The following is a 144,179-nucleotide window of genomic DNA, read 5'->3' as shown; positions in this document are numbered from 1 at the left end:
GCATCATTTTCCAGGTGGGAGTGTCTTCTCGGGAGTCAACCCACTGAAGTGGCCAAAGGGGCTGTAGCTTTCCCACCTAACTCCATCAGACCTCACTTTGCTTCAGACCTCACTGTTTTCTCCATTCATTCTGTAAAATGAGATTATGTTTGTATCTCTGACTTTATCTTTAAAACACTGACGAGTTTCAGTATTTCTCCTTACCTATGATAACAGTAACCTGGAAAACCTGTGCCTAGTGCTGCCCAGTGTCACCGCTGGAGCAGGCTGTGAGTACAGGTGGGAAGGATATTTTATTTTTCCTTTAGGTGAGGAGCCTGTAGGGATTAAGAGAACAGTAAATAAATCTGTTCTGTGGCCAGATTATAGTCTAATTAGAGGTTTGTGAAGTTCTGCCTCTAATTTATAAACTCTGAATTTTCAGGGAGGTTTGGTTTTGAGCAAATGCAGAAGTTCAATGTGAAACTTGACTCTGGCCACTGAACTGCCAATGGCAACCACACAACGTCAGTGGTTGACCCAGATCAACTGAAAATTTCTCTCAAGCAGCACTTGGTTTTAGGTTCAGGGAAAGTTCACATATCTGTCCATTGTGCTGAGGTTCTGAATTATAATTGCAGATTTGCAGCATTCTAATTTTATTGTCTTTAAACAATGCTGTATTTAGGCTAACTTGTGTGTGTTTCTGTGTTCTGTGTAAAAAAAAGATTAAAAAAAACCCTTTCTAGATTTACAACAGAGATTAGGGTAGTATTTGCCCTTCTACAGAAGTGTCTGTCTTCTGATGTCAAACCTGTGAAATAGGCTAAGTCATATTTTTTCCATTTTGCTTATATTTTCTTATCTTCACATCCCAATCAACACAGCTAAGCTGTCAGAAGTCTGTAGTTCAGGCATAAACTGAAACATACAGAATTTATACGATTTTGGGTCAAGGGATAAGTTTATTATAGGGTTGCAAATAAAACCCCTGCTTACTGACATCTAGGTTTGTGTTTTGGCTTTGAGGCTCCCATGGGTCTGGGACAAGGGGACAAGTAGAAGCCTCAGGGCTCCAACAGAAAGGGCCACACCCCACTTATATCCGTGAGCTATACAGACACCTTCTCTGCATGGGAAATTAAATCTTCATTGACAAAAACTGTTGAGAAAATAAAATATTGATCTTGCTTGTGAGACTTTTATGTTAGTCAATTAAATTAGTACAATACCTTTCCTACTAGTAAAATAAGAGTGCCATTACTATATGGAAATATAATGTTCCATAATATTTTTATTGTGAGACAGGGGATACCTCTTACAGCACTCAGAAGTACAGTTTATACATGACTATAAAGTTAGTTGTGATCCATAAACAGCAGATATAGATCTCAGATATAGCTTTGAAAATCAGTTTAAAGGAAAGTGCCTTATTCTCTTCGCAATATCTTATCAAAGTAGCATCATTTTAAAAAAATCATAATCTCTTCTAATTTTTTTATACTGAAAGACAATGAAACATCATTCTAATATTTAAATTGGAATATGAGTCTGACAATATTTTTGCTACTGCATCTTCTAAAATTAAAAACCCTTTCAAAACTAATAATTATCCAGAATCCATGTCTACTGCAGCTAGACACATAAATGTACAAATATGGGCATACACGAATGGCTAGTGAAACATAAGGGACCTAATACAACTGAGATTTGGGTGGGAGAACTGTGTTGCAACATGACTCTACCAAATGATGAGATGTGAATATGACTTGGCAGGTGCAAATGGCAGCTCTGGCCTCCTTTTTTTACCAGGCTAGTTCTTTCCTTCCCCCAAATCTGTACTTTCTTGGAAGTACCTCTAGTCTCTGGTGTACTCATGAGTGTATAAATAAGCAAGCTAGGCACCCAGCTGTGGATACTTACTTAGGGGTACGTCTCCCACTCACTTTTTTTTGAAAAGTAAGTCTTTACTGAGCAAATCTATTGTGTAATATAGACAGGAAGCTACTCCATTTTGTATGAGTTGCTTGTAATATGGAACATAGCTACAAAATAATAAAGAATTTTTAGTTTAAAGTATTTGGTAACATATTGTTTGAAATATGGAATCCTGGCACATCTTCTCACTGCAATTTCTCTCCCCCCCCCGCCCCCTCCAAAACTGTCCCAAACGTGCCTTAATAGGGAAAACAGAGCATATTAGTCTGCTGGGATACAAATAGCAGCTGCTATTATGATCAGAGAGTTCATAATATTGTTTAATAAAACAACTGTTCAGTTCTTTCACTGATGCATAGGAGAGTATATCCTATACAGCTACCTTCCATATATCTCATCAGCCAGCATTCACTCTCATTCTTTCTGCTCTTCCAAAACATCAACAGTACTTTCCTGTGAGGTTGTTCTTTTCATCTGAAAACTATATCTTTATATCCCTTCTCTTTGCATCACCTTGACTGTAGTTCCAAACTCCGGCTTTGACCACCCTGTTCCCAGGAATGAACCCTGTGCTATGGAGCAGCGTTAGATGTTCTTCATTACAGAGCTGTTCTCCTTAACAGAGCTTAACAGACAGGGCATCAGGACCGAGGTTTTCTTTTTCAATGATTGGACAGTTTTTTGTAGCTGATATGTAAGCTGCCAATTTTGAAGCACTCTCCAAGTTAGTTTTAAAGACAGATTGTATACTTGCAGAATGGAATCAACAAACTCTGGTTTCAAAAAACGTAAGCTGGGTTGCAGGAGCACAATCTTTTTAAAGTTGGTCATGCCCTCGATCTTTCTCAGTGTATATAATCTCTTAAAAAAAACATTTAATTCTTCCTATTTTTTGTTATTTGCAAGAATAAACTATTTATATCAGGGGCAAAGGTTTTATTATGAAAATTGGTACAATTTGATAATATATTAGAGAAGGAGTAAATGTTTGTAATGATAGCAGTTAAAGCACATAGCAGATAAAGATTCAGCAAGTGAAAGACATATCTCTCTAGTAATGGCATGTATAAATAGCCTACAAACAGTACGTAGTCCATGTTATCATCTGATGGGTATAGCTGTTGTGTGCTAAGTGAGTTTATTTAGCCTGTGGTCACCCTCCTCTCCAACAATCTATGAACTGGGGGCCTATTTTTCTTGAGGGGCTAATCTCAGAGAATTGCCTGCCTCTCTGAAATTGTCATTTTCCATAAACCATTAAATAAATAATAGATAGAAGTGATTTTTGATTATAGATTTCTTTAAGTGACATTTTGATTAACAGGTTTCAATCATTTCTCAACTTTGAAGTCATCCGATACTATCTTGGGACACAAGACTTACATTAATAGACCTACATTGATAATAGCCAAAAAAAAGCACCCACATGCATACAGACACATTTAAAGGGCTATTAATTCAATGATCAGTAAATTAAAAAAGGTTGATTTGTATTAAGAAAAACTACAGAAGGAGTAAGATATGGCAGGTCTCATCTATATCTTACATCATTCTTCACATCATCTGTGAACTTGACCCATGAGCATTATCTCACACATCTAAGTTACTATATTATGAAAGTATTTTTCCACCGTTGAAACACTAAATAATGCATAAAAGACTTAGTTCCAAATACTGCAGTGCAGCCTCATCAAGGATGGATCCAGAAGTATTTATACTTTACATGCTACTGAAATGTTCCTTAAAATAAGAACCCAAAGCAAGAGATATCTATTTACAAATTATTTTGCTGCATGCTAGTTCAGTAACTGGCACAATGTACAAGCAGACAGCCTTCCACCAGTTTTACTATCTTACTGGCTTTGCATAGTCTGAAGTAGTTTGTGTTCTCTGCTTTGATTAAATCCTTTTATTTAGTACTGTGGCAATTTCATCTCTTTCATTTGTAAAGCTCAAGCTGTTTGCCTTTCTTGCCTTGCAACTCGTGTGTGTTTTACTGACATCTTTCATTTCTTACTTGCAGTGTAGAAGTGTGAGCTGCAGTAAGATGCAGTTTGGTTAACTTAAAGATGACAATAATCCCCTAAGTGTAAGAGGAGCAGAATTTAATTTTCTGTAGTTTTTCCTTTCTCAGTGAAAAGCAAGACATTCTTTGCTTTCTTTTGAGTTATGACTCACTTCTCCAGATTTTGTTTTGATCTGAGTAATTAGTGTTTTTTTGTCTTTTATTCTTTATTTTTAGCAGCCACAGTCTATCTCCCACTTAGTTGCTGACATAAAAATATTAGCAGAAAGATGTTGCCTCAAAGGGTAGGGAAAAACCATTCATAAAAATCTCAGTGAGGATTAAGTGGGATTCATCCAGGAAAGATCAAGGGTTGAAAAAGATTGTTATTAAACATGTTTATAGACTACTTTGAGAATACAGCATATTCCTCGTTCCAAGAAGCTCATAGCTTGATGGGGGGGAGAGAGATGAGATGACTGGTGAGGAGAAAAAGGAAGGAAGGTTCCTCAAAGGAGGGAGTTGAGGGAGGAGTGAGAAGTTATTTGGAGTATAGGAAATGTGCGATGGTGCCGCACACAGAAGGGGACGCAATGTCAGGAATGAGAGGAGGCGACTAAAGAGCTGAGGGAGCCTTTAACAGACCTCATCACAGTGTTGGCCCGTTCCTTTGCGAGTGAGACGAGGCGTGGAGGAGGCTCGAGACGCACTTCTAGCTCTCTGTCTCCTTAGGGGCTGTGAAATACGAAAACCTGTTTCCTTTTGAGTTGCCTTGTGTAAAAATCCCAAATAAAACTAATATTAAGGGGGATATTGGTAGAAAAGATTTAACACCTCTGTTTTTATGGAAAAGACATGTACTACATGGCTAGACCTAATAGGATGATATCTCATAGGTACTATCTGCTGGGGTGAAAAACAGGATTCTGAGAATTTGTGCATAGGCAAGGATGACTCTCTGCTCAGCCCCTGGGACTGGGAAAACCAAAGCTGAGTTAACCCAATGCAATAGTCCTTGCATTAGGATAGGATACAGGAAGGTCATAAGGAGGAAATCCCACCTCCATTCAGTAACTGGTAAGGTCTCACTGGACTCCCGGTTCTGCTGTTTGCAGGTGTTGGGCTCAAAACGTGAGGACCGGGTTGTTTCACAGAGGGCAACTGCTGAATATTAGGGCAATTAGGGGCACAAACCCCACAACATCTTCATGTGGCATTGCAATCTTTTAATAGTCAGAAGCCAAAATAGAGGGAATTATTTTTCCTTGTTTGCATGTATTCATCATCTCTTCCCTGGTCCTTCAGATTTCCTTAGATGGGCACTGAGGCTGCCCAGCCATCCATGTGTTGGCAGATTGGTCCAGGCCCTGTAACAGGGTTGGGGACCCCTTTTTCTCTGATTTGGAGTGCTCAGAGTGGCAGAACTGTTGTGTTGCTCACAACCACCCCCTCCATTTTTTGACTGCATCCAGAGTAGCAACAAATGTATATCTATACCTCAGAGAAGTTGAAAACAGAATCCCCTAGCACAGAGTCTATAAATTTCATATGTAAATGTCCGGAATAATTACCCTATATTCTTTAAGGACTGCAAGCAAATATGATTTTTTTTTTGTATGTGACCATCATGTCCAAAAACACAAGCGTTCTGGATAATGAGTCAATATCTAATTAAGGACATCACCAAACTACACTTATTTCTCAGACTTAGTATCTTCCCACTGGGAATATTCACTAATCTCTTACTGATTAATTACTGTAAAGACTTATGCTTCTGGATAATTATAAGATGTGTGATAATGGATCAGACCTTTAATCCATTAAATCTGGTATCTTGCTTCTGACTCTGACCAATAGCTAATGCATCTCAGAAAGGTGAATAACTCCATGCTGCAAATACTCTATTGTGGAATGTGGAAGAAGGAGCCCTTCCTCACCTCATTGGGTAATTGCTTTGAAGTATGAGATATAATTACCATTATCTTAGTCCATGTAACTATGTGTCATAAAATGATGAGTACTTAGTGTGTGGCAGACTGAAAATAGAAGGATCTGAAATAACCTCTGTTGGGTAATAGAAGTGGGGTATGTCTAAGAAAATGTGGTTAGCCATACCAAAACTTTGGAATCAAATCTCAAGATTGCATCTAACATCTATTGCTTAATGTCAGAAAAAAACATATTTCTGAGAAAGCCACAGCATGTTTTAAGAATTTAAGATACTTCAAAATGATTTGCCGGTTTGTTACCTATAGTGTGGCTGGACATTTGTTGTAGTGAGCTGTCTCAAGGAAGCCTCACGGGGAGTGTGTGCTGCTGGCTGCTGGCTTGGGAGGCAGCAGGGGATAAGAGTATGTGTGACATGCTATGAGGGTTGCAGGTAGGGGCTGGTGGCTTTGTGTGGTATCTCTCCAAGGGTCAACTGTAAGGGGCTTGTCTTTGGTGTTGGCCTCAGAGGATGTTTTTGTTAAAAGCTCTTTTGATATAAAAGAAGATTCTTTGCCTTCACAGAGCTGTCATTCAATGTGGTTTTGGTCCATTAAGCAGACTTAAGCACACTTTTTTTTCAGAACTACAGCCTCAGCCAGTGGCACCTGGGTGCACACGATTGTAGTATCCTCCATGGCTTTATGCTGCTTTATGGAAAGAAGCAGTAGGGTGGAGTAAAGGAGCTTCTCTAAAGCACAGGAATGCTGTTTGGGGTATTATATGGCTCAGGCTTAAAGAGGGAAAAAGAAGTCCTCTGAGTACAATAGAAGTTAACTCATTTTTGTGTGATACCCTAATTGATGGCGTATTGAGGTGGAATCTTATTCTGACAGAACAAGCATCAGCTCTGCCCTCATAAATTTCTTATCTACAAGACAGATAAATGCCGAACAAGGGATGGCCAACCTTTGCCCACATGATTAGCACCCCTGTGATGGGAACTGAATTTTAGATCCTGATGTACCATCCCAGTCCTTTGATTTCAACGAGGATTTTTTTTTTTTTTTTCCTGGAACTAACTGATGAAAGCAATCAGGATTTAGACAAATGTTTTTCTTCCAAACTAGATTTTGGATACAGACCTGAATTCTGATTTCACATAAGTTTCCTGTGATGCACTTACTCCTGGTTTACACAGATATAACTGAGACCAGAATCAGGTCTTACATGTTAACACATATGGGTGACTGTATAAGCAACTGGCATACAGTAGGCACCATTAAAATCTTGACATTTACTGCTCATAGTAGTTAAATTTACTGTGCTATTTGCAGTATTCCCAAGTCTAAGAGTAGGAAATCCTTTAAATACTGCAGTAAAAGTAAATCCCATGGTGTGATAAATGTCAGGATTTAAAGGAACCCAATTTTGTTGTTGTTTTGTTCTTTTTTTATTGCTATGTTCAAACTTTTTGTGCCTTTTTTTTTTTTTTTCTTTTAATTGTAGTGCTTATTTTTTTGAGCAGAATCTCTCCTGCTTTTAGACGGGCTGAAGCCTGCATTGCTGGGATATTTCCTTAAATATTCTCCTTCTAGAGAGCTCATCTTTCCAAAGAGTATATGTCACATAAAGGGCAGTTGAGTTTGCTTTGAGATGCCTGTGGACATCCCTGCTGGGTCCACCTATTTTCCTCTTGGTTACACCTTTCACTGGGGAGTGGAAGGGCTCTGAGAGTTAGTTGGTCCACTAAATCTCCACCGCTTAGGGTTTCTGATGGAGGGAGAACTTCCAGGGACCTGGTGACATTGGCTTTCCAGTGCCTTTGTTAGAAAATATAGCCCATCATTTTGCCACTGTTTTCACAGATGCACACAGCAGTCATGTCGTCCGTTCCTACCCTCCCCAAACCCTACTCCCAAATTACAGAAATTATGAAGAGTGTTGGAGAAGATCTTAAGCAAAATAGGCACTTTTGCAATGATACCAGGCCAGGTTTAACAAAATACTTATGATCCTAGAGACAGGCGATTTTGTAAGTTTGATTCACACAAACTTTGATTCTTAAGTCTCAATCTACATTTAGATGGTTTTGTAAATCCTACTAAATAATTAGTTGCATCTTTAGATGCCAAAAGACCTTCTATAAATGTGATCAGGGAGTTAGTTTATGAGCAAATTTGGGTCTTTTCCATGAAAGCATAGATTCATTTTTGTGGCTAGGTAGTATTTGTATAAAATACAGTGATCATATTGAACAGTAACAGGAGTCTCAGTCACCTTTCCTCCCCTTCCACCTGCTTTATGCTCCCCCACCCCCAAACTAGAAGGAGTTGGTTTAGGATTGGGAGACCTCAAAGAACAGTGGGAAATTGGTGCAAAATTTGAAGCAAGTCAGTGCTGTAGAATCACTTGTGCCCACTCGCCCCGTCCAAAACCATCTCCACTTTTGTTATGACAAGGAAAGGAAGAGAAACAAAGAGTGACACTGAAAGGATGGGGGAAAATGAAAATTATTGCCCTGGCTTAAGTGCACAGTCTATTTTTGGAGAAGGGTTAATAGTGTACTGCCAGTAGACTGGTTCCTCTCCATGCACAACAACTGTTGGGGATGTCCTCTCAAATCTGGCTACTGCCCGGTTAGCTGGCATGTGATATAAAGCAGGAAATACGAGTGTGCCAGGCATATATAACTGTATGTGTGCCACTCCTGGTCCATCTGCAGAGTAATACTGCACCTGCCAGTTGCTTTAGCTGGCTGAGGGGAGGAGGGAAAGAAGAGAGAGTATGTATTATTAGACAGGGAAAGCCCATCATCTTCTCATTTTTCTTTCATTGCTTTGCTCTTATTTCCTTTCTTTTTACAATAGAGTTGAACAAATACCACAGTATGTTTTCCAAAAAATGACTCTTTGGGACTGGGAACTTTTGGGGTACTGCTCATGCAGTAAAAACACTTTGTATTTTTTTTTTTTTGGTGAACAAAGCTGTCAGTGTATGCAGATTTGTACACCTCTGGGTATCATATATCTTGACTTCGAACCCCATTTTTACATGTAGGGGATTATATTAATAATTTGGAACCTTTTCCACAAAAAATCTAAATTGCCTATAAAGCAATACATTTCCTTACTGCTCATCAATCATTTTTCTTCTGCAAAAATTTCCAGCACCCATTAAGAGCCTTAAATCATAAAACCTAACTGCTTCTGAATAAATAAAATTTGGAACTTGATATGGATGACCTACTATTTCATCCTGTAAGTGACAGAGGACTGAGCCTGGGGATGGAATAAACCAGCATCAGCTGACATAAAGGATGCTCCATCCTCAGGATAGATAGCAAAATCTTCATCCCAAGCATCTTCAAAATTTGTGAGTATTCTTGGACTGTTTTTTTTTTTTTTTTTTTTGCTTTCCAGAACTCATACTGTCTCTCAGTGGGAGAAAAAAGTTTACATGTTTTCTTGATCCAGATTAAAAAAAAAGTGTTATTGCCTCAGGTCCTCTCCAGTGACTCTAAGAAACTGTTGTGTTTCTTCATTTCCACTTTTTTTTTCCACTGCAATCTCAGTATCTCATAATTTCCCTGCAAAAAAGATTTGTGAAATTGAGATTTCTATAGAATCCATCAATAGTATTCTAGAAATAGCAACCAGAGCTAAATTTCTGCATCCTTGGTAAGTGTTAGGTTTAGCTCTTGCTAGTAAAAAGAGCATGTGCTTTTGTGTCAAACCGGATCTATTGCACAGAACCCACAGGCCTCCTTTTTCTACTGTATTTGTATGTATTTGACTTCTGTGGTCATGTACAGGAAATAAATGTGATGGGGGAAGATTAAATGTCAATACACATATGTTCATGGCAATCCCCTTCATGTTGTCTCCTCATAATGGATTTATTAATTCAAACTTTCTCCGTCATCGCAGACACAACGTACATGCACACCATGCCAGACTGCATAGCACAACAGCCAGGCATATGATATCCAAGTTTGTGATGGTGATGGTGAAATGGTGACAGGTCGGGATTACTGCTTTTATTGCCAAGGAGTCAGGTTGTGGTGATTCATGAGACAGCTGTTAGAGGGTGATCACATTAATAATGTGAGCTGTGAAAACAATGTGCGGCGATGCTAAAAGCTACTTCTCAAATGACACGTGGATGGCAGAGCTTTTGGGGTATTACATGTTTTCACAAATGATACATCACAAACCTAAATTATATAGATAATTTCTACATATTTTATTATTAGTGTGAAATAAATGTAATTATAACAGGTTTTTAAAGTGCCAGGTGGCTGGTTTTGTCTGTTTATCAGGTATTCTACTGCTGCTCCATCTCATGCTCATCTTAAGTGTATTTAGTCAACACCTCTGACTTCAAACAGGCAAACTCTTTTATCTGACTTCACAGCATATTCTTCTCACAGTGGTGGATGTCATCATTTTCTCTCAACATTGTTTTCACCATGTTTTCTTACTTCCATTCTTACTCTCCCATGTTTCTGTTCCCTTCAGTGCCTCCTGCAGGCACATATTTTGCCTGACTAGGAGCAGAATAATGTTGCACGTAGCAAAAAAGTAAGTAGCCATGTGGCTACACTGCAGTGACCCAGGCCTTCCTTAGCCTCTTCCTTCAGATTCTCCTCTAGCATTGTATATTCAACACAAAATACAAGTCCTTTGGGGCATAGAGTACATTTTTGCAGTGTTCTTAGAGGCATCAAGTTATTTTGGGAGGTAGTAGATAAAGTGCAAGTATGTCTATATGCACCAGATCTGTTTTAGAACGAGAAAGTAACTGCTTAGCAACTAAAGCAGTGCTTCCTCAAAATAACAACGAGGAAGTCCAATTATTCACATTAAGTAGTATATTTTTGATGGGACACCATGAAATATTAAGCACTTTGTAGCAGAAATAAAGATGGTAGAATCTGTCCTGAAATAAATGAAAAACGGTGTCCTAAAATGACAGCAGACTGGTTCAGCCAAAGGTCAACTCATCTGTGAGTTAGAAGGAATTAATTTTCTAGGCACCAGCAAAGCAATGAGGCTTATCAAACAATGCTATTTTACATCAAGAAAAAAAATCATGGCAGCCTCAGTTTTCTACTTTCATAAGTTTCTATTTAGAAACAAAGAGAAGAGGAACAGTAAAAAAAAATATTTAATTCTAGAATAATGACACCTTTTCTGCTTATTCCTTTGCAGGGGTTATTTTAAAATACTGAAGAGAAAGCTGAAGAGGTGAAATTCTAGTGAAATTCTGGCTCAAGTATGGCCACAGACAGCTTGACTTTTGGTCATGATGTGCTCACAATACACCTCTCATTTCTCCCTATATTCCTCAGGGATCATCTGCAATGAGGTCTGGTTCCATATTACTTTCCAGCTACCCTACCCAGTTGCAATGCCAAAACCAAGATGCATTGCACACCATCTCATGAGATCTTCTAATCTTTCTTTAGCCACCTCCTTCCCTCTTCCTCCTCCTCTCTCCTCTCCACCACCTATATATCGCATTTTCATGCTGTTATTAAGCTTTGGACATTGGTACAAGGCATTGATACTGAAAGGATTCTGGAGTTCAGCTGCCTTCCTTGTACCCAGCGTTATAAATATGTCTTGCTGCTCAAATATATTCACATAGGATCTGGAGAGTGCTGAAAACCCAGCACTCTCCTGACCACTATGACAGTGATAACAGCCCAGCAGTTCTCAGAGATCTAGCTTATGACAAGTTTCTTTAAATCAGACAAGATCTTAAGTGCCTGTCATAAGTCAGTCATCCTTCAAGTGCTCCCATTTTCTCCATGTGAGCTCTTTACAAACTTATCCATCTGCGTTTATATATAGGACTGTGGTGAAAAACCACTGTAAGAACTAGGTCTACAAGAAAATACGTGGGTTAGGTGTCCTGTCCTTAAAGGAGAAATATCACCTGTGCTATATAAAACACTATTTCACAAGGGTACTCCCTACTAATCCCATAACCGCTGGACTCTTGCCAAATCCCAAAGGGAGTTTGGCAGAATAACGTGGAAACTGAAGACTTAGCTAAGCAGAACTGCAGCTTTCAGAAGCTTGTTAATCCATTGCTACTTTCTGGCCTTGGTTTAGATGCCGTAGGACTTCATCATCATAGCTGTGGAATCGGGGCTTTTCTTAAACTGAGCAAACACAAGCAGCCACTTCTCATGTCAGCTCCTGCACCCATCCTTTGCTTTCTCAGGTGAAGCCATTATCACTTATTCAAAGAGATGCAGGAGTTGGGCATTTCTGAAAAGCTATGTCCTGTTTCAAGCATACATCTTTAAGTCACATCAGAAGTAAATAATCAAGTTTTGATCCAGTGGCTGACTTGCAAAGCCAGGAGTAAAAATATATTTCCAGTTGACCAGAAGCAGATTCCACCCCCCGCCTTTTTTTCAGTAAGAATTGGAAAACAAAAACCACCTCATTTTAATCCAAGATAAAATTTATCTTTATTTTGTGTATTTTTTGATCCATTAAAAATCTCATTCACTACATTTCAAAACAAAATGTTCCAAAACAGAATGTCAAAATATTGCTTATTAAAACAGTGTATTTTAAGAGCTTTAACTTCGTCATCTATTTCTGAGTCTTTTTATGGCTGAAACTATTCATTGAATTTAAACTAAATATGTGGGTAGTTGTGGTCAGCCTCAAACTGCATATTTGGTGGCTGAATTATTCTCAGGGGGAAAATGCCCCACCCTAATTATAATATCTGGCTTCTTCTTTAGCATCACCTTTTGACAGAAGTAGAGAAATACTAGGATTTTGATTCTATTTATTCCTATCGGTGCAACAGGGCATATCTAGCATTCCTCTCCTTTTCCTTTAAGAAATAAGTATTTTTCTCTAACCAGTGTGTTCTTAAACTAATAGTTTGGGAATAACCTTGTCACCTAATGAGTGGTGTGTCCTGTCTATGTATTCATTTTTCTCCTCCCTGATAGCCTTCATAGAAATCTGGCGTTCCTCTGCATGTCAGGAATGTATAGGAATGTTCCCTCAACTTCCTTTCTCCGGCTTGCTGCAAGCTGTAACATGCAGGTTTCTCTCCTTGCATTTTCTTATTTTCCTTTGTAGACTGCTCTTGTTAGTTTTAATTACAGCAGTGGAGGACAGTATGCTAAAGAGCTCCCCAAGGAGGTGGCACTAATGGTCACATGTCCCCCCTGAGTGACAGCATCCGTTCTGGTTGCAGTACTACAAAGACATGGGGGCAATTCTTGTATGGATTGGTAAACGGACTTTATGTGAGAAGATAAATTAGCAGGCATCTGCGTTTCCTATTTGAATAGGCTGTGTGTGACTCAGTAAGCCTTTTGTTCAGTGGGCTAAAAAATGGCATACAACTCCTCATCAGCATTGAAATTTTAAAGCATATTAAATTACTATGGCGTATTTTTGAGGAGTGTAAAGAAAAAAAAACGTAGTGGATTTAGCACTGTGCCTTTCAAACTGTCAACCCCAACACTGAAACAAAAAATGAAGAAAATAGTAGCAGAAAAAACCCAAATGGTTTGTATACAGAAAGAAGCTAAGACACATGTGAAATACTATTTTCAATAGTGGTTTTATTACTGTGTCAGTGCACACTATGTGTGCACACATACACTACCGATTCCTGTTGCTGTTTTTGTGACTTATATAAAGCATACTGAGATTTACATCACAGGATGTAACTTTTGGAGGTTTTTTTACGCCAACCTTTGCCAAAATTCAGCACATGATTTTTAGTTTGCACCCTCTGTTGCATTTGCCAGCGTTTTTGTGAAGTAGGAACACTAGGCTATGCATACTGTGCACTGTTAACATACGTTAGCTGTGCCTTGTGGCAGTATTCAATCAGATGAATAAATGGAACAGTATGTCAATGCACAGTATGATTGCAATTCAGAATCATACGGAAAAGTTGGTATTGCAACATCTGCATAGACCCTGTCATAACGTCAAGGAAAAAAGTAATAATGCCATTCTTGTTTCATGGGATCAAATGCATGATCTAACATGGAAGGCATTTTGAAAAATATTTTTAATGGTTTTTGAAAAATAATTATAATTAACAAAACAAAGGGAAGTGAAATTGGAATCCGATATTTACATAGTGCATGCTAAGTCTTTGAGTGAGATTTAGTCTTTATTTACTTAGTCTACAAGAAATAAATTACAACATTCACTTCTGATAAAGCCATTAGTATGCTTTTTGGACACTATCAAATACTGCTGCTATCAAATACTGCTACTTCTATTGCTGTTGTTAATAGCAATTATTATTGCAGAAGGAATTATGGCATATTTATGACACCAGGTGACATCAGAGGAAGAGTTATTTTTCTTAGGAGGGTCTCTAAAGACCCTGTGCCTAAGGAGAAAACAGAGCATCTATATCAAGATCTATTAGGAATAAAATCGGAATTTTCCATGTTGTCCAAGGCTGCGATACTCTTGCTTTCTTACAATGCCAGCCAAAAGCAGGGAGGGAGGAGGGTGTGAGAGGAACAATAGATCAACAGTTCTCTCTATGTTTAAAAATTCACAGCACCTCTGCTACACCAGAATATTATGTGACAATAATGTTAGGCCTCTGATTTATACCAACAGATGCAGGGAAATTCCAAATTAAGGCTGTCATTCTCCCCTCGCTGCAGATCCTCTGTTGGTACAACTTTATGTAGCACCTCTGAGTTCGGTGGAGAGATGCCAGTTTACATCAGCTGAGGATCTGGCCCACTGCGGTGCGGAGGCCTTAGCTCTGTTTAAATCAGATCCACGGTTACTGGTAACACAGTTGCTCCATACTTAATATATATTTACAACACGCAGGTGTAAAACACACACAGGAAGGTCATAAATTTGGAAGCTCACTATTAAAAAGCCTCCTGGTTATGAATGGATTTTTAAAATGTTCCCTTTGTTTTATCTCCAAAAGATGTAGACCGGTGGAAAAATATGCAAACACTATGCCTTTAAAACACCAAATGCAAGTGAGTTTTAATAACCTATCAGGATCTTAGTCCATCATAACATTTAATCTGCATTACATCTCACTTCCTAATCGCTACTTTCATTCCAATTGTGAGCAGAGAGGGTGGGGGAGAGATGAGAATTTCAGATAAGTGCCAGTAAAACAAGTTTGCTCTACAGCTGGCAAGCGCTGTGCACACGTTAACGGTGCCTTATGGCAGTATTCAATCAAATGATTCTATAAACTAAAAATAATCACCCTAATACTAATACCTATTATTCTTCATTGTTACTGGTCGCTATGGTGCTGCATCTGACTATGAAGAATTCACCACCATTATTACCCTCAGTGTCTCTCTCTCTCTGAAATGTGATCTAATTGCAGAATCCACACCTGTTCGACAGTTCAATAGAAGCCTGCTTTTGATGGAAGCAGACTTTCAAGCACACACACACACGCTCATACACAGGCACACGCACGCACACAGGCACACACTCGCACACAAATGCGTGCACGCACAGACACACACACCAATTCACGGAAGACTTCAGCTGGAGGAAAAATAGAGTGTGAGTTGATCAGAAAATAATATTGCGAGGAGTAAAAAGAAAAAAAAAAAGCTTGTGTTTTGTGGTCATTGGAAGATTGCTGATGGGTGCATAAATAAAGCATGCTGGAACATCTGTTCTTTGTTGTGCATTCAGCTTTTTAATGTCTTCAAAGAGCAGCACTGACGCATCACTGACTACCACTCCCCATTCAAGCAACATTTTACCAGAAAATAATAAACCTTCCTGGTGGGGTGCAAGGAGCCAAGGCATTTGGGCAATGCCATTAATTTGGAAATATCTCTTTTTCTGGGATTTTTAAATATCTCTCCCTTTGAACGTTGTTCAAATTTTGGGATCCAGCCTGGAGTCCCTATCAGCCTGAGCAGTAAATCAGACTGAATATTCCACTCAAGCCTTTTCTTTCTGTACCAAAAAAAAAAAAAAAAAAAAAAAGAAAAAAAAGGAAAGGAGAAGGCTGTTGTCAAGTCGAAGTTAATACACATTTTCCCTCTCCTCTTAATTCTATTAATGTTAAAAATTCTGTCCAGAGGGATTCTTTTTTCCTTAAGTTACAGTATTTATTTATACTGGTAAAATTCAGCGGCAGTGAAGACCCCTGACAGTTTAACAATATTGGCTGGTTATTTTGATACACTGTGCTAGGCAGCAAAAGATTAAAACCAGAGCATCCTAGACTGAGAGAAACCAGCTTGAATTCTAAAATAAAATTTTAGCAGCATGGATTTCTCTTGCCATAGGCTATGAGGCTACTATGAATTTCAGATGCATCTCCAGAGCTGTCAATGAGGTGGAAAGATGGGATTGGCATTACAAAGATTTGTTGCAATGTGATTCAATGTAATTGCAATCGAAGGTATAGCAACATTAAATTGCAGCTGAGAAAGAGCTGTTTATGCATGTACAGTATAGGAACAGGCATTTGCCCTACTACTCTAGGACCATGACAAGATTTTTTTCTGTACTACTTCCTTCTGCTCTGCTCTTTCTTTCTAGGTCACAACTCAAAGATATTGGAATACCAATTAGATGCTGGTGGATTACATTTATAATGAGCCTGATGATGGTCTTGTGACAGAATGCCTCAGAAAACACAAACACCTTTTAGGACATTTTGGTAATTAGACACCATAATGTCTCTGTTCTGTGCTAAGAGGTTTTTGGCCTCTTGATTGTTCATTTTGTCTGCTCTGACAACTAGCTGTTGTTGCATGGTCCAGCACGGGGAGTAGGGGGCGGTGGCTCAGGCATACCACTGACATCAGTGGGTACAACTCCTCTTGCTTTGGTAGCAACATCATCAAACTCCAAGAAGCTTCTTGGCAACCAAGCTTGCCTTCTTAGACTAACTGGAACCTGATCTTACAGCTGGGACTTGGGGTTCACTCCTGTTGCTCCTGAGGAAAACCATTATTTTTCAATTGGAAAAAGCATAAGATATATACTTTCCTCCTCAGCATATTATAAAACCTATGGCATGACTATGTTACTACTACATTAAAAGGTGTGTTGCTATTGATTTTAATAAGAGCAGGAATGGTATCACCAAGATCATTAAAGTTCTCCTAGTGCTTTGGGATCCTCAAAAGCAATCAGATAAGAATAGAGGCACTGTATTTATCACAAGCGTCAAAAAGCTCAAATGAACACATTTGAGGCTCACTGAAGTGAAGGTAGACTCTTCCTATGGATGGGATCCTTGTCTCTGCAGCTTCCCAGTGTTTGACATTTAAGCAATAGATTTCACTCTTGTAGCATCCCAGATGAAAAGAAAGTAAACCTATTCTGAGCTTGTGACTGCACAGAGCAGTTGGAATAGCTTTCAGATGGAGTCTGTCACAGAAATCAGACTGGAACCCAAGATTTTGAATGCCACCCACCTCTGTCGGTTAGTGTCCTTCCTGCTCGTGGGCAGGGCTGGCTTCTGCTCAGAGACGGTTCTACCAGCATACTCATACCTGGTCAACAGAGTGGTGAAGGGAGGAGTGTTCCCTTTCTCATGCATCTTTGGCTTCTGTGGTTTTGTTATGATTCTGCTCTTTAACCCAAGAATTGTTTTCAAGGGGCACAGAAAGGGAACAAGGCATTTTTCCTGTGCAAGGAAACCTTCTTACTGACAAGGGAAGCAGGACAGGTTGACTCTAATAACACAATATTTAAATGTGTTTGTTCCTCTGCTTAGAGATTATTTTGCACAGTTCCATTATGCTGTACTTACATAGTAATTGCTCATTGACCATTTAATTACACAAGGCTGTCACCTTTACTCATACTCGGTACATGGCTTCCAAATAGTCACTTTGGTACTAAGGTGGTGGGGGCCAGTTCACCTGGTAGCAGAAGTCAATATAAATACGGGGAGCAAAACCTGGCCTGCAATAATTACCATGTAGCAACACAGTGTTTACATAGTAATTACCTTATTATTTTTATGGAAAAATATATGATTATTTTTGTCCTCCAGCCCAGAGTGCAGGCCACACAGTAATTACTTTTGGGTATAAGTATAATTGTACAAACACACTTTTTATCTCTCTGCCTCTCTTCTGCATGCACACAGTTAGATGTGTTCACTGCACAGTTACTTTATCACTGCATCTTATTTAAGTCCTGAATCAAATAGTTGCTTCCTGGTACATTGGCCTCATAAATTAAAAGGTCATAATGAAGAAAATGTTTGGTTGTTTCTTGTTTTGTTTTGTTTTGTTTTGTTTTTTTCTTCTAGAAAAAAATCACAATGTCTACTTAGATTTACTTTTCCTAGCCCATGATTCTTCATCAGTGCATGCCTTTATCCCAGGCCTGTGGGGCAATGGGTCAAATCCTTTTGCCTCTGGGAACGTCTGTTAAAATCATGTTTAAAGCTAAAATGGACCTAGAGATATATCCTGTGTGTCCTTGACAGATGGGGCCAGGCACTCGCTGTAGTCTGAAAAGAATATATTGACTCACTAGCTCATCTTCTTTTCATAGTGAGAAGTACTCCATTGATGACATTTCATGATGTTTAAGATGTGGGTAGCATTGCCTGAAAAGACAGAGCTGGAGGGAGGGGAGAGAAAGAGATAATATCAGAGAACCAATGTGCAATGTACAACAAAGGCCAGTCTCAATCCTGTACTGACACTGTAGGTGGATTTTTACAGCACTTGTGACTGTTAGTAATTGGGACCAAATCTGAAAGCTCTGCAACAAGGCTCAAAAATAGCTTAGACCAGACACGAGGAGTTATTTTCCTGTACTTCTTGGACATCAGTTTCTAGACATTGTCATGATTGGTGCAGAAAGAGACAACTGTCTGAGCCTTGGGTAAGAAGGGGGCAAAACATCAGTTAGCGTAAATTTATTTATCATCAACAGGTTTGTGTCAGTTGACAACTGAAAGGGATCAGACCCAGAATAGGCTCATAAGAGTATGATTAGCTGGGATACAATAAATATCTTTAAGAAGAAACATGTCATTTGAATAACATTCGGCAAGAATTCAGGTGAGAAGAGCCTCTAATACAGGAGAGACATGAACTCCATATTTAAAAGATGTATATTTTTTTGACTATTCAATCTACTTTTAATGCCATCCATGAATATCTCTTAAATCTGTTTGTCTTCCCTGTATGCGCTGATCATTGGAGAAAATAACGGAAGATAATACAGCACAATGTCACCTAATAATCTAACCCCCATTTTTTAAAGGAAATTGTCAGATATCCTATTTGGTACTTGGCTATTTATGTTAATACGTTACCTGAAATGTAAGTAGATTTGGGTGTCTATTGCACTGAAGACATGACAAAGATTTATAAAGCTTCATCACAATGAGTAGAAGTCTCTGAGAATATTGACAGTGACTAATGCTGCCTATGTCTCAATGGCAGCACTCTATACCTTACCCATTTTCTACAGAGAACAATCATATTACTACCGATTAGTTCTTTCTATCCATAAATGAAAACCCCCCGTGCTTATTGATTCACTTAGTTGAGTCATTTATGATAGACTTGAGTACATATATTCTAGTTAAAAAAGGTTGGGGTATTTTCTCTTGGTCAGTGATGGGGTTGGAGAATCGAGTTTGCAATCCTGAAACATTTTACATCTCTAATAAAACCTGCATACAGCTTTGTGGCTTACAGAAAGTATTTTTGGCCTTTAATCTCCATGTCACTCAGTACACATAGATCTGGCCATGAGAAAACCAAAGGAACACATCTTCTTTTAGCCAACTGCATGTTCTCTGCCAAAAATATGTAATTAATTGTGACAGATCCTTGTTTGTGGATGAACAGATAAGGAGAAGGAAAAGAAGGATATAGCTATATGAACACAATGGAAGAAAGAAAGATAAGAGAGAAAATAGGCAAAGGAAAAAAGAAATGTGACACATGATTAAAAGGTAAGGGAAAGAATAAGGCTTCAGAAAATACTTTTTAGCGGATAGTGGTGTATGAAGCCTTCTTTAAAGCATGTGATGTGCCCTCTAAAAATATTAAATATCTCACTGTCTCCATGAGTCACATGAATTATTTTTCTTACCTTGACATGCTTTCCACGACTACCTACAGTTATCTGAGAACTACAGCGGGATTCTAATCTGTTATAAAACTCTGGTGGACTGGGTCTATTTTCTAAAGAGTAACTGGGAACTTCAGTAACTAAATACCTGTAGTGGGGCAGCAGAGCTGTTTAGAGGAGGAATATGGTTTCAGCTTACAGACTGCAAAAAGTACTTAGCAGGATATAGCTGACAAGCTATTGCCAAAAGCTATCTTCTTGTTCATTCTGGCTCAGTATGGAATTCCCTAGTCTTTGAATGCTCTGGAACCAAGATGAGAATGTGTTAAGAGGTCAAAACAACAACAAATGATAGATTTCAATCATCAGGAGGACTCTATAAACAAGTGAAGTTTGGGGGCCCTTCCACAGCTAAAAGATAGCTAGCAGCTATGTTGTGACCTTTCAAATTGTTTCCCTTGGGATGGCTGATGGGCCTAACACAGGTCCCAGAGGAATAAACCTCCCCACCAACCTTTGTCTAGTTCCACTTAAGAGAGAAAGCTGGACTTGAAACAGTGTCAGAAGTAAAGGTCAGTGCTTTATTTACATGAGCTTCATATGCTAGAGTTCTCCCCTCTGCTTTCTCTTTCTTTCCCCAGAGATCTCTGCTTAAGTCATTCCATCCCTTGAACTACTTCTTAGTGACAATTTTTCTTCATCCACAAGTCTTGTCTTTTAAGACACATATTCAGGCAGTAACATGCTAAATAAGTGCAGGTTTTGTCCCGTAATTTGGATGCTTTTCCTCTGCTGAGGTTTTCCTAGGTTTCACTATATACCACAGAACAAAGTATGTATTTGCTGCTAGGAACCAGAGTAAAATCAGCATTTGGGGGAAAGTAAAATTGAGTTCCGTATTTTACAGGGAAGAGTTGCAAATAGCTCTGCGTTTCTGAGTATTGTGAAATTCCCAGAAGAAAAGGTCTTTATTACAAGAGCACCTATTACACTTGAAAAACTCACTACTTCTGGAACAGCCTCTACTTTCAACCATACCTGTTTTTTTTTCTCTAGTTGGTAGACAGGGAAACTTATTTTAAAAAGTTGGGGTTTCATCCAGTGACTCCTTATATCAGTGGGAATCTTTCTACTGACTTCAATGGGAGCTGTGTGCAGCTCCTGAATTGCTATCATTTTCCAACTAGTGAAGACACTTGAGCATCTGGTGCTGTTCTAGCAAGCTTCTTACGCAGCTTTGGTGAGAATTTTGAAGCTGACATAGAAAGATTTTTCCAGGGCTCACAAGCTCTTTGTATCTTCTTTTCTTTTTAGAAACACTCCTGACACGCTTGTGATACTGTTTGAATATGAAAAAATAGAAGAGAAAGCTAAACTGAGCATTGTAAAACATTCTGGGCAAGCGTTTGCTTGAGTTTAAAAATGGACTTGCTTCTCTGTGCTTATACAAATTTTTAGCACTTTGGAAGAACTGAGATATGTGATTGCTCTTGGAACGTGGAGTTCAACCCCCACTCCCTTTTCCCCCTCCTCCCCCAACTCTGCAGGCGATACAGGTCTGGGTTATGAAGAAATAGCCATGCTGAAGGCAACACTGGCACAGGTCTCCTGGGGTGGCTTCTTCCTGAGTTTGGGTAGGCGGTTTCTCTATCTCCCACTGGAATGACTGGTTTCTTTCATGTGGGCTGAGGGACATGGGTGACAATCTTACCATGTAGCCAAACGGTGTCTTAAGTAAGGTCGGCTGCCCAGGGAAAATATACGCATCTAATGCAAGTCTTATTCTATTAATCTGTACTTTCCCTTGGGAAATAGATCTCCCTTTTTTTTTCCATCCTATGAAACAAACCTTATTATTTTTTTGCTGCGATGGTATTGATGATCGAGAAACAGGAAAACCACCATGTAATCTGTATGATCAGTAACAGTGAAGGGGCACGACCAGAATCCAGTGTCAAATATTCACACTAAACTATCTGTGCTCTCGCTATACAGGAAAAACCTACTCAAATTCTGTGGAATGAGAATCACATTTAGGAAAAAGCAGTCTGCTCACGTATGTGTCATTAGTAGAAAGACTGGCAAATAAATTATCTACTGTGAATTACGCACTAATACAAGTGATGTGTGTCTGTGTGAATTCATTTACACGTGTTGAGGTGTATGTATGCATATGAACGTAAGTGTATCTCCTCTCTCTTTACCTCTCTTTCATACATTGGTACAGTGAGAGTAACAACTGCCACGTTACTTCTCAGACATCAAGAGTCTGTACAGGCCTGGGTATACTTGCTTTTTTCCTCTCATTTTAATAATTTCAGTAAAAAGGCTCTCTCCTTGATACCCACTTCCAAAACGCCCACTCACTTACTTCAGAACAAATCCAGCCTTGCTTGTACATGTGCGCGTGTTGAACAAACCCTCATAAAATGCCTATCACATCATTATTTTGTTTAAACATTTTTATTTCTCCAGAGAATTTAAAATACACAAACATGTGATTCCATGAGGAAATGATCCAAAAGAGATTATAAATACAGCTATAAATGTCAAAGTTCTCAAAACATTTCACTGGCTCTATCTTCAGAAGAGACTGTTTACAGAGAAAACCCACGTCAGTGTGTTTTATTATTGTTATTGTGTGTTAAATGTTACAAATGCAATCTGTTTGCCTTACACGTAAACCATAGTCTCCAAATATCTTTAAGAATCACCTCTAATAGTTGTACTCAGAGACAGGAGTATAATTTAGTAGGATATTAAGCAATCTCTCCACAGCAGGAAAGGTTTTTGGGTTTCATACAACTCTCGTCAGAGGCACCTATCCTTAATCTCCCTAGAAATTAATATTTTGCAGTGGATCGTCACTCCAGGCTCCATGTTTGTGAGAGGGATTCGAAAACAGGAAGGTCAAAATGCAGACCTTTTAAAACTTGAGTTCTTGCAGACTTGGTATAATTTTTATTTATTAAGAGCCATCAAAGGCTTTTTTGGCTTTTCCCCTAAGTAATTTTAAATTTCTTTCTGTATCTGTCTTCAACATGATGCCTGAGAGACCTCTGCTACAAAAAGTTCACACTCCTTTCCATCTTTGATGGGAGAGGAATCTCTGGAAATGAATGAGTCTGAGTTAGAAGAATGAAACAAACAAGCACCAAGTCTCTTGAAAAATACAATATGCCTAAATTTGACAGTGTAAGTTTAAAATCCACAGCATGGAATGAATTCTAATACAGAGGGCTGGAGTAGCACATATCTGAAATTTGTCACGGATATTTAAATTGTTAGGAAAAATGTTAAGACTGGAAGATCTTTTTCTTTGGTCTACTTGAATGTTGATCACAGCTGTTTGCTGCAATTATGGAAAACAAAGTAATATTTAAATTTCAAAATTTCTTTTTAAAGGCTGCATAGGAATTTGGGACGTAATTTCCCCGTAGTCACAGGAACCTGTGGGAAACATTTTGTCTGGAGGGTGGTCACAGAACATCCATTTTATGTTTTACAAGCTGCAAAGTCTTTCCCTCTATCCTCTACACTTATTTAAAGGCAACAGTCACAAAATTGGAATGTGCCACAGAGGGAGATCAGGAGAGGACAGAGACATCACCAGTGCACTAGCCAGTTGTGAGTGCATTTGTTAAAAGGAAATACCTCCGGAAGAAGCTACATCTTACTAGCAGATAAAGCAAAATACCTCCCAATTCTCTAACAATCTTACACAGGGAAAAAAAAAATCCTTCTTGATCACAGATCAGATTCAAATTGCAAATTATATAATAGCAAATTATGTAAATATAGGCTTGTGTGTCCCTTGTCTTCTTAATGTTATTGTCCTTCACCTTCCTTTACAACAAGGAGCAGAAGGGGTTTGAAACGCACCGTATTTTAACATGCTTCATTTCAGTATTGTCTGGAATGAGAGTTGTTCTCCTAGACCTTTGATGTTCATCAGTAGCAAAAGGTAAAGTTTTGCTCTTAAGCATTCATCCTAACTATGGTCTATCAGGAGCTCAGAGGAGAATAAACTGAATATGAGAATAATCTGACCACAGCTCCCTCTGGATCTGGGCCCCAACAGGAACAGTGCACAAAAGAGAGACAATCTGACGTCTCAGTGGGGCCAAATCATTTGCCCTTCATTTTTTAGTGGTGAAATGTATTTATTTGCTACAGCTCACTGGTCCAATAGCCCAGGATTAGAGGTTTATCTTCTGAAAGTTGGATGTTTAATTCTAGTTTTGATTTTACCCCAAAACAAAGTCTCTGTAATTCTGGTTTTATGATTTATTGGCTGCAGTTTTCCTGAGATGAAAGTAGGAGTTCAGCAATCTGTTCTTGGAAATCCAGCATTTTGCAAGGATTCTCTGTCAGCAAACATGTGATAAGCAAAGACATTTTCTTGAGTTTCAGGCCAGTGGCTTATTCACAAGATATTTTCCTCTTTGAAAACAGGTCTTCGCTCTTACTGTGTTGCTCTATTGATCAATCTGTTTTGAGAGAGCGTGAGAGCTCAGAAAAAGGAAGTTTCTTTTTTACCACATTAAATCCACTGAATTTGCCTGAGCCAGGCATGATTACTCTCCAAATGGAAAGAGTTTTATCCTAAGTATCTTGTAAGCTTTTCTGGATGCTCCTGCAACACACAGGGAAAGGAATCGGCTAAGCTACCAGTGACTAACAACTTTTCGGAATAACTCCCCGTGGCAGAGGGAATGAACACATTGTCTCCTGACACAAGTCTTCACCCACATCAGTGAATATTTTGTGCCTATACTGGGAAGGGAAGCAGGGAAAATTATTGGGTTTTGCTGAGCCTGAAGTGAACGGAGTGTGTGAAATACACAGACTTCAGAGTGATCCCATTGCTATTCTCTCTGCGTACATGGGCACGTTTATTCCCATAGCACTCAGAATAAGTGATACCCTTTAGTGGGGCAGGAAGAGGCCTGGAAAATTTTGTCTTTGTCTATTTTTCTGAAGGAAATAGCTTTGTAAAGGATTTTCAAGTCCTTGAGGCCATCCGTGCAAAATTGATCCACGTATGGAAATTTCCTGTAGAAATGTGGTACATGGCAATCGTGAACAAACATTTTCAGCTCTCACCTCTCCTCAGCTTCTTCTGGGCTTCCGCAAAAGCTCATTTTTGTGTGTCTTACTTGTCCACACAGAATTAAAGCCATGTTTATTTTTCTTCCTGCTTGTGTCCATTGGCCTCTCTGGGGTCATGGACCAAGAACTTTGAATAAATCTTGTCTTGGTTCCAGTTTAAAGAATTACTTGATAGCTACCTTGTGACTGAAAACACAAGAGCTTTGGTCTGTGGCCTCTAGCAGAGGTGCATAACATTGGAGTTCTGGTAAAAAGCCCCACTCATAGTGACATTTCAAACTAAATAATTTAGTTTCCCACCATACTGTTCAGTAACTCTGGTGTTCAGTACTAGCAAAAATCTTGCTAGTAATAGAGAAAAATCAGAAGACTTTGATGCTTACAGGAGCCAGAGGCACTTTAACAAAACCTACTTGATCTTCAAAATAGTAATAGAAATTTATCAAGAACCGGATGCTTTTATGAGACTGGCAAGAGTTCTTTTTGCCCTCTGGGCTGGAAACACTAAACCAGTCATAGCACTTCCCATACTGGACAGCAACAGAAAGTCCAGAGACTTTCTGGGAGAATGAATCAGGGCAAAAAGCATGCTTTTAATCTTTCCTCCCCATTGCCATTCACGATCCCTGGAATAACTAAAACTGGATCTAAATTTTCTGCATTTAAAATTGTGTCCCATTTTCCCATACTACGTTTTATCAACAAAAGATTTTTAGAAAAAAAAAATGTCTCCAGATTCCCAAGATGGAAGAAGTAGGAGAGAATTAAATGCACTTGAGTACATTTTTTTGCTTCAGCTTGCAATCCTGAACAGATTATTCCATTTGCTGTACTTCAACTTTCACTCTTGTGAAAATCGGAAAGAAGAGCTATTTACTGCAATTATTTCCCTACCCTCCATTCATGTCTAAAACAGTGACAAAAACATAATGGATCACTTTGTTCATTGAATAAACAACCCACAAATGCAACTTTATAAGGTACATTCCCAGGAAACAGATCTATAAACCTGGTAAATGCACCAAGACCCCATCAGGGATGTTTGAACTAAATCTTAATTTGTCATTCATGAACACTTCACATGCCCCTCTAAATGAGTTATGTACTGCATCATCAACAGGAAATATAACAGACTGCACGTTGGAGATACCAAAAAGGGCTTGTGGGAGTGTTTTATTGAGCATTGCACAGGTGTTAACAATAGAGTGGGTAACACAGATCAAAGGATTGTGCAGAAGCCACTTGATAAGTTATAAGCTGTTATTCGTCTACCTTGTTTGATAATAAACTGCGTGTCCAGTCTGGCTCCTCTGTTCATCCTGTGAGTGATAGCTCAACAGAATAGAGGTGAACAGCAATGGTATCACTGCTAACTTGACTCCACTGCTTCAATCCCAGATGTTTTTTATGACAACTTAGAGCAAGTTTGAGGCTGACCTAAACTGTGATGATGACAGCTCTGGCAAAAAACCCAAGCCTGCTCAAAACCAAACTAAATTTCCTACTCTTATCAGGCCTTCTGCATGGCAGGGATGGCCCAGTGCCAGCGGGATATAGCCCAAATGGGCGACGTCTCAGCATCATGGTGAGACTGTGTACGCAGGTATCTGAAGGACCTCCTCAGCATTGGAAGCCAGCTCAGACAGCGGAGTAAGGAGAGAGTCACTCAGTTTAGGAGGATTGTTTCCAGGCCTCCAAAGAATGTCCTGTAGAAAAGGCAGACAGTAGTAAGTTTTCTGATACAGACTTTTCTTTGTAACAGGCACTGATTTATAGGAGGAGGGAGATTTGAAGTTACTAGGTGACTACCATGATGCAGTGGTACCCTAAAGGCTGTACATCCACCTTCTCAACCTTCCTTCTCTCCTTTTCCATCCACACTGGAGCTGTATTATCTTTCCTCATTGTCAAATGAGGGTGCGAAAGACCAAATGACTGGGGTCACAATGTCTAGCTCAGTAAGTTTTGCTAGAACTCTAATTTAATCTGCTCTGGTTTTGTTTCAGTTTGCAGGCTCTCTCCAGTGTTTTCTGTATGCTTGAGAGCTTTGCTTCAGATCAGTAGTCATGGCGGCAAGTGCTGGGCAGTGGGCTGAAGCAATTTTATCTTGATGTGACAAAATAAAAGTGCATTACAAATGGCAGTGACAAGGTTTTAGTATTGGCAGCCTTGCTGAAAAAAAGGATGTGAAAAATGTCTGCCCACTGGGCCCAGAAGTTGTTACTGTACTGACTGTGCTACAGAGGCACTTGTGTTTTTTGAGACCAAAGAAACAGATGGAGACAGAAACACTGATTTCCATGTATACATTCTGTTAACATCTTCTCAGCTTAAAGTTCGCTTCACGTCCTTGAGCCTTCCAAATAGCACAGTAATGAATATGGAAGAAAAGTGCATGGTTTTGACTCAGCATCAACAGAGTACAACTCAGTACTCTCTGAAAAGTGCAGTGAAAGAGCCATCCTCCAAAAGGTTATAATTTTTGTCTGAATAGCAGAGTCACATAGCAGGCAAGGCACACTGTCTAGTGTGATAGGCGTTCTGCTGACAAACGTTAGGGGCAATTCTTACTCTGAAGACCTTGCAGGCCACTTGGGATTGTTTTGCTTGTTTTATAAATGAGCAATGGAGGCAAACAACGATTGAAGGACTGCATCCTGTTCCAGTGTCCAAGACACAGGAATCATCCTCTTTCTCACAGCTCCCCAATGTAGGAAGTATTGGCTCATTGCTAACTCCCAGTACCTGAGCTGGAAAGAGAGGTGCTTCATTTGGAAAAGCCCAACCTGCTAACAGGGCAAAAACCTGAAAATGTTGCATCCAGGCACTTGCATTTTGAAGTTCTGAAAGTGGATTATATTTTTTTTTCCAGTCTATTAATTTGTTCTTCCAATCAGTCAGCCCCACAAAGACGCAGCTCCCCAGGCACACACCCTGCTAGCAAACCCGCATCTGCAGAAGGTCCCTCCTTACGCTATATGCAAATCCTTCTGGAAGCTGGGAATCATTTGACTTATGAGGTTCCTGTCTCTTATACCCAAGCCATTCATCTAATTTACATGTATTCAGCTGCTTGTTTGTTTGCTTAGCATGCTAAGTATCGGTTTTTAGAGAGATTCACCATCTATATATGCTCTTTACAGGATGTGCTCATGTGTTACACAAAGTCTGTTTCTCTGTTTACCTCCTGCTGATTCCCTGGAGAGGATTGTGATGAGGTCTCCTGTGCACCATGTGAAAACTCATTTCCATGCTATATAGTATGTATGATATACGTATGCTTCTTTACCAGCTCTTGCTGTTGGGCTGACCCTGTTGTTCTATGGTCTTCTCTCTTCTTTCCGTGGCAATTTTAGATACTGACATTGTTTTACACTCTTTATTTTCACCAAAATAAACAAATTATGAGCAGTATGCACCACAGCAGGGTGAGTGGGTCATTGAATTGTCTTACACACTGCTAGAAATCACTGAGAAATGGTTTCATAAATCGTTCCAGGAAGAACTGGTCTCCAGCCAGAGCTGTGGCATAACATTTGGTGACATATAACTTTGAAACTCAAGTTCAGTCAAACAGAAAGGTGCTCTTAAAATAAAATACCCACCATGTAGAAGGAAATTAAAGAAAAGACAGATTGTTTCCTCTTTTTTTCTGACAAAGAATATTTTTCAAATTTTCAAACATGGTTCTTGAAGAACACATATTTGTACTTGGGCATCTTGAAAAATGCAGCTAGATTCTCATAGATGACGACTCAACTTTCCACTGATGATAATGGGGTTTGGATCAGGCCCTCTGTTTGTACATGCCTTGTAGGTAAACAGAAACTTTAACATCTCTTGCTTGTAATCCTCTCGTACATACAGAGAACAAAATTCATCATGTGAGGTAAGGAAGGAATAAAATAAACATTCAGGTTATGCTTGCCAACAAAAGCAAACAGCAGGCCCTCCAAAGCAGCCTAAAAACCTTGCCTGTGAACAGTTCTGGAGTCTCAGTGCCGTTTTAACACAACAAACCCCTTCTGGGACTACCATGGTAATTGCTGCAAGAAAAATAATTTTCATCTGGTAGCTAACTGTGCTGTATTTCAAGCCAGTGCCTAGATTATCCTTAAATACCTTTGACCCCAGGGAAATTTAAATTTAACCTTTTGTAACATTGCATTTACTAGTTCCAAATTACCATTACCATTATTTTAAGCTATAAGTTTGATAGACTATATGACCTAGTGTAGATAAGATATAATTGAGACTGGTAAAAAGTAAACAATTGTTTCACAAGCTGTTCTGGGAACTGATCAATGTGTTAATGTCATATCTTGCAGAGTTGATTGGTCAAGTGAAAAAAAAGAAGAACAAGAGAGGTTTTCATCCATCTGCTTTCAGAGATCACCATTTCAGCCTGTACCCTGGACTATTCCCTATTTACAGCTGCAGAAAACTCCTGGCTGACAAGAGAGGGGCAAAAGGCTTTCTCCTGAAGAAAAGTCACTCCACGTATCAGACTGTAGCACGTTCAGGATGAAAAAGACATTATCCACTCACACCCCCTTGAGATCCAGATGGCAGAAATGAATGGGTCATATAGTGTCTCTCTAGCTACTGAGTAGCATCTCCATAAGAATGTTGTCCACAGGGTAAATGTTATTTTTCACAATGCTTTTTGGAAAGCTGTAGTATAAACACCAGTGTAAGTTCAATAGCACTTATATTGAAGGCAGTGAGAACTGGGAGAAAAAGGCCTACAGCTTATGAAAGCTTGGAGAAAAAGCTAAGAGTTGTGTAAAAAAAATGCTAGAATTAGTAGGAATCTCTATTTGCCCTCCAGCTGTCCTCTCTTTTTAAGCTTTGGGAAAAAAATGACAACAGTTCATCTATTTTATTAACTTCTTGTCTTCCCAGGAGAATTAGATGGGTGCAGACAGAAAGGATGGAGAGGATTATTTTAGGCTAGTACCTAGGGTATTAATTATATACCTAGGGTATAATTAGGGTATAGCTAAGAAACCTGGGATAATTATAGGAAATGGAAAACCGAGGCTGAATATTTGAAAAAATTCTTTTTCTCTGTACTGAGCTGTAGAATAGTTGCTCACGAGAAATGTTCATTGTTTTGCATATGTAAAAAAGTGATGGACTATGTATTGGGAAATATATCTTATAAATGCCTTTGCTTTCAAAACATGCTTCTCATTTTAAGTTCCAGATGATCCACATCTGTCGGTGTCCTCTGGTTTTCACTTGTACCTTGTTTATATCAGAAATAAGCGATCATAGGATTGAGGGTAAAGAGCTGTTCATGTGCTTGAAATCCTGAATCATTTGCTTTTCCATGCATCCCTTCTGCTACTGTTACTGTTTCAATGACAGTCACTCAGCTCTTTTCCCCACGTCGTGTCTAACCTGTTGCTTAGGGAAAATGGAGGCTGTGCTTGGAACTACATCACAAGGAGCAACCTTTCCACCAAAGGAAGATGGACAGGATGCAGGAACAAGTCTCTCCTAACTCTAACTTTAGGATTATCTGAAAATACTCTTCCAACTGCATTAGCTACAGGGAGAGGGGACCAATACCATGGTATCTTGGGTAAGTGCTTCAGTGCCTCCAGAGCTCAGCCCACCAATAAACTTTGCAATCCACTGATCTCTCTGAACATCTCTGAGGGCTTCCCACAGCATCTGCAATCATCCTTTAAAGGTCTTGAGGAGCTTGCAGGTTCCAATCTGCCCCAGAGTGTGAAGAAGGATATCCAGATGAAGCACAGGCAGAAACATTGTTTGAAATGTACTTTTAATGACCACAGGGCTTTGGTCCGTGCCACTAGTATTGACAAAGACTGGATTATTTGTGTACCTTTTCCTCTGGTGATACCTGGTAGTGCACACCACTTGCTTAATCTGAGTTTCTTGAGGGCAGAGAAAAGGGAAGACTGAAAATTACAACTAGTATTTTGAACTGCAGGAGAGTGTCCCTGTTTTTCTTTTGTTCTTTGCAGGAAGCTAATTGCTGTCATCTTTCTAGGAGAGAGTGCCCTTACAATTGAATCTCAGGAGTTTTATAACATGTCTTAAAAATGGTTTGTTTATTATTTTGTGTTTTTCCTGTTGTTCCTCCCTTCTCTCCACTGATTTGCTTCAGAGAAGCTAAGTGTACTGTACATAAACAGCTACAGCAAAAACTACTTTCTGTTTTTTCTCTAGATTTTTACATGTTTTTAATGACTTTCAATCAAAGACAATCTGTAGTTGTAATAAAGCAATGGATGTTTATTATTATTGCTATTACATTATTATTATTATACTGTACACTATTATTATTGAATTGTAAACTTGAACTCTGTGGTGCATTTTTACAATTTTCTCTGATTTGTGAGTGTTTGGGGGGTTCATTTACATAAAATGCAGAACTGATGGAGTTTTCATGCATCCTACAGTGAATTTCACTTTGTAAATTTGTTTTAAAAGAGTAATGTCACTCATTTTTGATTACCTTAGTAATTTGCTCTGCCTCTAGTTGGTCACAATTTTAATTTAAGGAAAGGATTCGATGTCTCAGAGACACTGGCGGATCCTGCCAGTGAATCCCACTGCCTGTGGGAAGTGCTGATTGATATTCAGAGCTTTAACACTTCCCATTTTGCTGAAGGAGGAGCTTCATCACAGACATTCTAGCTCTTCGGGCCCTATTTTTCACTTTTTTACATCCCAACCACGTGTCTCGTGCTGTGCCACAGCTATAGTACTGAATTCCTCATCAGAGAGCTCTCTGAAAGCAAGATAATACTCCTGCAGTCTCAGCAGTTACCATGTCCTCTGGGAGAGAAAATATCAGTTGTGGGGATCGACGGGACCTGCATTCTCCTTGTTTTCCTCTGTTTTCCTTGGTGCAACAAAATAAACCTTTTCTTGAGGAGAGGGCATTTGTTTAAGGTTGTACATCTTGCCATGCCCTGAGACAAATACTAGATAGCGAGTAGACAGATTTCAAAGCCATCCGGACATCTGTATGGGTTACTGCATGGAGGGCAGCAGTCGTCCCTGCTGGGATCCTGGGTTGGTAATGGTTTTGAAGGGTTTGCAGGCACACCCACATGTCTGTAGGGTATAGCAAGTCACAAGGCAGGTAGGTACGAACCGGAGCTGAAGAAAGGCAAAGGTTACGGCTCTAGACGTGAAGCTGATGGTCCTGTTATTTCAGCTCTGGGTGACAGATAATCCATTTTATAGGCATTTGCTGGATGGGATCAGTCAAGGGGATGTTTGAACACCTGGGGCGGTTTGACCTGTGATTGTGTCACCCCTGTGAGGAAGTTTCTCATTCTCAGCTGCTATTTTGCTGCTTTACCTGCCAGCTCTCCATGTTCTTTATAGCTGGCTGAAGTTTATATGTTTTAACCATATGGTAACCAGTCTTCGCTTAGCTTAAAATCTTGCTGCTGAGCTGAGCAGGAAGACAGTTATAAGCCCTGAAAGCAAGGCACAGACTCTGCTTTTCCCTCCAGCACCACACAGAGATGTTAGAAATGTCTCCATGCTCACATTTTCAGCAGCTTTCCCCAGCCAGCTGAAGGCTTATCCTCATGCTTCCTTCTGAATATGGCCTTCACGGGCCACGATGAATGTGGCACCAGATCTGTGACAGTTTGTGATAGTCTCGGCTTTTTTTTTTTTCTTATTTTTTTTCCCTAGAGAAAGAAATGGATTCATATTTTATCTACTTTTGGCAAAAGCAAGCAAGCGAACAGGGAGAACAGCTACGGTGGGAGGGTGGGGCCTGAGGCCTGCAGGAAGGCAGCAGCTTCTGGTGAGGAGCTTCAGGAAAAGCCCAGAGGCCCCAGGGGTGGGAGAGCTCTTTCAGCATTTCTTGGAGACTTGAAAAGGAAAGGACAATGGATTTAATCTCCAGGTAGGTTACTTCTATTAAAGCTGAGAAGGCAGGAAAGGTAGGGGTGGCTCCATGAAAACCTTGGGCAACTTCGCTCCCCTGGACTCCCCAAGAGGAGATGCCACCACAGCCTGACGCCACACGTGCTGCCCTGAGAAGCAGCGAGGCAAAGGCAGCCCTGAAACTGAGGTCCTGGGAGTCAAAGCAGTAAAATAGAGAACTGCAGTCACCAGGGTGAAGGCCTGGTGGAGGACATGCTGGCAGTGCAGGGCTCTTGGTGAGCTGTGTGGCTGACCTTACGGTGAGAGGAACGGGTATCAAATAAGGCCAGCAGCCATAGAGGGGTGAGCAACGGGATCATGACCAGTGGTTTCTTGGCTGAGGCAGTGAAGCCTGACACCCAGAGCTGCGGTAGCTGTGGAAATGTTGCACCTCCCTGGAGATCAGTGAGGCAGAGGGGGAAAGCGGTGACTTGTCACCCATTCTGTCACTCACCCTTGCCACGGGAAAGCTTGGACTATGGCCAGTGTGCTCTGGAGGCTGGTAGAGAGCCATAGGGGATTATTAACATGTCCTTATTTTCTTTCTTTCTTTTGTTCCCCTCTCTCTTTTGCAATAGATGTTCTGTTGTTTAAGTCTGTGTGCTTAACTCATTGTGTGTGAGGGGGAATAAGAGTGCTTCATGCGCACCCAAGCCACGGGTTTTCTTAAGATTTCTGGATTTGGAGTTTATGCCAGGGTTTAAACAGTTCAGAAAGAATTCCCTAGAGGCCCCTCATGGCTGCCAAAAAGCATCCTGGCAGATGGGTTGCAACTCCATGACTTGATGCAAGCACGTGGGAGGATGTTCCCACTCAGCACGTCATGGCCCTGATGCCTCCCTGTCCTCACGCTGCTCTTCAGCAGCAACTCCGCTGCTGGGCCCAGCCTGCCCAGCAAGGGGAACTCTCCCAGAGAATCTCTCCTTGCATCCAGCTATTGATCTCACACAGCACCGCTGTAAATGATCACTTTCGGCGTGGTCTGTAATCAGGATGAAGCTGAGATTTATTGAAGTTCCCCTCCTCAAGGGCCAGGGGTATTTATCTGAATTCAGTGGGTCCTCATTTGCCTGGTGACAGGACTGTGCGGATCCTCAATCACTGTCTTTTTATTTTAGCAGCAGCAGACTCTTTTCTTCTTGAAGACCAGAAGGGCAAAGCCCTCTGAAACAAAAACCCTCATCAGAGGTTAAAAAAGCCCAAAACACTAATTAAAATAAATAACTAGGGACATAGTGAGAATGTTTGCCCACAAGGCAGGTTCTTGCAGGCTGTATTTTTCAACATTCCGGAAAATAACCACTGAAAATTTTGCCTTTTTTTTTTGCAAGCGTCTACTTGCAAAGTCCTTTGAATAGCATGGTAGTTTCTCTTAAACATTTAGCACACTGCTGTTTGCAAAAAGGCAGTGAATATTTTCTTAGCACATTCTAAATTATTTGAAGCTTTTTGCTAAAATAACAAATTAGTGCTCACCTTAGCCAAACCCACAAATATTTGTACAATTAAACGGCAAGCTTTGTAGTCAGAGAAGGAAAAGCATTCTCTTGTATTTTGTGGCGCCGAGCAGATTTTTTTTTGTCCCACTAGATTAAGTTAGATCAACCAATCAGATAAAAAGAGCAACACCAAATGTATGAAACAATAAATTAAAGCCTTCGTTTTTAGGAATGCTTAATTCATTAGCTTGGATATTTGGAAAGATTGAAATGCTGTGGAGGTGGGATAGAGATAAGGTCTTATCTGGCAGTTATACCTGTGGGTTTTAGAGGATTAGAGAAGGTAACTGTAGCATGCAGGTGTATCAAAACCAAGTGAATAGAAAGGAAGTAAGGTGGCATGCTACCTTCAGCTACGGCTCTTAGAAATATCTCTTTTTTAGGCCTTATGTAAGTTATTGTTATGTAAGTGACCTGCACTCCGTCTCCTTGTTTTTGCCTCCTGTCCATTGCAGGCAGCGGGGAAGAAGGTAGAGGTGAGAATAAAACAGGTTAAAAAGGGAAAGGAGAGAGATAACTATTTCCTTGACCCATAGCAGACCCGAGAAGAGCTCTGAAGGTGAGGGCACTGCGCCAGCAGGGAGTTTTCAGGAGGGGACTGACATGCCAAGAAGCGCCTGGTAGGGAGACAGTTTTCTGCCTGAGGAAGGGGAGGCGTCCGCTGTAGGCATAGGGCAATGTGTGTGTGGCTCCTGCCTGCCCTGGCCTGCAGGACACCCCTTTGGCAAAGAGCCTCCTTGCTGGAGCAGGACAGCAGTGGCATTTAGGTTGTGCATTAGTGCCCACTTAATCTACTATTTCCTGTGATGACTGAGGTGGGAAAGGGGGTCACTGACCATCAGAATCGAATGTGCCATTTTGTATATGATACATCATCCCTTTATTGATAGATATAACTCACTCGCTCTCTCTGTAATTCACTAAGGACAATTGAAGGCCAAATATTTCAAAAGTGGTTTTAAAGTGATGCACGTAGCTGATAAAAAGAGTGTAACCCCTCCCCTCCAAAAAAAAAACCCCAAAGAAACACTGATATTTTGTGGAAAGTGTTGACATACTAGAAACTATTCCATTGCTTTAAAATAGAATTTCAGTCTTTCTGTTTCCAGGGATATTTTCATAAAGACGTGGTCTTTATTGCTTGAGAGATCATCTGCTCCTGCTGCTTATTCATCACTTGCAGCCATATAACACACAGTCCTCTGTGACATCATAATCATCTCCAGAGCAACTAATTATGATGCCACAATCACAGGAGTGACTTCAAGTGAGGAATAAGCAGCAGGAGCAAATGAACTTGCTAAGTAACAAATAGTCTGTTTTCAGGCAAATGTCCCCAGTAATAAAATAGGAGGAGGGGGGAAACCTACAGAAAACATGACACATGGCCAGAAATATTCGTAAATAGAACATTTAACAAAGTTTTTCACAAACGCCTCTTTGATGTCACATGCTGTAACTAGCTTCTCTGGGCCAAATCCTGAAAAACTGGAATAACTCCAAGGATTTGAGTCACTTGTATTGGCAAGGAAACAAAATGCACCAGATTACTTCAGATTTGCCCCAGTGCAACTGAACCTACTATGTAAATAAAATTAAAGCATCATCAAAAGGGGCTTTTACATTCAAATTAGGCACAAAACAAGAAAATTGATCAGAATTGATAATTGTCAAACAACAGTGGCTTTAAACTGCTTTAGTTAGAATTAAGCTTTGTAGAGTCAATGGCTATGTATACATAGGCATGAAAGAGAAACCATCCTTTCACCTGTGTAACAAAGCTATCATAATCTTGAAAACATGGCCCTGAACAAGAAGATTAAAATGGTAATGGTGACTTTGGCAAGAAAATACCATGACAAACCTCAGGTTTCTTATGGATCCGCTTGGTTTCAAATAAAGGGCAAAAAAAAAGAAAAAGATTTTTTGGAAACTGAAGAAGTGAAGGTGAAGTAGTGTGGTTGTTTATTTTTTTGTTTTAATTTCCAGAAAGTATACTCTATATTGAACAACAACAGATGTCCTAGGAGTGAATGCAGGGCCGTAATTCACTCTCAAGGCTCTGCTGCTGTTCATAAACTGCTCAGGCGCTGTCTGACATCGGCAGAGTCCCGCAAGTGAATTACAGTCCCCTACCCACACTGGGGCCATACATTATTGGATGCAACGGGCAGCCAAGACACAGTTGGCTCATCTCACCAACTGGTTTGCAGGCAGACTGGTAGTGGAGGAAAAATTTTTATTAATCAGAGGTATTTTTTCTAAACACCTTTGTTACTTACCGGATATGTTCTGAAGCGAGTGTTGGTATCGCAGAGTTGGCGGCATTAACTTTGGGATTTGCTGCTAGAGTAGAAGCAAGGAGATTTGAGGAGCATGTTAAACCTCCAGGAGAACGTTGTCTGAATTTCATTCATTTCTGCCTGTATGACACCATGAGAGGAGGAAAGGACATTAGTGCCCACAAAATGGTCTAGGGAACAGGTGTTACAGCTGATGGCAGGTTAAAATAGACCTGGAGGCTCCAAGAAATAGCCGTTTCCCAACTACTAGAGAATAGCCCAGATGGTAGATATTCTGATATCAGTGAATCTTTAATACTATCTCATAAAGATTTAAAATGCAGTTCAATTTCAGCACAGTTATAAACTCACATCTTACAGTCATACCAAAAGCTCCCTTAATACAATATGGCTGCTCGCGCTAAAAGCAACTTAAGCTAAGGATCACTAGTAAATCATTTGTTTTATGCTCAGTTTCTCTGAAAAAGTATTTCCCACATGTAGTAACTTTGTTCTCAGCATTTTTCTTCTGGGATTTAAGTAACCCACAATCCCTTCTCATTTTACTAGATACCTAAAATGCTACATATTGCAAGAAAGCTCGGCCAGAATTCTTCACTTGAAAGGAATATTTGGTTTATTTTAGAATCCTTAATAACTAGAGAAAACCTCCCCCACCCCCCAAAAAAGCCTGTACTACCATTCTTGTCCTCAAGTCCCGTTGCCACATCTCCCATAATTACCAACCCCCAGAGGCTGATTTTGAAGTCATCTATCTGGAACAGGCGCAGCTGAAAAGAGTGGGAGGAGAGCAGTGACTCAGCACTACAGACTATAGTGCAATTTGCTTTCTTTTTGTTTCCACTTCACCATTAAAAGTATAACCAGAAAGGCTAAAATGAGGAACATGGCAAGATTCGGGGCAAAAGTCAGAACTGCAAAGAAAAGTAACAAGGCTTTTTGTTTACTTATTTTGCTGGGGTTTTGCTTTTGCAAAGCATTGGGGAAGCGTTTGACTTTAAAAGCCTACCTCTTAGGTGAACCTATTAATATGGGCCAGGTAGTTGCTGGGAATAAATTAGGGAAATCTTGTGATAGCTTTTATCAACGTGTTGAAGAGTTATATTTTAACTACTTCTTTGTTTTCAACACAAAGAAGTTGGTGTTAGACATCAAATTTGGAAGAGGAAAGAAATAGTATGCTAATGTAATTCATGGTCAGATGATACAAAGTCAAAAGAAGTTGCAAATCTGAGTGAAGATAGAAAAATTACAATAGGCTACAGAGAGGCTAGAAGCATTGGCAAAAACAGCATAAAGGGATTCAGTGTGGGGAAAAACAGTAGCTCAGATAGAACAATAGAGGCAAGTGATCCAGAACATTGAAATTCAATGGAAAGCAAAAATATGGAAAGCAATTGCTCTGTGAAAAAGGAAATGTTGTTACTGGGCAGTAATTAGATATGGGTTTGAATTGCAAATAAATCAACCAAACAAAAAAAAAAAAAAAGGAGGGCAAGTGCAATATCAGGCTGTATATGTCAAAGTGCAACGTGAGCAGAGACAGTGGTTCTTAAGAAACTGTGTTTGGGTTGACTCTTCCTTTCCGAATGTCACACTAGCAAAGGGAAAAAAAATCCTAGCAAGTCATTAACTTCTTTGAGTCTTTTGTGAGGAACTTGTTTTAGCTTTTATCCTCCAATGCCTTACAATCAATGAGGGACTATTCCACTCTGAATTGAAAAGTGCTCTTGCCCAAATTGATTCCAATAGAGGAAAATTTGTTGGACTACCCCAAGGCCTGACTCTCCCACGTTCAAGCGCTGAGTGTTCTTCTAGGTACCTCTGTTATTAAATAGCCTCTCTGCTGACATCCCCATACAAACCATTATTGTGGGGGTTTTTTCTGTCTTGAAGAAATACACTAGTCTCAAACCAGTCATCTGCATGTTAAGCTGTATTTAGAACAAATCATTTTAAAGCAAAACAACAACAAAAACAACAAAAGAGCCATGCTGATTTTTTTCTAGATTTTTAACAAAATGTTTGATGTTGTAGAGATTTCCAAACAATTAATGTGAAATTGGGGATTGTTGTTCCCATGATTTATTTACCATCTATAGAGAACTCAGCTGTGGTGCTGCTGCTATTGCTACTTTCCCTCTGCATTTAGAGTTGAAAACTGGTAAGCTCTTTGTTGGGGCATGTTTCCATCGAATTACAGTGTGCTGGAACTGCAAAGTTCAAGCTATAGCAGTGTGAAACAGTTGTTTCAACAAAGCACAAGCAGAAGTGGCTGGCTTGGGGTCTTTTTTGCTTCTTTCTCTCCCTAATACATTGTGTAAGCTTGGGAAGGCCTGAAGAGTCACGTTTTTTAACATGCCTGGCAGTTGTGGTAAGGAAGGAAGTGCTGTTCCCTCATCAGCAATAGGCAGATCACCTGTATCCAAGGGCTGGTGCTTGGTGCTGCTGCTCTCCCGGCCTGTTTGACGCACACTACTTGCAGGTAAATAACTCATCCTCAAAGGTAATTTCTTCTTTTAGGCTTCACACCCAGCTCTTGAAAACCGCAGTAGTGAACTTGTGACATGCTCCATTTGTTTCAAAAAGTGCAAAACAAACAAAGCAAGGCAAATACCCAATTTTCTTTGGAGCAATGTGGGATTGCTGTAGAAAAAAGATGCTTTTCCAGAGAGGAAGAAAATGTCCAGGTTGCAGCAGATGCAAGGGATAACTTGCAGGATGCCCTGAATTTTTGTTCTGTACAGCTTAATGGAAAAAGAGTTGTGTCGTCAATGATGCATTTAAAGTGAGCTTAAGTAGTCGGGAATATTCTCATGTCCCATTTTACAGCAAAATTGCTGCAATTTTTCTTGAGTAAACCTATCTCAGGGATGGAGGGAAGGAGGCAGGCTGTTTGCGGGTCTGTTTCAGACCATGCTGACCCTCCACTGTCACCGCCAGCAGATTCCCCTGGGTCACTTCAGGCAGGAAATCTTTGTCCTGGCTTAAGAGACTTCTTCGGTTACTAGTTTCCTTACAACATGATTCATCTGGAGCTGCAAATGTTGAGCTGTTTTCACCGGGCTTTCTTTTCAAAAAGGCAAATCTCAGAGGGCAGGGGTAGCCACTGGACCCCAGCTGCTTTCTGCTTGCTCCAGCCGGAGTCAGGCCTTCCCTGTCCTCATGCTTGATAAGCACCTAAATTACCAGATTTAGCTCCCCTACATTTTGCCGGTTCCCCGAGGGGAATCAGTTGACTGACTGGTTTCTATCTATATGTAGGATAGAGGGAAGTGATGCAGAGATTTGTGGCAGAACTCGGGGGGAAGGAGGATATTTTGTTTGTGCTTTCCTCAGCTAGAAAAACATTTATTATTTTTTTTTTACCACTGCTACTAAGAATCCTATTTCCCTTGTCTCTTGTTTTAATACTGTAGGGCTGCTTTTGATGGTGGCAGTGTAGCCAGAATTAGATCTAATAACAGTCATCGTATAGAGAATCCTAGATGCAGCACCACATAAATAAACCAGACTGGGTATTCTACAAAATTGTAAAAATGAAATAAGGAAGGTGTGAAGTTAGGGAGTTGATTTATATGTGGAAAACTAGTGCCAAGAATATTGTTATGGGCCTGGCTCCTAGAGGCAAGATTTGTTAGCAGAAACTGTCTCTAAATATTTATGCTCAGCTAAATAATTGCTAAATAATTCCAGTTCTCAGCTGGAAATTCAGGATCAGGCCTAGCCCAAATGTGTGGCTGAGTAGGATGGTATATTGGTATTTTATACAGCAGTCCTCTTACTCAATGACACTTGTAACTTTCAGGATATAATTAATCTCCTTTTATAAAGTGCTCTTCATGGTCTGTCATTGGAACACTTCTTTTAGAAGTATTTCTTTAAAATAAATGAAGCACTTAAAAGCAATATATTCGGTGTTATTTATTTGGGAATTAGTGAAGAAAGTTGTGTTTTTCTGTTCTGATTGTGTACTCTGCTTTGCATGAACTCTATTTTTGTCAGTTAACAACTTTGTGTGTGAGAGTGAGATTATGCTATTACTGTCATTATTTAGGCTTCCGCAGCTTAGGGACAAGATTTTTTTTAATGTTCTTTTTACCATGTTGGCTAATACTTACTGTGCTCAAGATTAATGGTGGGCTCCCTGTAAGGAGTTTTTTATGGAGAGACTCTAGAAGAAATTACCTCTTATGAACATACAGGGAAGAGAGAGCCTCATCACTCAATGCAGCTGGGAGACAGACATCTACAGTACAATATTCTTGTATTTTCCTCATCTCAGAGCAGTGTTACAGTGATGTGGCAAAGGGGACTATTTTGAGTTTATGATCATGAAACAAAGAAACATTTTAAAGGGACCTTGCCAAGATTGGGAATTCTGATATTGGAACAGGCCTTCCAATGGACTGGCTTTTGGTTACCTCTGTCCTCTCCCTCAGACCACCCCCTTCTCCCCATAAGAGACCTTCTGTAAATCTGTTGAAATAACCCACTGTCGGGATTTATAAAAAAACTGATCACAGCAAAAGGGAGAAGAATTGCTTCTGGGAAGTTAGCGCAGGACCGCCAGGGCCTGGGAATGAGCAGTGGGCATTGTGTGCTATTCTACAAACATGTTGTGGGATCTGAGGGCCAGCAACCAAAGGGTTGCTCTTGACATCAATGAGTCAATGGCTTAGCGCTTTTGAAAACTGGGCACTTTTCCTCAAAGGTGAAATGGCGTTGATCTCTCCTGAAAATCAGATACTAGGAAGAAGATATATTTTTCCCAAATAAAGGTTGGGGGATTTGTCCAGGCTTTCACATGCTTTGATCTGTAGCTCACTGACACCACCAGACAAACCTGCCATGGGTTGCCACAGTAGAACCAAAATCTTTCCTTGCCTTCCCTTCTCTCAGATCCCTTTTCTAAAGTGCTGGACTGCCAGAAGCACTCCCTCTCCAAAGGAGGGAGAGACAGTTCTGTGATGTTAACAAATGTCTGGTCAAAAAAGGCACCCTAAAAATTTAAGGCTCTTAATCTTCTGGACATTTTTGGATTTATGGAAGATAGGGTATCTTGCATCAATTACATGTACAAAGCAGCACCTCTCTTCTGAACCAGATATAGTTTGAATATTTATGCAGAAACAGCTCCTTTATGCATTTTCAAATGTTCCTGATCTAGTTTAATCAATTAAAACAACATTAAATGCATTTGAATATCTCAGCTCTTTCTTTTATCAATATAATTCTCAAATGTTTTCTTTTCAGAGCCCAAGGTGATGAAAAATAGATTCATTTACTCTATTACTTCTTATAATTGTGGCTCCAAGAATTTTTTTCCCTAATTTTCAAGCCACAAGAAGACTTTATGTGGCTCTGAAACTGCTGTTGGTTTTCATACCACAATACTCAAGGGCATATCTCTCCTTCAGGCTGCTATTGTTTGCAATCTGGAGATAAAGGCACACTTGATAAAACTCTTTTAATGATGTTAATATTAATACTTTGGTGGAATACTTTATCCTCTAGTAATAGCTTTAAAGAGTTTGTTGAGATTTTGTCATCTCATACATTTTAATAGAAAATTAGGTTTGTGATTAACAAGAAAAATATATCTACCTGTTACTTTATTTTACTTACAGTGTCATATAACGGCTGCCAGTGGAATAATGTATACCTTGCACCATATGTAGCTCAGCACTCATGATGAATACTTGATGCTTCAGACAGAAAGCAAGGTGCAAACTAGTTATTGGCATTAGCATAGGCCACGCTGTTCGTGTCAGTCCCTTGGGAAGCTCTGCATGGAGGTAACCTGCTCTGGGGGCAGGGTGTGAAGCACCTCTGTCTGACAGAGGGAAAGCTCCCAATCTCATAGGTAACCCAGCTGCTCTGATACTCCCTTTGCAGAGAGAAGGTCATTTTCTTATCTGTAAACCAGCAGCTCTGTGTAGGCTCCGGAGCTAAGCCAGGAACTCATCGTTTGTCCCTCTCTGCTCCTTTGGAAAGTTTTTATGCTTGAGGAAGTAGGAACAGCAGCTTGAGAGCACTTAACTGCAGGGCCATGGAGAGGAGGGCAGAGGAGTCCCCAGCTGCGGGGGGGGTTTGTTGGCTGGAAACACTGCCAGTAACTGTGTGTGATTGCAGTTGCTGAAGCCGTGCAGTGCCCGCACGGAAGGAAGCTCAGGTTAGTCCCAGGGCAGGGAGATCCCACGCTGGCTTCAGCTCCCGAGGAGCTTATGCTGCAGAGCATGCAGCACAGCGTGACATCTAGGTCATTGCAGTGGGGTCTGCTCTCATAAAAGCCATGATAAAGAAATAGTTGAGGGGCTGCTCAGTGCTTAGGGATGTGCCTTTACTGCTGCATGTCTAACAGCCATGATGCACTCTGCTGACTCCTTTGGTTCCCATTTCTAACCCATTTTTGCCGTATTTGTCACGGATCTCCTCAGTCTCAGCCAAACCAGCTATGCTGTGGATTTTAGGTTCAGGTAGTCACAATCACATTTCAATACACTGCCTAGTTGGAAATAGGAATACTGATGGCATTAGCTATTGAATCTGCATCCAGGTCTCCAGCAAGTCCACAAGCAAGCAAAAGTGAAGGCTTCATTAAGGGACTCAAGCCTCTATGTGAGAAGTCTTCATAAGGGCTGTAGCACTGCTAATTAACAGGGTTTCTTAAGAAAGGTGGAAGCAGACCTGCTGATGGGAAATCTTACTGGGACACAGTCAGTGGTATTCAATGCTATTGCTACACAACAGGAGAAAGGCAGCATTTGCCAAATAGGCCAGATTTATTCTCATGCAGGAGAGTAGGGGACCAACCTCTGGTCCCCTTGGCAGAGGGCAGAGGTGCTCTGCCTGGCATGGGACTGCGTCACAGCGATGTGAGCGATACCACTATCCTTGCACGGGTCAATCGCTTCAGATGCTATTGCATTCCCAGCTGCATAATTTATTGTGGCTGCCACGTGAGGGCTAGTGAAGACAGCCAGAATGAAGTGCTGTGCCAGTAACAGCCTTGGTAAATTAAGTAGTGATGGGCTTGAGCAGTAAGATATTGATATGGATCTGAATTTTGAACAGCTCGAGTTCAAGGGAGCTGGGATCCTGGTTTTGGGCTCTGTCCCATTTAGAATTACAGCAAATGAACCTATCACCATTTTGAACCCAATGTTTCACACTGTGATAGTGGCTGTGGGAACACTTGATCAGCTGCTGTCAGTCAGAGCAATAAATTGGCCAGCTTTGTGTCAGCTGATGAAAATGCTGCAGGAAAAAGTGCAGGCTTTAAATGTCCTTTGGTCTTTTTACTCTCAGGCCAAAAAACAAAAGATCTTCGTAATAATATAAATAAGAATGAATTCCCCAGATCCTCCTCCCTTTCAAGCTGGTAAAACAATCATCTTCTCTTCTTGCAATGCTCATCAGAGCTCAATTCTTTGTGTCGCAGCCAAGTATAGCAAAGCCACTGCAAATTAGGGAAAATAAACATTCTCTTCTTGCTTGTCATCTGAGGTTATCTTAACCTGATTCTAGCTGAACGCCACTTTGCAGGGCCTCATTACAAAGTCCAACAATTTCTTCACCTGAAGGAACCTGCCTCCTCCTGAAAAACTTCTCAGAGAGGAAGAAGTTTTTAACCCTCACATATGGAAGGATTTTAATCTTGATACTAGACAGCGTGCAGGATTCATGCTTCATAATGAGCTTCCACCGTGAATCAGGATGGGACTTTAAACCTGTTAGGGGTGGTGTAATGTGTTGATGAAAGATAATCCTGCTTGGAGTAACCTAAAAAGACCTAGTGACTGTTGGGCAAACCAGTAGGACTGACTGTGCTGGTAGTTCAGCAAGCTCAGTCTGTATCAGTCTTTGTTTGAGCTGTTCTGAGTGCATATTTTTATCTTCCAGGTACATTATCCAGTGTGTAACTTCCAGGTGACTCTTACGTGGTATGTTTAGCTTTAGAATAAAGCTTCACTGAAAAATTCAGTGTATCGTTGTTACCTTGCAGGAGCTGCAGAGAAACTCTGCCAGGGAATGTAGCATGGTTGGAAGTCTTCAACTTGCACTAAGAAAATATGATATAGATTACATGGTAGCCTTCTTTTATTTAGTGAGAAGCCAGACTATTATTTTCACTAAGCTTGACATTCTTAACTATTAACAGTTTCCTTGACCCACATTTGATGTCCTATAGTTATGTGTATAAGTACTAGACATATAGAGCTAGCAAAAATGAGTGATTCCTTGCTGAATACCCAGTATTTATGACCCCAACTTTTTCCTTTCCCTTTCTGCTGCACCAGGATTAATTCATACTATTTTCTAGAACTCTATAGCTAGGGAAACTATTTTTCAGCTCATTTATAGTTTGATCTTGCTATTCTAGATGTAATTGTTATTCCTGGGATTTTTTCTTTCTTTCAATTTTTCTTCCAGCATCATTTCTCTTCCAGATAGTTCACATTGCCCAGTGTAACCTTGCTATCAAAGATAATGGATTTTCTGAAAGACTCTTTAAGTCCCTTCTTCTATGAATAATCCTAATTGCCTAAACAGCCCATATGGCTTCCATGAGATTACTTGTTTAACTAATGGTTTCTCTCTCTTGCCTTACTGTCTCTTTCAATCCATCTGGTAATCCAAGGTTATAATTGGTCACAAATACTTTGTTAGGTTTCTTTTGCGATTCAAAAAGAAAAAAAAATCACTGAATAAATGATTCTTCTTTGTTCACCTTAAAAGGCTATCACTCTTTGACAATTCAACATTCTAATGAAAAGCTCTAGCAAAATTTTGAAATATTTTCAGCTTCTCAGCTCTTCTGACTAGTATTTTTAAACTCCATTTTCCCTAATATAAATCTACTGGACTTACCTAATGCGTATGCATGACAGTAAGTCTGAAAATGTCAGTCTACGAATACAATTTAGTAAACATGGGTATTCTGAGGAGGATATTTCTGTCTTGACAGTACCATCATGTATTGTGGTCCTTCACTGTCCTACAGTGCCTTTTAAGCAGTTGCCTTTTTCCAGTCTCAGGAGAACTTTTCAAGTGTGACGAGGTGATAATCTCTAATAGGATTTCTGCCTACAGAGTACTCACAGGGTTTTGAAGCTAACAAGTTTTACTAAAGATATTAAGCATTCTTGAAGGAAGCATGCGCAAAGAAAGAGTAATCTTAATTCTGATGTAGAACAATAGATCACCAACTTAAAGGCTAACTGATGAGTGCAGATGTTCAGGGGTCATGGCTAATTACATCAAAAGCTGGCAACCACTGGATTCTAAGTACCATATGTTGTTTCTCAAAAATAAGTGATGCTGCTCCTATCCAAGAGCCTGCCACCACTGTCAAGAAGCTAATAAAAGAGTCTGGGGTCTCAGTGGATCTGCACTGGAGCCAACGATGTAACTTTGAAGCTGCCACTTCACAGATAAAGCCTAATGTTTGTGTGCCCGAGACCTAGACAGTAGTGCTCCAGTCTCAAGTGTGAGAGTTGCTGTCTGTTCCTCTTGAGAACAAATTTGCTTGGTAGTATTTGCTGGGAAATTTGGTAGGGAAATAGAGTGCCTACAGTAACTGTAAAATGTTGCATTATTACAGGTATTCTGCAAATACTTTAACAGTCCACCATTTGTTCTGTGAATCATATCACCAATCAAACCTTGGAAGACTTTTATCTGTTTGTTCCATTATGCATGAATATTCAGGATATAATCCTTCCTCCTGCAGCATCAGGGAGTGGATCATCTCTGTTGAGCCCTGTCCTCTTAGCTGGGCCTGTCTGCGGGCAGGAGTGGCTCCTCTGTGTAGTCTGAAAGACTTGTACCAGCCCCACTGCATGGTTTTGGCCAATGTTTCAGCTCAACCCAATTTTCTTTCCTCTCTGGGTCTGAGGTTTCCCCGGGCACAGGGGTGGCTTGTCTCAGCCAAGGAGTTAGGCAGGCTGAGTAGGCAGGTGAAGAACCTGAGCTGGAGCATCATCAGGACAGCGTAGGTATGTCCATGTTGGCTGAATTCCTTTTACTTTCAGTGAATCTTGGCGTGGAGCCCTGGAGACCTATGCAAACAGAGGCCTGTGGGTATTAGCTGTGAAGGAAAGAGAATATTCTGCAGTAGTTTTACACTAAATTTTTCAAGTAGCCCAGTCACAACAATCTGTATTCTGAAAGAACATTTGTGCAAGAAAAATTGCATATTAGATATAAAACAGTGACGATTTTTGATTTTGGTTGGATGTTCTGCTCATCCATACTTGCCGGTTTTGCCTCTTATATCAAAAGCTGATCATAAAAATTAGATACCTAGCAACTTTAGTGAAAAAAAGCATAGAGGAAAAAAAAAAAGGGAGCTCTGAGGGCTCTGAAGTTTCAGTTCCTAAACACAAGACCTCATCTTCTGTTTCATTACAGTAAATGGCAACTTGACCAGCAATTTGGGGAATACAGCCCTTACGAAATGCAATGTTAAACATCCATTTTTAAAAAGTCCATCCTGTGCAGTTTTTATGACACATTTTCTCTGAATTTCAAATGTGTCAGCTGTCTTATGAGGGAAACACTTTATTTGAAATAGATCTAAATGGAGAATAATAAAATGGGGTTTTAGCCAAGACTAGACATTGTAGAAGTAACTGTATACTTCAAGTAAGAGGAGCTCTAAAAGGGCAACACAGAAAGTTACCATAATAAATACAGTCATGAAGTTTCAATGAAACAATATGGAATTTAGTACTTAAAAAGGAAAACCTGTTATAAATTATGATAGTAATTACTAGCTCATAACACCTCACATAGTTATTGCTATCAAGAAAATCTTCATTTGGAGTGAGAAATGCCTCATCAGATGTGCTGGAGCACTTGCTACACTTGCACCTTCCTGAAATTGCCTATAACCATGACACTTACAATCCTGCTGTTTACTCACATTTAAGATTAAGAAATTATTCATTGTTTAATACAGCATGTAATGCCTCCCCTAGAAAACACCTCCTCTGTGCAAACATACCATGTATTTATTATGAATGAAACTCATTAATAAGTAGTGCAATCAATATTTGAGCTCTCACAAATATCAAATGCTAGAGGTTGGCGTTTGGCAGCTATTCGTCTTAATGTCAGGATTTGGAGAACAGGTTGTACTTCAACGGAGGTATCAATTTCCATAAGTCAGAATCAGAAGTCATGTCACCTGTTTTGCCATCTATCTACTAGATCTTTCATCTGTCTCTAGCACACATGCAGACAGGCTGCAGTCACTAGTATGGCTATTACTTACTGGCTTCACTTTTACAGGAGTTTCCCCCACCACTGTGTTTATGTCCCAGCCAGGAAGATCTTTTTCAAATTACTCCCCCTTCAATCACCTTCTACTCAAATTAATTTCCTCATTCTTAACCAGAGTCTCATTGCCATCCACACTTCATCAGGTGCGAGGCCCTTCAGTCTATTCCAATGCCCAAAAACTTAGAAAAAGCTGAAAACGTAAGTAGGACTAGTCAAATTTTTTAGTGTAATCCTCTGTATTCTTCTGTTGGCTGTTTTTCTTGCTGTGTTTTTCTGTTACAAACTCAGTGCATGGAGAGTGCCTTGTACATTCAAACAAACCTAGATCTGGTGAACAAGCAGGGCTGTAATGTGAGACGTGAGTGAAGTGAGTATGAGTAAATGACTAAATCTCTAAGGACTGAGAAATGATCCCACTGGTTGAGCTATTGGCAAGGTGTGAGATTTAGCATAACTAGAAAGTGACTACCTTTAAATCAGTTCAAGTCCTCTCTGAACGTCGCTGGAGGTCACAGGGAGAAGCAGCTCTGGGGGTCCTCAAACCATACCTGGTCTTTGCGGGTCACGCACAGATTTTGGTCCTGGACACATATGCTGCACTGTAAGGCGAGCAGCTCCTGTGATGAGAAGTCCCCTACATTCCCCATCCTCTGTCCCCACCTCATCCTGGCAGGGATGCTCACTGCTCTGCTCTGCCACTGCCCCCTGACAGACCCCATCCTCTGATGGGCTCACCACAAAGACCAAGTGCCTCCTCGAAAGACTGAACTGTATTTTCTGGTGTAACCTTTAATGAAGAAATACTCTCCTAAATAAATAAGCTGTACACTTTGCATAACGTTTCCTGAGTACTACTCTCTTCACTATGGTCAGGAAAAGAAATACTGGATTCAATGCAAAATTAATTCAGCTGTTTTCCTGTGTGTCTTGCATTTCTCCTGACAGGTCTTTGGACTTTGAGCAGTGTCCTTTTGGGACCCTAAAATATTCCCTTTTGTCACTTCTTAACTTTTATAAGCTCAAATTTCTTTTCTTCAACATGAAGTGACACATATTCTGTTCCTTTTTTGTTCTTTATCATTACACAAATTCTTCTTAAATGCTTGTTCTACATGTCTTGTCTTTGTCTTTTTTTTCTGAGAGAAGAAAACCCACTGTGCCAAACCTTATTCTACACAAAACTGGGCTGGAGCCATCCTACTATTTGTTAGGGCTGATCTGTTCAGGTTATTTATTTTATTCAGTTTATGAGCAATGTAATACCTGAGCTATTCACAGACAGACATCCAGGCATCAGGCTTCATAGCCTCACTACAAGTAAATACATAATACAGTAAAAACTAAGAATGTAGCAAGATGAAGAGTAGAAGCAGAGTTCATAATGTCCAACTGAACTCATTAGTTGTATGAAGACAGATACCCCAAGCCATTACAGGAATATATATGCATGCAATTTAATTCTGTTACTCAAATATTTTAAAATGTCATTGTGGCACTTTCTAAATTGAGATCTCGGACTTTTATTTTGGGGCTGTTAAGCAGTAAAATACCTATGTGTTCATATAGGAGACATATATTCCTGGCACATTTTCTGCTATAGATCTAGAAACCTTCCCCCCTCCTTTTTTTTTTCACTTTTTTTTTTCTTTAGGTATATTAGAAGAACATTTGCACAGCAGTCCAATACAACCTGTATAAATCAGCATCACTCCATCCCAACAAGCAGTGCTATACTGATTTACACTAGCTGAAGCACCAGCTGAAGATGGTCGTAAATTTTGTGGTGGTTTTTGACTTCAGACTTCCTCCTTTTTCAAGGATATGTCTGATGAGATCTCTCATGGACAAGTGCACTATGCCTTTCCTTTTGAGAAGCTGTGTGTGTTTGTGCTACATGTAACTCCTAAAGGTGTTTTTAACTGTCCTTGATTGTTCTTCTACCAAGTCAGCATTTAAGCATAGCTCTGAAGAGACAGGTTTTTTACTCTGAATCTAGTTTTCTATGCTTCTTTTTTTTGAATATTGACATCCTTAATGCATGACATGTTAATTGAATAAATACTACTTTGAGCAGAGCATAGCTGAACTTAATTTTTAAGGAAGAATATTCTCCTCTCAAGCATCACTGAAAGCTTATACACAGAAAAAAAGAACAGTTATCTGCTGAACTGTATCAGCGTCCTCTGATATAGCCATCTTTAAAGCACTCCTTTGGGTAATAGTACTAATTAAATCCTGCAATGCTTATTCAGTCTTCTGTCCATAAAAACTCCCACTGATGGGATCTGAGAGTCCTCTGAAAAGGAGGGCTAACTTTACTTACGTGGATAGATATGGATTCAAATGCCTAACATTACACAGTCTGTTGGAAAATGTTGGCCTCCATGCTCAAAGACCACAAAATAAGAGACATCAGAGCTGGACTGACAATCAAATAGGGTCTTTCTCAGCTTCCTACCAGTATAAAGATGCACAGTAAACTACAGTGTATACTACTGGGTAGAATTTCTTTCTTTAAAGGGAAAAAAAGCACATTGAAATGATAGAAAAGGAAATCAATAGTGGTTGATTCCACTGCTTAGAAGGCATTTGTGGGACATGAGTTCAAGGTAATGCACAGTTACAAGAATAAACTATTTCAACTATTCATACATAATGCTCTGTTCCAAAACATTTGTAACTGCTCTAGAGAGAAGCTCTACACAAAGCCGTCAATACCAGAAAAAGTGTTTTGTTGAAACATTATTTTGATGAAAAAAAACCACAGGAAAATTAACTATACAATAATGTGAGCTGGTCCTATTGTATATGGATAAGTCCTTAAAATTTTATCACAGTTGGGTGAATGGCACATGACACAATGGTGATTATTCTGTTAGGGTATTAGGTATCAAACCACAGCTGTCTTGTCCAGATTTCTGTGATTTAAGCAGTGGAGGTTTATTTTCTTACAGAAGTAGATCTTGATAGGAAGGCATTTGTGATCTGCCTGGTTCTTACCAGGTTTTGGGGGCAAGTCCTGTATTGTCTATTGCTGTTTACCTCCCAGGTCACTGTGAATGTGACCTTCTTCAAAATGTCTTGGCGATTCCACTTGACCTTGCCAGACCCTAGCACCTCTGTTTTTGAAAGTCTAATGGAAAATCATGGGACTGTGACTATCAAGACACAGATTTTTCAAAGCTGCCTGTTTACATTTTGATGATTTGGATTTTTAAGTCCTGAATGTTAAGCATCTAAATCCCTTTGGCCTTGCAAAGCTAAGAGGACTGAAGAGAAATGGGGATGGTTTCTGTATAGCACTTGGAAGAATATCAGGTAGTTTATTTTTGCCTGTTCATCCAGCTGCTCAGCCATTTACCATCCTAATAAGTCTAAGTAGGCAACCTTCTGTTTCCCTAAGGAGTCTAGATTGCCTGTGGCTGTGTGGATTGGTCTTTAATAGACAAAATATCCTATATGCAGAGGAGGTCGTGCTGGTGCATTGACATTTGTTCAGGGAGGGGAATTTGCCATCACTGTCCATCTCCTTGGCTGTTTTACAGGCCATTTCTGTCCCTTCTGCAAAGGCTGTGGGTCCCGCATGTTAGCCCCCCACCTCCCGCAGAGGTAAGCCTCCCCCCGCTGTGGGCATGCAGGCACTGTCCTGTCCTGGGATATGGGAATTCTGCACCCTGACGTGGGATTGGGGCCGATGCGGCTCAGGCATTGCCCTGGAAATCTGCTTGGCATGCAGTGTGCCTGCTGCGCTTGGCAGCTCGGTGTTTCATGGCTAATCAGCATGTGCTAGAGAACAGACAGCACAGTTTAGAGTGGAACTGACCCCCAAATGTCCCTTTTTGGAAAAAAGCAAGGGTCAGATTAAAGTAAATCTCATGGCTGAGGTGCCTAGGCTGGAAGCTCTGTTTACTCTTGCTCCTGGCTTCAGGTGGCCCCTAGCATGGCAAAGGCCAGCTGGGAGACTGCCCAAAGAGCAGGGCAAGACTGGCTTTGGACCCTCCTGGCAGCCAGTCCCTGTAGCCATGCCACCCCTGTCCAGAGACCCTCTGGGCTAGCTGGTGGGCTGGGAAGCCCATGGGATAAGCACACTCACCCCTCAGCCTGCCACAGCTCTGTTTCTGGGGACAGCAGACATTTATCTGATGTCAGCTATATCAGTTTGACATTAATATCTCCAGCAATTAGTGCTTTTACAAATCAGTCATGAACTGCAGTTTTAAACTGATTTTAACAACCAAAGCACACTGCCACTAGGCAATGAAAGCAAGTTTTTCGACAGCAATATTTTAATGAATAGGAAAGAGAAACAGACTGTACCTGCTGTGCCTGCTGCTGAGTACTTTGTATCACATTTTAAGGAAAACAAGAGGTTTGTTGCGTTTTCTCTTTTTTTTTCTTTTTTTTTTTTTTGTTCTTAGTAGAAGAATACTGGCTGGACAAAACACAGGATTGAAACTCTCAGGCTTGTAATTCCCTCAGAAAGGCAGTGAGCTTGCAAAGCAATTATGGGTTTCTGTGGATTAGGATAAATAACCTCTCTGAACTATAGTTCACTATAGTGTTGTTACATACAAAACCAAAGCATATCCTACAGCAATCTCTGCTGTTCTCTGGTGTAGATTGAACCTGCCAAAGACTAACTCAATGCATGAGTTTCTCATAAGCTTAGCAATAAGTAGACATATTTATGAAATTTCCAAACTAAAGCAATTCTTGCTCTTCCTCACTCCTAAGGCACAAGGAAGCTCAGTGGAGATGTTTTGTCCTGCAAGAGAGTCCAAGGATACACTGTTTAGTGTGATGTTTTCATGAGCACTCAGAAGGACCTGGACCTGTGTATGGAGATGGCAGGACACTGGCAAGAGCAAAGCAGGAGGACATGAAGAATTCTTTTTCCCAATGAAATTTTGAAGGATTTTCAGGAAACAAAAACCATTCTCAATATTTCCAGGAAGATGCCAGGGTATGTGCTTGATTGAAGGTCCACTTGGATCCCTTAGTGATGTGTGGGTATCCAGATGTCATATCCTTGATTCCTCTCTACCCATGTGTCTATTGTGGCACTGCTTTTACTCCCTGGCACAGAAACAGATGTGCCAGTATCCTCTTTCAGGCTTTTGGGGGATCTCAGTGGTAGGGGTAGAAGGAAGGAGCAGATCCTGTGTTTCAGGAGTCTTCAGGGGCTCCTGGTCTCTGGAGGGTGAAATAAGGAAGCGGGAGTGTTAAAGAAGGCAGAGGATGGGGAGCAGCAGAGTGCAGTTTTTCTCTCAGGATCAGGCTTCAGCCCATGGCTCGGGCTGCTGGGGGTGTGTGGAAATCCCACTGCTGGACTGGGGTACTTCATCTGAGCCCTCGTCTACTTACCACCATTAAAGAAACCACAATATTTTAAATGAGACATGACTTAACCATTACTTTCTGGTTATGTTCAAAATGAGTAATCATGTTTTACACAGGTTGCACCCTCTTCAGGGAGAGTTTTTGATCTATAGTTAGGATACTCAACTATTAATAATGGGGACCTTTGCAGAGGTAGGTGATAGCTCATTAACATTCTTCCCAGGACCTTCTATGTTTAGATGTTGTGTTGATAATGCTGTCTTCTAGTACAAGTGCTCAGAAATAAAACTCTAATATAATCGGCAAATTAGCTGCAGAATAATAAGCTTCATTACAGCTAGCCAGCTACTCCAGCCTTCTGCTTTTATCAATGAATTAAAAGCTCTTCATCTGCAGTTATTACTGTAACATGACACGGCAGCAATGCTGAACAGTTGAGAAGGCGATTTTGCAGCGATAAGCATGGTCCCCCACAGACTCTGTGGTTCTGTAGCATGTATCCCTAGCCATGGGATTGTTCTCCATAATCAAAGATTTCATTTAAAAATAAAACTGCGTTGCATCCAGTGTGCCTGTAAAGGCAGTTTTTAAAATAGTCCTCCAGTGTAGGACACCGTCAGGATGTCAATCTGAGTCTGCAGGCAGGCAGGAAATTATCAAGCCTAATTCAGTCGCTGCAGTTCTCCACGTATTTTGTGCAAGGGACAACGAGTAAGTGCTCAGGTCCCTGCACAAAGAGTAACCACAGTAGTTAATGTTTAGAGAAACCCTAATTTCCCTTTGGAGTTCTGGATTTCCCAGTGGCTCTTTGTGGAGCGTGGGGTCTTCACTGTTGTCAGTGTCCTTTTTTGAAGTACTTGTATTTGTTCTAGGTAAAGATCGTAATTTTCAATCCTTCTCTTTTCTGACATTTGGAGATCTTTATGCTGATGCTTTCTTTCTGTGATGGATTTCCCGTGATGTTTGCTAGGATCCTATCTGGTTTTGAGGGTTGGTATGACTAACCAAATGAAAAACAGCTTGAAAAAGATTTTGAAAAATTGAAATAGTTGTCAGCTCAAAATCTGATTGAAAATTCCTACTGATTTCAGCAGAAGTTACCCTGGGCTTACATCTCCCAGTTACCTAACTACAACTTTGCTCATTTTGAAAGGGATCTTGTCACTCCCTGGCTTTGGCAATAGCAAAAACCTGTCTTTTCCAGTTGGAAAGTCCTTTTAATGGTGGTCACCAGACACAAAGACACAAGGGCCTTGTGGGAGCGCTGGCAGAATGAATGTCTTGGGTGCTTGAAGCAAGAAGACTGGAGAAACTTCTGCTACATTCCTCCTATAGAACGTCCTCCTGCATTTCTCTTGCACTGGGCAACAGTAGCAGCGACATGACGTTGTGCTGGGTCTTCTTAAGGTTGGGAACTGCTGCAAGAAGCAGCAGAAGAAGGTAGAGCCCAGAAGAAGACGAGAGAGGTTTTATGCTGTCACTGCTGTGACTGCAGTTACCCTCTCCCCACCGAAACTTTTCTCAGGTGCAAAAAAAAATAATTGCTAAGTAGTGTAATAGCACACTAAGCAAACAGGCATACAAAATCTTTTTCTGAGGAGGAATTTCTCTTAAAAACCTCACTCTCCCACACTAACTCCAATAAATCTAGTAACAATATTTTTGTTAGTCTTCTCCCCCTTCTTTCCTAAACTCTTCTGAAAGTGTTCCTGCATGGTACATTAGCTGAGGCACTGGAAACAGCCTGTTTTAGCCTAAGTACAATGTAATATACCCTGCTGGCACAAATCAAGGGTTGACACAAAGGTACGAATGAATATCCAGCAGATACTCTTCAGGCTTCATTCCAGTTCAGGAAAAGTTGTATGTACTCATATGTTACAAATTTAAAACTGTGAAAAAGCCATCCCTTCAACATCTACAAAGTCCTTCTTCCTTTGTGGAAGTTTCTACCCTTTAAGCTTATTTCTGCAAGGATAAGCATATGCATTGAGTGCACCCTATGGAGTCAAGAATTTGGAAGATTTTTACAAAGACCTTAAATCTTTTTTAGAATGAAAAACCAGAAAGCAATCTCAGCCTGACTCTCAGTGGCTTTTGAATGCTTTAGACACAACTACACAGTTCAGTATCTGGAAAAGAATACCTGCTTTTTTTTTTTTTCCTGAAAATTGTATTTCTGAGATAAATGCTTTTGCCGAATTTGATTTTGCATGTGCGAGAAAAACACCATTTTCCAATGAAAAAGTTCAGCTGCTGTGCAAGAATGCTCAAAGAAAATTATATTTTTTTTGAGTTTGCATGACCTTTTTGTGCGTGTATTTAGAAATATCAGTTCAAAATGAAATGCAATTTTGAATTTCTCCCAGACTTGCCATGGGAAAATAACATTCTTCTAATAAAACAATTCTTTTTTTGCTGATTGTTGGAATGGGTTTTTTGCATAAGAAAATGTATGGGGTTTTTGCTGTGTTTTGTTTTGTTTTAATCAATGTTAATAATGATTAATACCAGACCACTTTATACCAAGTCTTTTTTTGGCACGTGCCACAGATAGCACATATATTATATGTTGGCTCCAAAAATAACCAGTCCAATCCAGGTAACATTAGCTTTGCAGGTGCTGATGGAAGGTAGGACAAGAAATGCTCTGCTCCTCAGACAACTTGCTGCTCATTGCCAAGGAGCTGGTGCAGAGAGCGCCGGGCATCGCCAAGTATCCAAACTTCTCATCTGAATCATTAACACTGCTGATATGCCAGCATTTGTGGGCTTCCAGGTTTTTGGTGGCCTTCGTGGTCATGGGTATCCTGTGCTGGATGAAGGCCAGCTGTTTTCATTTGGGCCAGGGCAATAGTTTTCCAAGGGACGGTCCATCCAAGAGGCAGTTAATGTCTATTGTATTAACTCCTTCAAGGAACTTTTGTTCGGCTTTACTGGGGCTGCGTGTTGGTTTGATTTCTGTTGCACGTTCGTCTCTGTGTAAAGATGAGGCAGGACTATTTCTGCGCCAAGGAGAGGCCCATCATTGCAAGAGACAAGAGAACAAACATTCTCACAGTATAATCAATCTTATAGAGCAGATGGATACAGTAATTAGAGCAAAAACAATTTTGCCAAGAATATTAACATTTCAACAGTTTATCAGAAAGGGGGTGTTGACACCGGTCAATAATTTTCTGATTATTGCAAAAACATCTTAAGTTGTTGACTATTTTGTGCAAAATAGGACAGACTAATTTTGGCCTCCTGACCTTGTTTACAGCGATGGGAGGTAGCATTGCCACCAAAATCTTTTTTAAACAAACAAACAAACAAACATGTGTTTTTCCATGATTTGAAGGTATTGTAGGCCATAAAGATGTATGTGGTTTCCAAAGAGCATATTTATTTATATTTTACTTAGTCTCATGATACTTGGGTGCATGTTGCAAAAAATTAAAAAACTGTTGCCAACAGTTAGCACAAGTCAAGCCTACCCATTCCTCCCCCTCTTCCCGTGCATGGATGAAATAAACATCATGCTTATGAGACCAAAAGAAAGAATAATAATAAAAAAGAACTTAGAAGAATCCAAGTCCATCAAAGTTTAAAACACTCCCTTCACAGGGGAGGAAATAGCTTCTATTTGGTTTCTACCAGTTGAGTGAAAAACTGGCAAATCTTTGTGAGACATGGGAGGAAATACTGAAATAAAATGCATATTGATGGGGGTATGGGACCTTTTACTGCCGTCAGTGTATAATTCAGTCATCTATTTGCCTTTTGTTTCATTTTCCCCTCCTCTCTTTATAATTTCTTCCATTTTTTCAGTAGCAATTCTTTCCATTCACGTCTTCTCCCCTCCGCTGTTCCTCACTTGTCTCTGATGCTGTTCTCCTACTGCACCTCCGCTGGTGGGCCTTTAACATGCTGTTATACAGCCCCAGGGGATCGGATCATTAGGCTGTGCTGAAGGACCCTCTCATCTGCCCACTGGAAGGGAACCCTCCACGGGGCAGCAAGGTGCCTTGATATACCTGCAGGTTACACAGCTGGATGTGAACATTTGGGAGAAGTTAGCACAAATCCCCTGAAACAATTTCCTGCCCCTATAGCCAGCCCTATAGCTCACATTCAGGTGTTGTGAGAGGACTGGAGGTGCAGATACGAATTCACTTGGAGTCTTACTTTCCCTTAAGGAATCACATGAGTCAGGTTCCAGCAGAGCCCAGGAAGGAGAAATTAACAGAAGGAGGGAATTTCCTTGATGCCAGGAATGCTCCTCCAACTCTACCTGCCAGACCCCAGTGCTGAAGCAGTGGATAAAAGACCACATGGCCAGACAGAAAATTGCAATTACAGCTGCTCATCTTGCGTGTTGCAAAAAACTTCTTACTAGCAGCAGGAACACTTCGCAGCTATAGCTTCATAACCCTAAACTGTGGCGATACCGATGGTTTGATACTGATGAGCAGTGCTTGCAGCAAAACCAAAGAGGTGTGGGGTGGCAGGGCCTTAAATCAAATTTGTTTAGGCCCAGTCTCAGTGCCAGGTGAAAATACGGCCAATTCCTACCATAAGTCAGAGCAACACAAAGACTGTTTCAAGTCTTGCTTGGTGGCCCGTGACCTCTGTGAGACCACAGCAGAACTGAGGGCTTAGGCGGCTAAGCCAATGTGTTGGCCACACACTTTTTTTGCCCAAACACAATCTTATCCTTGGGAAGTGAGGTGAAGAAGTACAGTCCAGTGGCCCTCAGTATGTCTTGGAAAGGGTCAAGTTTGGTATCATATTGCTTGATCCTCCTCAGTAGAATAACCGTTTATGACATATGGCACGTTTGCTGCTTTGTTTTTCTTCTTGATGCTATTCCAACAGGTTTGGTGAAGCCATGCCCCAAGGCAGCCAGTGAATTTCAGGAAGCAGGTTTGAATCAACCTTCCATGGACCCTTGCTCAGCGGATAGTGTGGAGCCAGGAGCTGAAGGATCCTGAGCCTGATAACTGCTCCAGGTATCTTTAGGTTGTAGGAATATCTGTCCCAATGCCTCTTTAACAACAAGCTGAGGTGTGAAAGCTGACAGGCAGAAAGCCTTCCTGTTGTGTCTTGTGCTTCTTACTCATTTGCTGGCTGGGTGCAAGGTATAGCTGCCTCAGGCTACTCTACATCATGACCCCACTGGGTGGGAGCTGGCTGTAGCATTTCACCTCCTTTCCTGCAGCAGCAGTGAGTTAAGCCTTTATATTATGATATCTAGAAAGAAAGTAGTTTTTTCTCTTGCCCTAGCAAAGTAGCCAGAGGCCATCAGGAGAGCAGCTCAGCAGCTGCAGTAGGAAAGGGGCAGCTGCTACTCAGAGCTCTTGCAGCTGCTCCGTGCTGGACCCAGTGGGTTAAAAGTCTGGACTTAAAAGTCCTTGTGAGAATAATTGTCCCATCTACTAGCTGTCTGGCAGTAGCTGTGATCAACAGCTGACGTATTGATTAAACAGGGGAGACAATGGGTAAGCAGATAGATTGTATTTACACAAATAAGAGCATGCAAAATTGAAGCTAAATCACTGGAAATCACCGTCTGCCCCTTTGAATATTTAAAGGTCAGGAGTGTGGATCAGAGATCAAGTAGTGCAGGAAGTGGCAGGGGAATAAATGCCCTGAAGGGTCTGAAAGAGCCTGAGTTTTGGCCTTCAAAGTTTGTGCAAAGCATCTCCCAAAAGGAGGTGGAAAGGAGGAGGGCAGTCTGAAGCCAAGCCCTAGGGCAGACGGTGGCAGATGCTGCACGCTGGAGCAGTGCTCCACGGGACACGATGCCAGCCCGAGGGTCTGCCTGCACAGGAATGATACATTGGATTAGGCTATTCACCCTGGCTTCAGGAATGAGCTGTATCAAACGTGAAATGCAATCACATTGCTTTGATCTGCTTTCCCACAGTGCTTTTTTTGTCCAACAGTGCGCTCGCAAGCGGTGCTGTGCTCATGTGCTACACGGCACCCTGGGGAGGTACCCCCAGCTGCAGTGACTGTCCCTCTGCTCGTGGCTCCCCAGAGTGCATTGCAGAAAGCCCAGTGACAACTGGAAGAGACCTGGGATCAAACCAGTACATTCCCGTGACTCTTCTCCCAGCCATCCCATAACACACCCTAAAAAGTTTGGGAGCAGTCTCCTGCGGGGATGATCCAAATATATATGCCTGGTTTTTTTCCCAATTGTCCTAGAAGCCCTCACTTACCCTTCCCTGGTGTGAACCTTTCCAGTGGGCTTTTGAAGAACAGAAAGGAACAGGTCAGCTGAAGCTGAATGAAAGTGGGATGCGCACAAGGGAGACTGAAAGAAAGGTGGTACCACATGTTAAAAAATGGCCGAGTTTTGTAGGTGAATGGGGTTCAAAGGAGACTTACTTTTACTCTTGCTGCTGTTAGAGCATAGTTGTGAACAGTGACTGCACTGGTACCATGGCAATGACCAAAATTATTTGGGTATAAATTTTTAAGTTGGCCTGCATGCGAGGGAGTGTTTTGTAAGTATGAGGTGACCTACTTCTCAATAAAATTATTTACATCAATTGTTTTAAAATCTGAATATGAACAAGATAGGCAATAAAGCACGCAAACCTGACCAAGAACACAGTGCAAATTTCAGCCCATTCAAATTTGTCTCACTTGTGACTATGGAGGACTCAAAGCAACCATGTCCCTGGCTAGATGCTGGACATTGTCGACACGAATACCATCGCTGGGTCACAGAAAAAAACCAGTATAGTGTAATCTTCACATGTTGTCCAGCACTACAGAATGGAAAGCAGTCCTTGGTCTCTTTAAAAGAAGGTCAGATCAACCCTTTGCTTTCACAAAATTTGAACTTAAATTTTTTAAGCCATTTGTGCTTTAGGTATGAAGGGGTGTGTATAGCCGTGAGTTCTGCAGTTAAATGTATGGAAAACTGCTCCCTTTTTGAAATCCTGCTGGCTGATATATTTCAAACATTGCCTCTAGTTGTGTTACAAGAAATTTTGAATTTTCTTTCTGTATTCATCTTCTATGCACTGCTTCAGATTTTGCAGTTTTTTGCTAAAGAAGCAATCTGCCACTACCTTTTTGCAAGCCTTTTCTATTTAATCTTTCCTCTGAAAAAACTCTGTAACGTTCATTCTTTCTGAATTTTTTCAGGACATCTTGTTTGTGAACCACAAGCGCTCCTCACATAAGTTTTCCCGGTGTTTAACTCAGATCTCCTTCAATTTAAACTAGTCTTGCAATTCTCCAGTCATCTCTAGGCATGACTGCCCCAAATAAGTTTTTATGTAGATATTTCTTCTCACCTTTCCTCCTTTTCTGCCTCCTTCAGCCTCTCAGTTGATATTATTAGGCTGGGATATTGCATTTTTCCTACTAAGGCAAGCCAACAACAACACCTGTACTTATTTCCCAGTCCAAGCTGTCATGCTGATAATGATAAAGAATCACTTTTCCTACACTTTTGAAAGGACATCCTTGTCTACCTTTCCCTGAAGTGGTTTGGTCTAAGGTAAGTTGTTTTCTAAATTGCTTTCCCCAGGTAAAAATATTGACTGCAGATGAAGGGCCATGTTTAGGTTGATGATGTCAGAGTAAAGAAGAGTTAAGCCATTTTGGGCCATGTTACATGTGGGCGAGCCCCCTTGAGATGAGGCAAGAAGGGATACACAGCTGCACGCAGCGCTGCTAGTTATCAGGATGGTATCCTGCTTTAATGGGGATGTGAAAAGGCAACAACATCTGTAAGGCTGATCCTGAAAAGGCTGTTTATTTTGTAATGCAAATAAAAAAACAGAGCGCTCTTTGCTTTAAATTATGTTCTGGGACTAACCCCCCTACATAGTTAGTAGGACTCTGCATGAATTTTTCTGGCCCTAACAGTTTCAAATCATTGTGACCGATGCTTTGAGGTGACTATAGCTTAATATGAAATCTGTCTCTGAAGCCTCTTGGACAAATTATTTTCCCCAAAACTTTAGAGCTCTGTGTGCCCACAGAGCTAATGTTTTTTCTATTCTCTTGCACTATGATAAACATCTGGGCCATATAACGCATTTGATTTTTTTTTAACTCCTGTGGATCATCTGGTCGAAGGAGAAGCTGGGCTGTAGGAGACAGCTCAGAAAAGTAGGTTCGAGGCTGCAAACGTGTTGCTTGTGGTTGGATGTGATCCTGGAGGAAAATGAGAGGTTTTACAGCCTGGGTGTTGCTTTAGAGGTCCCTTCCAACTCTGACAATTCCATGATTCCGTGATCCGTGATTCTGTGATTAGCATATTGTGTGGGTAAGCAAGTAATCTGAAAAGAGTCTGAAAAAGTCCTAACTACATCTGCCGTGATAGCTGCCAGTCTGCAGCTGATGAAAACAGTCCTGCATGTCCCACAGACAGGGACAGTACCAGAGGACAAACTGTTCAGGGACCTCTTTTGCCACAGATGGCTGAGGAGGCTTTTGTGTTACCCTAGATATTGCCTGCCAAGGCAAATCCCATGGTTGGAGCGCATTGTACATTTCAGATCAGGAACATTTTCTATGGAGTTTTGGCAGTACCTTGAAATATTTCTGGGTATCGCTGTAGCATGGCTATCAAAAGGAACCAGTTCCTCCATGCAAGGGTAGCTATTGTGACTTTACTGATGCGCCCATCTTTCTCTGGCACCTTCCTCTTTCCTTTTCCTGCTCACCTCTGGGATGCATGTCCCCTTGCCTCCTTCTATGCCATCAGCTCAGAAACTACTTGCCTGCTGGGGGGTTTCCTCCAGATGGTACTCTCCAATGCAAGTGGCCTATGCTAGCAGGTCTGCAGGGCTCACTGCATGAATGGTGGTGATAAAGGGTAGGTGATATCAGATATATACAGTCCTTGCTGCCTCATATTAAATTGTGGCACATATACCTAGAGTGCTGGCACGTAACCAGGAGAGGTGACATTTGGGCAAGATGACCCAGAGCAGGAAGGATGCCCGGGCTGGGCCAGTGTGAGACAATGCGGCATGGGATAGTGGGAGCACTGCCAGCGGCGGAGTGCTCGGGAAGGCTCTCGTATGAACCTGAAAGCAAACTCGCTGCCAGGTAGCACTACTCCTGCTCCAAGGAGGAGTGCAGTTTGAATTATTAGCTCATTTGTTGTAGTAAAAGACTGTGTGGACACAAGGCACTGTGAGGAGAGCAAACTAAAATTACATCTGTGTGCAAAAAAGGGCCTGGGAGTATATTTATATCCTTGCTTTGCTATGGGACTGTTATTCAAATCACAATATAAATCATTATGTAAAAATCGAAATGCCTTTTGTCTCTGCAACGTACCTGACATCAAAGCACAAGTTCAATAAGTTAAGCAGACTCGTAATACTTGATGCTCAAGTAGATCTTCTGTGATATCTAATTTATACTGCTCTTAACATAAGGGGCATTTGCTTTGGCAAATGAATTTAGCAATATTTTCAGTGCTTTCCCAGAACAAAACCAAAGTACCAAATCAGTAAATCACTGAAACTAAATCACTGGTTTGGGGGAACCTTCCCTTCTTTCTCCATTTGCTGCACCTTCCCAAATTAAAGAGAAAATTAAGCAGAATAATTTACTTTAAAACCTGGACATTTTTTTCTGCATCATCTGACCAATTTAAATTAGCTATACAAAACACAAATCCTAATCCAAATCCTGCATTTTAGGGCAGGGAGTCTTCATAGTGATAAGCAACCTTTGTATGTGTGACTGGGGCTTGAGACTCTCTAAGCCATGGACTTCTTGGAATCTGGGGCCTCTTTGGTTTTCTTTCAGCCTTGAAAAACACACATTGGTGACTCCAGCCTATACCCATAAATCTTGTCAGTTAAATATAGATTAATGGGAATCAGCAGGGAGTAAAAATACTTCACTTTTTATGGTAAACACCATAAAACATGGTGAATACTTAACTTCAGTTTTATAGCAAAAACTTAAGTCCTGCCATCCCCACCCAACACAATTCCCTCTTTTTTAGGCATTTGGCTTTCTTGGCAGCTTAAATTTTATTCCTAGTAAGCAATGTTCTTTCCCTGTACTTCCCGAAATATATAGGAAATACTAATTTCATACACTCTCAGTGAAGTCATACTCAGTGGGTTTTACCAACAACTTCCCAACTAATACTGTTTTGATGTCTCAGTTTGTGTTCTTCGTTACTGAAGTCCTGATTTCTTAATCTTTGCAGAAAGGGAAAGGGTTTTTTTGTTTGTTTGTTTGTTTTTTGTTTTTGTTTTCGGGATTATGCCAGATGATGAGAAAAGGGAACAGGAAAGGACATAAGGTAATTTTCTAGGTAGTCTAGCCAGCCCATGAATCAAGGTGGCATGTGCTCGTAGTACCTTAACTCCTAACAGTGTATCTCTCACATCCACATAAAGTTGAGATCCTTAATACCCATATCACCTTTGAAAATGCTGCTAAGGATTTAACAAAAAAGGCTTTTGGTCACTTAGGCCAAGTTAAAAGACTGTACTCGCAGCCCACCCACAGGGACACAAAAATGCACTGATTCAAACCTCTGTGCAGGTAATATGCGACTACAGAGGTTGAACTACTTCAAAGATAACCTCAGCTAGGCTAGAAGAAAGGAAAATGAAAATAATAGAAAAGAAACAGCTATAATAACCATCTGCAAGCACACGTGGCCTCTACTTCAGCACCCATAAAACTTAAAAGGATAAAAGAAAAGGAAATTGCCTTCAAAAAAGCAAAGACAATTTTATAAACATTTCCTCTTATGCTTTTACAAGGTGCTGGACTTTTTGCCCTGTTTCTGGTATTAGGGGTGCTGCACGTATTAGCTTTTAGCATGAAGAGACGTATTCCAGGAAAATCTTTGCTTCGTTTTCCCTTCTACACTGCATATGCACACATATTAGTTTAAAAGTTTGGGTTGTTTTCTTAAGCAGCCCTATTGTAATGGTCACTTGGCACTTCAGCCAGCCCAAGGTGCCTGTGGTATTGTCCTGCACATCAAATCAGCTCACACTGCCTGGGCTGCATTTCATCCTGTCCCATGGCTGTGAACAGGCTTCTGTTCCAGCTCTGAGCGGCTGTGTGGCTGTACAAGCCAATGATCCCGTTTGAAATAAGCGAAGAAATCCAACAGTAACCACAGTGGCTTCCCTGGATTCGGCTTAGGTTTCACCCTTCTGCAACCAGCACAGCTTTGGGCCATCAATAGATGATAGCTACTACAAGTCCCTTAAGCGAGGGCAGAGATTGACTGTTCTTCCCTTGGACTGCAATGCCAGATTGCACATCCATGTCCCTCCTAAGGCTTGTTTCCCTCCCAGAGTGGTACTAAGGCTCTTTTCTTTTAGCTGGACTGGAATCCAAGCCCAAATCATGGTGCAGCCCCAACGCAGTCCCGGGAGCACAGCTGGTGCCACAGCTGGGAGCTGCTCAAGGAACCCCAAGGGCGCTGCAGAACCTGCGATGACTTTTAAACTTGCGGAATCAAAACCTGCTTTTCTGCGTAATATGTATCTTCTTAAAGAACTTAATGGAGTTACAAAGAGAAATTTGCTGCAGCCTAAGAGTCATCGATGCCTTTGAAACCGATCCTGAGTTTTGCAAACTTTCAGTTATTTTAGAAAGGCTGCAATGAATTCAAATCCTGAATTGCACCAGGTGTAAATTGTTTCTCTCCCAGGAAAAGAGAACAATGGTGCATACTCCATAACTTTCAGCAGCAGACTTCTCTCTAGCCTAGACATGAGCCTTGCATAAATTCAGAGCTCACCAATTGTTATGGCTTTATCAAGAACCTTATTAGTGATCATTAAAAATAATCTTGCTTAGAAGGGGACTGCTACATGCAAAGCCCATCTTTCCTATTTACTTTGTGACTATCAATGTTTTTTTTAATGTTTATACATTAGTGCAAGGAATAGTGTTAGCATAATTCTAGTGTAAAATAAAACCAGCTGTATCCATTATAAGTGCATTACTGCCAGGAACTGTAAATATGTTTATGCCTGATAGCCTTTTGACTCAATAATATCCTGCTATCTCTGTTGGGCAGGCAAGTTTTTAAACCAAGAAAAGACAGGTTATGATTTTCATAACCAAACTGTGTTTCTTTTTGAAGTATATTATCTAAATTCAAATTTTAAGAAGGTCATTAAAAAAATTTGCCTGTGATTTTAAAGGAGAACAATTGAAATGTCATTTTCAAAGTGGTGGCAAGAAGGTACAATGTGCACTGAGAACAAGTTATTCCTCCCAGATATACACATACGCAGACAAACCCTGCCGTATCATACCATACAAACAATTTTAATTGTGTAGTTACAGTCAATAACCACTCCTAGTCAGAACATTTCTGCATAAAGAAAATTGTGATACACTTATAAAAACAGCCAGCTGTAACAAAATAACTGGTGTTTTCATAGCAATAAACTCATAAAAAAGAAATACACCTTTATACAGAAAATTTATACAGCTGTAGCTTTAAAATTGATTGTAAACCAAAGGAAGACACATTGCAAACATCAATTATTTTCACATTAATTGCATAAGTTTCTAAGGTGATCTATTAGTTTTATTTACCTAAGCTTATTTGCATGATAGTAAAAATTGCATACAACAATAAGAGTGAAGCTTATAGTATGAATTGCTTGGATAACATAGAGCACTTTTTATAGGCAACTGTGTAAAGCACATTTTCTCTATTTAAAACTTTTAAGACACTTTGTTTTACTGCCCATCAAAATACATTTATAAATAGAAAAAAAAAATCAGTATGATAACAAGAGAAGCAATATTACATTTAACGGAAACTTCCAAAAAAATTAATTACAACATGATGCTGCAGGATCTACAAATAAATAATGAGGACTAAATTGTGTTTCACATTTTCTTTTTCATTTTCTTTAAAACCATGTAACAATGAGAATGGAAAAAAAATACAGTGACCTTTATTTCCAAAAGAAAACAAATCTGAATTACGGCAGTGCCATATAATACAAGGCATTTGTTGGCATATGTTATCTTTAAACTGCATTCCACAGTCTATAGTTCTTTTGTAACATACAATAGAACAAGAGTAACAAACTCTTTTTATTTTATTTTTTTTAAATAAATGTGAGTTTCCAAAGATCAAGTGTGGAGTGCTACAGTAATAATTAAAAAACAAGAACAAAACAGAAACGAAAAACAGTAAATCACAAAAGTTGTAATGCTTGTCTGAAGGCTCCAGAATCAAAATCACTGGTATCATGCTTATTGGGTACACTCACAGTGTATCCAGTGAACACAAATTAATATCAAACAATCCTCAACGCTTCATCTGTTGCTGCGAAGCAGTTTGTAAAACAGAGTAAAACATTTAGTGCAGTCTGCATTATCCTTTTTTCAACTTTTGTGCAAGTTTTGGAAGATTCATTGGCCAAACAATGAATAATAAAGGTTTTTGACAGAACGCAAGATGGAATTTTCATTTCATTAGTAAATACCAGTGGCACTGTTGAAAGAAAATAATACTTTTAGATCAGTCTTTCAATTCAGCATTAATCTCTGTGTTCCCTTCTACTGATAACTCTTCTTCTAGTTTAACTGAAAAAAGCGTGTTTGCATTTTTGTCTTGGATGCTGTCTTCTAAATCCTTGAGCAACTCTTCCTCCTTGTACTCTGCAACATCCACCTCCAATCCAGAATTGTCCTTCAGCTTCCCGTGGTGCTTGAGATAGTACCGCTGGTTCTGAAAGAACTTGATAATGGTGTACTTGGGCAGGTCAAGCTGAGCGGAGAGAGTCTGGATTGCTTCTTCATCTGGATAGAGGCCTACATCTTGTATGAAACTCTGTAGGATCCCTAGGGCTTCAACAGAAATCTTTGTTCGCGGTCGGGGCTTCTGACGATTTTCATCCTCAGATTCAGCTGGTGATGCTACTGTCGGTTGCCTTGGGGGTAGTCTGGGACCTGGTTGCTGTTGCTGTTGCTGCTGTTGTTGTTGCTGTTGTTGCTGCTGCTGCTGCTGCAAGACAAAGCACAGCATTTTTTTTGTACATGTATTCTTGCTCATATTTTGTGTTACCGAGAAAATCGGGGTGAGGGGGAGAATTGAAAAGCTATAAACAGAGGCTTAGTAAGTTTAAAGAACAAAAAAGGGGGGAAGGGAAAAAGGAAAAAAAAAAGGCACATTATTGCTGAACCAGAAATAAAATATGAGTTAGTAACTCTCTGAATAGCTCGCGTGTGTCTGTATGTGCGTGAGCAGAGAAGAGGGATAAAGGGACGGCGGGATATGGACAGAGAGGTGGAAGGAACACTCCGGCTTTGTTTGACTGAAAGCTCCGATGACGTGACATCGGTGGGGTTTAGCTGACAAATTTTAATGAACATGCTCCGTGAGTCAAGTGCAGACAAGACAAAATGCTAAGTAGGTGACATAGTATAGGATTAACTTGACCAGCTTAGCCAGAACTGTAGCAAGGGCAAAGTGAGAAAAGTGCCAGATGAGGGCAAACGCACAGGAGCTCTGCCAGCAGCAGCAGCTGCCGCCCGAAAACAAGGGCTGCGTATCTCTAGCGGTAGCTGGACTAAGGGACTAGGGGGAACTGGGAGGAGGAGGGCATTTTAGCTACGTGGGGAAATATCCCTCTGCTGATCTGACCTTGGCGTGCACTGAAGTCTCGTCAAACTTGCAAATGTTACGACAGAATGCGTTAGCTGGAACTGCCTAACGTCACGCTGTCAAACCCAGCCTCGGCAAGGACAAAGAGATCTGGAGGTAGAAAATCTGTATTTCCCCTCCTGGCTCTGACCTCTCTTGCCTTTGGTCTCGGAGAGGGTCTGTCTTGCCTGTGGTTCAAGTACCCCAGTGCATAAACAGGGAACAAACATATTTACCTGCTTCTGTGTTTATGCTGGGGATTATTTAGTTAATATTTATAAAGCCCTAAGATGCAAAGCTCTAAATAAGTTGCACTATTATTATTAGAAGGGAACATGCTGCATTCCAAAAACTCAGGCAATAAAAATGAGCCAGTATGCACATCAGAATTATAAGATAAAGCAAATCATGATGTAAATAATTAACAAGAGCTTAAAATGAAGTTTTGCAAGTATGGATTCAGAAACATTCTTAAAAGGTGAGGCACTGAGCCCTAGGGACAGAAATGTTTCTCTCATCCACCACCGAGTACAGTACGCTGTAAGATCATGTTTAAAATCAAAAGTAAATTTATCAGCTACTGTTTTTGTTGACAATTCTTTTGCTTCACAGCACAGGAAGCACTGGTTAGTAAGATATTTTGGATCAGCAAATTTCTTGTCAGATGGTACAAACCACCAGTTATTATTAAAAAACAACAGCAGCAAAACAAGCAGTTGCTATCACTACATTTAATTTCCCTTTGCGAGTCTCCCCTCGACAATTTTTTTGTGTGTCAGGAGCAGTTTCCAAGCTTCCAGTTGCAGCTCACTTGCAGACCCTAAGAAGCACAAAATACTGCACAGATTGTATAAATATTGGAGGGATTATAATTCTATCCACTTTGCAGTGCCACTCGTGGTTGTGGAGACTTCGCATAGGTCTCAACACCTGGTTTAGACGCCAGTGCTTTAAGTGATCTTCTTATTGTACGATGTGACACAAACGCTAGTGGAATTAGGGCTCTTGCCTCATCCCTATTCACGTCCTTTCATGTTTTATGGTCTGTGAGCAGTCCCATTCAAGGCTTCAATCCCAAAGAGATGTAAGACTACTCCCAGCACATTAAATTCTTACAAGACTGGAGGCTTTGTATATACAGTTTGAAATCTTGTGTCTTAGCTACATATTTATGCATCTACAACATGTAGAAGAGCAGAGACAAAATTCAGGCCCAATCTCCCAATCCTTACTCTCACAAGTCATATTAAGAGATTACAATGCAACTGCTTATGTGAATAATATTTGCGAGATCAAACACACAACTTTTATCAACAAGGCAAGAAAATCTAAGTAAGTGGCATAGTGGTTGAATGTTTATACTGTGCATAAGCTTCTCCTTTTATCCCCTTAAGAAGCGATTTTATTAAAAACAATGTACATTTTCAAACAAGTACTGTTTTATTACTTAATATAGATCTTTCTCTCTCTTTTTGCTAAATCAAACAGCAAGTTTCCAGGCTTTCACAATTATTTTAGTACTTGATATCCTAAGGGATTGTCTTATTCAGTTTGCTTTATCTTTAATATACACTCGTGTTGTTTCTGGCTGCGAGATAACTCTATCCTTCCCAGCTTTGTAAATATTTTGCTGTATAGGTAATACAAATGATACACCGGCTCTCAGCTGAGGCTGGGAAAGCACGGGGTAATATCTGCCCTTTAAGAGGGAGCAGTCAAAAGGCTGACCTCAGGTCTTTCGTGAGAAGGGATTAGAGAGTCCCCAGCTCAGAGAGACAGCAGTCTGCACTGCCGACCTGGGCTACGGAATTTAGCGGAACAGCCAGCCGCCCTCCCAGTTCGTGGTGCCTGTGGACTGGGAGCCACCGGGGCTGCCCCGGAGCGGGGGGAGGCTGTTTCCAAGCCCCGTGGCGTGGGTCCTGCATCCCCTCCTCTCTCTCCCTGTCACGGTGCCCTTGTGCCAGCTCACCTGCGGAGCAGCACCCAGCCAAGGTCCAGCGGTCAGCAGGCCTGGTAAGAAAGCGCCTCTATGCTCTCCTTTCCCAAGGGTGGTGGGAGAGGGGCTCTGAAGGAAAAACAAACAAACATTGACTCACCCCAGTCTTGACTGGGGTTAAAGTGGGATGAGGAATCCCCTTCCCTTCACTCCTACCCGGGGCGAGGCGCCGTTGTTGAGGGTTCAAACTTGGCTTTTGAACAACAGCGCCAACAGGGTCCTCCCGCTGTTGTTGCCGCGCTGGCAAGACGATTGACGACCGGCGCCAAACGCCTCTCTCTGCCTTTCGGTCCTGAGGCCTGCCTAGCCCGGGAGAGCCAGCGCGGGGCTCGCCCTGCCCGGCGCGCGGCTGCCTCCGCGCCACCGCGTCCACGCACGGTTTGCGAGAAACCACCCAACCGAAACAAAAACCGTGGGTGGTCGCACGCTCTCCTTTGAACTCCGGTGGCGGATGGCAGCTCGCTCTTATCTCGTACCGGGGAGACCTGCATTTAGCCTGGCCGGGAGGAAAGAAACACTAATTTCCTTTGCTCCGTTTAAAGCTTTATTTACTTAGCGCTCTGTGGGATTGGCCAAGGTAAACTAACCTGAATCTGTTCTGCTGGCACATGGATAATGTGGGAAGGCCTGTCACCATGGTGATGAACTGCATTGCTTTCTTGTTCATAAATGGCATCGCGTTCAGGCTGAGGAAGACTGAGGAACCTTCGGATCATGGAGAGATTCTCCCAGAGGGTCCTGTTCTCTGGTGAGGGATCTTCTTTCCAACGTAACAGCTCACAGAGCCACCCCTTGAAGATAACACCAGCAAAATATTAGTTTTTTTCCTTACTTCACGAGGGGCAAAACGTGTACTTTAGAGGTGCTGCATTCTCTCCCGCTCTCCCTTGTCAGGAAAGTGCTTTCACTCAGGCTGGGCTCAAAGCAAACAGGGAGGCGACCGCGCTCTTTCAGAGACCCTCACCAACCATGAGGGTTTTGGAAAGCCCCTTCCCCTGGGTCCCGCACCACAGCGCTGTTGCTGGTTTGCTTAGAAACAAACCGGTTGATGAAGGTAGAATCCCTTACACGCTTCCCCCCGCAGGACGGGGGTTTTACTGGCACCAGTATATTCTCTCTGCTGCCTGTTTTCCCTTATGCAAGGCTACACCCATTTGAGAGCACCGACACCGTGTTTCAGGAGCTGGTAGATTGTCTGCTGAGCAATTTTTAAAATCCCGGTACTAATACTCGAAACAAGAAAGTACTTCAAATATCTGGCTTGACTGTTGGGCTGCCTAATGTAAAACATAGCAGTAGAGGAGCTCCCTAATGTCCTTTCTAAAGACAGGAATCCTTTGACTAGGCACAATCAAGTAATATCTTCTACCTATCTGCTACAAGTAGAGGCGCCTCTGCAGGTGAACTTAGTTCAAGTGATAGATGACTATCTCTTTCAGGAATTTTCTCATAGACCCAGGAAAAAACCACACTCTCAGTTTTATGAACACTATTAGGGCTTGAGGGGGAGCAAGATATGCTCAAGCTTCTGATATACCTTTATACCATTTCCACATCACAGGACAGCGACTTGCCCGAGAGCTCACCTACTCTAATTCAGACATGGGTTTGGGATACATACTCCAACATCGTCCACAGAATTCCCTGCAAGAACTGCAGTGGTTGCTAATTTACTTCTAAAAGAGACATATAAGTTCGTCTTGAAAATTTAACAATTGTTTTCCTACATATTCTTAAAATTTAATTGAGGATTTTTTTCGGAATTGTGCACTGGTAGTTTTAAAAGAAGAGTGCAAATACTCTAGCTAGCAGTGCGTGCATCAGCAGCAATTGTTTTGTATATTAAAATTTAGAAACAAAATATTACATGTCTAAAACATGCATACTTCCTTTCTTTTAGCTTCAAGGATCTGTTTTCAAAACTAGGTCCATGCAATTTTATTTCTTAATGCTGTAGGAAAGATAATGTGACATTTTATTGAATCAACAAATAATATAAATGTACAGAAGCTTTTAGATCCTTTTTATATGTACTGGTAGTTGAAAAATGGATTATCCAGACTAGTTTGTTACTAGATACAATAGATACACAGATACAATATAGATATGTATTTTCTTGAAGACATTCATATCTTTAGCTAACAGTTAATAAATGCAGTGTAAAAATATTGCCACGACAGGAAGAGGTGAAAGTAAACAAATAATCTTAATGCATTCATATTGTATGCGAAACTATTTAGTGAGGTGTGTATAAAAATTTGAAGTATATTCTCTTGGATAGAAGTGGAAAACTGAAAAAATGACACAGGCAAAAATGCCCCCAAGAAACAGAAATAATCAAAATGACAAATGTTAGAGAGATGCTGGTAGTAGAGCTGAGAAAGCAAAAAATTCAAATGGGGCCAAAATCTGCTGGGTGCTCACTAGGTGTGCAAGGGAGGGAGGGGAGAGGGACGAGAGCAACGGATGCCAGGTATTGCCCCAGGGTTTAGGAAGCTGACTGGGAAATGTGGCCAAATGCCTTCACATAGAGCACATAACGCACAGCCTGTCCCAGCTGGAATCGCATGGCATGTTCTTAAAACAATAGCAAGGGTCTGTGGATTCTCCCTCCCCATCGTAAGGCACCCTGAGATGTGTTAGCAGGTTAATGTACAAATTCTCCCTGCCCCTAATAAAATCAACGTGTTGCTTGCAGTTCTCTGCCCACCTTGCTTCCATGAGGATATGTGCTGTATTATGTTCAACAACAGTATTGGTTTTCTTCAGTGAGTTAAAAGAGATGCAATCAAAGCATAGGTAGTTTGTTGGGGATGGAGGAGAGAAGATAAGGAAGGAAACAAATCTAGATCTTTTAAACTGAAATGCAGTTATAAAATTTTAAATAAAAAAAAAAAAACAAAAACCAAACCAAAAAAACAGCCCATCCTGAAGCATAAAAATTGTCCTTTGTTTCTCTGGAGTCTGCACTGCTTCACATTGAAACTGTTGGTCCTCTTTCTCATGGTGGTGAAGCAGACAGCAGAGCTGACTATCAAGGCAGTTCGGTGAAAGTAAAAAAAAAGACAACATAAAAAAAAGACAACATAACCTGTCCCCTCCCACGACACCTCTCTAAGGTATACAGGCTAGAAAACAAATTGCACCACGCATTTAGAAGCTGCACAGATTTTGTATGGTGACCAAGTGAATCACAGATTTTCTGGAAAAAAGACAGTAGAAACTTTTTTTTTAAATGTCCAGTAGTAAAAATAATTCCTAAGCTATCACATTTTATGCTGGTTAAACATATTTCACAACAGTTTTTATTAGCTAAGAAATTTCTTCTCCCTTTGCTGTCTTTTCTGTTTCTATATTTACTAGATCAGACCTTATTTTTACTAATTACTGATGGCTAACATTGTATTTCCTGTATTTGTCTATCATATTTTGCACTGAAATAATACCTCTAATTCCTTATCTAGAAATGATTTTTTGAATTGTAACCCGAAGCATGTCTCTGCTAGCCTTTCAGGGAAGCAGTGCTTTTGAGATACTGAAATCAGATGCTTCTGACACGGTACACAGAATAGACTGCTATTCTACCAAAATGTCTCATTTCCACTGGGTTTGTCACATTTTTAAAGAAGTAGACTTACTCCGATGAAACATACAATGGCAACATGGAAACAACCAACTGAATTATTCTAAAAATACAAGGATAGAAACAATTTTTTGGCCTTCACGGTTTATTTCTGAAAATATTTATGAAAGTTGATCCCACAAATATTCTCAGAAGAGCCAGTGAATGGGCAGTAACAGAGGCTGTAGGCGTTTACTTTGTTAAGAGGCTAATAACTTTATACCAATATGCTTTCTTTTGGTTCAAAACAAACAAAACTTTAAGTATTTTATTTAGTTTCAGGTTCAGAATTCTGTATACAACACAAAGCTCATTCATAAAAGTCAGCCAAATTAGAAGGCATGAAATGTTTTTATAAATTTTAGGAGAAGTAGTCATATACAATTTTCTAATGGTGAATTTTAAGTTCTGTAAAATTTGTAAGTTTTGTTTCCATTTGATCTAAAGCAGTATGAACTGCTGTAGTTAAGGCAGTTGAAATTACAAGTTAACGTAACAAGGTTGATTTTTTTCCTCGTTTTTAAGTCTAGAGCAATTTCTGTCTAGTTCAAACAATTTATTCTGAAGGAGGGCTTGGGCCACTGTTGTGTTTTTTTTTTCTTTATAGTCTTGCAGGAAGTGGAAAGGACGACAAAATAATAAGGAAATGTTTTTATCTCGGATTAGATCACAACCAGCTTATACAGCACACATAGCACATCGTTAAAAAAAACGGCCTTAAAATAATTAAGCTGATATATCTATGCAGCAAGGCAAACCCCCCAAAACTCTGCAATGACATTGGGAACAACCTTGATTTTAAAACAGAGTAAATTTGCCAGGCAACATTACACTGAATATAAAGAGAGTACAAAGCAAAATATAAACATTAGCCACATGTAAATATGTTTGGAGAACTTTCAGGATGTTACTACTTTTCAAACTGACAAAGTTTAATTTGACACCTTCTGTTCTAAAACCTTTGTTTCTATTCAAAATCACGCCTTTAGCTGCTATCAATCACTATGCTCTGCCTATTACTTAAAATACTGGCATGGGCCCTGGATAAGCTGAAAATGCCATGCAGATGAATTCTGAGATAATATGTTCAAACCTGTTATATACAACACAAATCCTGTAAAGTTATGTATTGTAAACCTACATTTATTGGGAACTAAAAGTCTTAAATCCATCTGCTACAAAGAAAATACTGTTATGCACTTTCAAGTAACCAAGTACCATCTGCAAAGGTCTTGCTACAGTAAGCAAGAAAACGGTGAAAAAAAAAAAAAGATGCTAAACCTAAGATATTTAAAATAAATAAGAGTCTTCTGTCTAGTTTTCTGATAGGGATTTGGTAAAGAAGCATAAGACATTAGAGGAAAAAAACCTGTGAAAGCGGAACTGCCAAACTACTGCAGGAAAAGCGCAAAGAGGATAACTGCCAAACATTAGACTCTGCAAGACCCATGAGCATGCCTATTTTAAGGAAAGCATCTATGCATTTTATCGGTGTATCCAAATGCTGTTTTATTCGGTCTGACCTGTGCTGCGTTTATATAAAATCTTCTGCTCTTACATGTAGAGGTTCTGACAAACTATTCTTGCATTCTGGTATCTTTCTTATTAAAAGAAAAAAAAAGATAATTGATATCTGCACTTAAGGTGTAAATACCAACCCGAACTAGATCAAAGAGGGTAGCATTACAATCATGAAACATGTTCTTATGTTCTCTGGGCAAAGCTTTCCAAATCAGCAACAAACACATCTACTCTGGGAAGAAAGGGCTTCAAGGTGCAGCAACTGAACTCTTTTGTTTAGTGAATTTGCTATAGTGATAACAATTTGCCAAATGATGAATATTTCTTATTTCTTACAGAATAACTAACAAAGACTCTAAGACTTTTTAGAAGAGCTGTAATTTGAATTTAAGAAGGCAAAACATTTTAGCGTATCAGTGCTAAGATATGAACAGTTTTTCTTTGGTATATTATATGTAAGTTTTTTTTGTATCATTCTCTGGGGCATGTAGTATAATAAAAATATATGGTGTTAAGAGAAATCAGTCTAAATAGGGAGGTATTTGATACAAACATTTTATGAGAAAGTGTGAATTGCATTTCAGCATCTACTGTGAACAAAGACTAAGTACATAATCCATTAAACAGTACTTCTAACTCAAAAAAATTGAGTATTGTAGACTAAACTAAAGTAGGCATTTTGAATGAGCACATTTTCAGCAACTAACTATAAAGCTAGCAATTTATCATTCAGCAAATAATTTTCTACTTTTAAAAGAATCTGTAAGTGTTACTTATGCTAATGAAGACTGTTTTTAATCTGCCCACAAACATGCTAATAGAGGGCAATTTTTTTTTATTTACAATGCTGAAGGCACTCCAGTTTATAGAACACAGATATGAAATTACACTTGGTAAAATGGGCTCTTAATTGTCTAAGCAACCCAAATCCTTCACCTTTAACACAAAAGCTTACAGACAAAACAAAGGAAAAGAACTCGTGAACTAAACTTTAAACACTGACTTTTTCCCCTTCAAAATTTACAAATCTCATTTTTGTTCCAAATGGCTGCATTCATCATAGATATTTCCATCTCTTTTCAACACAGAATCCACATACAGAAGAGAAGAAAAAAGGCCGACATCACCACGACAGTATATGCATACAGTCTTAGTCTTTAGTATTAAACTTGTAAGCTGCTCATTGCACAGAAAGGTTGCTTTTGGAAAAGTCATAATACTTTGAACGAGATACATAATGGTAGCAAAGGAGTACTGAAAGCATTTTAAATTATTTACTAGGTTAAAAGGGTGAAATGGTACTTTAAATACATCAAATTTCATCATCTGGGCCATTTTTTGGTGGCAAAGTGGTATTGATCTTTCCAAATGCTTAAAATTAACTATTTCCAGAAGGTCATTATTTGATTAAAGGCATTAAAGTTGAGGGCAAGAAATGATGCACTTTGTCTTCTTTCCCATTCAAATAATCATGTAATTTAATCAGAACTATCCCTTCATGTCCTGTAATAAAAATGTTTGTCTTAAGATATTGTTCTTTACCTAACATATTAACCTTTAAATGTTATGAAGTTCTTAAGAATAATCTCTGCTTAGAGAAGATTCTTCCATAATGCAATGAAAGGATCTCCAGCATTTAAACTGATAAGGCCAAATTTCCCCTACACATTGATTGGAAAACACATTAAACCCTTCAACTGAGATTTCTCACACGACAGGATCGAAAATTCAGGGAGTTCTGTATCAGTAAGCTCATGCATATGGCATTGAGAAACAAAATGTATGTCACTTCAGCACAAACAAATATGACAAATAAGTAAAAATGGACGCTGCTTTAATTTATCTGGGAAATGCTGTTTGCGTTACATTTCTATTATCCAGAAAAATACAGCAGGGAATACCCACCGCAGGGTAAGAACAGAGCATTTACTTCAAAATTCATTTTCAGGCTGAGATTACTTAAATCTGACTTCTTTCTGGGTGAAATACCTGTGGGTTCAGACAGGGGAACAAGCCTAGATGATGAGAGGGGTCCTTTTTAGCCTTAAATTCTTCTGGAATTTCCTGACTGCAGGAAAATTTATTCTGACTGCAGGTTTATTTTTCCTAAAATGCATAAATTGTCCTGGTTATCTCTTATGCAAAGCTGAATAGACCTAAATGTTTCACAGAAGAACTGAAGTCTATGAAAAGAAAGGCCATTGGATGTTTTTATAAAAATTTAAGAAAACTAATAATCTACCAGACTTAGTAGTTTTTGATACTGACCAACACATTTGTTTGTGAAAATCTTTTCACTTTAGCTTCTATTTAAATGTAATTTTAAGCACTGACTTCTGTGAAGCACATACTTTTGATTAAAAGTGAATAAAAAGAAAATTAACTGTGAATATTCAATACTTTGGGATTTCCCTATTTTTCTCACAAAACTGTATATTCTTTAATTCAAGAAGAAAAAGCTGGTTTTAAGCCTTTTCTTGAGTAGAGATACCAGAATATGAATGTCTCTTCTTGAGACATGGCCTAAAGTGATAATAAATGTCCCCAGAATGATGGTTGCCTTAGTATTTTATTTACACTAATCAGCCTTAAGTTTCAGGCTTTGCCTTTGAGCATTCCCCTAAATCAGAGAAAGTTTGAAACCTGAAGCTGTCCTTTATCTCCAGATATTTCTAGTTTATCTATTTTACTGGCTTTCATTACTAGAGCATTGAAAGGGAGAAGCCAGATGTGAATTTTAAGTAAGTCTGTATCTGCCATCATAATAGATGAGATTTAGCAAAACAAACAAACTGAAAACCCTGCAACCTCATAGGGCTTTTCAGAAGAAAGGTAAACTTCACTAGCAGGAAAAACTTCCTTTGAAAAATACTGAAACAGATTATGCCATTCCCTTAAATTTCTTATCCAACCTATTATTCAGCTACACCATCTGTCTGGATGTTACCTCCCCCTCTTCTCGGGGTTGTGAAAAACAAGTGACCAAACAGCTAGCAGCGGTACTGAGAGTATTTCACCACAATTCTTTGGTGACAGTTTAGGGGAAAAGGATTCCTAACGTCTCTTCTTCTCTCTAGCTGCAGCATTTAAAAATTAAATACGTATTTCTATTCTTGTAAGCATCCAAGCAAATAAATAGGAAAAGGAAACTTGCTAAAGCAACCTCTAAAATTCAACGACAAGCAGCGAACGAGTACAGCAACAAAATGACTGTGAGAGCTGTGGCCCTGCTCCCACAGTCCGGTGTGTCGTGTTAGAGCTCTCCTTCCACCCAGAGCCCCGGTGAGTGGTTAAGAGCCAACACTACCAGAAAACTTGTTGGATTTAAGGTCTGAGGCTGGATCAATACTGGTGAGTACGTTCCCTGTGTATTGAGCACTTGAGAGGTACCACCAGCTCACAGAAAGAAAAAAACCTAACCCATAACTCTAAAAGTGACTGAAAATGTCAGCTTCATTACTTTTTAGTTGAGTACAGAGGGAACTGAATCTAAATGAAGGGGTTCTCCCAAGCTTGGTTTCTCTGCTCTCAGCCTCCTCCACCTTTCCTTTCCCTTGCTCAAATGTATCTTCTTTACAGTACTGCTTTCAATTGCCTAGCAATGACAGATAGGCACAAGCCCTAATCAGAAACCTAATAGGCATGCCTTTGAAAATCTTATATAAAATGCAACTACATTCATATGTAAAAAGAAGTGGAAAAAGTAATAAATGGAAAAAAAAACAGTGGGTGAAGCTTTATTCTGCCTTCCTCTACTCCAGATCCTTCCTCTTTCACTCACACGATTCAACTGGCATTGTAACTGTGAGATACGCATGACAGAAATGGACTTAACAATTAAAAAAAATATCTAAACACAAAAAACCAACTGCTAATTATTAAATAAGTCAGTCTTAGTCTGGTACATTACTTTTTATAGCACAGGCATATAAAATGGGTCAGTGGGTTTCACAGAGGGTGACTGGAAATATATGGCCCTTTATCTTTTATTTAAGTAGAGAGAAGTACTGATTTCACTGCAATACCGATGCTTCCCTTGAAAGTAAATACAACCCTAAATCCAACCATGACCCTTAATAGCCCATATTTATTTATTCTTAAACACGCAATCAATTTTTCCATGGCAGCTATATCTGCAGTTTAGTTAGAGAAGAGTCTTTAATAGAAAGAGCCTGGCAATTTTAGAAATCTTTTTTACTACTATCAATTTACAAGTTAGCAGCAAATGTTTATTATTACATTGCTTACAGAAATTTAACATTCGCTTTGAGGGAAAGACCTCCAGCAAAAAGGCAATAGGGCCAAAGTGTCACTTCCGTAATTACTTATATCTGTGTATGTCACGTTGTTAGATTTATTTTTTAAAAAAAAAAGATTATAATTTCCCAGAAGGAGTAATTTAAATCTGTGGTTTCTTGTCATATGTTTTTTCTTTCCAGAATTCATTTTGGATCAGGGGAAGATCTACCACACACTGAGGAATCACAGGCTCATAGATATTTGGAATTCATTGTAAATTCAGTTCAGCTGACAAGATGTTCCAACAAGCGACATCATTCCAAAACATACACAGCTCAAATCCATTCTCAGACATCCCTTCACATTTTTACAGCCTAAATGTTTTCATAGAGATTTGAATTAGACATTTAAAAATTCTGAGAAAATTTCTTTTAACTTGTCTCTTGCAGTTCAGCTAGCTTCTGTGGCTCTCCGTTTCATAGTGAAGAACGTTCAATGCTCTGATAATGCCAAGGGTGAGAGGAGTCTTAAAGAAATTGAAAATAAACTTTCCCGTAACTTTCCTCCAGTTTTGTTAACCACAGAAACAGTCAGAAAATTAATAACGTCCGTTACTTCAATGCAGTTTAAAAAAAAAAAAAAACCTTTCAAATTCACACCTGTGAAAGACAGACAGACGCCTCCCAGCAAATGAGAGGGGAGCAGCCAGAAGCACGTATCTCTCCCATGGAAAAATAAATGCAGTGAAGCCCTTAGAAAGCTAAAATACTTGTAGCATGGTTGCTTGGGGCATAGACTCAAAAGAATAGGAAAGTCGGATCAAAAGGGAAGCTGGAGAGATCGGGTTTCTCCCTCCTGGGTGGGAACCAACACAAGAGTGTTTTCAGGTAGTTTGCCATCAGGATGGGGAGGAGAACAGCCACAAGGGAAAAGCTCCTAGAGAGAGCAGTGCTTAGCATTAGATCTTTCCTCACCGGCCAAGAAAAGTGCCAGCAAAGCTGAGCCCCAGCCGTATTTCCAGGCAGCAGCTTCTGCCCTTAAATCAGGCGCTGCATGGAGCAGGCACACTGCTTCCTGCCCTGATCCCTCTGTCCCATCCCCCTTCCCCAGGTGCAAAGCATCAATCCCTTCAGTTAGACTCTCTCCTCACATTAAATAAGAGTTGTAATTGATTTCTCAGAGGTGAAGCAAACTGGCTGCCCCAAAGCAAAAATAAGAAGAAACTAATTTAAGCCCTTCATAACTTTGTAAAAAAATTACTGGTTTTATATAAACAGTGGAAAGTTCCTGTATCTGTAGAGCTTTCTCTTGCATGTTACATATACTAGAAATGCTAAAGCACCAGGCTCGGCAAAATACCAAGTCACCTAAGAAAACCCACAGACGTAACTGATATGTGCACAGAACTTGTTCAGTTGGGGTCCAAAACTTCAAGGAATTCTGCTAAGGACCATTCAGTCCAAACGTCTTTACTTTAGAAAGATCCTGAAAACTATTTTCGTATGCTTCTCAAATGCCATCCTGAAGTAAGGGCACCCGACACTGCACAGGAATAAAAATGAGATGACCACTGAATAACAATGTGTTTTCACAGGAAATTTGGCTGATTTGGAATTAGATAAATATTTGCAAATCGGAATTTTTCCCCACTTAGCCAGACTGTGTGCTTGCCCTAGCCTATTCATTATATGCCAACCGCTTGGGGTAATTCACAACCAAAAATCTGAAGTTTGACTTAGAGGTTAAATTTGAAGAAAATAAGAAAATAGACACAATGAGAAATTATTAGGAACAGTGAAATTAAAAATTATCTGCAATAAAACATTGTCTCCTTTCTCACCTTGCACCTAGAAATCCTGTAACAGGTGTTGTGTTTTGAATTACCGAGCTTAACGTTAAGGGAGAAAACACACATCTATTATTTCTTACTCCTTCCTTTGCCCAACAACCCTTCACCTGAATTGTAATCTGTCACTCCTTTAACAAACTGCTTCTCGGACCGTTACTGTACATTTGCGTCTGCATAGGATGCCTTTATTCTTTGCAGTAACGTGTTCAGCAGCTCTGGGTTTTTCAGGAGGAATTTTACCCTGTAATTTCCTGTTTAGTTACGGGTTGAGCTCGCTTTTGTTTTCTGCGCTGTTTACTTGGTACCCTGCTTCCCCCACTGCCGGGAACCACGGGCTGCTCGCTAACTCCTCAGCCTCCCTCTCGGCTCTGGCACTACAGCTTTGTTTTCATTTCCGTACGTCATTAACTCTTGTACAGCTCGCTCAGAGTTTTCACCTTCTTTTTTCTTCTTCTTTTTTTTTCTTTTAACAGCGTTATAGTTTCTTCGTGTTAAAACACCGATACACTGAATCTTCAAAAGCCTCCCGAATCAGCGATCTGCCCACAGCAGGCGTGAGAAACCTGAGAAATCAAGAACGTGGCTCTTTTCCCAGCTAAATCCGTGTTGCCATGCGGGGACGGGAATGATGTCTCACCCATGAAGCCAGCAGTGCTGGCAACCAGCCCTTGGCTCCCCACCACCCCGGGGTGCCCACCCTGAGCCCCACGCACAAGCCGGTGCTTGTGCAAAGCAACTGGGTGTGAGGGGGATGCACCTGGGGTGGGAAGTCCTAGGTGCAGCTCTGGTGCACAGGGGACAGCAGGAGGATGGGAGAAAGGGGCAGATGGATAGTGAGGGTATGTATGAGAGGAGGAAAGGGGTGGGAAAAAGTCAGAGGAAGGCTAAGAGGGGAACTATAACGAGAGGAATTAGTGAAGGTGGCGAGAGGAAAGAGTGGAAAACAAAACAGAAGGTGAGGATACAAAAAGCGGGAAGAGATTAAGAAAATCCATCCTGCCAGAAACAGCACCTCTTGTCAGGCAGACAGCAGGTGCTGCCTGAGGAAGAGCTGATTCACGCATCTGGAGTGTAGGAACCGAAACACCTCTACCTAAGAAAGAAGAACTAAAAATAAAGACTCAAAGGAGGTGGGAGAGGGTGCCGTGCTTTTTTTCTTTTGGCTTCCCGACTGCATGACATTTTTCGAATAGTTTTGCAAAGAAACGAGAGCTGGATTTCCGGACCCCTGCAAGAATCCTGACGGTTCATTTCAGTATTATCTCTTCCCAGGCGAGCCCTTCCTGCCCTCCTCTTCGCCTTGCTCCAGACTCATTTTTGAGACATCTGCAGCCACAGCACCTCCAGGATGAGATTTCCCCTTGTCCAGGGTCTGCATGGACCCCAGGGGAGTCAGTAAGGGAGGTGCAGCAAGGGACACTGGTGGCACACCTATGCTGACCTAACTCCACCTCAGCTCTGGGGGACTAGTAATGCAGTCAGTAACTGCTGGCCAAGTGGTACGAGTGTGGGTATTTAACCCTCTCTGCAGCAGTCTGGGGGGACCATCTCTACAGCCAAATTTCCTGCTACAAACTGTGCCTTCAAGTGGCTTTCAAAAACTATCCTGCTCACCTTCTTCTGACTGACTTTGAACACTGAGTCTTAGCACCGTGTCTCCCGCACTTTCAATATTGCCACTGCATCCCAAATCACTGGCAATGGATAAAACAATCTCTTACTAAAGCTTTTTCCTTTTTTTTTTTTTTAAATCTCCCCTGGAAGCCTTATTACAGATTAGATTTGATGAATTTCTATCAGATGCACTGCACCATTCCTCTCGCCTGACAATACCTGCAACAGCTTTTGGGGAATCAGCTCAGTTGCATTCTGTACACTTAATTTTTTTCCCTTGCTGTAAGAATTGCGATAAAACCTTTTAATTAAAACTTTCTACCAAAACTGCATTAATTTTTTCTCTGTATAGGAAAAGTAGTCAACAGTGATCCACTAAAGAGTAGATGGTTTAAAAAAAACCCCTTACTAAGTACTGAAGGCTGTTTTATTAAGGCAAGCTGAACAATTTAACTGAAAAAATGGATTTATACAAAAACCAAAACAATTTACAGGCAACATTTTGTTTCCTAAAAACTAACCATATCTGTTTTCATAAGAAATAATGGAATGTTTTAATAAAAAAAAAAACAAAAAAACCCCAAAAACCCCAATTTTCCATTTGCCAAATTTCTAGACACTTTGAGGATTCTTTTTTAAAAAGAATCTTTTCCCCAAAGGAAGAGGTAGAGGGAGGAATTAACAGAGAAACAAAATTTGTGGTGAAAAACTTTGGCAGAAAATTTTATTTCTGCTAAATTCAGGTAGCAGTGAAGACTACATTTTTGGTTAGAAGCGCTTCTTAAAGTGAGGTGTTTGCTGGCATGTTATTTTGAAAAACAGCACAGTAGGATGACTTCTTTAATAAGTGGGCAAAAAAACCAGAGATTAGAAAGTCTCAGAGCGAGAGACAAAACCCCTGTGCGATATCTGATTTCTTTGCCAAAGCAAGGTTTTTAATAAAGGTCATGGAGAAATAATCTCCAAAGACGGCACTGTCTCTTCCCCCCTATATGTTTACTCTTTTATTTCTCTCCTTTACAGTGAAAGGCAGACCTTAACACGCGCGCACACACAAAAGGAAACAACAACCAAAGAGGAGAAAAAAAAAAAAAAAAAAGGAGCCTGAAATTTTAGTTACACCACATGTGGTTTTCATTTGTGAAAAATGAACAAGCTGTTTGTGGTTAAACTGTCTAATCTGCTGTTATCAATCTAGCGCTGCATTCAAGATTTACAGGATACATCAGCTTCTGTGCCACATTAGCTGTAAAAGGGAGAGGGGGTGGGAGGAAAAAGGAGGAGGAGAGAGTTTATCCTGAGGAATAATATTTCCAATGCAGCCACACTCACACTACATCTGGTTGTGCTGGTAGCGGCAGTTAAATTGAAATATTTCACAGCGTGTGTCAGAAACATGCAGAATGGTAATTATGACAGATCTGATTAAGCCTGAGTGCCACTAGCTCCCTGGCCAGCTCCGGTTGTGCAGGTGTGACCTTGTGCGTGCCTGCGTGTGTAAATAAAATTAATTACAAGCGAGAGGGCGAAGGCTTCGGTGACATCACAAAGCGGAGAAACTCCCAAGGGGGAGACCTAATGGAATATTTTCCCTCAGTCTAATAATACAGTTCATATTGACTTGAGGTAATTAGTGGGATCATTAAAGCAGTTTTCCCGGCGTATTTGGCTGCCTGATCAGATTAGTGAAAATGTTCTTCAGAACAAGCCCTGTGTGGTCTGCCAGAGAAGGAGGAAATAAAAAGCAACAAAGCATATTTTGGAATGATAAGCAGCGCTGGACTTTTTGCACGGCGTTTTGCAGGGCCGGTCTCGGGAGCCCGGGCGCCCGGCTCTCCTGACCGATCCAATCTTTCATCCCAGGCGCACGTGCTCCCGCTGCGCGTCATCTAACACTTTTTAATTTTTGTTCCTCTATCCTTCAAAACTGCTCTGTCCCTATCCCTCGCTGCTTAAAAAAAAGAACAGATAAAAGCCTTGTGGAACTGCTAGCCTTAGAAGCACTACATTAAGATAACAGGGGGAAGGAAGAAGAATAAATACATGATCAGCTCCCCCCCCACCCTTCCCCAAAAAGCTAACAGAAGATTGAAGGCACCAGTTTGAGAATTAGTAACATTTTTGTTTCCTAACGAGTTTAGCCCAGCAAAAAAAGGAAAAAAAAAAAAAAAAGAAAAAAGTTTAACTATGATATAAAGTCTTCCACGGTAACAGAACACAGAGCCCTAATCAAGAAATGGACCATTTGTTTAAAAACAGTCTATTGAGCATGCTCTACCTTGCAAATGGAATATGCCAAGCTCTGTCACAGATGGCAAGCTTTGACAGTTCCCATCCGTAGCGTCGATACTCGACAGTTCAGCACAAGATCAGTGACATTCTGTCTCATTAGAGCCACGCTAATTATCACAGCTAGTTTCAGGGGAAACCATGTGTTGCAATGGTCAATTTGAAGGAGTCTGTGCATCAACAAACTGGTAATAAGGATCAGACACCTTATTATATGACAGCATGCTGCCTATGATCTGATTTACTGAATCAGAGGTACTGAGGCAACACTGAAGCCTGATGGGTTATGGAATCGCATGTACACAATGCGTATCTGAAATACGCTTTAAAAATAAATGGGAGCTACATAGAAACAATATAAATAAAAATTTTAAAATGGTGAAGTTATAATGAGGACTTTTTTCATTTGTCATTAAGACACGCAGAGATGTTCAGGATTTTGTCAGCCAGTTTTATCTTTAATCAAATCATATAAGATAAATAATTCAAAATGAAAACTGTAAAATTATGGATTATGCTAAATTATAATTCATTCCATACTCTGATTTTTCAGTTTCAATAACATGTACCAAACATTCCTTATGTTGTGCCGTCTTGCTGCTTTAACAGAATTTCTTATTTTGTAAAGAGCTTTCTCTACTTGGCTCCCTTTTTTCATTTGTACATTTAATGACTTAAACTTGTACTTCTAGCTGCTCCCACACATTCTTGCTCCATCCACCAGACAAAAAGCCATCTAACCAAGAACCCCCCCTTCTTGGGCTGTCTCTGGCCACCTGCGGGGCCGCATCCTGCCAGGCGCTAGGCGGTCCCAGCCCCAGCACCTCTCCGGGATGTGCTGCAGGCTGAGGCCGTGAAGGCATTAAGCATTAACTCCCGACCCACCCAGGGCAGGTGTGCACCGCATCCCTCCAGGGAAGCTCTCCTTAGGGCTCAAATACACAGTGTTTCCCGAAGCTACTACCAGTTCTTTAAAGAGCCTCTACATGGACTGTAAGCAGCGCTTAAACGGCTCCTGCTGCCACCCACCCCGCCTGGCTGGGAACCTCTAACTGGAGCCAATTTGACCCCAACGTGTAAAGCACGCTCAGGAAGCACACTTCTTCATCCATGTGTCAACAAATCCAGCCTTTGCCTTAACGTGTTGAAAGGGCTGCCTAGCCCCAAGGAGCTGTTTGAAGAGGTCAATATAATCCTCTTACTAGTTAAGTATTTTCCATTCTGTACCTTTTTCTTTGGCTTGAACTATTTCAAGGTTTTAATGCTTTTTTTCCCTTTATGCAGATTTCCATGGGCAATTGCACGCTGATATGAACCACCTCGGAGATTTTAAGGCAGTTTCTCTTCAGTGCATTTTTGTTGATTCAAGAAGTTGCTGTCTACTTTTTACTAGCGGGAACCTAAGACTCATTGAAGCCAACCCACTCCACCAAGGTCATACCGATAACGTGGGATGTGGCCAGGATCAATGCCAGGTCTACCACAATCGAGCAATGAGTTAACTAAACTCAATTTTCCAACCCTTTTTCTGAGAAAAAATAATAACAATAATAAAATTCCTAAGGAAATTTCCTAAGGCTTTAACTTTTATTTCTGCGAAGAGACGTCATATAAGAAATTAAGACATGGGGCAGAAGGACCTGGAGTCCCTCTAAGCGTTCATTTTGTTCCTGCAAGAGAAACACGGAAATCTACTTCCCTCCCACCCAGGCAAGACAGAACACACTATGACTCTGCAACATGATATTTTGTGAAAGAAACAAATCGGCTCTATCTGCCAAGTTTCACAGTATGACACGCCACTTTATGGGGCAATTCTTGATCGCATGCAGAAGCCCATCATGCTTTCTCAGTTCACACTCTTCCTCTCCCATCCCCACTGACACTCGATCCCGTCCTGACTCCTGCTGCTCATGGCACCTCTTCAACTGCCAGAGCAATCACCCCTGGGTAGTGGAGCAGGGAGGAAAATAAATACATAAAAAAAAAAGAAAATAATAAAAATAGAGGCTGTTGTGTGGTGTGCTTCTGCAGCTAATGTTTTCCAACTGCTGTATCTTGCCTTCCCACGAGGGCAAGGGGTTTATTTCCAGGTGGACCTGTGAAACGATGGCAGACCTCGGAGCACGTTTTGTTTCCACCTTGCCTCTCCCCGTGCAGTATCCCTCCCTGCTCCACAGAGAATCCATTGTACGCCGAAGAGGGGGGGGAAAGAAGGTTTTTACGCCAAGATTTAAACCCAGGAAGTGACTCAGCTGCTCTGAGGGAGACAAAGGCGGAAGATGACTTGATGGAGACATGGGGTGACGGACGAAGGACTAAGTCCCCTCCTGCCCCCCAGGCTGGACCCGCTGGGGCAATCCAAGGTGCAGTGCCCTGAGGAAACAGCTTTGGAAATAAATTTCAAGACCTCTCTCTTAAAGCCACATTGTTACCAGAGGGTTACTCTTGGTGCTAAAAAGGTTTCTTTTCCCCCCGCTGGAAAACAGTTGAATAGATTGTTCTCTATCTGTGGTAATGGCATGTTACATCTTCGTGCCAGATCCACAATACCGTGCTTGTTCAGTGTGGGAAGCTGTTTAAAAATGACTTTCCTATTAGAGTATATAGCTTAGTCTCTAGATGGAAAAAGCCAGATCAAAGATATAGCATTTATAAAACTGCTGGTTAAAAAGATAAAAGTGAGATAACAGACATCAATTTTTCACTATAAATCTCTGGGTTTACTACAACATTAAAATTTCCAGTAAAAGCAGGGTTTTATATACCTGAACTCTAATGGCCTATTCTGAAAATATTTATGTCAGGAAAAGCATGGTATTTGCATGCCAAAAGCAATTTTAGTGCCAATGTTTAGCATTCCCTTCCCCTTTAACTCTTTCCCATCTACTCAGGAGCGTTAGATGCTCTGCCTAATGCCTACCCGGCGTGTCTCCCTACACAGCCCTTTGGAGGAGGACGCTCCGGGTGCAGACTACGGCAAAAAGCTGAGCACTTCTAATAAAATACCGCTGCACAAAAAACTTGCCTGATGGCTTTGGGTGGAGTCTCCACCATGGTCTGAAACACTGATTTTTACCCTGCATGCTTTGCACGCAGAACTACTCATTACCAAGGAGCTAACTGCCTAGCCAAAGAGAAGGACGGGGACAGAAGGACAGGAAATTGGGCAACACAGTGCAACAGCTCAGAAGCAACGGGTCAAAACTCTCCATAGCAAGATGAGGTTTCTGGAGGTAGGGGTAGTACTCCTTTTACTTTTCTTCTAAAATTAAAATCGGAGCATGATTCTGTCTTGCCTTCAACATACAGGCGCTTTTATTCAGCGAGAAGGGAGGGCATTTGGCACCTGCCTGGCCACACACAGCAATCGGCAGGATTGACGCTGCAGAAAGGAATCGATTTCACCTATTTATTCCACAATAAAGTAAAACTTACTTAGGTATAATAACGCAGGCTAACGGCCTTACGCTGTAGTCCATGAGACCCTCAGAGGTACGGAAGTCGATATTACTTCAGTTTTTGCAAACTGTAATTTCCTAAATTTAAGAAAGCTTTAGCAACGTAAGCTGATTTTCAGCAAAGTTTTGCTCTCTTCCCTGCTTCATACTAGCACGTGTGGGCCACAGCTTTTCAGTATAAGCCATTAACATAAGAGTAACTTCTCAAAACACAGCAAACATGCAGAAACGCTGCAAGTCTCTACTTGCCTTATCTCTCGGGGCTCTTAGGTTTGGGGTTTTTTTGTTTGTTTGTTTGTCTGTTTTTATGGAATAAAATTAGATTTCAGCATCTGTCACCATCAAGAAAAAAACTCATCCCTGGCTCCCACATGAAAACATTGTAACCAATGCACAGTTACTGAACCATGATGCCTTAATGATCATTACACAAATCAACTTTTTTTTTGTTTGAAATAATGAAATTAAGAATGTGCTTTCATAATTACTTGAATCAGACTGTCAGGTTATAAATTTAACAAAACCCCAATATGATTAAATTGTAAAAGTAACGTATACCACATAAATTTATATACGTGTGGATTCTTTTCATTTTGACTTATTCAGGTGTGCTGATTAAATTTTAGTAAACATTGTTAATATTGCCGTTCTACCACTAAAACCCAACAACCTGGGAGCAGAATCAGAGCACTTGGTAAACCTTTCTGTCTTCCTTTTGCATGCATTTTTCTAACGCTCTCTTTTCAACATAACCTAACAAAAAATATGTAGGTCTATTAGGCAGACAACTTGCAATAAAACCGTAAGATTTTAAATACTGACATTAGGTGTTTTGCCAATTACAGTTCTAAAACTCCCCAAAGATATGATGTATTCAAGCAATTTGAATTATAATATCTTCCTTAGCTCCTCAGTATAACCATAGTAGCTTTTAAAGTATGTATTTTGAACTTAAAAGAATTTGAATTTATTCTGTAGATAATATATCGATCCTTAAAAACATAGAAACTTTAAATATATACAGAACGCACACATTCCGATATCGGAAAAGGATTCAACATTTGAAGGACTCTTCTAAGTTAAGTCCCCAAACTTGCTCAAACCCATGTGCCAGATAGTCCCTTTTCTTTGGGAAAGCTAACAAGCTGCCAGCAAAGGGCACCGTGAAACTACACGTAGGCAAATCATCACTCACCTAAGCCAGAGCACGATCTCACTAATATCACTGCAATCTCTTCCTGCTCCCATCACCCCTTCCTCGCCCTGCGCTATGATCTCTGCCGCACCAACCCCTGGAGACAGCTGGTTCGTTGAGCATCGGGTCTGTATGCGATCCTCCATCAATCGGGTAACTCTTGCCAAAGGCACTAACACAGCGCAAGGGAAGATGCTCGTTTTTTACCTTGGTGCCACCTAAGTAGAAACTTCTGTAGCGCATCATTTAATAGCTCTTCTGTACAAAGTGCTCTACTCAGCAGAACATTATCTGCAGTCTCCTGGCTCAGGCAAGCCCAGCTACCTTGCAGATGCTGGCTGCTTCAACACCCAATCCAGTGTTGACCCAAATCAGTTCCTTAAAAAAATAAATAAATAAATAGAGGCCCTACAGCAAGCAACTATCTTTGTCCACTGGCAGAGCTGCTTTAGGTCACATATTGTTTTGTACCGTAACTCCAGACTACACTCAGCAGCTAAATCAAGCTTTTATATCCAAAATAAGATAAGAGCAGCAATGTTTGATTTTTGTGATGTTTAAAACCAAAACTGTTAACCACTGCATCATTTTCTAACATATGTCCTCCAGGCTTTTCACTATAACTGGAAGTGATTCTCCCAGGATTTCCAGTTCTGAGGGGGAAACCAATATCCCCAAATGAAAAATAACCCAATGGACCTCTCTCAAGAGAGGTTCTCTTAAATAATATGTCTGAACAAGCCTCTTTTTTGTGCAAGGGAGACTTCTTTGCCAAAAGAAACATTTCTCTCTGCCACTGACAAGCTCCAATGTAGATTTTTTTTGCGAGTCACACAGCTCCTTTAATGTACATGGCTTTGCTACAGACTTTAAACGTATTGATCGGCTGACTAGTAGTCAACTCGTTAGAGAAGACCAAACACAGTCAGTTTACCTATGAGGTTACTCCCATGAAGCAGATTTCTACTACAAACAGACCTGAAAGCTTGCTTGATACATACATTAACATTGCATTGCTTAAATCTGGGAGAAAAATAACCTCCGAGAAGAGAATACAGGCATAATCTCCACAATAAAAGGAAAAAGAACTACGCGTTTGGTGGTGTTTGCTTTCTCTACTTGGTAGCAAAGTTTGCAGAAGAATCTAAATTTTATGCCAATACTCTAAAAAAAACCCCACCTCATCCTCTGGAAGCTTTATGTGATTCACTTTGATTACCTGTCCCTTTTAAAGTCAGCATTGGAAGGGCCGTCCCAGCTGGAAATTTTAAGACTACACACTTAAATAAATACACGATCACACAAATAAGATCAGATCAAAATTATGTGGACCAATAGATTGGCTTCATACCTTAGTTTTGTGGACAACTGCAATGGAAAGGGGAAGGTGTAGAAAATGGACAGTTCTCTAACCCCAAGTCTTGACATGTAAATAAAGACATCTGAGGAGCACACAGGTTGGAAGCTGCTGTAACATTCTATCTTGATTAGAAACATTTCAAGAGCCCTGTAATTTCCAATCAAAATTACAGTAATTTCCGATATACAAGCCATGATTCATGACAGAATTTTTACATTCCATGGGAGATTATAGTGGCCTGATGTATGACACACTGAGTACAGCACTAACATAAACAATTCAGTTTAATGTTTAAACAGCACTTGGTGTTTAGAATCCCACAATAAAAGAAACATATTATTGCAGAAATTATCACTTTGACAGTGATTGAAGGGTAGGCAGGCATGTGGCCTATAAAGCTATAATTTTTACAGTCCACAGCTTGAGTTTAATCATTTTGATATAACATTTCCAAAATATCCCTTTAAATGCTCCTTACAACATATAACTTAAGAGACAACATCCTTTCTGTACAATGAAATGGAGTAAACTCCAAAATGTGAACAACGCAGAAGTCAAAAGTTAAAGACTCTTAAAAAGAAAACCAGCACTAAAATGCTGACGGCCCAAGAAATACTGGTCTCACTGATCATTATGAGCTCTCCCTGGAAGGTCATAGAATCATAGGATCCTCTGGGCCGGAAGGGACCTTCAAAGGTCATCTAGTCCGACCCCCCCGCAGTCAGTGGGGACACCCCCAACTAGACCAGGTTGCCCAGGATCTCGTTGAGCCTCACCTTGAACGTCTCCAGGGAAGGGGCCTCAACCACCTCCCTTGGCAACCTATTCCAGTGCTCCACCACCCTCATGGTAAAGAACTTATTCCTAATGTCTAATCTAAATCTGCTTTTTTCCAGTTTAAAGCCATTACCCCTTGTTCTGTCATTGCCGGCCTTTGTAAACAGACTGTCTCCAGCCTTCCTGTAGGCCCCCTTCAGATGGGGGGCCTAGATGCTGTATTTTTCTATGAAACAATTTTAGAAAAGTAAAGGAATAGTGACTAAGTGGACTTAACATTTAATCTAACATGAAAATTCAACATTGTAAGCATTGGTGCCTTTAATATTTCTTTCTAGTGTTGGCATAACTGTGGTTCTAGTCTTTCCCATTTTTCTATGTTTTTCCTTTACTTGCTTAAGTACATTCTCACTTAAATCAATGTTTTTGCATACTCTGGTGATCTTTCCCAGATGACATGTCACTTATGATAATCACACCCAACAAGTGCTTGCTGATTTCCCCCTCTTGCCACAATTTCTTGACAGAAATTCTTCAGTTGAAGAAAACAGAATAGGAAACCACACAACAAAGGCTTAAAACTGAATATGCAATATATATATCTGTATGCACACACTCAGGTAACCAAGCAGCCATCATATTCCACAAAGATCATACCTGTTTTCTCAGATGTAACTTGTACAACCATAATTTCTTGGGGGTTTTGTTTGTTCTTGACACAGAGAAAGCTACTCCACCTCCCGTGCACAGCCTCACCAGTGGGTCTGCTGTACCCAGGCCCATTTCTGATCAAATATTTTCTCAAAAAAACCGAACCCCAGCGCTCCTCACTACAGCACATGTAAATGCAAAGCATCAAAGCCTCAAGATTAACTCGGCAGCAATATATATAGCTTGCACACAGCTTTTGCCATGTCCACACCAGCTAGGAACTGATGAACCTGATGCTTTCTAAGCTGTGCAAGACCCACAGGCACACAGCAAAGCCATCTTGCTGGCGGGGAAGAGGGAGGGATGTGCCTTGGGAAGCCACTTCTCAGCCCTTCCCAGTCACGGGTAACCAGGGGTTACCCTCTGGACTCAGCAAGGAGCTCCAAGTTGTGGTATCGGGCTGGCGTGCTGACCCGGCCGCTCATTGTAACTCACACAGAAACAGATCAAAATCAGAGTGGGGGAAAAAATACCACAGGACAGGGAGTTTGTTGCGCCCCGGGAACTTTACCTGGCTTTTGGTTGCCGCAACCTTTGCAAACAGTGCTTGAGACACCTTAGCTCTCTTCATTTCCTGCTGAATCTCATCGTAAATGGAAGCATTAATGTTCATGGAATTATTTTCTGTTTTTCCATTCCTCTCTGTAGCAATAGTAGCAGTTTTGACCTAGAAAATATATTTTATGAGATATTTTTCATTTTGAAAAAGTTATTTTCCTCTTTTTCCCTCCCCAAGTAGTTCCCCTTTCCATTTTATTCCTTTGATTCAATCTTGCTCTGATATTTTTTCAGCTTTTCAGAGACTTAACATTATAAGTTATCCATGGTTCAGGCAACTGGGAAACAAGAAAATTCAGCATATTGTAACAGGTGAGTGCATCTGAAATATGAGTTATTGTTAGCTGACCACTGTGAATTTCAATGTCATGAAACAAGTAGGTGGAAACCTGTCAAACATTCTTGTAGAGATTTGTGAATCATTACATGATTTCTTTGCCCCACACAAATTAAGTCAAAATTGTAACTGCAGCATAAAAGAATCTCTAACAAAATAAAAACCTGACAAGTGAATCTTGATTCATGCGTTACATCCAGTACACTCAAACACATGATGATGTAGAAAAGTTGTGGCTTTAGATTTAACTTTCTAAAATATTGTCAGTTTAATTCTTAAACTGTATTTAAGAAAACAATAATTTAGAATCATGCATATTTTAACCACTCATGAAATCAAGGTAAGTTTTTCTTAAAACCATTAATTCTAGTTGTATTTCACTTACATACATAAAATATTTATTCTTCTTGTGGTCCAGGCTAAGAAAAAAACACGTGAAAACAAGACAGAATGATTACACCACCAGCTTTATGCTGCATCAGCAGCATTAAGGAAAACAAAAAAATATACGCCAGTGGTGACATGCAGAAGACTATCCTCTCCTTCATCCTCTGGAAATGATAGAAGTGGTGTTTCAACACCAAGAATCATCCCACCAAGGTTACAGAGCAGTTTCTGCAATATCAGTTGAGAGGTACAAAAAATCAGCAGGTTCTGTGCTTATCCTACAATATTCTCAATAGTTAAGGATAAGGTTGTTCTTTAGCAGCTACTCTTGCAATGCGTGCCCAAGATTAGTGGACCTAGTGGACCCCTAATCCTATAGTGGACCAGAGGAAAGGAAAGACTGGATTTCTGCCAAGAACCCACAAGGTGATGATGCAAAATCAAACCTTTAGACTTCAATTCAAACCTACTGGTTCATAAGGAAGTTGTTGAGAGCTGAATTAATTTATCCATTCAGAAGTTACACGTCTAGTCTAAGGTAGTCATTCAGGCTACCTCTAAATCTAATGGACAGAGCTTGGCACTTCCAGAGGGTGATTCAGCCTACTCTTAAGTATGTGTCTAAAACCACACTTTCACTATCAGTTTAATCCAGTGCAAGTCAGCATCTTCCTGTGCTCTAAAGTCCCTTGAGGTTCAAAGGGAAATCATGACAACATGATAATTCATCTTCTAATCTCACTCTCTATGAGCTTTCCTATGTCAGAAGTCTCACGATATGAGAGTCAAAGGGTTTGGGTGAGAGATGTAGTTAGGCAAATCATCAGCCCATTTTTTCCTAGAAATGTCACGCTCAATTTGTGTTAACTATCCTCCATAGTGCTCTTAAGATAAAATAATCTAGTCCAGGAACTGGGAGCACATGCCACTTTTGCTGAGCCTGAGTTTTCTGTCAGGCTTTCCAGGAGCTTTGCTAGCACATGCCCATTAGCTGCAAGGGGCAAAATCCCAGCAAGAACAAGGCATCCACACACACTTCCATTTGCCTCCTCCCACTTTCTGGGGTCTGAAAACAGGTGACCAAAATGAAAAGGGAATTCAGGAAAAATCCCAGAACGTGGCATACAGCTTATCATGTCGTCGTGGTTTCGGCTGAATTTACCAAAACCAGACCGACAGATGGCCCTTCCCCCCCTTCCCCCCCACCCCAAAGAGGAGAGAGGAGGAGCAAGAGATAAAGGAGATTCAGAAGTTTAGAATGAACTAAACTACTTTAATGAAGAATTAATATTAAAATAAAAATAAAGAAGAAAATAATGAAATAGATACAATATATACAAAACCGTATCAAGCTCCCAGGATGACAGTCACATCACCAGCAGGCACTGGGGAAGTCCCAGACTGGACTCAGTGACGAATGGGAACTGGATTCCAGCTCTGGAGTCAGGAACACACGGATCGGGATCAAAGGCAGATGAACAGACAGAGTCCTCTCTGGACGTCGGCCATCGCAGGAAGGGGACTGACCCTTTGATCCCTCAGCCTTTATACTGAGCATGGGGCAGATGGGATGGAATACCCCAGTTGGTCAGGTTTGGGTCACCTGTCCTGTCCACTCCTCCCCACCGATGTGACCCCTCTACGTTTTTTCCATTTCTGACCCTCTAAGGGGGCAAATAACGAAATTGGCTGATCTTGGTTGTTATGGCAGTAAGTATAAGCAAGGGCCTCCCTGCATACCATTCCTTGGCGTGGAGCACAAACATTGGTCTTATCATTCTGAGAACGAGCAGTTTTCTCCACAATATGCCGTTAATTTCAGAGAGTAAGAGGAGGCCTAGCTAGGATGTAAAGTTACAGAACAGAAAATTGGTTCGGTTTTACTTCAAACCGGGACACCTGTGATTTACTTTCACCAGAAAACAACTGGTACTTTGCAGCCGTGACCTGTAGAGTGAGGCATTTCCTTTTCTGTGGTGTGACATTTTACAGGTGGCGCTGCAGAAGAGGATGGCCAAGCCTGGACTGACAGCCGCCCAGAAACATTTGAGGCACCTGGCACTCAGCAGCGTGAGGAGCAGTGCCACAAAGCTCCCTTCTTCCCACCGCAGAGCAGGAAAACGCATGCCTCCTCACACTGGGCAAATCAGCACGGGGCCACAAAAGCAGGTGCATCTCCTGAACACCATACAGTGAAATCATCTGGAAATTACAAAATCAGTGGCAGTTTTATAACCTTTAAATGAAAAGGATTCACTAAAAGGGAACTGACAGTCAATAGGGATGTTAAATATACAAGTGGAGACAGGGTCCTCTGCTTGCATGTAAAAATCAGGCTAAGCTAAATTAGAAAATGAAAAAAGCAAGGGCTTTGTCAATACACCTTCCTGGACCTTGGGTTCAAATTTTGGCAAAGTTTTTTGAGTCCTTCTCAAAGAAATATTTCTAACCTGTAAGTAATCTTTGAAGGTCCCAAGGGGAGGACGAGAAGACAAAGGTATTCAGCTAGATACACAAGTCCACGGTATCTTTTGGGAAGGAAACACTTTGTTCTTGTGATCCTGATTGAAAATGGTTCTGTTCTGTAAGCACGCTGCCTTTTTGATTGCTACGCAGCATCAAAAATCAGTTTCATGTTGTAGCAGTACTTCATAGACTACGTAACTGAGCTGTGAACACCCAGATCATCATAAACCAAGACTTGCACACCACGCTGGAGACATAATTTAAATTGTGCATCTTGGTCCACACTTTTCAATGCCCAATTTAATACGGATATGCACATAACCCACAGGAATTACTGAAAATCCTCATTCTGGTTGGCAAATCACATCTATCTTTACACAGGTACAACAAACTCAACAGCATCTAATATCTCACTGAAGTTAAAAAAAAAAAAAAAGACAACTCCTATTGTCTTCTGTTGATATAGAATTAGGAAGTGAACAATAGAAAACACTAATATCTGCATCAAAATGTCATATTAGGCCAAAGAGCTTCAGGAGAACAAAGTCTTAAAGTCATAAAATGATAGGTTTGGGGATTATCAAGAGATGTTGTTCACAGCCATATCCTCTCCCTCTCTAATTTACATCATTGGCCAAGTATAAAAATCCTTCCCCTGCCTCTTAACAATTTCTCTTCAAAGATCAGGTATAGACTGCGGCTGGACTAGATGGACCATTGGTCTGCTCTGGTCTGATGAGTTCCATGCAATAATGCTAATTAACCTCTTGGAGAATATCCATACATAAAACTGTTTCATAATTTATACATACCAAGCATCTAGGCTGTTGTGTTGAATTTAGAATTGAGTTCAAGACAGAGGCTGTTTGAAGCTGGGTTGAAAAAACACCCTCCTCCTCAAAAAAACCCAACAGAAAACAAAAAAGCCCCTAACAGTGCAACTTCAGGACTTGGGAGAGGAGGTGGAAAAAGTATTCATTTTGGAGAGAAAAACAAAACAAAACATAATCTCTCATCTCATCCACACTTAAGCACAACCTCTCACCCCACCCACACTTACAGCCACATTTTCTGTTTAGGAAAGAAACCACAGATCAGCTAAATTTTTGTTTGACAGTAACCAAATTTTGCAAACACTAACTGAACAGGGGAGCATTATTTTACAAACATAACACTGAGAATCAGAAAATTGTTTGGCCATCTTCCTATCGCCAATCAATTTAGTCGTTTAGAAGGACTTGGGAAAAAAAACTAAACAATACATCCATCCCCTCCTGGCCTGCCCAGGTATATAGATTCTCATCAAATAAAACTGATTACAGTAGCGAGAAGTTCTGGATTAGTTCAGTTTTCCTAAACAAAAAACAGAAGGAATAACCAATCTGAAGAGGTTTTCACAAACATGGAAGCACGTTTCTTCCCCATCGAAACCAAAACAAAAAAAAATCTTTTATAACACGTTCTCATAACTACCGTTTTAGCTTGGGAACAAAAACCTTCTTTAATCCTGGTTTAGCTTTTAATATTACATCGTACATTAAAATTCATAAAGTAGTTCATTCCAGGCAAAACAAACTACTTTTCAGTTCTGCTCTGCAAATAGCACAGGAGATACAATAAATGCTGTTGCTTTCAGAATAGCTTTTATCAGGACAAGGTTTACTACTCCATTATTACAGTGGCGCCTGGAAGTGCAGTTATAGTTAAGTGTCAGGGTTTCCATTAACGCTCCCACATGGTGGTTTTCGGGGGGGTAGGAGGGGGGGTGGTGGTGTGGTGTGAGAGGGTTGCATTTATTATTTTGTTCATTTTTACTTTCATTAAGATTCAACTGGCACAAAGACTCTCAACCTAAATTTCAAATTTTGCAGACTTAAAAATTTTGCTGGTGGTGACGTACTTTGTGTGTGTGTGTGTGTGTGTGTGTGTGTGTGAACTCCAGCGCTCCACCATCAAGTTTCAGAGGAGCTGCTATTATCCAGAGTTCCTTGCAATGGAGGTTCACTGGTCCTCAAACACCAGCAAAGCAGTGGTCCTCCTCAAGACCAGTCTTTTAAGAGTGACATCCCATCTCTGGGACCCAAGCTGAAATTGCTTTAACATGAAGGAACTGTAATTTATCTGTAGTCAGAGGGAGGCCAGGATTATATTTATGAAAATGGAGGTTTTTGTCAACTGAGTACCCAGAACCATGACTCATGACCCATTTGTGGACACTTCCTAAAACATTGTCTTATTAAAATTATATTCTGCTCTTGACGTTACACGTACTCTATTTTTACACAGAATGATGATGGGCCCCAAGAGTTAGCACAGATTTTCTTTGGGGAATATGGGTGGCAAGGATGTCTCCCTCAGCTCTACTGACACTGAGTTTAAGTGTCCTGAGAAGGAAGTGTTCATAACTGCAGAACTGTTAACAAGCTTTAACCAGAATATTTTGGAAAAGAAAATCTGTGACTTAGTCACCTGTCTCCATCCTCCCCCCAAGCTGTACTAAGGAGGAGGAAAGTCCTCTTCCCTCCAGCCCCAAGACTGCCTTGATGAGAGGAAGAGGCCATCCCTAGCACCTCCCTGCAGAACTCCATCCATCCTGAACATAGCTCCACACTCAGCATCCTCTGAAATATTCCCACAACGTGCAATAAACTCATCCTCTGAACCTGACTTAGGGATACCCAGAAAGGACCTCTGTGGGGGTGATCTTCGAGATGAAGATGTTAAAGTGGGGAAAAAATTAAATAAATAAAAGAAATAGAACAAGAAAGGGCCTTTTTTTCTTGCTTCTGGGTTGGAGAAATTAAACTGTATCTCCATGCAATACCTACCTGATGGAGATGCTATTATTTATAAACTTCACTGCCCCAGGAAGGAGCCTGACAGACAGGCATCTGCCCCAGGAGGTGGCAAGATGAACAATGTCCAAGGGAAAAATTATTGTGTACGTCGTCTCCTTGCGCTCAGTCCACCAGTGTGGAAGACAGTAGCAGACTTTTACAACTTGACCAGCTTAGAGGGCTATAAACATATCCCAGAAGCTCATGCATTAGAGGCTAATGATTTCAATTAAAAAGAAAAAGTAAGATTTTGCTTTTTTGTTTAAGTCAGAGAGAAAGGGAGAAGTAAGGGGGACAAAGAGCTTCTTAAAGGATTTCAAAAAAGAATTGGAAACAATCCAGATACATTAGCTCAAGTAGCAACTAGCAAGAATGCTGTAAAAATGAGATAAATTCAACACAGTTCCTTCTAACTTAGGCACCAGGGTTTATGCTTGGTGAGTGCCTACTATCCTATCAGAGCTCCAAGGTCACACTTTCTGGTTTTGCATGCAACAGTATACAAAATTCACACAGAACAAGCTCAGCTGCTAAATGGTTAAGTCTGCTCTACTGTCTGGCCACCAGTTGGCAACACAAAAATGCAAAATAGATCCCTTTCAGGATGTTTATTTTCACATCCTTCCGAAACTGATAACTTGCAATTGCAAAATAAACCTTCATGTGTGGCATATTAGCTCCCATTTTTCATGGTTTCATAGTTTAATTGTTTAAAATGTTACACTGGTCTAAAGATTTAATATTAAATATGTTGGCTCTTGCGTAAATTCTGTTGTCAGGATAAACGGTCTGTTTTGTCTTTCAATAGTTATCCAAGAAGCTCACAGCTAAGCTAGAAAAATATGCTGTATTTCTCTATAGTGAGATTTAAATAATTGCTTATAATAAATTTAGTTGTAAGGATGCTGGTAGTTTTATTTCCTTAGTATCAAATATTCAAAAAACTGTGGACATTTGGGGGGGGGGGGTGGGTGTGGGTATCAGAGTAGTAGTTTGCATTAACAATTTTGCCCTACCCTGACTATAATTTATTTCTGCTACAACCTGTAAAGTTATACCTGCCAGTGCAACGACTGGAATAATTTCATTATTATTTCTAGCATGAAGTATTGAACTTATGTTACCAACACTGACATTTCAATTTTCAAATTTAGGGTTCACACTTAGTAGCAGGTGGCAAGTGCTATATGTAAGTGGGTAACTCTGGCAACATGTAAAAAGGTCACACAAAATCCCAACTTGGACGTTTCTATATCCTTGGTCCATCCACTAGGTAAAGTGCATATGTTTTGCTGAATGACAGAGAACAATATAACAGCTAGAAAAATAACTGGTTTGTTCTGTATACCTCAAGCCTATAAGGTTTCCTTGTTAACCTGTTTTCTTTTTGAAAAGGATTAAAACAAAACCGTATGCTGTTTCCACTTTGGGCTAACTGTACTCCTGACTCCCACTAAAAAAATGAAACGTAATTATGAACAAGAGCACAGTAGAGACAGATAGATTCCACTCCCTCCGACCCCTAAATTTGGACTCGCAGTATGTTTTGTCAGTTAAGAAAACCCTTAAGTCTCACTTTCTTTCTGGCTGCAAGGGATTTTTATAGTGAATTAAAACCAATACAAGGACTTCCTCTGACTCGACATCCTTCTGGAAGGTCCTGTAATTAACTCTGTTCTTTAGCTGTGAAATTGCCCAAGACCACTTGAGACAGAGTGAGACATTACCTTGGCAGAAAGAGATAAGTTAAGAAGGAGGGTTAGCCTTTGCTCTGAATTACCTGGGCTGTGGGAGCAAGTACAGATATTAAAACAAACTCAAATGTTATTTTAAACACAGTTATCTATATTTAACTATTTTCCACTAACGCATTACTATGTAAATAGATTCTCACCCTTTATCTTGAAGAGTATCTATAGTGGATTTCACAGACTAAACTCAGTTAATGATAACAACACTAGACCATTAGCACAGTCTGTTCTTTCTGCTAAAATTATTTTCTCTTCTCGTGAAAAGTACTGCAGCAGGTCAAAGTGATCTTCTGTCCTCCCTTTTCCTACAATTTTGTTATTCATTACTTCAGTCTGGTCCTTAGCATCCATTAGCTGCAGGAAAATTAGACAAATAACCTGGAGGAATTTATAGCGTTCAGAACGGGCAAGGAGTACAGTCATAGGCACATGCCTGAGCCTGGTTAGTAAAAAACTGCTCTGTGTTTATATACTCGACCATCACAAAACTCCCACAATCCCAACGCCTTGCTTTGCATAGCAAACCTGGACTGCGTATACTGCACAATTCCCACATATCTGCAGATCAGTGTGTTTTGTCCTTGCATAGGTATAACCTTGAGCGACAGCAATGCAGAGTACTTCAGAAAAGGTACACTGGTTTTGGAGTGTTTCATTCACAGCCGTGTTTCTTCTTTGTGGAAATCCTATGCATTCCTATGGCTCACAACTGTACTTCTCATGTACCCTAAAAGCAGCAGCAGAGTTTCCTTGACAGACACAAGGACTCAACCACTGAATTTCTGGTTCCCACTCTATCAAACTTTATAATTTTGGGAGAACTAAACTAATAGTCCCACTAGATTTTACAGAAATCAATAGGAGTTTCATTTGAACAAATACTAAATAAAGCTTTAATGAACATATCCCAGTCTTTCAGAGCGATGGACATAGCAAGTCCGTTATGTTACACTGTTGTCAGTAGCTCAACCTGGTGAAAGCATCCCCAGCTTTTTGGGATGCAGTCTTCTTCCCCCCATCCCTTTAGTTTTACCTGTTTGTTTTCTGGAAGATAATTTTTAAGACAATACGATGTACTCATACTTCTGCTTTCATTCCCACTCAGTTTACTGGTCCAAATCCTTCAAAATCCCTATTTGAACCTCTAACATTAAAACCAACATCTGAGAATTTATAGGTGAAAAAAAAACAGCTGAACACCAGAATGGTCCAGTCCCAGTAAAGGTCATATCTCAATAAAATGAGCAAAAAATTCTGTAGGGGCCATAATGGATAGAATTAATCTTAAAACTAGAAAACAGGTAGTAATAAACTGCTACTATTCCCCGTTACATTTTTTAAATTTAATTTGTGGTATACACTGCAAATAATGATTCTATGAGCTTTAAAAAAAATGCACCAGTAAAAGCTTTCGTTTTTTTAGGAAAGGTTATCTCCCAGCAGGACAGCGAGAAAACACGACGAGCAAATCCCAAAGACAGAGAGAGCGGTTTACTTGCGGAGGCCGGCTGGGCGGTGTGCTTATGAGAGGCGCGGGGCCCATCGCAGAGGCTGCGTTCAAGCTCCTTTCCCTTTCGTCCTGGTAAATTCGATCTCGTTCGGCTTCTGGCAGCTGCAAAAAGTTCTGCATAGCCCGAAGGTTTACCAGTAAGGACTGCGAGGCAGTCTTGGGATCCTCTTCCTTTCGGAGGATTTCTGAGAGCAAGCCCTGTAGGGAGGGAAGAAAAAAAACCACGCTGTAGAGTTAGTCTAGGTGAAACACCATGGAAAATCGTGCACTGCAAACCCACTGCTTATCAGTCCTCTTTCCACTGGGCTGAGAACGGGAGCAGCAAATGCACTATTCACTCCACGTAGGAATATATTAATGGCATTTTAGGTAGCAGAGAAGAGAGCTTCAATTGTACCCTTAATTTTATTAAGCATCTCTTTTACATACAACGTAAACTGAATCTGCCTAATACATCTCCTTCCTTTTACTGGCTTAACTTGCCATGAAGTCTTTCACAGTCGACAGACAATCACAAGATGTTAAGAATAAGTGAAATACAGATAGTCCAGAGGCATGACACTGGAGTGTTCTCAGGCAGCTCAGACAAAATACATAGCCAACCCAAAAAAAACGGCTTTCCACACTTCTAGCAACTTTAACAGGTCTTTGAAAAGAAGTGATATTTCACAACTAATCTGAGATGATAAACTTGCAACTTTCTTAAAGTACTGATTGTCTGGCTCAGGTCAACATTTTTTATAAGTCTCTATTTTGGTTTGACTTGTATATTGGAGTTTAACAAAAAGTAAGGAAACTCACAGTTGGATGCTCTCCTTCACCCTCTTCCTCCTCCCACTGTCCCCCTCTCCTCACCAGGGCAACCCTAATCCTCACCCAGTCCATCACCTGGGCTATTTATTTGAGCACCTACTGTGCAGGTGCCATTTCCTAAGTTCATTTACCAGTGCTGTCCTTTGACCACTTTCAGAGTGGTCAACGATCAATAAAGGCGAGCACTGGGGAATGAGAGGAAAACAGCATACAGGGCATTGGTAGCAGTGAGCCAGAGACGGGCAGGCTGCAGATGACAGCCTGCTGCCAGCAGCTCATACGGACCACACCAGGTTTCCTACATAATCATTTCATCTCGGTTCTCGGCAACGGAGCAGGCCTAGTGGCCTGGGACACCTGATTACTCTAAAAGATGAAGTATTTATGAACCTGTGAGTGCAACTAGAACTTTAATGTCAACAGGTTCTTGAAATCTCCCCTGCCAAATTCACCTTTTAAATGCATCAGGCATACAAAATGCTCTACTGTCTTGAAGTAACAAGGTGGTGATAAGAAACTAACTTTTGCAAAAGCAAACGTGAACTTCTTTTTAGAATAAATCTTGTTGCCATGCTGGGACAAGGAGAACGTTAATATGAGAGGCTTCTATTGCTAATGGAACATGGGATCGTGGATATGATTTTAAAGAAATAACACTACTCTATGGTTGTTGCAAGCTGCAAGTTATTTGAGATCGTGGAGGTGCAAATGGAGGGAGGGAGGCAGGCAGGTAATAAAAAAAGCTAAAACTAACTGAGAGAGGCAATTCTGAATGAAGATATCCATTCCTAAAGGAGTGCAACAGAGAGCTGCAGCCCAAGCACCAGCCTCCTCTGTAGGGAAGCCTGATGTGCACAGCACCTATGGAAGTTGTCACCTCTCTCAAAGGTCCTGTCCTATCGATCAAAAAGCCCCTTATGAAGATGCTGCTGCAAAGCTACTACTCTCAGGCAAGGTCAGAGCCCACCCAGTGCAGCTCTGGGCTCTGCATTTGCCCCGTCACCCTTCCATCTCTCGGGGGCGATGAGAACAGAGGTCCTAACTACACTGGGGCCCAGTGTGGTCCTCATGGCCCTGTCTGTGCCTGCACACATAAAAGGGAAACGGGATGGAGAACACAGTCTTTCCAACATTAAGCATGAAAAATAATTTGGAAGAGGATTGAAAAAATATAATAATCCTGGGGGATACTTTCTTACCACTATTCTTCATCCCTTCTCTTTCCTGGGATCCAGGCAGAAACTACTCAGAAGGTAAGTAAAAGTTACAGACAAAAGCAGCATTTGGCTGGAGTATAAGTTTTAAAATTTTTCTTAATGATTAGTCTAATAATAAGTTTACTTTTTAGCAAATATGGAAATTAAACTTGTCTAGCATTTTTTTCTACTTCTAAGTATTCAAACCCGCAGTTACTATTGTTTATCAGTGGTAGGGTTACATGAACCATGCTCCAGGGGAGGCAAAAAATGACTTTGTGCCACCGGAGACAAGGCAAAGCTGTCTGCAGAGCACAGCATGTATGATGAAGGTGTAAACATGTGTGATTTCTGACTGCTACTGTGCCAAAAACACCGCACCAAGATTAAAAAGAAGAAAGAAAAACTAAACTGAAGTGGACTGATCATTGGCAGGAGAGGAGACTCCTTCCTTACTAACAGCCAGCCCACTGTCAGCCACAGGAAATGTCCTTGAAAAATACTTTGGACCATAATAGAAAATACTTGCTCGTATAAGCCTTTGCCACATAGCGGGCAGCTTAAAAAAGCAGAAAAGGCTGTTTTTCTTGTATAACTTTCCCCCCCCTCAGTGAAATAAGTAAACAAAGAAAATTGGTTTTTGTATTTTTCCTGCACTTCTCAGTATTACCATTGCTGCAGGTCACCTCTTGGTGATTAGAAATGCCATTAAGCAGTCATTCCCCTCTCCTTCCCCCATCAGTGCCATGGCTCTTTGCCTGAGCTAGGAACAGAGCAGAGGACACAGATGCAGAGAAAGGAGTGGAGATGAGAGCGGGAAGAAGGCAAAGAGGCAGGAGGTGTTTGCTTCCAGGAGTTTTGAACCTAAAGGTCAGAATATGTGAGGAAATAACATGAAAAATATGGTGTAGTACCAGGTGCAGGCAAAATCTTACAATACAGTTTACCTGCTTCACATATTGCTTCATTGCTACTGCTTCAATTTTCTGAGCAGAAAACTTTGGCTAAAGATTGTTAGACAAGATGGGAAAAACCTAGAAAGAAAACATCAGCTCTCGCATCCTGCCCCATGCTGACATGCAGAGATTTACTCTTCATTTTACCAGGCTTGAACTGGTTTGCCAAGACACAAGTCTTGTTGTGACCTCCTGATATTGTACTTCAGGTTGCATAAAAGGTAAATGCTGTTTTGTAGAGAGATTATGAACATGGTCAGGCTCAGTATCCTCGCTCTTCCTCCCTTGTATTCTTTTCGCACTGGAAATGTATTTTCTTAAAATGTTACTAGGTCCCATTTGAAAAAAAAGAAAGTTTACATGTCATCACAAGTATAACTCATTACTAATTGCACAAAAATGTTCAATAAATATTATCAGGGCTTTCAAAAGCTAATTATGAATTCTTTAAAAATGGAGATAAACGAAAGTGTCTGCCAATATGAACAAAACCAGTGCCTGTCTGGCCCCCTGTTTGTCTCCTCTTTGAACGCAATCACTGATTCAAACAGATTTTATCAGCCTGATAGAACTTCAAAGCTCCCAGAAGAAAAGTGTAATTTGCCCAAACCTCCCCAAAACATGCAGAACATCCCTGAACGCTATTCCCTATCCATTGCAGGGTGCTCCCATCCCATGTCCAGGTGGAAGATTATTCGCAAGCTCCACCCACAATCCTGGATCCCTGCCAAGTAAGTTATAAGCAGACACATTTATCTATGTCGCTTAGTAGCAAGAGGAGAGCTGTCATGATAGTGTAATAGCACCTTTTTACCTTTTATTCAATAGTGATATGGATAGTGTGCTTTTTCTTAAATTACACTACGAAGAATTATATGAATACAGTGGCAATTTCTGTTATACTTAAGCAGGCAAATTTCTCTCTACCACATAATTTACAGAACTCAAATTCAATAAAACATTACATGATGGTCCATTACTGTTATCAATTTTGAATAATCCATCTTCATTTTTCATTTTACTGGAAAATAAAGTGTGCCAAAGACAAAGTGGAAGAAAAAAAAAAAGTGCATGAGAAGGTGGTTTGTATAAACTTAGATTTTGTTTTAAAATTACACGGAGCTGTTTACTGCATCCAAGCGTTCTCCCTCGAAATAGCAATTGCCCAGAATTAGCATGAGCACAGTCCTAAATACACAGAAGTTTTCTCATATAAGAGAAGGCATTATAGATGAACAAAATGCAACGTATCCTGGCAGCTAGAATTTTAAACAAGCATGGGGGTGAAGTAGAAAGGAGGGGGAGAGAAAAGGTATCTGGCAGAAACACTAAGAAGTACTCAAAAACCTTGAGATGAGAAACTGTCACTGGCGGGGAGAAGAGAAATTACAATAGTCAGGCACGGCAAAAGCAGCAAAAAGCACTCCCCCTCTTTCCGCGAAGATGGAGCCAAGAGGTCACCTCCGTACGGCAGCACCCGAGTTCACGCAGCAACTGTTATGGTTGAAAGTGCACACAAGAGAGAGGCAGGCAGCCCCCAGTCGCAGTTCCAACCACAACCATGACTAACACAATTCCTTGCTCGCGCACATGTCACCCTGCCATGCACCAGGTTAAGCTGCGCCTTCAAGTTAAATGTCAGACTCGCTTGTGGGAACCCAAGCTTTCCGTTTCCTGACTCATGTTTACATTTACAAAGGCAGGACAGAAATGGCAGAGGAGCTTGTTTATTTGTTTAGGGCTCCGAAGGTGGTTGATGCTCTGCTCCAGCTCTCTCAAGAACAAAACAAAGAAGAGAGCCTCCCAGCTTAACTGCAAATTTGCAGGGGCAGGCTGAGCTCCCCTGCCGATGGGGGGCTGTGAAGAGGCTGGCGTGGGGTACCACACTGGGGGGTGCTGCCCTGATGCATCAGCACTGTCACCCCCCAGCTGCTCGGTGCCACTAGGGACAGTGAGCTGATCACAAATGCCATTTTCTGGCCAGGAAAGCACTGGAGAATAACAAACTCGCTCTTTCAAGAGAGCAGAGGTGTCTGCACAGTGCACTGCCATCAGCTGGAAAAAATAACTACGTTGATAAATTCAGCCAAACAGCAAGCGAAACATAAGCAGCTCGATTTACTGAAATTACCCCATCAGAGTGGTACGCGCATTTGGTAGCCATGCTTGAGGTGAAACTTGGATCTGCTAGCACAAATCCTGACTCAACAAACTTTTCCACGGAGCACTACAAAGAGGTGCTAACAGGATTCAATCTGTTTCTTTGCAGCCAGTGAGCTGGAATCGCAACTGCCGAAGGACAAGTAACATGTCAGACCCCCTGAAGCCTTCCTACAAGGATCACTGTGAAATTTCTTGTGGGGAGAGATGCTCCATCCTCCGAAACCACTTCTGCTCCCTACAACAATTGTTCTATTGTGACTGTACAGACGCTAATTTTCATACAAATTATAGCCTCCTGGACTCCTCTTTGATTAGACTTTGCGAGGCACGTTCCTGAGAACTACACATTTTTGAAACTACCATTTGAAGGTAGGGGAGAAGTTATCCAAGAAGATATTAAGGACACCTTGGCTGATGGTTTTTTTCTGCCTTATAAATAGATGATAATTTAAAACAAACAAAAAAAAAAAGACACCCTAGTTTTCAGAAGTAATTTTACCAAATTCTTTCCTTTGGGTTAGGAGGAAGCACAAATATTTCTAGTCAATATTCTTCCCCCAAATAAAAAATTATTGGAATTTAGGGCCAAGTGTTGAATTACCACACTAAGCTGGTAGAACCCCCTCTTCCCACCCAAAATGCCCACCAAACTCTGTATTCATATCGCAGAGCACAAGTCTGTAAGACAAGAGGTGCCAACATCTTCAGCCAATTCAACTGAAGTCCATTTTTATTGCCAAAACATTGAGCTAATTTACTGTTAGTTTACAGTTCACTTCCTTCCTTAACTTTTACACTGAAAGCAAATCTCTCCCCTCATCTGAGACCATATCTCAACATCAGGGGGTTTTTGCACAGAACTCTTAACTGATTTCAGTGAGATCTTCTGCCTTCAGGAACTGATGGCATGATATGGTCCCTGGACATGGCTCAAATATGCTTATGACAGTTTAAAACATGGCAGTGGTAAGCCCGAGTTAGCTTTTTATCTCAGAAAACAGTAGATGAATTTAAACAAGCATTTTCACTTGCTCTAGCCAAAAAAAAAAACCCAACACCAAAAAGATATTACATCAATATTAGAAAACAACATCTTCAATTGTTATTGAAAATCCCAAAAGATATTACATCAATATTAGAAAATAACATCTACATTTCATCAGTCCTGCCTAATTTTAGTTAAATGTGACGTATCCTTGAATAACCTGAGATACATTCCAAAGTACAGCAAGCAAAACAAATTTAAATGCTTTCTTATAACAATCACAGGTATCTCTACCTGTGTTTATACTTGGACATAGCTGCTACTGTGAGTACAATTAACAATTTTCAGTTTTGCAAAGGTGAAATGTGCCCACAACAAACTCCTCTGGATTTCAATGGGGCTTCACTTCATATTAAAAGTATGCTGAGATATTTCCTGGCAACACTGAGGCTAATATTGCCTAGGCTCCTAGTATTTTTCCTTTCTGTTCCCTATGTTTGCCACAATACATGACAAATACTGCAGAATCTTATGTAGCTAACTGCAGATGCTAATTTGTAATTGTGTGCTAACACAATTTGTAGGATATAGGGACACTACTCTGTGTTGTTTCAAGTAGATTTGGTTGAAAATTGCCAAAATATATTAGGTATATATTTCGTATCTCTTCATGGCATTTCTTTTCAACGTTCATTTTGGGGTTTCCTCCCAGTTTTGGGTCACTTTGAACACATTTTACCAAGCTGGTTAACCACAACGTCTGTGAAAGAATTGAACTTTAAAAAATATTTAAGAACAATTGCAGTAAGAACAATATATAGTAAACAGGAATGAGTATTTGTCCTAGAAATCTGATTCTACAGTTGCATTCATCACATCTCAAGAGCACCTTTTTATACTGTGTCATATAAATTCAGTGCCCAGTCAGAACCAATTCTCTTTGTATTTCAAGGTAAAAAATACTGTTCATGCAGAAATGATAAAGACCAAAAGCTATATGCAAAAGTAGCTGACAGAAAATGAATAAATTACTTTTGAGGGGGGAGTCAGCTGAGAGAAAACAAGCTGCTTTTAGTCATGTCTGAGAAAGAAGTAAATATCTAATAAACTATTTATTTTCCGAATTATTTGCCTGGCTTTTTGCCCAGGTAAGATGGCAGCTGCAAACCATGGTAATTTGAAGCTGGTATTATTATTTCAATACTTTCCAGTATCAAAAGTTAAAATATTAAACACTGTATTAAACAAAACTCTATGTCACTTATTTGTAAATATAACAACTGACACTGCCTGAAGCTAACTTACGTAACTTGCATGAGTTCACGTATCCCATGAAATTTGGTATGAAAAAAACAGATCTTGAAAACTTCCTCTTCTGTTAAGAGGAAAGACACACAGAGTGCTACAGAGAACCCACACCACAACTCTTCTTTCCTTCAGCTAAAGGAGGATGTAAAAAATTTTAAGGCGATAATAATTCAGAACAATTACAAATGACATACTGATTCAAATCTGGTACCTGTGCATTTGAAATAGAATTTTTATTCTCTAAACTATGCAGGGAAAAACACCAACATTTCAAGAGAAACCCCAATTAAGATCTATTTACGATAATCTACAATAGAAAAATTCTTGTTCCTTAATTTAAAAATCTGAAATCAGAGAAAATTTAACTACATATTTTTAAAATATTTTGTTTTTAAAAAATCCCTGTTGTGTTTTCTGTTAAAATAGACTTTTAAAATTTTGAGAACTTATTATTTGAATTGGATATACTGACATTTCTTCCATAATTTCTGCTTGATTAAATTCCATGCAACATGGCATTAAGTTAAATTCATAGAGCAGAATAAATTATAACAGGGTTAGCTTCTAAAACAGGTGTAAAAAATAACACATTTTAGTGTTACTTATCAGCTTTGCTAGGGCTAGTTTTTTCTGCATTGAAGAGCTGAAGTATATGTTCTGACGTGGACATCGGCAATCTCGGCAGCTATCGTTTTTGCAACAAACTACAAAAATAAATGAAAAGAGTAGATGATCTAAAAATAAAGTTTTTATTTTTTAATCTTTTCAGAAGCCTGAAATTATGTTACTAAGACTTTCACTAGAAAATAATAGAAATAAATGCAAAAAAGAATAAAAGACCATCTCAGGTACACCTGTGAAAAGAAGACAGGTTGTTCAGTGCATGCATGTGGTCAGTACAGGTATACCTTTGCAACCCAAAAGGCAATCTGTTGGGTGACTTTTTGAATGGTTCTGTATAAAGCAGTTTATGTCCTTTCCAGGGAAGATTAAATTTAAGATATTCATAAACCATCACAACTGAGGAGGAACCAAGGTAAGAACAGTGGGTATTGTAACAAACCAGTCACTGAAGATTTCTGTACTGTATCAACATGGACACTGGTCCTGCAAGGAAGCATGGTTCCTTCACAGGAGCTAAGTGACAAGGCAGAAATGAGGAGAGAGACTTAAAAGGTGATAATTACTAAATAGAGAAAGAAGAGACTCTTAAATTAAAAAAAAAAAAAAAAAAAAAAGAAAAAAAAGAGAAAAAAAGACAACTGACCTGAGTTCGGTTAAAAGCCACACGTGCAAATACTGCCTGTGAGATTCCTGCTCGTTTCAGTTCGTCACGGACCCACTGGTAGATTTCGGAAGACACCTCTGTGTTTGTTGAGACCTGCTGCTCCAACGGCTTGTTCATGGATCTACTGACAGGAGGAGGGTGGTTCAAGTACTGTTGGTTTAAGGACTGCTGGGCTAGAAGTCTGTTCACTGCATACTGCTGGTTCAGCAACTGGGCCATTACCAGCTGCTGATTTACCAGCTGAGGGCTAATGGGAGTAGATACAAGTCCAGGGTGCAGGTTTGGAAGCGGGGTCCGAACTGATGGTTGACTACCATGAGAAAGCTGAACAGGGGATGGAGGCTGTTCGGCTGTGTTCCCTGGGACCGGCTGCTGACCGAAGTTGACATGGTTGGCACCTTGCTGGGATAGTTCAGAAAGGCTATCCATCTCAACTATGGTGGAAAAGAAACATGGAAAAAGCCAACATAAGACTGAAAATCACAAACTCCACGCTTCTCACAAGACATCATAATAAAAAGAAATAAATATAAAATGGTGCATTCAGATTCAAGCTTACTGTACTCTCCAGCCTAGAGCAGCAGGCCCATAACATCACTGTTGCGGCTATTTGCCTTCAAAATTTATCTATAAATAATGGTGTACTGAATATTTTAAAAAAAAAAACATCCAGCAAAGTGCCCATCATTGTCACTGGGCCCTTGGAGGAACCAGCAGAACATCAGAGGCAAAACCATGTGCTGGAAACGCCATACGGGGAAGGAGTAACTTCCTGAGAGTTTTCCAAAAGGGCAATGCAGCCGAACCGGGAGCGTGCGGCCACAGCGCGCATCCCTGCAGCGATGGCCACAGGGGGCTTCAGGCAAGGCAGCAAGTCACTAGGGAGGGGGCAAATACGAGAGACTGGAAACCACGCTGTGTGCCGCAGAAGATGCGGGTGGAATGGTAAGTGCATCTGCGCAAAGGGTAAGGAGAGCTGGCACGGGAAAGCAGACCCCGACCAGAGCGAGAAGCCCCCGGTGACTGGGTTTGTTCCTCCCGTGGTGTCCCCGCCATGACATCTGCAGTTCCCAGCCACTGGAAATCTGTAACAAGCAGGGTGGGGTGTGGACCTCCCCATGCTCTGCTAATTTCTAGATGCTGCATCAATTGTATGGGACTGCTAGGAACTAGTATAATTTATGTAAATTACACAGATGGGCTGCTTTATCTTGCAACCATGTATGCACGGTTTTTTTCAGTGACTTGCAACATGGTTGATTTTTTTTTTCTTATATTAACTCATCTGCCTTGACACACCCTCCTTTTTAATTAACCACACAGTTTTTTAAACTACAAGAGTTCTTCCAGCTCCCCTCTTGTGCATGATAAGACAATATAAAATAACTCTAGGCTGATGTAACGGAGTCTCCTTTATATCAATGTGTGTCACTTTTTTCATTTTAAACAAGCTCAGTTCTAGAGTTTTAGCAATGCTGGTCTGGAAATAGCTTTAAGAAATATGCTTTATTTAAAAACGAAAACTCCAGTATCTTCACAAAAGTGTTGTAGCATTTTTTTTCTTATACTAGTAAAGTTTGGGGTTTTTTGTTTTGTTTTGTTTTTTTAAAGGCAATCTGAGCTTTTCATAGTAATTACAGTCTTCACTAACAGTCATTCCATGCAAGACCACCCTTTCCTCCACAAGGATGAAAGCTGGAAGAAGAAATTGGCATCTGGATTCCCACCCACAGATTCCCCTTCTGTCCTATCATGGGCAGAAATTTAAGGAAAAAAACATGGAAAGCAGGTTATTCTACAGAGAGGTCCAGTGCTGGTAGCTTGGACCAGTCCCCCAGCAGAGCACCCGCTGCTCCTTGTCCATGCGGCTTTGGGGGCGGCACGTCCTCTCCCCCCAGCATTAGGAATATTACACAGGAATACACACACACACACACGCATGTTCCCTATGCACCGGTTTCATTGTACCCAAAAAAATGGACAGTGAACCTGCCTTGACAGATCACATAAGGCAAATTTTGCAGGGGTTGCCCCATGCAGGAGCGCTGCAGCGATGGAGGTGGGAAAGGATGCTGCAGAAAGGTCACCCCCCCATGCGGGCGCTCTGCTGCCTCGCTCATGGACCACCTGAAACCAAGCAAAGTCTTACCACCAACTTCGGTGGTCTCAGAAGAAGGGCTCAGTGTTGCACAGAAGGTACAAAGTAGATAAAGGAAAGAAGCCGCCTTTTTTCACTAGCGGAAAGTAAGAGACCAACCCAAGTGGGCCATTCACTTGGAATAGTAATTCAAGCAATTATCACAAAAGTGATGCATTGTCTTCATTACAGCCTTAAGCTATAAAAGGCAAGGAACCCGTTTTGGTAGATGAATGATTTTGCTTCAAGTACTGAAAGCTAAGTCAAGCTCAAAATTCAATTCAAATTGAGGTCCCATTTCTTCATTCTGTTGAAAACTACGTAAAAATTTTCTGACATAAAGTGTCCATAATTATGTTAACAGGTTTAAGAAATAGTTTTACAAAGGGTGAATACAGCAAGATAAAAGGTATTACAGAATTAGTATGTCCCAGCGATAGATTTTTTTCTCTAGTAATTTACTTGTGCTTATTACAACAAGCAAACAATTGTCACAACAACTATTTGTTAAAATGAATTGAAATCAGGGTCCCAAAGTTAGAGAAAGATATGAATTTATGAAATTATAGCATTCTTGTTGGAAGGCAGTGATAGTTATAGAACCCTGTTTCTTTAAATACACATTAGCCAGAGTGAGAAAAAAATACATACATTAAAAAAAATCAGTCCGTCACAGTTCCACAAACAGGTTTTTTAAACAATTATTCTGGGCTGTAGAAGATCTCTAGATTTACAGAATGACAGCTTTACATCTTTGGCAACCCAAGACAGTTTGGCTGTTTCAATAGCAAATATTTATTTAAATGAATTCTTTCACTATATATGTACTTTCTACATCTACTCATCAAAAGCATCCTAAACTTATCATGAAGGGACCTGGCTTCTTATATGACTGTGACAGACCTCAACGTGACACATAATGGTATGTATCCACCATCACAGCAATTTTTAAATTTTTTTTTTTTTTGCTTACCCATCATATCTTTTGCCTTCTTGAAATGTTTATACCACCTTCCAAATTCCTGACATTTTGCTGCTGAGACATTTGCATAGTAAGTGCTGTTCACAATGGAAGAAATCATACTCTGTGTGAAAAGGGGAGAAGAAAAAAATAAATCTGTAATACAGAGCAGTACAAGTCAAAGCACAAATTATTTCAATTGTTGCAATCATTATATTTTTAGAGTTCGAGAAGCATACTGCATTTTTAATCTTATCGGCCAAAGCCTTTTAAAAAACTCATTAATTGAGCATAAAAACAAACGAAGGTATATTGTAAATGGGAGCAAAAAAAGCAGATGTACTAAGGGAAGAACAAAGTTATTGACCAAGAAACGTCAGGCAATGGGATGGGCTCTGGACGGATGATGCTAATCTTGAAAGTGCATTTTGTTCATACTACTTCTGCTTTTGAATTGATTGACCCTTCATGTACCCACACAAGTTTACAGGCATACAAATCCCACACTGACTCCAGAAATGCAAGCAACGCCCCAAGTTATCCATGCCCATTCCATTTGTGCCACTTATCACAGGGCAGATCCCAGAAAATCTTACGGTGAAAGTATATCCGAAAGTCCTATTAGTAGGATAAAATAAGGGAGCTTATAGTAGAATAAAATATGTATGTAACAACCCAAAATGAACCCAGACTTGCTTTTCCTAAACAGGATATTTTAAGTGATTTACAGAAACAGCCTTATGAAAAGCTCTCATTGTCATGTCTAATTCTGTAACTGAGTATTAGCTGTAAAATAGACTAAAGGATGATAGAGATGATTTTTTTCTCAAAGGTTCTCGAGATATCAGATAGCTACAGTGAGAAATTTACCTTCTGCTCAGTTTTGACCAGTTTTAAAATAGTGGAATTTACAATGCATAAAACTTTCAGTTCCAGCACATTCTTTTACAAAATCAATTAAGACTAAGCCTTGCAAAATGAGATAATGCTCCAACTTGAAAATTATACTCAGTATACGATGTATGAACAACAAAATTAGCAAATGTAATTTCAATAGACTGAACTTTGCCACCCTTTAGATTTCTATGGGGAAAGTAGTTACTTTTAGCTTAACTACAGGAATTGTCCAGCATATTGAGAAAACAATGACAGCCAAGAAGACAAAGCCCTGATTATTATGTTTCTTCGCTATTCAGCACGTAACATTTAGCTATATTTGTGCTGTTGTAAAATCGATGTACAGCATCAGCCCTTTGTTACACTAACTGCAGTAAGCACGGAAAGAAAGAATCTGGAGTAAAAATGCAATAAATATTACTATAAGTCTTCTTTTATAAGGCTAGTTCAGCTTCTGAGTAAAACCTTGATTATTGATCTTAGCGAAGTTTATGATAACCATTTTCTAACTTATTACTCAGTAACATGCTATTTGTGGAGGCTCAGAACTGCTAGAGTGAGGCAGTATTATTTATGCCAAGTGTGGACACCCTCTACTCACCAGGCAGCTATTTTAACATTTCTCTGAATCACCAAAATTCTTACCATTCCTTGATATTAATCTGGCATTTCTGAAATTAGCTAGAAGCCTTTTGTCAGTGGTATAAAAGGAGAATGAAATCTTAATAGACTACTGCAACTCTAGCCTGAATGACCTGAACCAAGCTCAGCTGAACCCAATTTCAATTTCCAATATAATAGCACTATCATTAATGTCTAATACTTACAAAATTATTGTTTAAGCTCTTTTACAGATTAAATCATTTTAAACATGGGCACATGATACATAAGGCGTGATTTAGAAAGTCCTTTGGATCTGAGCTGGTAAATTATATGAATGCACAGTCACTGCACATGCAAAACCTGCCAATCTGCATGTGGAAAATGGGGAACTGCAGATGTAACGGGCCGCCATCCCATATTAGCTTATGCCTATTTTGTGGATGTCATTTAGACTTCAAGGTGGCTTTCTTTCATTTTACTTTGCCCCTTTCAGATGTCTTCTCCTGCCCAAATAACTTTAGTAAGTATGAAAACATGTATATTAATAATGATTTTAGTAAATTACCTACTATTGATGAAGACGTTTGTCTAGGATTTCCTAGTCTTCCCTTCCATGTCATTTTACAAAGAAGATATGCCAATGACATAGCAGTTTGTGACATTCCTTGCTTCTTCAGGAATAAATTTAATGCGGTTACTTTATTTTACAATCAAATAGGGGACTGGTCTGTTTAAATAACACTGCTAGGAATTTTAGCTGCTTGACACAATGTGAATTTCAGGCTCTGATGGCTAATATTGGGATTTTGTTCCAGCTCTTCAAAGTTGATAAAAAAAAACAACCAACCACAGACATTATCAACACATTTTAAAATGAAGATTATCCTGCTTTTTCTTTGAGAACACTTCATGCAAACATTCAAGTGATATTACCGACGCTAAGAATCCTCATCAGGAGGAATCAATGATTTATTTACTAATTCACTGAAGGCAAAATTTTACAAGCCAGATAAAATATTACTACCTTGTTAACTCAGAAAATAACTTGACAACATTGAATTTCATTGTTTCTATGCTTTATTTATTATGTTGTCATCAAACCTGGAGTCACATCAGTGCAGAGATACACTTTGCTATAGAAATTCCTATATAATTCCTATTGCTTTAGATTCCTGTATGTTTTAATGGCAATCTACATATACAAATGCCCAGTATTCTTAGGTCTTAAACCTGAAGACTAACCCTATGAATTAGCTGTCTTCAGAGATCCACAATCTAGACTGGAGGAATACTGAAGTTTTTCTTTTTTTCCCAGGCATTACCTGTGAGGAGCTCCCCATGTCTTGGCTAATACTTATCAATAACAAAAATGAAAATGATTGTACTTGAAACACATCATATTCAGATACTACTGTACATAGGCATTCCTTATCTGTGAGGCACAGAGGCAGATGCTTTCCATGGACATGGATGACGAATATAAATATATCTTACAAATATTCAAATGCACCACATTCATCACTCGTCATCTGATTTTTCACATGCCATGAAGAAAATAGATAGAATGCAAGAACTGGTCACAGAGCCACAGTCTTAGCATATCTGCTAGAAGTTTCTCCTTGAAACTAAGTTGCAAGACTCCAAGATCCCAAATTTCCCTCTTTCCCCTCTCTCCATTCCTCCCCCAGGCCCCAATCACATCACTTGCAGTCCTGTTCTGAGAATCCGGAGATCTGATCTGAAATGGCGCCACTTTCACAGAAATCCCACTATTCTGGAATGATACCATCTGCTGCAGCCCAAGTGCTCTTTTTTTAGCCAAATAAGTTAATTATAATTAGGCATCCAACAACTGTGTGGAGGTAGGGGTAGAATTCGTTCTGAAGTTCAGCCGAGGTTCACCCAGCGTAGTTTGAACCAAATCCCATTCTCTCAGGAAGATTAAATACCAGAGATGTGAAAACCAGACACCATCATCTCTCAAAGAAGTTGGGGAACTTCCCTGAAGAAAGACCTTAAATCTCAATCAGAACCCAATAAATAAAACCTTATAAAATGGTAGCATCAGACACCTTGTGTATTGTGCCAGAATCTAATGCAAGGTGAGTCCTGCAAGACACGGGAAGGACCCGAGCCTTTCGTGCTGGCTGGTTGCTGCAGCCACCACTGCAGGTGCTACCAGGGAGGGACTTCTGAGTCATTGCCTCTAACGCTGCTCTCCCACCAGGTGAAGTATTGTTCGATCATTGCTAAAAGTATACTGTTGTCCTTTTTGCAAAACAACAAAAACAATGTTAATCAGGTTAATTCAATCATCTAAACCAAAACTGTTCATGCTTTTCTGCCAAATCAACCAACCACAGCAAAATCTGTTATCAGTGATTGCTCAGCTTCCAGTCAAAAAAGCTTTTAACCCCCACAGTCCCAAAACTTCCCCTAAATAACCTTAAAATTATTTTTATATGGGCAGATTGAGGTTGTTTTCATGCCTCATGAAGGGGTAGTTGGGCTGCAGTATTTACACAGAACAAATACATACTAACAGACTTAGCAGAGAGTAACAGACACAGCAGCTTCCTAAAACAACTCAGCTGAATTAGATATCGGGGATTCCTTTGCAAATGAAACATTTCTCTCAAAAGGAGCATTGCAACCAAAACTTATTTGGGCCTTCCAGGTTGTTTAACTAGGAAAAAAAACCATCCAAGCTTTTTTGCAACTCATTCATCGGTGTTTAAAGCTTCAAGCCTGCTCAGTGGAAGGGGCAAGGGCTACAACAACTTATTTACACAATTATCTAAATACGATTAAACAGCTGATGGACAAATATTAAACTGGAAAATGTATAGTCATTTCAGCTTAATGTAATCCTCTTTCTGTAAACACCCAAGATGATTTTTTTTCAACCAGAACAGTCCTGACATCTCATAAGCCTAAGGGTGAATAGCAAGAGATTGTTTTTGATAGTTATAAATATTCAAAAGACATGCAGACCATCTGCTTTCATAATACAGGTAAAGCAAGACTGAAATGGTGACTGCTGTATAAAAATGGTTCTTTTAACAAAGTCTTCCTCTCCTCGAAAACTATAAAGACAGATGTCAAAAACTGTTTACACAGGGTAATCAGGAGCGTGCAAAATGTAATATTCCTTTTACACACAGTGCTTGCTAAAGAGATTTTTTTTTTTCTTTTTCTTCCCATCTGTGTGTTGCAACACATTTCTACAAGTTAAAAACATTTTTTCAAACAGAGATCTCATGAATACCCAAAAACATGCTATCTGGTTTCTGAATGCTAATTAATTTCAACTAAGGAATCTGATTTTTTTTCTGTAGGAAGGAATGCATGCTTTTGAAATGGAGTGCTTCAACAATAACAGACACTGAAAACAGAACACCCCACAAGTTTAATTTTGAACTAGTTTGACACTGGCTATTTTCACAACTGTTTTACATTCAAACCCACATCTGCTAAATCTGGCTATAAGACAAACAGGAACTATTCTCCGCGTTACTAATAAGATTTTATTTATGTTTTACTATTTATCAAGTTTTTCAGTAGAAATCCTTGTAACAACATAATGGTTTTGTCGAGTGGTAAGTAGAAGATACCTCATCTTCCAAGCAGAATATGAGCAGTGCTGCCCATAAACCCTACAGTCAATTTTCAGAGCTGAAACACTAATCTTGACAGTAACCTTTTAATGTATTATATTAATGGCACAGCGGCGTTAAGCACCTTTTTTATAATTCTCAATAAAATGAACATTTACTGAACAATCTGTCAAACTACTGGCTCCATTTTTTAAAGCCAAACTTTTAAGGCTCCATTCTATTTTCTCTTCCATAAATCCTCCACTTTACATATCTAGACACCAGCAGGGCAGCATATTCCAATGCTGCAACCCTAACATGCCTTTAAAAAAAAAAAAAAAAAGAGAGAAAAAAAAGAAGACAAGCTACAAGCCTTTGTCCCTAGACCTAATTTGAATAGTGATAAAGTTGCAGAACAGAACTTAAAGATTTGGCAGGGGGGAAGAGATGTTTTCATCAAGGACAGAGGAACTTTTTTTCCCTGATCCTAGCCACTATCAGTGGCTTCTGTTTGCGTAGAAATCGCAACCATCAGTTGTAATACAAGCTGAACTCTTCGGGGCACTTACTTCTCAGGAGGCTCTATGTTAACATTTTTCAAATGAGAAGGGGACATTCAAGCCCTGACCAGATAACCCAAGATTATTCCCAAATCAAAAGATTGTAGCCTGCCTGAGCCTACATCAGCCCACGTACTGCAAAAACCCAACCAGGGCAAAGCATTGCTTCTAGTGTTCTGGTATGGCAGAGAATTATCATCTGCCACTCTGAATAAAAGACCAAATATATCCAGCCACTAGCTGTTTTTTGGACAAGGAATCATGAAATGGACAGTTTTATTGCATATGAAGAATTATGTTAAATTTCTTGGTCCATTACCTTGAACTATAACAAGTAGTGCAATGGAATTTGTTGTCATATGCCCTATAAACATGTAGGATAAGGGAAAAACCCACAGATGGACAGAGAAGAAAAAAACTTCTCTTTGTGCCTTTGGCATTGCACTTGGATGGCTACCTGACCTCCATACTATTGCCAGGGTCAGGAGGAATAAGGATCTGCATGGCAAATACTGGTCATATAAGTTAAAACTGCCTAAAGGCAGATTTAAAATAATGACGCAAGCTTTTCTTCCAATACACAAGCACATTTTTCCTCCTTTCTCCTGTCCTTGTATAGCCTAAACTTCTCCTCCTACTTTTCTGTCTTACGTTGTCGTTAAGTATTAAAAATGTACATATTAACATAAACATAAAGCTACGTTGAATGCAATGATGGAAGATATAAAACAAAAAGAAACCAAATCATATATACATACATATATTTATATATATATAGAAATATACCCACACATGAGAAGATTTCTGAAAATCAGAAATGAGGATTCAGCATCTGAAGGAACTGATCCTTGCACTATTTTTACCATTTTGTAATGTAAATTCCCAGTTGCTGCATGACAGAGCAGCATTCTCCCTGTTTTCCGAGCATCTCCCACTGACGGATATAAATAAAGCTCAAATAAAAAGCAGCTTCCCAAGACACTAGTCTTATATCTACAAAGGTTAAAAGCTTAAAAGAGAGAAAGATAGGTGGGAAATGTTAATTCAGATTTGAAGAACTTCATACCTGCTTTACAAGCTTTATGGCATAGTGCCTCAGACTTAAAAAAAAAAAAAAAAGAGAAAGAAAAAGTCACAGTCTCAATCTATAAAAGATAAGGAGTCATAAGACATTTTTGTCTGCATTGTCAGATATCTAAGAATCCTGATTTTTATTGCACACTATTTGTAAATGGCAGGTACTTAGTAGTAAAGGTCCTGGGTAAACATTTCCTAAAATCAACCTGGATAAAATATAAAATGCAAAATAATCAATAATTAGTAAGTTAATTCTTGGTTTACTTCATTGAATGAAAATGGTCCTATATATTTTGAGGGCTGAATTATTACATCCTAAGATTTTGATTCTGCAATGCAGTGCCTTTGCCAGAAGGGCTCTGAAACCAGAGTGCTCCACAGGTAAGGAAAGCACTATCCATTTTAGCCAGGAATCTGCTTGGAAAAGCTTTTATGAAGTAAATAGACTGATTTTAAACTGCTCTCTTAGCTTGAATTGGGAATGCACGTTTTCCAGGGTGCTCTCTATTGCTCTTACTTCCATACCAATCACAAAGCCACCTTGAGGCACACAGGCAGAATTTCTGCTGGATGAAGCTAAACCCAGATGCCGTGCTCCATCCATGGGTGGACTTCAAGTCCACTGGACCAGAGCTGAGCTACCCTGGGCGAAGCTCCACCCTTTCTTCCCATTCCTGTAATGTGGAGACAGGGTCCTCAGCCCCAGCCACTTCCCTCCCCAGGCTGCTGCTTTTCTACACAAGGCAATGCCCTACATGAAGCCTGTGTGCCTACGCTCACCTCTTCTCCTCGGGACACATGGAACGAGACTAGAAGAAGCTGGAGCCCAGGAGGACAATCCAGACCATATGCAACAGATGTGGACAGGGCAAACCTGCATTTCTTGTACAAGAATAAAAGTTGGGGTAGGTGGGGCCTTGGAGATCTCATAGACTGATCTGGTGAAAATCCAGAGTAAAAGACACCTTCAGCCTTCCTCTCAGGTGGATTGCTTTTATTTCCAATCACACTGTTCCAGCCACATCACGATGCTTCTGACTTGTTTCTTATCTGGAAACACTAATCATAATGCACATTCTTCCACATGCTATCCTAATGCAAACGCTTAGTGTGATAGGGAACATTTTAGATCTATTAATGCATTAAATCCAGCTTTGGGCACGTAAAACTTTTCCACAAAATTTAAGTATATACATTCTCCTGATAGAGACATTGATAATTGTTCTATATTCAACCAGCTGTAATGGTTGTTTTCACTACAGTTTTTGTAAAAGACTTTTCAAAATTACTTAGCACTATCCACCACGTTAAGGAAGATTTCCTTGCTGGGAAATAGGACATGATTTTCAGCAAGTCTCTTCTCGGATTCCAGTGTTCTGCTAGGCAAAGCATCAGATGTCTGGCATGAAGTTGAGCCCTAAGGCACAATGTCCAGACAAGAAGTCATCAGACTCAGTAGCACTAACAGTTGTCTTGCTGAATTTCTTTTGGTCTTTAGGATAAGCCCTTTCTTTGATCTCATTTCCTTTTTCTACACAAGTTTTTGCAGACTTTTAAAGCCAAAAGGAACCATTTTGAGCATCTATTTGGGCTCCACATAAAAAGAGTTCATCTAGTAATTTCTGAATTCAGCCAAGTTACCTGTGGCTGAGCTAGAACAAATATCTGATATTGATCTGAAGACTTCTTGTGCTGGATCTTTCACCACATCCCATGGTAATCTCTTTCACTAGATACGTATCCTTTTTTTTTTTTTTGCCCCCAAATGTATGACTAGCTTTTAGTTTGAACTTCACTGATTTCCACTCCTAGTCAGTGCATCTCTCGTGCCTCTGATTGCTTGCTTAAATACCCCTCTAGTGCCAAATGTAACGTCCCTTGCCTATCCTTTGTTTAAATGGTTAAGTGTCAGATTTATTGTTTCAGGCCATGTGCCTCTTTATGAGCCACCTGTACATCTGATTATTCTTAACCATATAGACACAAATTCTATATTTATGCTGCTAAAAGCACATGAACAAACTACTTTCTGTCCTCAGAAAAATGTAAAAATCTTTCAGGAGAAAAATGAGTTATAGTATGAATTTTGCTATGGATTCCTAACTTCTGCTAAGTAAAATCATATGAAGGTGGCATTTTAAGCAGCTGTGTTAGTCAAGATAGTAGTTTTGCCTCAGTGTTGCTGCCTTTCACCGACAAGAGTTTGTAAAAGGTAGAGATTCTCTGAAGAATTCATAAAAAGATGCAAGATTCAATGAAGGTATCTCAAAAAATAAATGTTCAAGCTAACTTTCCATGTGGAATATGCACATGCACTTTGAGGATTTATCTATTCAAAATTTTTTCTGAGATTCCCCCTTATATTAAACTATATAAATGAAAAAAAATGTAGCTAGATTAGCACACAAAGCTCCTCCTTACAAAAAGTGCAGAATAAGGAACACAGCTTTAAGAGCTTGGGGACATAGTAGCTGGCAAGTATATTTTGGTGGGATTTTTCTGCGATACATGTGTGTGCATATATACATACACACACACACAACCCTGCCACAGTTTTGAGAGAGTGTAGATATACTGATTTAAATACAAATACTCTCCATCTCTAGAAAGGCTCTTGACACTAGTGTCCTTCTCATGTTCCTCAGTTTATCATCATCAAGACATCCACCCATGACAGTTTACTGAAGAGTAACAAATCCTTTGGAAAGGTGGCACAGCCAGGCACACAATATGCTTTAGTGCAGTTTTCCCCCTCTTCCACTGCAAGCTTATGAAAGAACTGCAGCTCTCAATGTAGGAAACCTTAGTACTTAAAAAATAAAATAAAAATAATTAAGAGACAGGTGTATATGACAAGAACCTTTCATGTGTTCCCACCCCTGGGGAACAGAAGTTTTCCCTTTTGAGTAGCTTATTCCATGGCTTGGAGTGAGGCAGGTCTGAGGTTGCTGCTGTCCTGAAAAACCTGTCCTCTGATCGCTGCTGCAAGGCACCAGGGGAATCTGATACTGTTTGTGCTGTTCTTATAGAAGTGTCCAAGGGAAGAGAGACAAAGCTCACCCTCGCCTTAGGTTTTCCTAATCCATTTCTTGGAAATGAAAAGGAAGAACCTAATTATTAATTAAAAGCGGGGGGGGAAGTGGGGAGGAAGCAAGCTTTGAGAGTTTTGCTCAGGGTCTGTTTGACACTAAGTTATGATTAGAGTGAAGACCTGCAATGAGTCTGGTCTGACAAGGTCTCTTGGCATTGCCTCTCAAGAAGTGGGTCCTGCTTTGCTTTCATTCCTGTCAGGTAAGAGATTATTACCAAGTCAAGTAATTTTCTCCAGACGCATCTTTATGCCTACACCCCTGCGTCCCCTAACACAGGCATACCTCAGCTTTAAATCTGCTGACAGTGACGCTACAGCACCTACAGAATTTGCTCAGCTTTTGGGTAGGTTTTATAACCACACTGAGCTCTGTGCCTCCCACCACTGCTAGTAATAACTGAACCAGTCAGGGAAGGTCTCTGCAAACCAGTCGCAGCAGTGATTAAGATGTAGACATACATGTCTCCTCGCCCTTTAAATAGAAGGCTTAATTGGCGATGTGGATAGCAGCTTCCTAATGGACAGAAATTAAACTCCATTTAATTCCTGAGCAGACACTTCCAATGCACAAGGTTTACCACACATTTGGAGCGGGGAGGGAGGGGGGGAAAGAAGGAGCCGCACGCACAACTCTCTCTACCTCTGACAATCACTGAGGAAAAGCAACATGAGGACCAGAATGGCATAAGTGTGGCAGGTGTGAATTGACCTGCACTGGCAAAGCTGCGAGCTGGGAAAGTTGCAAATCACATGATTGTGCAATACTTGGCTCCAGTCAGTGCTATCATGTTCTTTAAAAAAAAAAATATATAAAAAAAATATCTTAAAGACATGTACATCAAGTTAAGGGATTAACTGTCAAGTGACATTACTGAAACAGAGACAATATATTTCTTTATTGTTAATGAAATTCAGTTAAAAGTGAAGGAAGTGATAAAGAAAGTACTGTTTTGTAATGTATTTTACATAAGAACGTAATATAGAAAGGGAAGTGCAATTACATCTTAATGTGGAGTTTTTTATTTTTAGTTTATCATCTGGTTTACATTTTGAGCCCCTTTGCAGCAGTAAATTATGCTGGCATTTCTTAGGGAATAACTGCCATGTTAATTTAGTTTAATAAAATAACTGACAGAAAAGGGGAAAAAGAAGCAAGAAGCGACAGTACCCCCACACACACGCACTCCTTATCTTTAGCTAAGTATTCAAATGCTTTCTATATGAATTGTCCGTGGTCCAACTCCAGCACCATGTAATAATACAATACATTACAACACAGTACAATACAATCTTGGGTTTCTGTAGCGCCCTTCATGCAAGCATCCCAGGGTGCTTTACAATCATTATGAGTTAAAATTAAAACTGAAGCACATACAATTCCTAATAGAATCATTTTAAAAATGCTAAACAGAACAAATAACTTTTAAGTCTAGATTTAAAAGTCCCAACAGCCAGAGCTTTCCTTGCTTCAATTGGCAATGAGTTCCAAAGCTAGGGAGCAAAGCGACTAAAGGCTCTCTCATGTTATGTTAAAGGATCTCTCATGTTGTTTATACTTGTGCAGTACTCTACAGCCAACAATTTGCCAATAAGAAGAAAAAAAAAGACTTATTTGCAATCTTGCTTTAAAGAACACTGGAGGACTGGTTTGTTAACCCTCTAATAAAGTTATGGAAAAAAAAAATAAATAAATCAGGGTTCACACTCAGCCATGACTGCGTTAAGAAGTATGCAAGAAACATGAATGAATGAATACAGAATTTTGTAGCACTGCATTACTTGACTGCCTCTTAACCCACTAAATGTAAAAAGAAAAAAAAAAAAACATGGTTATTATATATAACAAGAAGAACATAACCGCAAATATTTAAAATGCAAGTTATTCTATATACCATTCTCAGGATTACTGAGTGAAAACAGAAGTCAAGTAGGGCTCACTTCTACAACACATGCACATATTAGAAGGAAAATGTATCAGAAGAAAACGTACTGTGTTCCTTTCTAATTCTGTCACTTCCCTAAAACTTGAAGTCCTTATGATGCAGATAATCGTTCACAGTTCTCAAAATTGCTGAGATACAATCCCAGGTGGTTAGAACACAAAATGGGGAGCACGGTCCCAAAAACGTAATTCCCTTAAAAAGCATGAATTTTGTACTTTGTTCACAGGAGAACCTAGTGGAAGACAGCTGCTTATATCTCCATACAGCCGACTTTAGGAGTGTAAAAAAAAAAACCCAAAAACTCAAAACCAAACCAAAAAAAAAACCCAACCAACCAACCATGAGAAATCAAGACTAGCACCATCCCTCTATTGGACTCTTCTCCACTCTTTTAGAAGCAGAAACGCAAGACCTCATGACAGGACAGATACTAAGGGACACGCTGACACCTTACAGAGTCCTCTCAAGTCAGAAACTGCATTTAGTGGAGAAGCAAGGTACGTTCCCCTCCTCTCCACAATAAGTCCAGGCTCCACAAGTGTTTTGGAAAGGGACTTTGACATCCTCGTTATAATTAATTCTAATGAAGAGGCAGGGAAAAATAGCTATATTTTTTCTCCTTTAATAAGGTGCTGCCCAGATAAAGTAACTGTAGACAGACTGACATAGCTTTAACACTGAGAGTGTTCAGATGCATCTGAAGAACATACATCAGTGATCAAAAGATCAGGCAATTGAGAGGTTGAGCACCCTGTGAATGTCCTCACACAGCTCTACCAACGTGGGCATTTCACCTTCCGTAGGCTCTGAATGGCCTGTTCTATCTGGAGGACTAAAAATCATGGGCACAAATTTGAATAGTTAATCAAAAATGCTTAAAAAAATCCAGATACCACAGCAGCTTGAAGAGACATCAGAGTGAATGCTCTTGAGCAACTGAGGGGTGGGTTGAAAGGCCCTGCCTGCCAAAACCTGAGCCCAGGCCCTCAAGGATTTACTCCCCTGAAATAATTAATGACATCTTTAAAATCTAAAGTACAGCAACTTCTAAAGTAGAAAATGGAGCTGCATTCCTTCCTGAGGTTATTAATTATTGGGGGAGGGGAAGAGAAGGAGGAAGAGAGAAGGAAAGAAGAGAATCACAAGCAACAAAGAAATCCAAGGACTTGATCTCAGGTCTAGGCAGGTAAAACTGAAAGGGGAGGGCAAAAAACACCTTTCAGTTTTGGAAAGCATGAATTAAAAATTGCTCATAAAAAGTATGTATTTTGGCAACTCTTAATAGCTCATTCCTTGGTTATTTATAAGTCTGGAAATTTTAGTTTTAGCAAATGCCACTTTTTATGGTTGGGATTTTGGAGGGGTGAGGGTGGGGGTCTAAACAGCAGTGAGGAAATGCGAGAGGATTTCTGTTACGCTGCTTCTTTGCTCTGATGGCCAGGTGCCTTCAGATCAGGTGAACTAAGAAACACCGATGTTCCGAGAAAGCTTTCTGCCTGGTATCTCTGCACGATGCGTGCATAAAACAGCATGTAAATTCAGGGCAGGATGTCTGAACAAGAAGGGAAGTATATGATCTATATTGTGCCTGTGTCAGATGCAGACAATCATTCGCTACAGCAAGGAAGTTTGATCAAAATGCAGTCAGGATAGCTATATTTATCACAAGTGCAAAACTATTCAGACGTCGGTATCATACCAGCACTTGTTCTGTGTGCGCATACGTTTTACGGAATGTGTATATCCCTCTAACTGAAAAAATGCCATTCCCTCAGCATCAAGAGCAAAATTATGTAAAAGACATTACAGACTTAGGGGGGTGGAGGGGGTGTCGCACACAACTATCTTCCAAAAAATTCAAAACAGTAATACAATGCACGTAAATTACCATGTCCAGAAGTATAACAGACTCTGGATATATTCCATGGGAATATTGCATGTCCCCTACAAAATATTTTAAAACATAATAAAGCATGAGATTCAAGATTCTACTATACACCAGGCCTGGATTTTCTCATCTATAGTGCACTGGCTGTTGGTTGTCCTGAGAGTTAAACTAGCTATACCATGGGGAAAGAGAAAGAATGAATACCTCGCTTCAGAAGTGCTTTTGCGGTGGTTTGATAAAGCGCAAAAAAAAAAAAAAAATTTTTTTTTAAAAACCCAAGCTTGTTTGCAAATACTAACAACAATAATTTAGAAAATCTTTTCGTAGAAAAAATTCAGGTGAGATAATAGCAGTAGGAAAGTCAATGTTATTTGATCACTGCTGTATTTTCAAAACAGTGCCCAGATACTAATTAATCTCTATAATCTCTTCATTTGGTAGGTGACTTGTTATCTTCCTTTCATGGAAAAGGTTAGAGGAACTTAAGATAAGGGGTACATCTAAACGTTCAAAAGCACACAGTGAGTTTGTTCCAGAATTATCAAAAGAATTTCCAGTCTTTTCTTGGGTGAACAGCCCATGTAGCTCTCCTCTCCCTCATAAAAGCTAATCTATCTATCTATATATATATATACACACAGAGAGAGAGTGCGAAAGAGACGATTACTCGATAGGGACAAAACAAAATAAACCCTTTATTAATATCGGTATAAACATGGTCTGTAGCATTTCAGTTATTTTAACTGGGCAAGTAATAAGACAATTCTGAATTGAAAACCAAAATAGAGCAAAACTGTGAAAAAGAAGCATGAAAATTCTAGGACTAGGGCAGAGTAGAGAAATGGAAGGACTAACATTAAATAAATAAATGCAACAGGCCTGCCTGATCACTTTAGAGCAGCTCCCAACAGACTAAGGTAGAGTTGAGCTTCTGTGCAAGGGGTTGGAAATAAGAACTGATGGTAGAACAATTACTTTACAATCCTTTGGAGACTAAAGAGCCAAAACTGGAGGGAAATGAGATCTAGGCCACTCACGAGATGCACCGATTTAATGGAATGCACAAGATGGCCCAAAATTGAGCCCTAGATTAAATTCCAAGTTGCTTTCCCCATCAAAAAGGGTCTGGAGAGGAAGCAGAAACGATATCACATATCAAACGCGAGTAGTCTTTCACCCAGCATCTGTGTATGCTGCTAGTCTCTAGCAATAAAATCTGCAAACCCAAGGTAAAGCACGAAAATACACACTGCAGCGCATAATTCAGAACAGGCTTGGCTTTTCCATGCTAAAATTTGCAGCGTCCTTTTGCCTTGTCTGCTTGACACCAAAAATTTGAGACTAAACCTCTGGTTGGGTGCTTGCAATTCCGCAGCATTGCTGAGCCATGCATTTGCTCTGGTCTGTCCTGAGAATTCCAAGTTGTGTCAACGGGGATTCCCCGAGATGCAGGCTCATATAGCCAGTGACAAACCTGGCCTTCGGGGGTGGCCACAGCAGTCGAAGAGTGAGACAATTACAGTAGCTTCAAAAGAGACCGTGTATTCACCTCTCCTAATGAGAGCAAGAGTCAGTGGTATTTTACCGCGGAAGGCAGGAAGAGTTCATACCTGTATGCCGCAAGGTTTTAGTTGGACAAGAAAGTGAAAATTAAAAGAAAAAAAGAAAACCTACTCAGGTAGATGATGCTGTTAAGTTTTCAAGACACTATAATTAAGACAAACTGTATCTAAAAGTTTGTTTGCTCACATATTTTCAAGCCCTTAAGTATACCTGCACTATAAAAATAGTTTGCGTGGTATTTTTTTTCCAGTTCATAGAATGTCAGTATTCTGACTAAATATGAGCAATTTTTAATACACAAAGTGCAAGCTTAATTAAGAAAATACAGTAAATTCTAAGCAAGGATGATGATTCTCAGTTTTCCATTGTTAAATGGGGCTTCGGAGATGCCACGCATTGAGCACAGCAACTTAAATACCTTGCAACAAATTCTTCCGTACCTACTGCTAATGACAGTGACAGAAAATGATAACTACTCTCGTTTCCACTTTGAGTCATTTTTCTGTGGTTAATAAATTATATCCATAACAGTGTTAATAAGTCATGGTATGGTGTCACCGCATTAGCTTGCATTTGTGATGAAGCACTTCATATGGCATTACCTATGCCCGTGGAAGTACATAACAGGAAGGACCACTTCTCTGCTCTCAGAAGTCTCCCATGCTGGCGTTTTGATGGACCCTCTAAGGAAACATTGCCTCCTAACCGCCGCCTTGCTCTTATTTCTCACCTCTGTTGCAGCAGCACCCCACTGCGGGGCAATTCTCCAAGTTTACTACATTTAACAAAACATAGACACTCTTAAATCAGTGTCCTTTCTATGGGAGCGATACACAATGAGTTAGTAGTTAGGCAAATCCGAGAAGCATTCGGATCAATTTTGTCACTTGAAATGGACATAGTCAGATCAACGCATCCTCCCTCAAGCTCCCAGAGGGAAATGGGAAGATTAGACTGACTGATGGGCTCTCGATCAACCACTTGTTTTTCCAAACGTTAAGAATAAATAAATGTATTTTAAGCTTAATGTGATTTGATCTTTAAAGAAAAAAAGAAAAGCAGAAGTTATTTCAATTCTTGCAACTCAACTACTGCAGCGCTGGTGAAGATAGAGAAGACAAAAGTAATAAGCATCCTTTTAACAACAGAAAGAAGCTCATGGCTTTAAGTATATTATTTTACAAATAAAGAAGTGCAATACAGTAAACAAACAGCCCCAAATCAGAGTTCTGTAATCTGGGGTTTTGCTCATCTCAAGTGCTAACTCCAAGAGCTGTTTCTAGGCAAGGTTGGTTTTGTCCATTAAAATTATAATACAAAAATTCAGTACAATTTAAAAAAAGAGAGAGTGAAATTATTGGATTGTCTCCAGTATCATGATACTGTCTCAAGCGAAGTATTCCTTTTAAAAACTTTTTTCTGCTTTATCATTGCATCATCTACATATATACAGAAGCTGCTATGTGAAACATGATGTTCAAATAGAAATGAAATATTCCATCTCGATAGAATTTACTTGCTTTCTATTCATATCAAGTAAAAACTAGCACTATTAGATACATTAAAATGAAGAAAAATCCCAAATTATCTGCAGTGCTGGCATAAACCAGCAGTGCAAAAACTCACATTCTTTTATAGTAGGTATATACAAGATAACTTTGCAGACATATTACTGGAATAGTTTGCAACCAGTGAAGATAATTTTGATTATTTCCACTTCAAAACTTCCTATATTGGAGCCACATCACTGAAAACAATCTAACCATAGGGGAAAAAAAAGTGATGGGAAAACAGCCTGCTAATATATCCGCTGGAAAGACAAACAGAGAAAGAGAGTAGTCCTCTATAGATTAACTGAAGTCTTTCGGAGACAAGGACTCCAATATTCTGAGCAAGAGAAATAAAATACCCATAAAAGTACCTTGACTTCCTTAATTTCCTTTTTCCCCTACCTACCACAACTAGCATCATTTATTCGCATACTGAATTTATCTCCACTGCACAACAAAATACATTTTAAAATTTAAAAGGTAAAAATAAATATTATGTTCCCACCACCACATCATTGGACACCGTACTGTGTAGAAGAATAAGCTGCGCCTTCACAGTAATTTGTCAAAAGGACAACCAAAAGAATGGCAAAAGAAAGAACAATACAACTGCGGCTTGAGGAAAGCATCAGCTCAAGATTTAGCAATGCATAAATTGAGGTTTCATTTTTGTTTAGGTATATTTTGATTAGAACTAATAAATGGCTGATTTTCCTTTGGTTGTTTGCAACAACAACACATCATCCAAAGAGCTTTATTCTTTATTCCCTTCTCATATAGCATGCCAAAGACTGTCTCATTTTATGAATTAGCATTTAAAACTACTGTAGGTTATCTAACAAGCATTCAGATTCAATAGTACTTTTGACAGCAGTAAGTAAAGAGCCTTTTAACATCTTGAACACATGTGCTTGAAAAAAGTAGTTACATCAAAGCAGTTCAAAGACTGAAGACAAAAACCAGTTAAAATCCAGTTTGCTGTGAGACAATTTTAGTGTGGTGTAAACAACCTTTCACGACTCCCCATGGGAAACGTGGTAAGACTACGTTCAAAATGAATCAGGCGTATTTATAAAGATCATGAAGTGGTCAAATGAATTTGCATTTTTGGCAGATTCACTCCACGGGTACTATTTGCTACAGCCTGTAGAAATCTCAAATCTCACATCAGCGCTGCCTATAGTGCTTTATTATTTATTACATGTTATGCTAAGTACCTGTGAAAGGGGACATTCCTTGGCCAATGAACTCTGGTTCATATCCTTCAGTAAGTCCTTCAGAGCATTTCTTACTGTTGTGTGAGACCATTGTTCAGGAGGCAAGTCTTCTAGTTTAGGGCAACTATTTGAAACACAGATTAGAAAAGGGATTATTACAAGATTGCATCCTGCTGCAGAACATTCCTTTAAGACAGACAGATTTCATTTTGCGCATCAAGCAGATGCATCTGGAGATTGCTCTCGGTCTCCTGATTGTTCCGATTAGTTAATTACTTTATACAACACATCTGCTGTATTGATGCATGAATTATACATCAGCTGCATGTGGCGACTATTTTTTCATGTTACTTCTACCTTCCTGCTCTGATGCGCTTGGTAAAACAATTTAAGGTGTAATGCTTTCTCACGACTGATCATGAAAAGCATTAATATATTAACCGTTTTTTTCTTTTTTGTTACCATGAAATTTAAGAACCTAGACAGCAACAATAAGTGTGAGCAAGTCATTCTTTTACAAAATGCACACAGATGGTACTGTTCATGATATGCAAAAATATTTTTCTCTTAAGTAAACTTTATGTAAAATGCCTCCTTGTAATGCATCATTTAATTGACTAAAATGCAATATAGTTTTAATGAGATATCCAAAGAAAATCTATGTACCAGAGCTATAAAAGTTTTCTGCAATAGTAGACTGTAAGTTAAAGAAGAATCGGAGTAACTAAAAAGGAATTTCGGTAAGCCTTTGTACTTTGAGCACACAGCACAGTGGGAATTTAATAGAAGCAATATTAACAGTGAGAGCAGACAAGTAACAGTTCACGTCCCAAAACTGGTATGCGACTTACCTGTGTAACTGGATTTTCAGCGTGACCACATGATACACGTCTTGCAGCATGTCTGCTACTGTAGCATCAGGGGCATCTGTCACATAGGAGAGTGGAACCGGATTCCACTTCCCAACCTGGATAAGCCCTGCGGGATTTTTATTTTTTGAGGAGTGGGGGAGCAGGCAGGAAGGGCAGAAAAAATTGAAAAGAAGTAATTTACCTGTTAATTCCCAGGGGCAAAAGAAATATCTGATTTTAACAAGATCACCACCTTTGTTTCTAGCCTCTTAAATCTGGCAAAACAAAAGAACACCCTCCCCAAAAACCCCCACCCACACACCACCAAGGATATGCTTTATCTATATTACAAAATTATACAAATGCATTACAGTAGAGATTTTTTTTAATATGTATAGAAGTGTGTTTTCCTAAGTTCCCATGAATTCAATAGGACATTCCTCTTAATAAATTAGAAAGGATCTTGCAATGCAAGGACTGAGTATAAAAAAAATAAAAATACTTTGCAGTCTATAATACCATGAGGAACAAAATAAAAGAAATAGAGCTGGATGTTCAGTCATAAATGCAAGTTGACTCTCAACAGTCCATCTGCTCAAATATGCTTTACACTTCCTTGTGGATCCTCAGTGGAGCAGATTATTAAGGTCAATAAGCATACTAATGATTCAGTTGAAGTCTTTTTTTTTCTTTAAACAGAAAAAAAAAAAAAAGGAATCTACCTCCACTTTCCCCACGAACAAAACATGCACTAACTAAACAAAAATATATTAAGGAAAAAAAAAAAAAAAAAAAAAGAGACAGAACCTGCAAGAAGTTTCAGAAGTAAAACCTGCATCACATTCCTGAAAGAAATCCTGCCCCTCCCCCAAGACCCCACAAACAAACATAATTCATCGTATAATTTCATAATCTTATTTACCTTTTGCTTGGGCAGCAGAGCTGTGAGAATATCCAAGTGATAGCAATGCCATTTCAATCAGTTGGTTGAAAAGCATATCCTTCCTCACCAACACAAATTCTGCATGCTCCTCCTTAGAATCATACTCAATGGCATTTTCATAATGTTCCACTACACAGAAAACTGGAAGCATACTTCCTATTAAAAAAAATTAAATTTAACATATTAAACTTGAGTTATAGTAGAGTAGGTGGGTCTATACAGCGTTATGTAAATAAAACCTGTACGAACAGGCAGAGGAGGCATCAAGAATCATCACAAATATTTGATAAACATATTCCCTGAGTCCTTTCCCCTCGCCCTCCCCAAAAAAGAGAAAGTTCTACAAAACATATATCTCTCTGAAAAGCAGAAATGCAAATTTACCTCGCTTGATCGGATACAGATTAAAGAATCACCTTCTATAGAAACAACAAGGTTGACTGAAGAGAAGTTGATTCTCTCTGTCCTGTCTGATTTGTTGTGAGTAGCAGGCAGCATGAGAACCTAAATACATACTGCAGATGTCTTCACTGTAAGCCATTTTAGTACCAGCTACATAATTTTGTTTGTTAACATTAAAACTTTCTTAGTCCTGCCAAAAATATTTAATTGCCTTCAACATCAACAACAAATCACCTTGCGTGTTATACATTCGCTCTGAAAAGAGCACACAAGGAAACAAGGCAAAAGTTAACACTAATTCGTGCTTCATTCATTGAGTGCACTTGAGCACTACTTTCACTTGCATCTTTAAGAAACAAATCATGATTTCAATGCCGGTTTAAGAAGCGTACCTGCAGTCTGGGGTATTTTTTTTGCTGCCTCCCGCACTTTACATTCTACATTTCTGGTATTCATCATTATTTTGGTATGCCTGAAAGTAATTACTAATTTCTAGTTTCGTAGCATCATACGACAAACCCTTTCCTATGCTGCACAGAATATTAAGCAAACAACCTTTTCCCCTTTCGCCTTCTCTTTTTTATTTTTTTTTTTTTTCCTCCCTTTTGACAACAGCCGGAGAAGTAACAAATGACCTAAGCTGTTTTACGCACAAAGTCTCTCCTGGCAATCAGATTTCTAGACTTTGTGAAAATCTCTCCCGACCCCCCAGACGGCCGCGGATGACATGCTGACCTCGGACCCGTGGGTTCAGGCCCCCGGTCCTGTCCCGCTGTCACCAGCGGCGCAGGTTAGGATCTCTTAATGACAGAAAGCAAAAGGGTTAAAAGCAGATGTACAGAACTGTCTTGTGGCAGCCTGCCAGAGGGGTATCATCTTTAGCATAAATGATGACAAGGGTTATTTTAACAGGGCACCCAGGAACTCCAATTAGTCCTACAATGTTAATGCCTCTATAACCACTGCCCTCTAGACTTACGGAAACCTCCTAATCTGCTAAGGTGCACCAGACATACCACAGTTGAAAAAGAAGATTTACTCTTGACAATAGATACACGCTTTTAAGACCGCGTCGGTTGATTTGTGCTCTAACGTATAGCAAGAAATCACGATAAAAAAGATACCTCTTAAGCACGTATATTTAAACTACATCTGTTCACCAGAGAGTCAATCTCTGGCAAACAAACCCCTTCAGGCTCTCTTGGAAAAGCTCACAAACTCACTCCAGTTTGCCCAATAGGCTCAGCATGAAAGACAAGACTAAAAGCTTGCCAATATTTATGTAGTGCAGGAAGGAGCTTTTTTTTTTTGTTTTTGTCTTGGTTTTTTTTTTTTTTAAATCTAAGTGAGACTGGTCAGGAAGGGAGAGAAGACCAAAGCAAAAGCAGTACATGCAAATTGGCGATTTCTTCATTGGTTTTAATTAAGCTGTGGAGAGCTTTCTAAAACACAGACACTTCATCTGCAAAAAGGTAGTGGGTTTTTTTTCCCCCTTCCAGGCTCTCACAATTGATGTTTGACCTACTACCATCTGACTCAGAGTAAGGACTCAAAATTCTCAAGTAGTTTCACTGTTAATACCTGAAGATAAAATGTAAACAAAGCTTCATTTTCATTTTAACAAATAGTGCAGATATGCTCAAAGACAGCTAAAGCGTATTTGTTTTTTCCCCTTATCTGTTCCTACGAATTAAGCTATGATCAGACACAAAACTAGCTACGCACAGGTACTTCCCTGCACATCAGCACACTTTTTGCCAGGTACAGGGTCTCGTGAGGTGCAGCGTCCTGAAAAACGTGGTACTTCAAACAATCTGGGAAAACCTCCTGGCCAAATTTTGATGCACAGCATAGATTAGATTATCAGAGGTGGATCCTGATAGTGCGACACAGGTATCATCTGACTACAAATCAAGCCACTAAATCTTTTAGCAAACTGTCACTAGTGTCCTTCTGTTAATGTGAAAAATGTTATACAGGAGAGCACAATCTCAGCTGGCTGATCATTCCTGCTAGTACTTGGCAAGACCTCCAAGCACAGCAACTTCATAACCTTCTAGTATTAAAGGGGAGAGCATTGGTCAGTGCTCACTGCTAAAAATACAGCATGATTTAAACCTGAAGGCAGTGTTAGAGCTTTTGCTGAAGGTTTATGAGTCTGTGTAAACAGCACGTCTGCCATAAGGAGCAGTGAAGTCTGTAGAATCCTTGTCTAAAACTGTCCTGGCATTAAAGTTTGCTGTGCAAATATCACATAATACCAGAGACAGCTGAAATCTCCTATTTAGGAATTTATGGAACTTATATGTTTGCAGGCGTCAGAAAGTCCTTTTTATATAGCCCCACTGCTTCACTGTACAATATTAATGCACTCTGCTTGAAAAGCCGTAATAAATTATATTTTTAATGCTCTTACCCTGGCTTTCTTAAGATGCATACATTCTTGGCAAACAATCAATAAATAGGGTAATCATGAGCAGAGGCCAAAGAATTTGCTGAAGTGCTGTTTTTCCATTTTTAATAGATAAAGATCTAACAATACGGACTGCTGTGTCTGTTCATTTCAGGATCAATATATTCTTTGTTTTCGCCAAACCGAGGAAAAAATAAATGATTGTACGATAAATGTTATGCATCAGACACAATGAAATTCCTCTGCCTTCTAACTTTGTGCGTTTAACAGTCTTGGTTCCATTTTTCACTTTGCTTAGCAAATGCAAGAAAAATATGAATTATAAACATACACCGATTATACAGAGAAAAGTAAAGGCTGTTTTAAAACAAATGCCAAATTACATGCAGCATATTTTGATTTAACTTAGCAAAACTGCAGGACATGGTCAAACTGACTTGCACATTTTGATAAGCAAAATTTATAGATTATTGTCCATTAAAAGTCTTTTCAATGCAAACAAAAGCCATCCATATACAAACATCAATGATTCTAAATGTGCCTTTTCCTTGTGTAAATGTCTAATTACAGCAAACCAGCCACTGAAAAATATGACACCCAAGTTGTTCATTGTTCAATAATGAATTGTACTTAAGAAAATAAACTGCGAAGATTGACATCATAAATGACTTCTCCAATGTGATACCTAAAGATTTACACTCTCTCCTTTAAACCAACTTGCAACTGTTATGGAAATACTGCTGCCCTTCCAAACCTGGACCATCATTAAGAGGAAAGGCGAGAATTTGGTTTTGGGGTTCGGTATTTACTCTGACATATTTTTGCGTTTCTTAGCCCAACACTCATTCAAAGAATTAATGCATTATATTACTTCTATTGCAATGTAGGAATTTGCTTTAATCAGGGCAGCTAGCCTTTACCTTAACAAAAATCAGACTCCACCCTGTAAAGAAAGATGCTCCACCCAAGCATGAAGCTTACTTTTCCCAAATGTGATTTATATCAGAGTTGGGAATATATAGTATTTTAGAATGGAGATTTAATCCTGAAATAAAAATGAAGTAGTCTGCAAAAGTATGCTTTCCCCCCCAAATATTTTAAATCGTATTTCTCTAATGCAGAATTATCAAAAGTGTTACCTTTTCTAATATTAGTTTTCATCAGGTGTCCAGAGTGTTTTAAAGGCACTCCTTGCATTTTAGTTCCTGTACTTCCAAGTCTTCCTCTTCCTAATGGGCTCCCATTCTGTTCCAAGCGCGCAATTTTGGCTGGTGGACCCTTCGGATCGCTTACATTGTTAGACATTTCTGAATGTTCTTTCCCCTGAGTTGCCTCGTTCAAATGATCCATACTCAGTCCCGCCTCTAAAGATCACCTGCCATGATTCAAAAAAAAAAAAAAAAAATATATATGTTGTACACGTGTGCGCATATGTATACGAACACAGCCTGCACATGTACAGAGAGAGATATATATGTAACGTAAGCTCATAAAGAAGAATAAATAACTATTTTAACTGGAGAGAAGATGCCTTTTTTTAGAAGAAACAAACTTATTCTCCAAAAATGACCTCATACCCCAGTTTACAGAGAGATCGCATCATAATCTGGTCAAAATATTTCTTAAAAGCCAACTAGAGTACCCCTTTAAAAAAAAAAAACAAAAACAACCAAAACACCAACTTCAGAGATATTATACTAAATCTGAGAGAGACTAAGACTCATATAAATGATGATGATTGTCAAGGTATGTGCTCCAACACAGCTATTGTTACAAATCTCACAGAAAGGTTTGTTATTAATCCCAGGTGGTTTTATTGCATTAAAAGAGAGAGAGAGACAGAAAGAAAAAGATTCTAGTGAATGGATGCACCACAAAAGGTTGTTAAAACTTTAGTTGAGGGAGCAACAGATTTATTAGAGATGTAGAATATTGACCATTTACAAGTCCTCCCCCCCTTAAAAACAAAAGTTAGAAGAGAATTTAACATTTAACTTCAGAAAGCAGTGGCGGGAGATGGTTGCTTTTGAGTTTCCTAAGCATTATTATACAAAGAGTTTTTTACACTTTTGCAAAGTTCAAAATATGCATGCGAAATTTTTCAGATGTTAAGCATTAAGTGTTAAATGGAGTAGTTTATCGAATTAAAAAAAATAACCGAGAAGAGAAGGTAGCATCTCACAAAACATAATGCTGGAAAAAAACCCACAATTTCTACAGTACTTTTCAAGCCCTTAAATACTAAAAAAACCCAAGCCCAACCCTAGGTGATGCTAAATTACATGCTGGCACAGCTATTTGCAACCAAAACCAGAAGTAATTTCAATAGCAAATTAAGAAAAGGTATATGTTAACATGCCTGTATTTCCTTTTTGTAAACTTTTGAAACCTCTGTTCATGAATAACAATTCCAGTTAACTCACTAAAAATCTCCCAAGCCTAGAACATAAAGGAGTAAGTTTTGAGGATTTTTGTCACTCATCAGACTCTGTTTTGCCAAGTGTATATATATATATATATATAAAAATAATCAGTTGCTGAGAACAGAGACATCTTTCTGGCTATGGTTTCATTCATCAGTACTGTTGTGATTGTTAGGTATTTTACCCTACCTTTCTCTGACTGAGAAAGGTGTGACTACACTAACAATTATGTTATGTATATAATATAATCACTAAGGACAGGTGACTAGACATTAATTTTTGAACTAGTATTTACATTAGGAAGTACAAATACTAATACCAGGAAAGTCATATTTCGAAAGAATGGTGTGAATCTGATAATTGCTACTTTCTTTCAGTTGCCTAGTAATTCAAGACATTTTCTGCACATTTCATAGCAAAGCTATTAAAGCCTAAACATCTTGGGATTTTTTTTTTTTTTTTATACATCTATGTTGTTAGTATATTTGCCAATGACAACTCTGTAAACTATTTTTTTCGTGTTTGAACACCGTGCTGCTTTTCCCGATATGGTGAAGTAAGAGGTAATATATTAATCTGAACGTTTACAAGCAACCTCAAGAATTCCACTGAATAGCTGAAGTTCAGAAAATCGCTATTTTTCCTTTTTTTCCTTATGCTGTAAGGTGACAGCCTAAGATTTACCATTCATCTTGATCCCATCTGTTTTAGGTCGTGTGTCTCGTTAACAGTAAACGTGCCCATTTTAGCCACTTTTTGAAAAGATTTTTTTTTTTTAACTGTGTTAACTGCAGCCTAAGCAAAGAATTACAGACTCAAACCATTAACATCTTGCGATGTTTCTGACGATGCTAACATACTATAGGGCTGCTTTTCTGAGACTGGTTTCTCTCAAGAATAAGAGGATTAACAAAAAAAAAAAAAAAGGAAAAAAAGAAAAGGGGGGAGGGGGGGGAGTTAAAAAAAAAAAAAAAAGCAGCCTGAAACAAGAAAATCCTTGTCACTTTTGGCAAGTTCAGAAGTACTCTAAGGCACCGAGGTTCTTTGCTACAAAAAGTATCTAGTCATCATGAGTCAGAATCGCACTACATCATGTACAGCGAATAAAAGTGATAGATCGCAGTTTAGTTAATACACTGACTACAACCAAAACACCAAATGGGTCATTTTCGCTTGGCCTGAGAATACCCACCCATCGGCATCCTTTCACCGCTTAGTCATCTTGTAAAAAGCTTTATGTTACAAAGCAAAATTACATGCACATAAAACACCTAATTTACTCATTTAAACTCCATGCCCAAGGCTAAAGTTCACTGAAACCTCAGTTTGGAATAGTGATGAGCAACAACCAGCGTGGCCTGCCCAGGGAGAGGGTTGCAGGGAGGAACCAGCATCTCTGCCGGTTCCAGGCCAAGTAGTTTCCCCGGGTTTCGCATTTAGGCATCTTTCACAACTACAAGTTTTCAGCACAGGCATGGAGAGAAGAGCACAATTTCAAGGCACCGTTTCCCAGAGACAGCGTACACGTACGGGCACACCGCGCAATTTCTGAATGAGAGTCGGTGCGGTATCTCCTTTTGTCGCGATGTAACGCCGCCGGTATTATATTATTTCTTTCTCTCCTCCTGAAACAGCCCCCTCCCCATGCCTTTTCCCCTCCTCTTCCCTCCCTCCCCCATAAAAACCCATAATCACATTTGAGAGAGGCTCCGCACTTATCCGTTCCATATGGCTCTCACAATCCAGGCCAAGCTTTCCCTGTGACCTTTTAAAGAGACAAAGAAGCAAAGTACTTATCTAGAAACAGAAACACTGCAGTTTTCTGAGTGAAATTAGCAAAACCGACCCGAAACTCACCACTTCAAAACTTGACAGCATATAAATAACAAAAACAAAGGAGGTTTCCTTTGCAGCCCGAGCTCTTGAAGAGGAAGAAGTTCAAGACTGATGTTTTCTAGGTCCCCCCCTTTTTGGAGGGGGGGGAGGGAGGGGGGGACAGCAGACCTGAGGACTACTTCCCCTAATATTCTCTTATTTTTTTCTCTTTTTCTTGTTGCTATTTTCCTCTAGGCGGGGAGGGGCAAAAATAGATAGCGAGAAAGAGAGTAGCCATGAGCAAAAATGGCAATGGACAAAAAATACAGATTAAATATCTTTTGAGAGAGCCGGTTTTCGAGGTTTAGCAACGGAAGAAGGAGCTGAAGATCAAATTGATCAGACAAGTGTAACGCTCAAAACGAGGAATTCGTAATAATATTTGAAAAAAAAAATAAAGTAGCAGGTCTAAATTGAGGTGGAGGGTGACTTAAGTCTAGCTATCCTTTCAAAAATAAAAGCAATGCGTACAGGAGCAAGTGAGAAAGGGGGATATTAAAAAAAAAAAAAAAGCAGCAAAGAAAAAAAAAAAAGGCAGCTTTTCTATCCAGTGTGAAGAGCAGAAAGTCTACTTCTAGGTTGTCACTTACACTATTATTCTCCAATAGGCACCCAGAGGAGCAGCACACACAGAAGGAGCCCGCTCCCCTCCCCCTCCGCAAAAATACACACCGTAACAGCCCCCAAACTTTCTGCGGAAACCTCAGCCCCAGAGATCGCTACTGGAGATAAAAAGAAAAAAAAAAAAAGAAAAAGTGTAGAGAAAATTGCAGGAAAAGGCACTAAAACGCCACTTTTAATCTCGCCTTTGCGGTCCGGGGAGAGGAGGAGAAAAAAAAAAAAAAAAAAAAGGCAGAGAGGACCTGTCTCCTCTCATTTACCGGGGGCTGTTGTGCGAGTGAGGGGGGAGAGAGAGCGAGAGGAGGGGAGAGAGAAAAAGAACAGAGGGGAGGAAGGAAACACACACAACAAGGCACACCACCACTACAAAAAGTGACGAGGTTTCGCTCCCTCCCGAGTCCAAAACCGGGAGAAATTATAATTAAAAAAAAAAAAAAAAACCACACAACACCCAACCCTCTCTATTAAGAAAAAAAGGGGAAAAAAAAAAAAAAAAGCCAAGAAAAAACTGGTTTTGCTTCTGCAAAGGAAAAAAAAAAAAAAAGAAAATCTGGGAACTCCGAGAAGAGTTACTTTCAAGAATGGGTAAAAAATATAAAATAGAAAGGTTGCAAAAAGCCAACAACAACAACAAAAACCAAGCCAGCAAAAAAACCCAATAATAATTTGAAAAGAATAATAATGGTAGGCTTTGTTGATTTTTTTTTGTCTTTTTTTTTCCCTTTTTTTTTTTTTAATTCTCGTTTCCCCTGGCTGGCCGAGTATGGTTGTTATTTAGGCCGGTTTGGTGGTTGTTGCTGGATGTTACATGGATATATGTATGTGTGTGTGTGTATGTGTGTGTGTCCCCGGACGGAGCTGCCTTGCTCTGCTCTCTCTCTCTCTTCTCCCCCCCCCCACCCCCCCCCCCCCTTCTCCTCTCCCTCTCTCTGTTTCTGTCCCCATTAAATTATTAGTTGACTCATCACTACTCCTCCTCCCGCTGCTGCTGCTGCCGCCGCCGTCCCCTGCTCACAGCCTCCTCTCCGCTACCGCTCGCTGCCGCTGCTGCTGCCGCCGCCGCTTCTTCTTCCTCCTCCTCATTTTAATACAAAATAACACCGAGGCCACCGGCTGCTTTTTTTTTTTTTTTTTTTTTTTTTTTTTTTTTTTTTTTAACAGCCCCGAGACGGGAGGAGGAGGAGGAGGAGGAGGAGGACGGCAGCCTCCCTCCTGCTGCTGCCCGGAGCCCTTCCCTGGCGGCCCCGGATCATCCGACGCGTCCTGGGAGAGAGAGAGAGAAAGTGGCAGAGGAGGAGGAGGAGGAGGAGGAGGAGGATGAGGTGGCGGTGGTGAAGGAGAGAGGCGTGGGGGAGGGGAGGCCGGCGGGGGAAGGGAAGGAAGGGAAGGGGGGGGGGGGTCGGGAGAGGAGAGGTGGCAGAGGGGGACCGCAGTGAGGAGTGGGGAGGGGCGCCGGGCCGGGCCGGGCCGGGCCGGGGGGGGGGTCGGCCGGCGGCGGTAGGTGAGCGGAGATGGCGTTGGGGCGGGGGGGGGGGGGGGACGGGACACACCGGGGAAAGAGGGCGTGCGGCTTCCGGGCGCGCACGAATTTGCAGGCAGCCGGGTGCGGGTGAGGCGGCCCTGCCTGCGCCGCGCACAATGCCCGCCGCTCCGCGCAGGCAGCGCGCCCCCCTGCGCGCCGCGCACGGTGCACGGCAGATGGAGGCTCGTGGCGGAGGGGAAGAGCCGGTGTGGAAGGGGGGAGAACGGCAGTGGAAGGGGGAGAAGAAGAGGAGGAGGAGGAGGAGGGGCGGGGGTGAAGGCTGAACAATATCCTGCCGGCGCTGGCTGCGCAGCCCCCGCCCCTCGGCGCGGAGGCTGCGCGGGCCGGGCCGCGGCGGGCAGGTGCACAACGGCGGCGGGGAGGAGAAGGGGGGGCTGCGGGTGGGGGCAGCCGCCGGGGAGGCAGCAGGCAGCGTGGGGAGAAAGAAGTTTCCCCCCACCCACCACCTTCCCCTCCTTGATATCGTCAGCGATGAGCGAAAATCACCAGGCACGTTCTTAAAAGGCGGTAAAGGTTTGGCGAGATACAGTCCCGGCCCCCTCCTCCCCTCCCCCCCCCCCCTTCAGTGGGGGGCATCATCCGCGCGAGAAGGGTGAGGGTGGCCGGATCATCCCGCAGGGTACCCTGAGGTAACAGCCATACATCCATCGCTGCCTGCTCATCACCCCACTGCCACGCGGGATGCCACAAAACTGGCCCTGCCTCACCTCTGCAGAGCGGGACCCGGAGGCCACCTGGACAAGGTGAAAAAGCTGAAAGGTGGTAACGTATTGACAAAATAAATAACTGCGAGACAGGCATAACTTTTTCTC

At 40.2% G+C, this 144,179-nt stretch overlaps 1 protein-coding gene across 3 annotated transcripts; it reads right to left on the bottom strand.

Annotated features, from left to right (window-relative positions):
• Positions 1 to 65,666: 65,666 nt before the first annotated feature.
• On the bottom strand, positions 65,667 to 141,863 carry SATB1 (SATB homeobox 1). Of its 3 annotated transcripts, none has more exons than XM_074150363.1 (12): positions 141,186 to 141,863; positions 138,045 to 138,280; positions 134,070 to 134,246; positions 133,148 to 133,274; positions 132,297 to 132,420; positions 114,324 to 114,435; positions 111,193 to 111,647; positions 102,490 to 102,702; positions 93,170 to 93,325; positions 70,608 to 70,811; positions 69,994 to 70,089; positions 65,673 to 67,385 (listed from the first exon to the last, which is right to left on the bottom strand). In XM_074150363.1, the coding sequence occupies exons 2-12, from the start codon at positions 138,253 to 138,255 to the stop codon at positions 66,900 to 66,902; spliced, it is 2,361 nt and encodes a 786-aa protein (XP_074006464.1). In that variant the 5' UTR covers positions 138,256 to 138,280; positions 141,186 to 141,863; the 3' UTR covers positions 65,673 to 66,899. The 3 variants fall into 3 exon arrangements, with proteins under 3 accessions (XP_074006465.1, XP_074006464.1, XP_074006466.1); XM_074150365.1 differs by lacking the exons at positions 69,994 to 70,089; positions 141,186 to 141,863 and adding exons at positions 68,031 to 68,035; positions 135,008 to 135,012 and having other exon boundaries at positions 65,673 to 67,352; positions 70,604 to 70,811; positions 134,070 to 134,242; positions 138,094 to 138,180; XM_074150364.1 differs by lacking the exon at positions 69,994 to 70,089 and having other exon boundaries at positions 65,667 to 67,385.
• Between the last annotated feature and the right edge of the window lie 2,316 nt (positions 141,864 to 144,179).

This window comes from Numenius arquata, chromosome 7, assembly GCF_964106895.1.
Source record: "Numenius arquata chromosome 7, bNumArq3.hap1.1, whole genome shotgun sequence".
Lineage (NCBI taxonomy): Eukaryota > Metazoa > Chordata > Aves > Charadriiformes > Scolopacidae > Numenius > Numenius arquata.
Note: the sequence above shows the minus strand (reverse complement) of the source record. Positions and strands in the feature narration are given on the sequence as shown.

Excerpts from the sequence above, each read along its gene's own strand:
- SATB1 (XM_074150363.1), bottom strand. The coding sequence starts at position 138,255 with ATGGATCATTTGAACGAGGCAACTCAGGGGAAAGAACATTCAGAAATG. Across the intron at positions 132,421-133,147 it reads CTGAAAATCCAGTTACACAG|TTGCCCTAAACTAGAAGACT; the intron begins GTAAGTCGCATA and ends TGTTTCAAATAG. Across the intron at positions 70,812-93,169 it reads TTGCGGCAACCAAAAGCCAG|GGGTGGCTCTGTGAGCTGTT; the intron begins GTAAAGTTCCCG and ends GTTATCTTCAAG.